This window comes from Myodes glareolus, chromosome 9, assembly GCF_982192425.1.
Source record: "Myodes glareolus chromosome 9, mMyoGla1.1, whole genome shotgun sequence".
In the NCBI taxonomy this organism is placed as follows: domain Eukaryota; kingdom Metazoa; phylum Chordata; class Mammalia; order Rodentia; family Cricetidae; genus Myodes; species Myodes glareolus.
The window spans coordinates 96,447,874-96,588,502 of NC_142034.1; the positions used below are offsets into that span (position 1 = coordinate 96,447,874).

A 140,629-nucleotide genomic window follows, 5' to 3' on the forward strand; every position below is an offset into this window, starting at 1 on the left:
GTGCACATACAAGTTTGCCTTCTACCTAAGGTAATAATTAATGAGAAAACTTTGGCAAGGTCACCTGCCTTTCGATGCTAGCCCCACATGCCTTGATTTGGCTTCACTTAAATCATTCCAGCTAACAGCCAGAGCCATCAAGTTTGCTACGCATCTGCTCAGTGGATTATGAAGATACTATGATTCCTCAAGCAAGTTTAGATCCCGAGGGTAATCCATCCAGAATTCATGTCCTCTGCTTTGAGATTTTTAGTCTTCTAGCACCACCGTTCCAGGACCCAGCAATTGGTTTAGGACAAAACTTATCTCAAGGAGCTCGGGTATTGGAATCATAACACCCATATGGCTCTTCCCATGATTAGAACGGCCAAAAGAATGCTCATCTGCCACCAGAGTTCACAAACCCTGTGCCCAGACTAAAACCAGGAAAATATCGAAGTACATTACCAGAAAAAGGAGATAAATAGGTTTCACAAGACATTTCAAAGCATCTTCAGCTTTGTTTCCATATCTGAAACACATACCTGTCACAAAGTATATGCTCAGTAAGTCCTTAGTGAAATTATATTAAGTGCTCTCAATCTCCTTTTTATGTTAAGAACTAAACTATCCGCGCAGATCATTTTCACACTTTCTGGTTTGTGTTATCTTGTCCTTCAGATGTACTGGAACAAACAGTGACACATTTCCCTTCCACATTTTACAGATTGCTCTGAAGTAACTAACAATATTATCCTGTCCTGAATTTGTTTATCTAGCTAAGATCAAACCCACAGCCTGATATTTCAGTCCTCTCCATAGCAACAGTCAGGATGTCTCCTGGATCAGCCATTTCATATTATTTTGGTAATTTTATCAAACCATATCATCTGGAAGGCACAAAATATTAATCAGCATACTCGGTCAGATTAAGGTCTCAGAGATGAGCTTATGGGTCCCTAGGAAGCAGAATGCAGCTGACCCATGGAAGTGGTAGCACTAAGAGGCGGGGAGTCATGTCCCCTGGTTAATTCATTTGAGTTTTGAAATAACCACAACAAATATAGGGAGAAAACAAAGTGTATTTGGGAAGAACTATTCTATCTTGTAGGAAATAATGATGTGGTGATTTGAAAGAAAATGGCTCCCAAAGGAAGAGGCCCTATTAGCAGATGTGGCCTTGGTGGAGCAAGAATGTAACTGTGGGGTGGGCTTTGAGGTCTCTTTTGCTCAAGCTTCCCTCAGTGTGACAGTCAGTCGACTTCCTGTTGACATCTGGTCAAGATGTGACACTTTCAATTCCAGCACATCTGTCTGCATGACACCATGCTCCCTGTCATGATGACAATGGACTCAACCTCTGAACTATAAGGGAGTCACCCCAACTAAATACTTTTTTTTATAGGAGTTGTCATGGTCATGGTGTCTCTTTACAGCAATCAAAACCCTAACTAAAAAAAAAAAAAGTAAAGAAATGCAGGAAGAAAATAGAGTCATTCTTTAAAATGTTCAGAGTTCTGCAAAACTTCCTTCTGAAAAGAATGGGGCCTTTTAATCTGACGTAGAGCTAGGAGAATAGAAAGGCACAGAACAGGGGAAGAAAATCTTAACTTGTTATAATTGGGAAGTAAGGGCATCACGGGTCTCTGTTGTAAAGAATCCCTAATGATTTTGTCCCTTTATGTTGTTTTTTTTAGATGGGGTCTCACACGGTAAGTCAGGCTGGCCTTAAGCTCACAGGAATCCTCCTGTTTCAGCCTTCAAAATGCATGGATCAGAGGTGCCCTCCATTATGACAAGTTGTTCTTCTCCTTTTAACAATGAGTAAGGACCAAATCTGATCGTGTTTCATTGTCCAATGTATGAAATTATTAACAGGGACTGGAGAGATGGCTCAGCAGCTAAGGAGCTGCTCTTCCAGAGTGTAGCACAATTAATAAAAACCCAGAGACAATAGGGGTTCAACCTGAAGGTCAGAAAAACAAAACAGCCAGCCCCTGATTCTTACCTCTACCTTAATCCAAAATGACAATTCTGCCTCCAGGAATCTCAGAGTGAGACTGTGTCTGAGAACTGTCTCCTCCTGTTTTATAATCCTCTCAAGGACTGGGATTAAAGGCATGCACTACTACCCCCGGTTTCTATGGCAAACTAATGTGGCTACTGGGATTAAAGGTGTGTGTCACCACTGCCTGGTCTGTAAGGCTGACTGGTGTGGCTGATTTGCTCTCTGAACTTCATTTATGAAAATGCAAATGAAATGCCACTACACCAGGGACCTGGTTTGAGTCCCAGCACTCACATGGTGGCTCACAACTGTCTTTAACCCCTGTTTCAGGAGATTCAGTGCCTTCTTCTGGCCTCCAAAGGCACTAGGCATAGATGTGGTGCAGAGACATAAGTGCAGACAAAACACCCGAATACATAAAACGTAATCAATTAAATAAAAAATAAATTCTCAGCTGAGTGGTGGTTAGGACACACTTTTAATCCTATCAGTGAGAGACAGAGGCAGGTGAATCTCTGGGGTCAAGGCCAGTCTGGGGTACAGAGCCAGTTCCAGGACAGCTATGGCTGCACAGAGAATCCCTGTCTTGAAAAATCAAAAGAAATCAATTGATCCATCCTAAAGAAAAACATTATTATAAGAAAATAAAATGATTGCATCTGCATATACAGTTCAGTGACATAATAGAACACTCACATGGAATACATGAGGTTTAGGGTCATGCAAATACAAACAACTCTGAGATACCATTTTATACCTTGATGAATGGCTAAGATCAAAAACACCAATGATGGCTTATGTTGGAGAGGATGTGAAGAAAGGGGAATACTCATCCATTGGTGGTGGGAATGCAAACTTCTACAACCACTTTGGAAATCAGTGCTGTGGTTTCTCAGAAAATTGGAAATAAACCTACCTCAGGATCCAGCAATACCACTCTTGGGCATATACCCAAAAAATGCTCAATCATACTACAAAGGCATTTGTTCAATTATGTTCATAGCAGCATTGTTTGTGGAAAAAACCTAAATGCCCCTCACTGAAGAATGGATAAAGAAAATGTTTCACATTTACACATTAGAGTACTACTCAGCAGTTAAAAACAATGACATCTTGCATTTTGCATGCAAATGAATAGGATTCGTAAATTCTATCCTGAGTGTGGTAAGTCAGACCCAAAAAGGTGTGGTATGTACACACTCATAAGTGGACACTAGCTATAAACAAAGGATATTGAGCCTATAGTTCATGATCCTAGAGAAGCTAAGTAATAAGGTGAACCCTAAAGATAGATAGATAGATAGATAGATAGATAGATAGATAGATAGATAGATAGATAGATAGATAGATAGATCCACCTGGAAAGTGGAAACAGACAAGATCGACTGAAAAAATTGGGAGTGGAGTATGGGGTTGGGGGGGAAAGGGGGTTTCAGGGGAAGAAGAGCAGAGAAGGGGAGGGGTGAGGAGAACTTGAGGGAAGGAGATAGTTGAGAAGGAGGATGGATAGAGATGAGAGCAAGGAAAAAGATATCTTGATTGAGGGAACCATTATAGGGTTAGCAAGAAACCTGGCTATAGAGAAATTCCCAGGAATCCACAAGGATGACCACACCTAAGACCCTAAGCTATAGAGGAGAGGGGGCCCAAACTGGCCTTGTCCTGTAGTCAGATTAATAAATATCTCAAATATCACCATAGAACCAGCAACTGGTGGAAACAGAGGCAGAGACCCACATTGAAGCACTGGACTGAGCTCCCAAGGTCCAGTAGAAGAGTAGAAGGAATGAGAATATGAGGAAAGAGGTCAAGACCATGATGGGTTCATCCACTGAAGCAGTTTGCCTGAGCTAATGGGAGCTCACCAACTCCAGTGAGACTTGGAAGGAACAAGCATAAGACCAAGCTAGTTCCTCTGAATGTGGATGACAGTTGTATGGCTTGAGCAGACTGAGGGGGCCACCGGTAGTGGCACCAGGATTTATTCCTACTGCATATACTGGCTTTTTGGGAACCTATTCTCTTTGGATGATACCTTGCTCAGCCTAAATATAGTAGGAAGGGCCTGGGACCTTCCCCAAAGCAATGAGCCTTACACTCTCTTAGGATTGGATGGGGATTGGGTGGAAGGATATGTGGAGAGAATGGGAGGAGGGAAGGGATGGGAACTTGGATTGGTATGTATAAGGAAAAAAGATAGCTTGTTTTCTTTTTTAAAAAATAAAAACCTAAACCTTTCGGGGGGAAAAAAAAAAACAAAAGAAAATGATTGCAGCTGCGTATGCAGCTCAGAGATATAATAGAACACTTGCCTGGAGTACATGAGGCTTTAGGTCCAATCCCTAGTTCTGCAATAAACAAATAAACAAACAAAAAACAAATATTGTGGCTGTCTTGATGGCAAGAGTGTTTGATCGGCAGATGTCAGACCCATCCAACACAGCCTCAGGCACTAGACAGGAACAGACCCCAACAACTGTCAGGTGAGGTGAGTTGGTGGAGAGTTGTAAACACTACTCCAGCAGCCCCTGAAGATCCTGCAGCAGCTCTGACTTCAGCACCACCATGTTGGGGACTATTAGTTTAAGGAGTGTTGCTTTTGTTTGTGAGCCATGTGTTTAACTCTGTGAAGCTGTGATTCTTTGCCTAAAACACCTGATGGTTTAATAAAGAGCTGAATGGCCGATGGCAAGGCAGGAGCAAGGATAGGCATGGCTGGCAGGCAGAGAGTATAAATAGAAGGGAAAAAAAGAGGACCAAGGAGAGAAAGACATGGGGAGCCAGCTACCCACCCAGCCAGCCACCCAGCCACCCAGCCACCCAGCCACCCAGCCACCCAGCCACCCGTCACAGAGTAAGAGTGAAAGTAAACAAAGGAAAAAGCCCAGAGGCAGCAGGTAGTCAGAATAATTTTTAAAAAATCTGACAAGGAAAAAGCCAAAGTAAAGCTTGGCATTCATAACAAAGAATAAGCCCCCTTGTGTGATTTATTTGGGAGGTGGATCATGGGCCCCCTAAAAAGCCAAAAGAGCAAAAACATTGCACTACATCACCATTTTCAGAGAGGGCAGCCTACTTAAGTCGACCTTTAGATGACCCCACCCAGGATCATCATATCCCTCCCTGCTTGGAAGGGGCACCTTTCCGAGCCACAGGGTCCCTGGATCAGCCCTGACTTAGCAGAGTCTCTCCCAGGATAGAGCTGCAGCTGTCTGTGGTGGTGAAGTCTTCTCTGGGCATCCGAACTCAGCAGAAGTTTCCACGGACTACCCAAGACCGGATTGGGGGTTTCTGAGCATCTGTGAGGTTTGTTGTCAGGACAGATGTGGCTGTCATGTTGACAACTGGACGTGATGGCTGTTTGAGTGGCAGCTGCCTTGCTTTTTCATTTCACGAGGTCCCATTTGTCGATCATGTATTTCCTGGGCAATTGGAGCGCTCAGAGCGCATCGCCCTGTGCCTCCATCACTGCACACGTTCCCTTTCCTCTAGTGTTTTCAGTTTCAGTTCTTCTGTTAAGGTCTTTGGTCCATTTGGAGTTGAATTTTCTGCAAGGTCAGGGTTTATTCTCATTCTTCAACATCTGAACTCAGGATTTACTTAGCAACCCACACAAGCCAGTACAATCAAGTAAATAAGTCTAAGGCTGTCTAGAAATATATCCAATCAAATTGCTTCCTGGAAAAAGATATAAAAGCATAGAAACTTGGAACTGTTGTCTCTCCATACAATGGAATATTATGTGAGGACAGTACATTCAGACAGAATAGGAGCCAGGTCCAGGTACAAGGTTTTGTTTAAGGGTGATGAGAATGTCTAATAACTAGGTAGAGTGGCTATACAGCATTGTAAATAGCAGTGTAATTGCTTACTCTATATCGGTTACTTTTATGTTTTTACTTAAAATTTTCTGTGTTCCTGTGCATTTGTGCACGCTTTTGTAGGCCAAAGGTCAGCTGTGGAGGGCATTTCTCAGGAGCTGCTCACCTTATGTCACCCTCATCCTTGTGACCCTGCTGTCCCCTCCTGCCACTCCTAGTGCCGGGGCAGAAAGTTAAGAATTATTTTTAAATAATTCAGTAGTGGACATCTTGATTAGGTTTTTTTTTTTGTTACTTGCTTTTTAAACATTTTTGGTTGTTTTTGTTATGTTTTTCCAAGACAGAGTCTCACTGTGTAGCTCTGGGTGTTCCAGAACTTACAGGGAGACCAGGCTGGCCTTGAACTCACAGAGATCAACCTGACTCTTCCTCCTGAGTGTTGAGATTAAAGGCGTGGACCACTATGCCTGTCTGCTTTTTAAACTTTTCAAAGATTTGTTAATTATTTTGAATTATTCGTGTGTGTGTGCTTGTATGAGGGTATGTACACGTGAGTGCGGGAGTGTAGGTTCAGCTGGAGGCTAGGGGTGTTGTTGCAGCTCCTGGACACAAATGGTTCTGAGCTGCGAATACAACTCAAATCCCCTAGAATAAAACAGTAAACGCTTAACCACTGAGATGCCTCTCCAGGCCTCTTGCATTTTTGCTTGGGCTTTTTTTTTTTAATTATTTCTTTTTGTTTTGTTTGTCCATCTTGTTATTTTGAGGCACGGTCTTTCATTGTTCTGGAAATTACCACCTAGACTAGGCTAAGTGGCCAGGGAGTTCCAGGGACCCTCCTGCCCTCCCTCTACCTCCCCAGCACAGGGATTGTAACAACTCACTATCACATCCGATTTTTTCACATGGCTGTGAAAAAATTTCTGTGGCAAGCACTATTCCCACTGAGCTAACTCCCATCCGCAAGAAAAAAAAAATATTGAAAAGTTTTCTAGTTCATGTTGACACATGCTGGCTGAGTCAATGTAAGAGTTAGACCAAGGAGAGTAGGAAAAATCCGAGAGGTGAGGTCAGAGAAAGCCAAGGTACGTCCTGCTCCGGATGAGGATTGCAAGGCGGGTCTACCGTCTAGGTCCAGCTTCCCAGCAACCCACGGACGGATCCGAAGAGGTAGAACTTTCCAGCCAATGTGAGGCCTGACCTGAAGCCCTCCACACCGCAACCGAGCGGGCGGAGGACTCACTGGAGCTCCGGACTTCCTGCTCCCCAATCTTTCCCCCAACCAACCGAGTGATGTGTCAACAGTCTGGGTACGAGTCAGGACATTGCGCATGCTCCAGGACTAGCCCCTGGACTACGACTCCCGGGAAGCACTGCGACTGGATAGATCACGTAGCCAATAAGCAATTGAAAATGTTCCAGGGACCAAATCATGTAGGGGAAAGGCGGACCTTCCCAAGGTTGCTCTCTCAGCCAGTGGGTGTCTCCGTGGCTCGGCTCCGGCCCCGCCCCCAGCCCGTGCTCTTGGGGTCCTGGTCTCTAGGCTCCGGAGGGGTGGGTCGCTCGTTGGCGGGTGCTGGGTTCTGAGCTGGCTCAGCTCGTCGCAGGTGACTACTGGAGCTGACACCCAGCACCGCGGTGGATCTGCGCGCCCCCTTGCTGCAGCATCGCCTGGCCGAGCTGCGGAGCTGCACTCGCTATCCCTGGCGTGCTGTGGCCTCGCCTAGCTCTGCGCTTTTGCTCTCAGAGGTACTGGAGGTCGGAGTCTGCAGGAGGCTGGAGAGTTGGTGCAAGCTACGCGCATGACAGCTTGAACTTTCTTGGGGATTCCTCTACCAGCCCGTTAGATCGTGCCTTGCATGTCACCAGATAACAAAATTAAATATTCCCTCCAGTGCCCTTTTGGATTATTTTGACTTCTCTCCTTAAAAACTGACGAAAAGACCAACTCCTCCCACTGTCAGGAACTATCTTGTCTTCAGAGTCTGGGATAAGGGCTTGCAAATGAGAAAGCTATCTATGTCTCTGCGGTCCTTCCACTTCTAACACTCCCAGAGAAGCTTCGTTTCTACCGTTTTTCTAGCCTTCAGAGAGATTTCTCCAGAGCAATGACCTAGAAGACTTGATCAGTTACGATTAGAGTGACGTTGTTTCCTGGGCCCCCAAAATGGCAGCTAAAATGGAGATAACTTTGAGTACCTACACTGAGGACACTGACAAGCAAGAGAGACACATCATAATGAAGCTGGAGGAGAAACGTGGGCCCCCTCAGCAAAAATTCGGCCCTGATCCTGAGCTTTCCCGCCAGAGCTTCAGACACTTTTCTTATCAGGAGGTGTCTGGACCCCAGGAAGCGCTCTCCCGCCTTCGACAGCTCTGCAGACAGTGGCTGCAGCCTGACCTACACACTAAGGAGCAGATTTTGGAGCTCCTAGTGATGGAGCAGTTTCTGGTCATCCTTCCTCCAGAGATCCAGGCGCAGGTCAGGCATCGATATCCAATGAGCGGCAAGGAGATTGTGACTCTGGTGGAAGATTTACACAGAGCATCCAAAAAACCAAAGCAATGGGTAAGGAGGGTCCTTTTTCTGGGTCCTTTTTCTGTGTGTCCCAGGATTTCTCTGTCTTTTGGGGTAGTGTTTTGTCTCATGATCCCAGCTAGTAGAGGTTCCAGACGAATGGATGGCTTCAAAAGTCGCATCCAGCCTCCAGGAACTCCTGCACCCCCTAAAAAACGTTGTGACAGGGTTTCAGTATACCCAGCCACTGGCACCCAGTGAGGAGGTAAGATATTCCTTCATAGGCTTCACGACCTTAGGAGTGGAGTTTCAAGGTTCTGAAATCTTTACTGTCAGATCTTTCCTGACCCAATTAGTCCTGAAGTTTTGCTACAATCAGAACTCTTAGCTGACAGGTCTAGTCTGTTCAATAGGGAACTAATTTGGGGTGAATTTCCGTGGACTTTGTTCCAGTGAAAGGTCTACTATATTGCCTATGAATGGGCAAGTCTCAGCTCAGTTCCCTGGTGTTGCTGCCCCACCCCATCCCCATCCCCAAAGCCAGCCCCCCAAAGCTGGAGCCTCTGAAGGAAGCAAGTCTGACATGCTTTGGAAAATAGCACTGTGAGGGAACAGGCGAGTTCGTCTTCTTAGATCCGAGTACCTTGGACCTCTTTAGCAGAAAAACCTACCAGATTGGAATGTTTTCCAGTGGCCCCTTATGGCATTGTTTTCTGTTCCCAGGGGTCTGTCTCTAGCAGAAGTCGAGAGGGTTGGGATATGGGGCAGGAACGGTGGTGGTGAGGGGCACTGGCATCACTAAGTCTGACATTTTCACCAACTCTCTTCTGAAGAGCTTGGCTCCGGGCTGTGTGAAGAAGCCCCTTTTCCTTTCATATATCTCCTTTGAAGGTCTTGGTGGTATCCGTAAAATTTGAACTCCAGGTTGTAAAGGGATCACGCTATAGCAGTGAGCGGCATGCTGCTCCCAGTCCATCAAGGAATGGAGAATTAATGGATAGCCCTTTTCTAGGTGGCTGTTTGTCTGCAAGGGCAGAAGGTGCTCCTGGAAAGAACAGCAGCTCAGCCTGGAGAACAAGAACTTCCAGACTTTCAGCTCCAAACTCATAGCAGAGATATTCAAGAGAACTCCCTGGAGGAGCCTTCCTGGGAAGGGTCTCATGCCCAGCTGAGTCCCCGTCATTGTGAGAAATATCCCTTCTACCAGGAACCAGTTCCCAAACTGACTGAGACAGGTAAACATGCTCATCAGCTCTGTTTCCATCATAGCATCTCATGTTTCTGCACGTGACCACCTTTTAAAAGTTTATTTATGTGTGTGTGTGTGTGTGTGTGTGTGTGTGTGTGTGTGTGTGTGTGTGAGAGAGAGAGAGAGAGAGAGAGAGAGAGAGAGATGTATGTCCACAGTGCACACGTGAAGGTCAAAGGACAACTCTGTGGAGTCATTTCTTACCTTCTACCTTATTTGGGTTGTGGAGATCAAACTCTGGTCTCTGGGCTTGAGAAACAAGTGCCTTTAGTTACCAAGTCATTTTCCTGGCCAGTGCACATCTTTTAAAATTTTAGAGACAGGATCTCACTATGCAGCCCAGCCTGGTCTGGGACTCAGTATGTAGACCAGGCTAGCCTTGAACTCACAAATATCCATCTGCCTCTGCTTCCCAAATGCTGGGATTAAAGGCCTGCATGGCCGTGCCCAGCCTGTTTGGTTTTTTGTGTTTTTTTTGGTTTTTTTCGGTGTTTTTTTTTTTTTTGCTTGTTTGTTTTTGGAGAACTACTGGATTAGTCTGCAAAGTGGCTGCACCATTAGAGGCTCCTATCAACAAAGTGTGAGGGTGCTTGTCCACATCCTGGCTAGCACTTATTCCCAGTTGCTTTTATTATGATGATGTAATATCCCCTGAGATTTCGATTGTCATTTCCTTAATGAGTTATGATGTTTAGCATTATTTCATATGTTTATTAAACTATATATCTTGGCCAACACATGGCTTGGTAGGTAAAGGCACTTGCTACCAGGCTTGACAACCTGAGTTCAATCCCTGGGGCTTACATGATAGAGGGAGAGATACTTCTGCAAGCTGTCCTCTGGCCACCACACATGCTTTGTCATATAAGCAGCCACCCCATAACACACACACACAATAAACATAATAAGACGTTTTTAAAAGGAAATTGCATATCTTGTCTTTTGTTGGTTATCAGGTATTGTGTAGCCTAGGCTGGCTTCAAAGCCACTACTTAACTGAAGCTGAACTGAACTCCTGATTCTGCAGTATCCACCTCCTGAATCCTGTGAAGACAGGCCTTTGTCCTCACTCCCACTTTATGGGAAAATTGTAGTCCTATGCTTGACCCATTTTTCATTTGGGCTACTTGTCTTTTTATTGTTGAGCTTTAAGTGTTAAAATAACTGTTCTGGATCCTAGACCTCGCAGATGATAATTCATGAATGTTTTCCTTCTCATTCCGTGAATTATCCAGAAGAAACTCTGGAGACTCACATCTCTCCTTCCACTGTATGGGTCCCAGGGGTCATGCTCGGGTCTTCAGGCTTGGCCCCAGCTGCCTTTACCACCGAGCCATCTCACCAGCCCAAATGTTCTTCATGTTGATAGTATCTAATCTTTTTCTTTGCTTGGGCTTTTGGTGTCATGGTAAAATACCATGATTAAGATTTGCAGGTATGTTCTCTTTAAAGAGTTAACTTTAGCTCTTATGTGTTTATATCTTTGGTTCATTTTGAGTTAGTTTTTTGTATGTGATGTTTTGTATGTGTTATTAAGGTTACTATAACAAAGTCCTTTAGGCTGGGCAATAAATAACAAATTTATTGCTAACACTTTTAAAAATTAAGTCCAAGGTCAGCTCGGGCGTTGACTTAGTGGATAAGAGTGTTTGCTGAGTTCCAATCCACAGAACCACCCCCCACAAAAAAAAAATCAGGCCTGGTTGTCTGCTCCTGTAATGCCAGTGCTTTGGGGGTGGGAGGAGACAGGAGAATTTAGCCCCAGAGTCTGTGAGAGACCCTGTCTCAAGAGAATAAGGCAGAGAGTGATAGAATAAGATGCTTGACATCTTCTGGTTTCTTTACTTATGCTTTACATACACACACCCTAACACACATGCACACACCTGCACCATACTCACACACCCTAACACACACGCACACACCTGCACCATACTCACACACACACAGGCACCTGCACCATACTCACACACCCTAACACACACACACACACACCTGCACCACACTCACACACTCTAACACACACACACAGGCACCTGCACCATACTCACACACCCTAACACACACGCACACACCTGCACCATACTCACACCCTAACACACACAGAGATACCTGCACCACACTCACACACCCTAACACACACTCACACACCTGCACCACACTCATACACCCTAACACACACGCACACACCTGCACCACACTCACACACCCTAACACACACGCACACACCTGCACCATACTCACACACCCTAACACACACGTACACATCTGCACCACACTCACACACCCTAACACACACGCACACACCTGCACCATACTCACACACCCTAACACACAGACACCTGCACCACACTCACACACCCTAACACAACCACACACACCTGCACCATACTCACACCCTAACACACACAGAGACACCTGCACCACACTCACACCCTAACACACACGTACACATCTGCACCACACTCACACACCCTAACACACACACACACACCTGCACCATACTCACACCCTAACACACACAGAGACACCTGCACCACACTCACACACCCTAACACACACGCACACACCTGCACCATACTCACTCTCTCTCACACACACAGACACCTGCACCATACTCACACCCTCACACACACAGACACCTGCACCATACTCACACACACTCGAACACACACACACACCTGTACCATATTCACACATGCTAACACCCTTGAATCACTGGATTACTGAAAAATGACTCTTTTCCTATTGAATTGTTTTTAAGAACCTTAATGAAGCCAGGCATGGTGATGCATGCCTGTAATCACAGCACTTGAGAGATAGAGGCAGAAGATCAGGAGCTTAATATCATCCACAGTTACATAATGAATTTGAGACCAGCCTGGACGATATGAGACCCTGCCTCAAAAAATGAGCAAAACAAAACCTTGATGAAAATCACTTGGCAATAACTATTTGAGCTCCTTATTAAATTTTAAATGAATTAAAATTCAAAATTCAGTTCAGCAGTGCAAGTTCTAATTGGTATTAATAATAAAAACCCGGAGTCAGATAGAAGGGTTAATGCTGAAAGACCAGAGACAAAGGAGCAAACCATAGCCATTTACCTCGCCAAATCCTTAGCCTGAAAGGGGGCGCGCGCTCCCATCTCTGCCTGCCTCACATTCCTCTCTCAGCCCAGCCACATCACTTCCTGTTTCCTCCTCCCAAATGCTGGGATTAAAGGCGTGCACCACCAGTTTTGCCTCCAGGTTAACTAGTGCCTGGCTCCACCCTCTGATCTCCAGGCAAGTTTTATTTGTGCGATCACCACACTACCTCAACCACCTTAGCTCTGTTTCAAACACTCAACAATCACATCTGCCTGGCAGTACCATGTTGAATCATCTATGTAGCATGAAAACACATTTTCCATTTCGAGGTCCTGCAGGAAAGTGCCGTTGCTGACTCTCCAGTTTCCCTGGTCCATTCTAATTCACATCCATCTTGATCCTCAGTTCCCCCAGAAGGTGGACAGCGTCTCTAATTAGGTTACATACCTACTATATAGTTCAGTCTCTGTACACCTAGGCTGTCAACATTGTAATGAGAAAAACAGTAGTCACTGGCTTTATTATTCTTTTGAAGTGAAGGAAGTTGTCAATCTTTGTCCCCGTAAGGGAGGGACATTTATTCAAGTAATTTTTAAGTACTGGAATTTTACCCTTTAACCGGGTACAGCAGTACATGTCTGTGGTCCCAGAAACTTGGAGGATCACTTAGGCCCTAAAGTTTGAAGCCAACCTAGACAATACAATAGACCCGGTCAATAAGTAAATGAACATGTCACTGTCTTCTTTGTTGTTGATATTTCATTCCAATGTCTTTTGGTTTTTGTTTGTATTTTTCCTTGCTATTTCTGTTTTCCTATACCTTTCCCCCAAAATAGGAAGGACAGAGGAGAATTTGGTTCCTAACTTTACTATAGATTAGGGGCACTCTCAGGAACTAGTTAACAGTGCAGATTTTCAGGCCTAACCTTCAGATTCTGACTCACCAATGTCAGGGGTGAGTAACCTTTTTATGGTTCAGAGGAGTCTGATGGCTTGTATAACCAGCAGAAGGCAGCCTACCCTGACAACCCTCCCAACAGACTTCATACTTCTTTTGCTGAAGCTCTTTCTTCTAAGCACAGAAAATGAAGCACATTATTTCTGATTGTAGAGGCCTCCAAGATGAGAAGAGACAAGGAAAACCCACAACAGGAAGGGGCAAAAGGAGCAGAGACACATGCAGTGTCACCCGCGAGATCCAAAGTGGGTAGTCTGCACGGCCCTGAGCCAAGACGGGTGAGCACGAGTGAGCCCCGGTTGTCACAGAGGCAGGCCAGAACCCCAAATGCTCAGAAGGCATGTGCTCACTACCAGAGGCATTGCAGAGAACTGGACTATATCAGCAGCCCTCTCAGAGGCTACCCACTGAGAGAGTTAAAGAAAAGCAAACGAGGCAGAAGAAGCCTGAACAGTCTTCTGCAGTGTCTTAGCCACCAGGCAGCCCGCGCAGCAAAGAAACCTTACAAATGCGATGACTGTGGGAAGAGCTTCACGTGGAATTCAGAGCTGAAGCGACACAAGAGAGTACACACAGGAGAGAGACCCTACGTCTGTGGGGAGTGTGGAAACCGCTTTGGGAGGCAGTCAACTCTGAAACTGCACCAGAGAATCCACACTGGGGAGAAACCATACCAGTGCAGCCAGTGTGGGAAAAGCTTTCGCCAAAGCTCAAATCTCCACCAGCACCACAGGCTTCACCATGGGGACTAGACAGGTGCTGGGTGCTTTAGAGGCCCAGGGAAGGGCGACCTATCTCTCCTTTCCCTTACTTGCAGGTAAATCACAGAACAAGTGGCCCTTGGGGAGTGATGGAGCCTGTCTGCAAAGCTGGATGATCTGGGTGTTGGGGAAGAACTGCATTCTTGGCAGAGTGGGGACTAGTTACTGAGAATAGTTAGGCTGAGCCACAAGTGATTTTAATTAATTTAATTGATCCTTAATTAACTTATTCTTGTTGCTTTGTCTTATATAGTTCTCATGTGCACTCTTGAGCTATTCACTAGAATTTCAAGAAAACGCTCACCGGGGAGACCTCTAATAGTCTTTCTGCAATTAACCTTTTTGTTGTTGGTGGTGGTTTTTCATTAATTTTTATTTATTTTTGAAGCAGGGTTTCTCTGCCCTGGCTGTCCTGAAACTTACTCTGTCGGCCAGGCTGACGTCAAACTCAGAGATCCGCCTGCCTCTGCTCCCAAGTGATGTGATTAAAGGCGTGCGCCACCAAGTGGTAGATAGCACTTTTATTAAAAAGTTGTATTTGAGGGATTTTTCTTATAGCAAACTTGATTTACTTCAGTCCAAGATACAAGGAAAAGCTCCAGGGAGAAGTAAATACTGTTCTGGTAGACAGGGGAATCCTGCCTGTTCTTTCTCAAGTAAGACATTAGCTTTAAGACTGTGACTGGCATTTTCGATGTTTACAATTGGATTATGGTGATGGCTACACAACTCAGTGACTCCAAGAAAATTACTGAAATGGGTTAATTTATGATAAGTACCTGCACAGCACTTTTTAAATGACAGAACACTATATTTATATAGTATTAGTGTTTCAAAACTGGGTTGGGGACACCATCCTGTGCCAAACTCTTGTTTCCTCAAAGTAGAAAGTAGAACCCAGTCAGTATCACCCTAGGCAAGGCATCCTCTTCCTCGGTCAGGCAGACAGGATGCATAATTTGTACAGACAGTAGGAGGTGACCGTTCTTCTGAAGGCATCAATACCAAGTCACTGCCTTTATCTTCAGTATTCAGCTTGTCCTTACTTCTTCCCCAGCCCGCATACAAGTACTGGCTGGAGCCTCTATAGTTCTCCCCACCAAGCACACATACCCTTCCCTCAAGGCCAGCTTCACTGTTGTCTCTGGGTAACTTCTGAGTCTCAGTCGTGTCTGTGTCTGTTCTATAGGTGCTGTAACAAATGACCGCGAACTTGGTGGCTTAACACTAAAATTTCTCTTGTACGACTGGAAGCTAAAGTCTGGAATCAGTTTCACTCGGCCAGAATCACCTTGGGCAGGGCTTTCTTTCCTTTGGAGAGGTGGATCAGTTTCCTTGACTTTTTCAGCTTCTAGCAGCCTCCGACATTCTTGGACTCATGGCTCCTTCATCCTTAAAGTACATTTTTTGACTCTCCATCTTGCCTAACCTTGTCTAACTCTGGCCCTCCTGGATCTCTCTTAGAAAGATGCTTATATTTGGCCTAGGAGGATTATCTCCCCATCTCAAGATCCTTAATAACATCCACCAAAAGTTCCTTTTGCCATTTAAGGTGACATTCGCTGGTTCAGGGATTAGGATATGAATGTATGTGGAGGACCATCATTTGGCCTACATACCATGTCTGTATATCTTGGGTCAACTTGGTCACCCAAAGTGGTGAGAAGGAACATAGAGTTATTTACAAGGGTTGGCATAGGGACACTTCCTAGAGTTTTGCGTCTTGGGATATTTTATAGCGCTGTATATTTCCTCTCTTCAGATTATACATCAGTCTTTGGGTACCTATTCGACTGTAGACCTTGAATTTGTATGACAAACTCACAGCCAACATCATTCTTTTCCATGACACCACCTTGCCTCCCTGCCTCTAGCCCAGTTTCCCTTTGCATAGGGCTCACTTCAGACAACTAATGGGAGTAAGTCTGTGCTCAGATGTGGCCCCCTCGTCTCCTTTGCCTGTGCATGCTTCACCAGAGCCTCAGCAACAAGTCTTGACCGACTTTCCTTGCAGCCAGCTTCCTTTTGCAGGACCCCAGAATAAGAAAACAGCATTTCTCCCCTCACATGCATCGCTTGCTCTAGGCATGCCGTTGGTCCTGCCTAACATATTGGTGTCAGGTTAGGCTTTCAGTGTTTGATCTCTGAGTTACCCCCAGGGAGACCCATGGAGAAAAGAAGCATTGGCAGACAGTGGAGGTCTGTACATCTAAAGAGCATTTTCCCATCCACAGCAGACAAGGTACAAACCAATCTCACAATACAACTGTCCCTCTCAATAACACTGGCAGTGACTCCTCACAGAATAGACTGTAAATATCTCCCTGACTCTTCCTGAAATCGAAATGCTTCCTTCTTATTGCGTCACTGAAGCATTGCACATACCAGAAAACTTGTGCGTTTATAGCACACAGTGCAGTGGCAACAGTAGTATTCAACGCTGTGCCAGTGTCATCGTGAGCTCATGATAGGGCACTGCCAGTATCACAAAGTACTCTTAAACGTTAGCAGTCACTCCCCGGTGCCCTCACACCTGCGCCTCTGGATCCTATCGTAGGGTCCACACACACTGTATCACATGCCAGCACTTTATTCCTTTTATTTCCTGGGAGCCTTGCATTACATGAAGGGGCATTGAGCTCAGCCACTGGCTGATGGACGTTGTAGAACTGCACTTTGGCTGATGTGAGCAGAGTAATGCTGCCATGAACATTGATATTTAAGTTTTTATGTTTCGTTCCTCTAGTGCACATGCCTAAAGATTGATTTGCTAGGTCATGTGGTAATTCTGTTTAACTTTTCTAGGAAACAATCAAATGGTTTACAATGCACATTTTACATTTCAACCAGCAGTGTATAAGGGTTCCAGTTTCTCCACTCTAACATAATTTATTACTGCCTTTTGTTAGTTTGTTTTGAGACAGGGTCTCATGGCTGGCATACAACTCACAATCCTAAGGATGATCTTGAACTCTTGATCCTTCTGTCTCCACCTCCCAAGTGTCAAGATTATAGGCATGTGTCACCATGTGCAGTGTTCCTGGAATGTGTCTTGATTGTTATCCTAGTCAGTGTGGAGTGTGTGTCATGATCTTGACTTTCCTTTTCCCTAATTATGTATTTGTTTATTATGTTTATTTGCTTTGAAGAAATGGCCATTCAAAACTCCCCTCCTCCCTGATGTTTTGAGACAGTGTCTTGCTGTATAGGCCTAGCTGGCCTAGAACTCAATATGTAGATCAGGTTGGCCATGAATTTGAGATAATGCTGCCTCTGTTTTCCAAACCTTTTGAGTTTTGTTGTTTCTGAAACAGAGTCTTGCTCTGCAGGATAAGCTAGCTAGACTTACCTTGAATTTGCAGCAATCCTCTTGCCTCAGTCTTGAGTCTTAGGATTACAGGTATGAGCCACCATAACTGTCTCTGTGGCCAGTTAAAATGGATTGTCATTTTTGTTGCTGAGTTGTAATAATTCTTTAAATATTCTGGAATGATGTCCTTATGAGATGTATGACTTGCCAACAGTTTCTCCCATTCTTTTGTAATACAGTCTGTTTGTTTGTTTTGGTTGAGACAGGGTTTCTCCATAGCCCTGACTGTTCTGGAACTCCGTAGACCAGGCTGGCCTTGAACTCAGTGACCCACCTACCTGTCTCCCTAGTACTGGGATCAGAGGCCTGCCCTCCCACTGCCCAGTCTGTAATACATTCTTGTACAATTGTTTTTCAGTGGGGGTTGATACAAACTCCTGTGTGGGAATTGCTGCCCCGAGTTACATTTCCCTGCCCACCCATTTGAGGTGCTTATCTGCAAAGAAAACATAATAACTTCCCTCTGCTCCTGGAGTTGGATAAGGAAGTTTGAGTGCAGGTGATGCATGTGATCATTCATTCCTTGATCCCTACTGGGGTCAGGTGAAGGTTGAGTGCACGTGATCAGTCCTTGACCCCCTACTGGGGTCAGGTGACAGTCCCTTCGCAGCCCACTCCTCTTTTGGTGCCGTGGTATAAAAGCTAGTCCCAGCAGAACAATAACGAGCTGAAGCTGTTCCACCTCAACCTCGTGCTCTGTGGATTCATTCAACCTGGACACCCTCCGCCGAGACTCGTGGTTCCAGACCATGCTGGCGCGGTAATCCTGTGTAACCAGGATAGCCTCAAACTTGCAATCCTCCTGTCTTAACCAGTGGGATGAAGGGATTATTGGTGAACACTCATGCCCAGCAGTACACATCTGTAATGAAAACAGCTGTCACTTGCCAAAATCCAAGGGACCAAATTTTCAGTTTCCTAATTTCTAGTAAAACAGCCTGACATTCCTATGAATTAAGAAGTTTAGGATCAGCCAGGCAGTGGTGGCACACTCAGGAGGCAAAGACAGGCAGATCTCTATGAGTTCAAGGCCAGCCTGGTCTACAGAGCGAGTTCCAGGACAGGCTCCAAAACTACAGAAAAATCCTGTCTCGAAAAACCAAAAAGTTGTTTAAGATCCTTGGAACACAGTTTATACCAGTTCCTCACAGTTCTCTGTGCCAACCATGCATGGCTTGCAGTTCCTAAGGGAAATTTAAATATCTGTTGAGATCGTTCTGCTGTTTAGGCTTTGGGATAAATACGTTCCCACTGAAATAAAGATGGTATTAGTTACTTCATAAGCAACAGATGTTGGTAAGTATCTGGCATACATTTTTTTTTTCCAGTCATAGGGACTGAACTCATTTACTCCAGCGAACTCAGAGGTTATTTTTCTATTGTTGTTGTGATTCTAGGGAGAAGAAAACCACGGTGTTCAAAATTCAGATACTCTAGACCACATCTCATAGCCAGCCAGACAATTAGGATTAGGTCTGAGTCATCGTTTATTGTTTCTTTAGTTTATTAGGTCTTTTGTTAGTATAGTTTGATGTTTTGAGATGGGGTCTCTCTGTGTTGACTAAGCTGACCCCAAACTCTTGGGCTCAAGCAATCCTCCTGCCTCTGCCTCTTGAGTATCTGGAGAAAAAAACGCTTGTTATTTTTTTTGGGGGGGGGTTCTGTCTTAGTCACTGTCATTTAGTTGCTGTGACGAGACACCGTGACCATGGCAACTTAGAAAGGAGATCATTTACCTGGGCAGTGGTGGCACATGCCTTTAATCCCAGCACTCGGAAGGCAGAGGTAGGTGGATCTCTGAGTTTGTGAGGCCAGTGTGGTCTACAGAGTGGATTCTAGGACAGGGTCCAAAGCTATACAGAGAAACCCTGTCTCGACAGATGATGCCTCATCAAACTCCACCGCTAGATAGCCAGCTCCAACAATCAGAGCAGTGAGCAAGCACTGATAGAAGCAGACACCAGAAGTGGCCTCAGGTGCCGGCTTCCTGCTCGCTGGCAAGGCCAATGGCACCTGGTAGACATTAGCTCCAACCTGTACCACTGGTAGCTGCTTGGTCAGCCTACAGTCACTCCAAGGCCTGGGAAACCAGAAGAGAGAATTTACCATATTAGTTCCCAGCTGGGCTGGTCTGTTAGAACCACTGCCTGGTGGAGCTAGAGGTACTTGGTTCTGTACTGTTGTGTACCTTGCAGCTAAGACTGGAGTGCTGTCTTGGAATAATGCTAGAACTTCATACTGAATTCCAGGGAATAAGATACATTACTTCCTTTATCAAGTGGGGTAAAGTAATCCATTCACATTTTCTAAACTATTATCCAATTAGCTTTTTTGAACATACCTTTACTACAACCTGAAGTCATTGACATATACATTTTAAGTTTACAACCTTGCCATCATCACAAAATAACATTTATTGGATGATAAATTGCACATCAAATGCACACAGTCACAGTTGAGAGACTCCAATCTAGAGCTAAGACCAATGGGAATGCATCAGAAACAGTAAAGCTGAAACAAACACAGAAAGTGCATACGGAAAGCATTAACTAGGCATCAAAATAAGTAGACATGGTAGAGTATTTTTAGGTTTCTATAATGAATTAGGTTGTATCCCCTTTCTCCGTAGTCTGTTCTTACAGACAAGAATCTCAATTCAAAGGGACAAACACCTGTAGTTAGCCTTAAAGAGATACATAAGTCATTTTTATATCACATAAATAGTTCTAATATATAAGACTAAAACAGTTAAATATACACTTAATAAACAAGTTCCCATTTTAACAAATAGTTAATGCAAAAGCAGTTTCCTACTGAAATCACTGCAACATTCAAAATAGGTTCTTTTTTTCATAAAAGCTATACCCTACATCTCCCTTTAAATACATATACAGTAAATCAGATTATTTAAAGCAAAGTCTGTCTTTTCAGATTGTTTGGCATCTTACATTACAGTCACCAGACACTACTATTTAATTTTTTTAAAAGAATTTTTTGATTGATTTAACTTTATGTGCAATGGTGTGAAGGTGTCAGATCACCCAGGAACTGTATTTACAATCACTTATGAGCTGCCATGTGGGTGTTGGGCATTGAATCTGGGTCCTCTGGAAGAGCAGTCGGTGCTCTTAACCTCCCAGCCATTTCTCCAGCTACTACTACTTAATTTTCTGGAACTTGAGGCATCAAAAACAAAAATGTCACTTGTTTTAACTGCCTGAGTTACTGAGCCTGCTGTCTTCAGGGTCGCAGGGCATGTGAACAGATTGTTATTTGTAGCAGCACAGTTCTCGACAAAATGATTCAACAACACAATCTGACATCACTTAAATATAAAGTGCAAACACTGGCATCTAACTTCCACTGGGAAATGCTGTTGTCATCAATGATGACAGTTTAACAGAACTTGGTATCCACAGAATCATATTAAAGAACTGTTTTAGTCACATTTACATCATGGCATCAGCAAAACCCATCAAGTTTGAGTTCATTTTTTCAGTACAAGTTTCCACACTTCATAGTGTCAGCACCCTCCTACAATATGTAGTTAGCCAACCGTTCGGAGGGTCAGCACCCCTCCTACAACATGTAGTTAGCCGATCATTCGGAGGGTCAGCACCCCTCCTACAACATGTAGTTAGCCGATCATTTGGAGGGTCAGTACCCCTCCTACAACATGTAGTTAGCCAACCGTTCGGAGGGTCAGTACCCCTCCTACAACATGTAGCTAGCCGACCATTCAGAGGGTCAGCACCCCTCCTACAACATGTAGCTAGCCGACCATTCAGAGGGTCAGCACCCCTCCTACATGTAGTTAGCCGACCATTCACAGCAATATACATACATTCCATTTTTATCTCTACATTGACTGTGTCCTATATGTTATTAGCACCTAACATGACTTGCTAATATCTTATGTGATCTATCCTAGTGGGCAAGACAGTTAGGAGGATGGAAAGGCCATTATCATGAAAGTAGCTGAAATACCATTTGCAGCTCTTCCTTCAATTCCTTGGGTGCGGAGCAGTTTGAGAATAACATACAACTAATGTTTGCAGAAACAAGTACAATAAGGAAACAACTAAATATGCCTAGTTTACAGTAACTGCTTTTTCCTTTTTTCTTTTTTTTGCATACCAGTCACCAACAATATACCACAAGTCATTTAATTACTCTCAAATATAGTAATGATTTTTATAAAAGTGCCTTTTTTTCCCTAATCTTCAAAGTCTGGAGAATGCAGAAAACTACAAACACTGAGAGGTAAATTGTGACTGAGCCCCAGCTAGAAATGTGAATTCCACGTAAAGATGCGCAGCAGTGCCTGCAGCACAGACTCACTTTCTTTTGTGCTTCCCTAGTGGCGACAACTTCCAGCTTTAGATCAGCCACATTTCTCTTTTGTTCTTTCTGTACCAGCCCTATTAGTAAGGGCCTCTTTGCCAGCTCCACTCCCCATCCTGTAGCTCAAGGGTCTGCACGGAAATGTTAGAGCCTATGGAGTAGCACACCACTTCCTGCTCTGAGAAAGACAGTGGGAAACGAACACTCTGGTGGCTGCTTCACAACAACCATATCCCAGAGTTAGCTAAGACTTCAGAGGACCTTCTTATACAATTCAAAGCATCTCCGACCAAGGGCTGAAGAGACCAGAAGGTATTTTAAATGTGAGACCCCAACTCCCTGACAGAATGATGGTTTATATCCTAAATGTGCAGAAACAGGCAGGTCTGACCTTGACATACAGATCAAACAGTCTCAACTGTAAATAAGTTGAAATAGTGATCTCCAGGAGAGGGCCGACAGGTGAGGCAAGGCTGTTGACTTCAGTTTTCCTCATTCAGCAACAGTGATCTTTCCTGTCTCTAGTAAATAGTAAGCGCTTAGTTGCGCAGCTGGCATCTTTTTGTACATAAAATCCTCAACCTGCTCTTCTGTAGAAGAGACGATCCCAGGTACTACATTTTAGCCACTGGCCCTCAAGAGGGCTTTATTTTTGTGCATGAAATTTCCTAGCAGTAATTCCATTTTAGTAAATACTACATTTTACAGTCTATTTAGACAGAATGAAATCAATCATAAATGCATATTAGCCAAAAGACCATATAGTTTTAATGATAGGTATATAATCAATTTTGTTGTAAAGTGTAGTTCTGTAAGAATGTATACTTACAACATTCTTTGGTTCTTTTAATAACCACACTATATGACAATATTTTGTTCTAATATTTATCTGTGATACCAGTACCTAAAGGTATATTTGTTATCAGTTATTTTGGTTAAAAACTCAATAATCCTATTGTATTTTTCTTTGGAAATGGACAGGAAATGTTACAATTTAATAGTCTCTAGCCATTTCGTGGTGGCATACACCTTCTAGCACTCAGGAGTCAGAGGCAGGCAGATCTCTTGAGTTCGAGGCCAGTCTGGTGGACAGAGGGAGTTCCGGGACAACCAGGGTTATACAGAGAAACCCTGTCTCAAAATGGAAAAAAAAACAAAAACAAAACAATAACAACAAAAATCTCTGGTTTGATACAGTGACAAGAATTTCAAGTATGAAGCTGTAAAGAGTCTTCTGTTGCTTTTTAAGAGCAATGAAATCCAGTTTTGGGTAAGAATACGGTAGTAAGTCCCAGGGCAGCCTCCAGGCCTGCGGTTCCCCTCCTTCCCCAGCATCCTTGTCTCCTAGTGTTAACCTGTGGCACAAATACCAACAGACAGTGCAGGGTCACAAAATGTGTGGCCTTAGGAATTAGAAAGCACCTGAATTTAGATGTCAACCTCACCAGTGTGACGTTTTGTGTGCTTAGCAAAGCATTGACTTTACCTTCTGAAAGCTTCCATCTATTTGTAAAACGTGGACAGACCTTTTCTCTTGGATTCTGTTGAAGATTAAACGAAATAATATATCCACACTATTTAGCATGCTCTCTTAAAAAAGTAGTTCTAATTACTCATAACCAGCCAGGGTGTGATTCAGTGGAGATCTAGAGGCAGATCCCTTCAGAGAGGAGCAAATACTCCCACGATGTTTAACTGCTAGAGAATTCAGGGCTTGCCCCTGCCATCAGGTCTGAAAATGGGAAATCCACAAATAATGTTATCCAGCTGTTAACTAGCTGCATATGATGGTACATACCAGTAATCCTAGCACTTGGGAGATAGAAACAGGAAAATGATGATCTTTGAGGCCAGCCTGGGCTACACAGCAAGAACCCACACACACACTTAAAAAAAACAAAAGTGGCCCATTTGGTAACTTTATATGGAGTCCTTAACTAGAAATTCACAGTTCAAACAAAATAGTCCATACAAACATTTCACTGAAATAGTTTTAACAAGAAAAGTACAAAAACAAATATAAATACATTCATTTTCCTAGATACTACATGTATAGAACTGGCAAAAAAATAAATAAATTTCCCCTTCCTAAAATTCTTAGAAACCAACTTTTTTTTAAAAAAAATGTAGAAATAACCTTCATTTTAACAAAAACTGAATTATTCTGGTTTTTGAGGCAGGGTCCCACATTTAGCTCTGCCTGTCCTGGAACTATGCAGACCAGACTGGTCTCAGACTCTCAGAGATCCACACCTGCCTCTACCTCCCAAGTGCTGGGATTAAAGGTGTGCGCCACCACACCCAGCAGTCAAAAGCCAAATTTTAAAGTTTTCTGTTTCTCTGGCTCATATAAATGAAATCTGATCAGGAACTGAGTTCAAATCCTCGCTTTATATGCTATGTATGTAACATGTCGCCTCAGTTCTAAATCAGAGGTAATAAATAATACTGCCTACATTACCTGGAATGTGTGTAAAGTGCTTGCTTAGCGTAATGCTGCACATAAGCGGTTTCCCATCATAAAGACACTGAGAAGCTCACACAGTGGCAAAGCTTGTATTTACTTGGTGTTTCTCCTGTGGGTTCGTTTGTGAGTGATGAGATGCAGATTCACTCGGAAGCTCTTCCCACACACCGTGCATTTGAAGGGTTCTTCTTTGATGTGCTGCTTCTCATGGGATGCAAGTTCTGAATCTAAAGCAAAGGTTTTTCCACATGTCTTACACTTATGAGGTTTTTCCATGTCATGAATGGTTTGATGAGAAACAAGCTCCGAGAAACAAGGAAAGGTCATGTCACAATCAAGACACTGTAAGGGTTTGAATCTGGAGAATGAAAAAAAGTCTTCATCATCAATACTGTAGTTCTTAGAGTCCTCCTTATGATCCTTCTCAGGGAGAGCAGGGTACGAGGGGTGCTCCAAGCTCTTCTCACACTGGGTATGCTGGTATGGGGTGTCTGATGAGCCTGTGTTTTCAGGCAAAGCCAGATTTGTTTCCTGACAATATGGTTGATCACGGTCAGCACATTCATAAGATTTTTTATCAGTATGACTCTTCTGATGTTCCGCTAATCCTGGGAGCCACATAAAACCTCTCCCACATACATTACATGTATACGGGTTCTCCTTTATATGGCTGTTCATGTGCCGGGACAGGTGTGACTGCTGCCGGAAGCTGGCACCACACTTGGTACACTTGTAAGGCTTCTCACCAGTGTGGATTCTCTTATGTGTCCTCAGGTTGGCTCTGTGACTGAAGGTCTTCTCACAGGTACTACATTTATACTTTTTCTCTCCTGAATGGATTTTCTGATGCAAAACAAGGTATGTGTTATCACTGAAGCTTTGGTCACAGTCAGGACACTTGTACACATTTGTGGCTTCTTCCCAGGGAACTTCAATAATATCAGAAAGTGTTTTGACTCCTAAACACTGAGATAATTCTACTAATGGGGTTTGGTTTTCAATGGTAACTAAGAGGCTTATAACCTTGGTCTTACAAGTCAAAGTTCCACCTGACATCTTCTTTTCATGCATTCCAACGTCATGCTCAGGTTTTTCAGAGTAGTGGACAAGGGGTGCAGCAATGGAGTATGTTTCTAGAGACAACTCTTCAAGTTCCATAGACTCTAGGCTTAACTGCTGATTGGTCTCAATCTTGTCTTCCCCTCCTGCTGATTAAAAGCAAAACAAAGGAAAACATAGACACCACCTTTACGTGACACTAGAGAAAGAACAAGTTAAAGTAGTTACTCTGAAGACCAGAAACTGAACACGGATTGGCTAATTACCCAGACACTAATAATACAAAAAATCAGGAGCCAACAGGCTCTCTTGACTTCCAAAAATCAAAAGTCTGTCCATGTGGGTGGACTGCAAGGTTCCAGGTCAATCTGCAAAGAGAAGGAGCAGAGAATGACTCTAAGGATCTGATGAGATGGGTACTGAGGACAGTCTTCGTAGGCGGTGCCTAGAAATGGAGTTTTTCTGTTTATTTAGGTTTTAGGAATTTTTCTTCATCTCAAATGAGAGTTGAGTAGTCAAAACTACTAGAGATTGGACATATTTATCAGAAAAAAGAAGACAACTATTTTTCTACCTTAATAAACATCCAAATTATTAAAAATAGTTTTATATCCTAAAGGGTCTCTAAAATTTCATCCTTCATGGAAGAATGATAATAAAGGTGCTGTGTAGACTTCAGGCAAATATTGTCTTATCTCAGGGAGGGCTAACAAAACCTAGACCTAGCATGAAGAATTCTTTTTAAATATTTTTCCCAACATAGCCATCACTAAATATCCATAGATGTGTAGCTGCAGATTCAACTAATTGCAAACTGAAGATTTTCTTTCTTTATTTCTTTTTAAAATCACATCTGTAGGGGCTGGAGAGATGATTTAGTTGTTAAGAGCACTGGCTGCTCTTCCAGAGGCTCTGGGTTCAACTCCCAGCACCCATATGACAGCTCTCAACTGTCTGTAACTTCAGTTCCATGGGATCCAACACCCTCTTCTGATGTCCTCAGGCAACAGGCATGCACACGGTAGGTACACAGACATACATGGAAGCAAAATATTCACATACATAAAAATTAAATAAATCTTTAAAAAATACAAATCAAAACAAAAAATAATCAACATCTAAAACTCCAGTCAAACTTTGCTAGGCATGCAAGGAATAGGAATCCACAACTCATGACAAGGAGAAAAACCAGTCAATAAAAATAGATCCAGAAATGGCATATTATTATAATTAGTGTGTCCATATGCCTTTAATTCTAGCACTTGGAGGCAGAGATGGTGGATCTCTGTGCACTCAAGGCCAGCTTGGACTACATAGGGAATCCAGGACAGTCAGGGCTACAGAGGGGCCCTGTCTCAAAAAATCAAATAAAATCAGCAAAGAAAGTAGCTATTACAAATAACTACATATTTATAAATATATTTATTTATATTATAATACATTTATAACTATAAACATAAATGTATAAAACAAACATTTAAGAGAAGGTGGAGAAGAACATGATCATGACAAAAGTGGAAAATTTGAGTCATGAATTATGAAAAATAGTTTAGGTACTCAACCCTCCACAAGACATATTGTCTATTCAGGCATAAGGATGCTGCATATGGTTACCCTTCAGTGAGAAAAGTCAAAACACCCCCTTAAAAGAAAATTTGTTCCCAATTTTTAGCAAATGACAGTAATCTATACCTAATGAAGTTTTTCAAGTAAAACTGACTTTAACAATTACTTCAGGAAATTACAAGGTATTACATAGTATATGAAACCATGGTCACCGCTGTAGACTGGGTTTCTTTCAAGAAATCATTTAAAGGCTCAGGAGATGGCTCAGCGGATAAAATGTTTGCTGTGTAAACTAAGGAGTTTGAACCCCCGCACCAATAAAAGACAGGTAGATGTGGTCCACCTGTTACCGCAGCATTCAGGATGTGGAGATAGGGGATCCCAAGGCAAACTGGCTAGCCAGACTCAGAAAATAGAGTACTGAGTGACTGAGAAAGAACACTTGACATCCTCTGGCCTACACACACACACACACACACACACACACACACACACACGTCCCACTTCATCACCAATGTGGAAAAGTCATAAAATTCTCATCCTAGAACTGATGAAAGTTCCATAATACAGGAAAATTGTTTTACCTGTCGAGTCCAAATCCTCAAAACGCTCCAACGAGGCTTCTCCGCTGTTGGTCTTCTGGGCAGGCTGCAGACTCACACATTCCTCTTGTGAGAAATACACATCCAGATCTTCAAACAGCAACAGTCCCTAAAACAGAAGAACCCTGTTAGTACAAGAAGCTAGCAGTCAGTTCAAGTGTTAATCTAGGAATGTTGAAAAGAGCAAAACCTTTCACATATCAAAAAGAAAGGGCTTGGTGTAAAATATTCCTCGACGAGGGATTCTAGGAGTAGGGTTAGGAGGGAAATCATAAACGTAAATTTCCAGACAGCGGTGTGAGGACCAAGACAGTACACCGTGAGAATGTAGCCTTTCCCGAAAAAAACGAGCGAACAATTCTTGGGGAGAGAAAGTTAGGTTACGGTGCGCTGAGAAGAGGGGAAAGAGAGGAAAAAAAAATCAGCCCAGTAAATCCTGAGATGGTTTTCAGGAATTTCCTCCATCCTTTGCAGTCTTGTCGGTCTTCCTCCTCACCGTGATTGCTCAGCCCCTCCCACCACATCAAGATCTAGTTCGCCCCTCATTTGTAATCAGCGCGTTGTGGTGATTAAAAAAATCACCTGGACGTTATCATCATTATTCAACAGGTGTGGAGCCTAGAAATCTGTCACCCGAAGAAGCATTCCCGCAAGACACTCTGAGAACTGTTACAGACCCCTTGCCAAGAGCTCTGCTCCCCATCTGGCGATTCTGAAGAGGAAGTTGGTAAGCCTAGGCACGAAGACAGCTTGGTTTGAAAGGGCTATATGAGGAGGTACCCACGAGTCAGGACCTGTGTGTCTAACCCAGCTACGAGGCCAGGCACCTGTAGGAAAATAACGACAGATTCACCTGGTCATCTGACGTGGGGCGCGCGGACGCCATCTGGGGAAGCTAAGGGGTCCTTCTTCAAGTCCCCACGATGGGACAACACATCAAGCGGAGAGAACAGTCCCTGGAATCTACGACTCGCCTACCAGGCCTTTCCACTCTCCCCTCAGGTTCCTCGAAACCCTCAAGCTCCTTTGAGAATCAGAGGTGACGGCTTCTCTGATGAAGAAGGTGAGCCTTGAACCGGACCCGCTCAGCAGCTCTGGGGCACTGACAGTCTCACCCTACCCGGCAGAAGCGGCCCGAAGCCACGCCCAGCCGAGACGCGACAAAGGAGGAGGTGGCCACCACAAAACTCCCACGCTGCCATGCTCCCCACGCAGAAGCTGTGGGGAAACCGCCGGAAGCGACGCGCCCCCGGCTCACCATCCTGCATCCTGATTGGTCAGCGTGCTCCCAAGGCGGCGGTCCCTCTTCAATGGACCAATTGAGCAGCTTCCTGAGGACCAGCCTCGCACCTGGCAACTGAGACGTTACTTATTCCTGAGCGTCTACAAGCAGCTATTTCCGGTTCCGTCGGCAGGGTCTCCGTGGTGAGTGCCCGGCCTTTTGACGGATTCAATTGGAGCTGTAGGATGGCGTCCGAGGTACCTGATGATGCCAGAACAGAGGCGGGAACACCCTGGAGTCGGTCACGGAATGTAGGAGCACACAGACGCTGTGGGCCTGAGGTTTTTATCGGAGTGGTTGAGGTGAATGAGAGGCCTTCAGGCCTAGCTTGGGCCCGAGCCCCGTGTCTCAGATGGGTTATGGGGTCACGGTTATTAAGAAGTTGCCTTGTGCAATCCTAAGTTCAGGCCAGGTTACCCCGGTTGCTAGTGTCCGACCCAAAGTATTTTAGGGGCACCAGGCATTGTACCCCACAGGTGTATTCAATAGAATGACTGGGACCCATAGCTGATATCGAGCTGATTTCCTTCGTTCCTCACACTGGACCTGCTTCAAGCAAATGTCTTGTAACCGACATTGAGTAGTGAATTATAGATTCAAAATAAGAAAGTCGCTCTTTCCAGAACTGCCGCTAATTGGATAACTGTGCCCAAATGTTTTCTTTAAGGTATTGAGGGTGAACCTATGGCTTCACACGTCGTAGACACACTCCGCAGCAGCTGTCTCCAGGCCCCACCCTTTCTTTTTAAACTTTAGAGGTTGATTCAGGCTCACCTTGAACTCATCGTGTGGCCCCAGCAGGCCCTGAATTGAGGATCATCTTGCCTCAGTAACCCTTGTAGTGGTCACCCACCCCTTTGCTCTCCTCAACTGCAGAGTCCATGGTGCTTCTCATTGGTAATTTAAAGGCTAATTTAAAATGTAAAAATTTTTTTTAAAATGCCAGTTTATGAAGGTGTTTTGGGGAGGAGAGCAACCACAGGATTAGTACCTTGAAAATACTGAATAAATCCTAATTCTCTCTCACTTTATCTCTTTAGAGATAGGGTCTTACTCAATGACCTTGTCTGCTCTAAAACTTCTGAAACTTGTTAACCAGGCTGGCCTCCAACATAGAGAGAGAGAGACCTGCCTCTGCTTCCCAAACTTCTGGGAGTAAAGGAGAGCACCACCATTCCCACCACCAACATAATGGTTTTTTTTCTGTTGTTTTGTTTTGTTTTTGAGACAGGGTTTCTCTGTGTAACAGCTCAGGCTGGCCTCAAAAATCACAGACCTCTGCCTCCTAATTGCTGGGATTAAAGGTGTGCGCCACCACTGCCCAGCAGCCAACATAATTTCATTTAGCATACTGGTAACGGCAGTGGAATACAGATGATACATGCTAAGTTTTATTGTCTCGTGTCCATCCCAAGTTTATCAAGAATGAAGACGCACTGCTTCAGTGCAGTGCTCTGGGAGGAGAAAAAAATGGAAGTAGAAAACCGTACACATCACTAATATTTATTAAAGGGTCATCTACTGTTAACTAAGTTGTCTGGAAATGGATCACTAGAGAGGCTACATAAAGGGCCCCAGGATAAAAGAGAAAAATGCTTCAATGATAGGCAAAGGAATAAGAACAAACTTCCCTACAGACCATTTCAAAACACAAAAGTACGTTGAGGAAGTATGTAGAGTCCTAAAGCAAAGAGCTTTCTTGATGCAACTCATGACCATCTTTCTCCTATTGTTTTGTGCTTGCCATTTTTATTTTAATGAATATCTCACTTGGGCTAAGCATCTCTTGATACAGAGCTGTGGTCCTTTATTGAATCCTGTGTCGATTATTACAAAGATATAAGCAAATTCTAATGACCAGAAAGTAATAACTTAGTCTCCAACCAGAGAAAAGGTCAGTCCTGAAATGGGTGAGTCAAAATTGTCCTCAGCCCATCTGGGCACTGGTGGTGCACACCTTTAATCCCAGCACTCCAGAGGCAGAGGCAAGTGGATCTCTGTGAGTTCAAGGCCAGCCTGGTCTACAGAGCAAGTTCCAAGACAGCCAAAGCTACACAGAGAAACCCTGCCTTGAAGAGCCAAAAAAATTTTTCCTCAGCCCTTGTAGGTGTTAAGTGCCAGGCCAAAACAAGTGAAGCAAGAGGCATGAAACATGCAAACTTGGAACTTGCTTAATGAGACAGAAAGTCTGTGGTGAGCAGAGATGGGAACCAAAGGAGTACTTGCCTACCGTTGTGTGGTCCCCAGCTCCACACCTCAGGTGTGCCCTCTACTAACTGATGCCTTACAAACTAAGTGTGGCAGAAAACCAGGAGTTCAAGGTCATCCTCAGTACCATGAGATCTGTCTCAAACAAATAAACATGTCTTCTTGATACTTTTGACCATTACCTGACATCTGTTGTATTATTTACTATTTATTGCTTGTCTTGCTATTTTTCTACCACCATTTTTTGCCTCATTGGTATTAAATGAATATATGAATAATTTTCTCCTTTCCATATTATGAAGTATGTTTCTTTCATAAACTTTTCCTGGCTACGTAATATATGAAGTTAAAAATGAATCCAAATCCACTTCCCCTAACAGTGTATTTCTCTGGAGATGCCCAATACATTGTAATAGCAAAACACTCCCATTCTGCTGAGTTTTTTTTATTATAAATGGATGTTGAATTTTTGTCTAATAATATATGATTGTATTGTTTATTAATGTATTAACTGTGTCATAGAATGTTAACCCAAGCTTATAATTCCTGAAACAAATTTTAAAAACTTAAACATCATTCCATGTAAATATATGTGCATATACACTCACACAGAAAATCTAAAAAAGTCCATCATTTGCAAGATTTTCCATTTTGACCTGTAATGGTAATATCAATGGCAATAGTAAAATCTATATGAATGGAAGTTTTCTCTCTAGCCAAGTGTCTTCTTTCTGAAGATCTGAATATGTAAAGATCACATCTTATTTAATTAAAAATAACTTAAGACTGGTATGGTCTGGCATGGTGTCACAGGCCTTTAATCCCAGCAGTCAGGAGGCAGGGACAGGCAGATCTCTGTGAGTTCAAGGCCAACCCACTTTTTCATATTGAGTTTCAGGCCAGCCAGGGCTGCATACTGAAGCCCATCAAAAAAGAAAGACTGGTATGGTGCTATATGTCCTAAACCCCTGCACTCAGAAGTTTGAGGCAGCAGGAAGAGCTTGAGGCAAACTGAAGATAAAGCAAGAGCCAATCTCTCTTTTTCTCTCTCACACATAGAAATACAAACATTTTTTTTCAATTATAAAAGTAGACCATGTTACTTTTTAAATTGTTATCACTGAAAGATAGATGGGATTTTTAAAGATTTGGTTGGAGGTTAATGAGTATATCTTTCATTAAATAAAACAGTTATTTGAATATTCCAGTTACTCTGACTAAAAGGAAATAAAAAAGTATTTAGTATTTCATCATCTCTTGTCCAGTTGTCAGGCCTAGTCTCAATGTTAGTGGAGGACCAGAGCCTCCAAGGTACTGCCATAACTTTCTTACACCAGACACTGCAGTCACCTGGTCAACTTCTCCCACCTTTGGTCCTGACTATAAGTGGTATTATTCATGATGATCCATCTTATATGTATGAATATTTTGTCTGCTTGTATGTCTGTATACCACATGCGTGCCTGGTGCCTGCAGCGGTCAGAAGAGAGTGTCAGATCCCTTGGAACTGGAGTTCCAGGCAGTTGCTAACTCCTGGGAGGGTGCTGGAAGCTGAGCCTGGGTCCTCTAGAAGAACAGCAAGTTTTCTAAACTGCTGAGCCACCTCTCTAGTCCTATTTGTGTTATTTCATAATAGAAAACTTTCTTTGGATTTTGGAAGTAAAATATATGACTCCTGTTTTTCCAGGATTAAATATATTTTTCTTTTAATGAATGCATAGTGTATGTGTGTGTGTGTGCACGCGCGCGTGTGCGCATGTGCATGAATGCATACCCATGGAAACCAGAGAATAATTTTCAAGTGTCAGCCAGGCAGTGGTGGTGCATGTCTCTATTCCCAGCACTCGGGAGGCAGGCAGGGGGATCTCTGTGAGTTTGAGGTTAGCCTGGTCTACAGAGCGAGTTCCAGGACAGCCAAGGCTACACAGAGAAACCCTGTCTCAAAAACCAAAACAAACAAATATTTTGAGTGTCACCTTTTAAGACCACTGTCTACCTCTTTTGAGATGGTCTTTTTTGGCTGGAGCTCATCATTTAGGCTAGACTGACTGGTCAGGAGTGCCCAAGAATTCTGCTGTCTTTAGCTCCCTAGTGCTGGAATTACAAGCACCTAGCGTTTCCATGTAGATTCAAGGACTTAACTTAGGCTGTCATGCTTACAAATGCTTTACTGCTTGAGCTGTTTTCCCAGCCCTCTCCTGGTTTTGATCCATGTGGATAATAATAAACCTTTTAGAAATACAAGTCTGGATAATCTGCTCTATCTCACGATAGTCTTGTGGACTATTCTCTCCTGAGTACTTCCAAGGCATGTAGTGGTATTTCAATTGTATTTTAATAAATAAAGACTTCCTGAAGATCTGAGAGTAAAACAGTCCCACTGCTTAGCCTTACAAACCAGATGATGGTAACACATACCTTTTATCTCAGTAGCCATAATGACACGCACCTTGAATCCCAGTAGCCACACTAGTTGCCACAGAAACTGGGCAGTGCATGCCTTTAATGACAGTGGTGCATGCCTTTAATCCCAGCTCTAGAGAGGATTATAAAGTGGGAGAAAACAGCTCTCAGATACAGTCTCCTGAGATTTCAGGAGGCAGGATCGCCATTTCAGATTGAAGTCAAGGCAAGAGCCAGTAGCCTGTTTTGCTTTTCAGATCTTCAGGTTGAACCCCAGTTTCTGACCCTGAGCTTTTATTAATAGTGCTTCATTTGGTGCCCACCGTGGGGCTCAGATCAGATGTGGCTACCCACTGAATTTAAACATTAGTCAGCGGAGAAAAGAAACTAACCAGGATTCCTTCTGTAACAGTGAGTGAACAGGAAAGAGCCCAGACGTGGCCACCCGCTGAATTCAAACATTATTAGTCAGGGGAGAAAAGAAACTAACCAGGATTCCTTCTGTAACAGTGAATGAACAGGAAAGAGCCCAGGGCCAAATCCCTGCCACACAGCACGGGAAATATGGTGTATCATTCTTGGTTAAGAAAAATAAGGCTTGGGCTGGAGAGATGGCTCAGAGGTTAAGAGCATTGCCTGCTCTTCCAAAGGTCCTGAGTTCAATTCCCAGCAACCACATGGTGGCTCACAACCATCAGTAATGGGGTCTGGTGCCCTCTTCTGGCATGCAGGCATACACATAGACAGAATATTGTATACATAATAAATAAATATTTAAAAAAAAAGAAAAAGAAAAATAAGTCTTGATCAAGGAAGATCCCCTGAAAAAAATCCTCCAATGGGAACAGATGGCCCAGATGATCCAACGTTTCAGAGTACATTTGTTGCCTTTTCCTCTGAGTTTTACATCCAGAACAGTTTCAAGACTGCTGGCTGAAATGGCCCAGACTCGCAGAGTGCTCGAATAAGGAATGGAACCATAATCTTAAATTTTCTTTGGGTCCCCATAAGCTTATCAGCACCCCCAATCAGCCTAGAAAACTATGCCCATATTCCCAAAAATGGATTATGGATGTTTGTTTTTGTTTAATGTGTTGGCTACAAGTTGTTATGGATAATGGTCAAGAAAAAAGCTAAACAAAGGAAATTAGATTCAAGGTTCTTGTTTTGAAGAGGGGAAAAAAAGACCAGGCGGTAGTGGTACACACTTTTAATCCCAGCACTTAGGAGGCAGAAGGCAAATCTCTATGAGTTCAAGGTCATCCTGGTCTACACAGAGAGTTCCAGAACTGATTCCATAGCTACTAAGAAACCGTCTTGAAACAAAAAAAAAAAGGAAGGAAAAGAAAAAAGGGAATATAAATATAAATATGTTAAGATAGAAAGGTAGAAAGGTTGAATCTACTTTTTAAAAGCAACTATTAGTTTGACTGTTTTACATTGGCTTTGCTTTTATATATTGTATGCAACTTTTGTATATTGATATAAATTTGAGATTAATTTTGGGAAAATGTATTGTACACACATTTCTAATTTTGTTCACGGTATTGCACCGATACAACTCATTTAACAATGTAATGCAAATTTCTAGTCCTTGAGAGTTATTATTAACTGTTTAGGATAATAAAGAAATACTGGTTAGTATATTTCTTTCTTTATAGTTAATTACCTAGTATAATCAAACTTGTAGTCACATTATGTTTTCAAGGCAAACAAAGATATAATTTAGATAGGTCATCTTCAAACACTTTAGAGAAATGCAGAATATGGCATTTAAGATGTTTTAATAACCTAGATTCTTTTTTATGACAATGAGACATATCTGTTCCTGGCATCACCAATCTACTTCAGAGAAGATAATGGGAATTGAAGAAACTCCACATGGAGTTTACTTTCTTTGTGGCAAAATTAAGTCACTGGGCAAAAAAATGCCCCTGCCTCAATTGCTGACATTATGCTGTCCTAATTAGACAAGAAGGACACAAAATATCATGCTTCACAGAAAACTGTCGAATATGCTAGGCCTGTAGGCCGAAGATGGATGCCCCAACATTGCAGAGGAACTTTGTGTGACTGTCCAGGCAGCCAGCTTTTTCTGTCATTACTCACATGTTTTGAGTAATGCTTGCTTGCACTTCCTGCTTACTCAGTTAATATTATTTCCTTCTTGGGTCTCTAAGGGAGTTGAAGATTAGATAGCTATAGTTAATTTACCAAACACAGAAAGAAAGTTATGATCGAAAGTAAATTAGGTACAAGACTTTGGACTCACTAAGATATAGATATAAAATATTTTCTCTGAATTTGTCAAATAAAAAATGGTCTAGACATTGTTGATCTATTTATTCCCTGTATTTATTGTATACAGTCATTGTACTTACTGTATATAGGTTTCTTATATTAGTTATAGCCTTTTTTATTGTAGACAAAAAGGGAAAATGTAGTGGCATTTCAGTTTTTAATAAATAAAGACTTCCTGAAGATCTGAGAGTAAAACAGCCCCACTGCTTACAGACCAGATTATGGTAACACACACTTTGAACCTCAGTAGCCATAATGACACACACCTTGAATCCCAGTAGCCACACTAGTTGCCACAGAAACTGGGCGGTGCATGCCTTTAATGACAGTGGTGCATGCCTTTAATCCCAGACCTAGAGAGGATTATAAAATGGGAGGAAACAGCTCTCAGACATGCAGTTTCCTTCTGAGATTCCAGGAGGCAGGATCGCCATTTCAGATTGAAGTCAAGGCAAGAGCCAGTAGCCTGTTTTGCTTTTCAGATCTTCAGGTTGAACCCCAGTTTCTGACCCTGAGCTTTTATTAATAGTGCTTCAAAGGCAGAAGTAGATGTTGGTCAATAAACTGTCTGTCTGCTGAGCTTACCATGAAGAGGCTTATTTTTAAAGTTTATTTGCTAGGTCCTGGAAAAGATGTGTTCAGATGTTTTCCTGGAAAGGCTGCTTTTGAAAAGTATTGCCAAGAAAATTGTGATCCAAATGAAGGACTTGTGGATTTTAATGATGAACCACTTGGTGTCATTGAAACCAATTTATTCCTTGGCTTTTGTCCTCAACGGTTGGCATACTATAAAGGCCCTGAGTATTTCATTGCAAAGTGAGGACAGCACCTTTCAGTGTTGTTGAAAAAATAAAAATATATTTGAAGGACTAGCAGACTATTTAACATGGCAACTATATATTCACCCACTCAATGCTAAACACCTACTGTTTCCACAATAAACACTTGTTAAAATCCCTCCCTTCTTTTCTCCCTCTCTCCCTCTCTCAGTCATGCGTGAGTAATATCAAATCTTCTTTAAAACAGAGTGTGTTATGAATCCACAGTACCTGGTTCCTCTGTAAGTGAGGAAAAGAATTGAACTTCAAAGCTTGGCCCATGTTCTTTGTTTTTGTTTTAGTATGTGTGTGTCTACACTTGTGTGTGCAGTAAGAATGCATGTTAGGGCACAGGACAACCTTGAATGTCATTCCTCAACTGCTCTTCACCTTTTTGTTTTGGGTTTTGGATCCTTTACTGGCCTGGCACTGGTGAAGTTACCTAGGCTGGCTGGCCGTCAAGACCCAGAAATCTACCTTCCTCTGCTTCCCCAGTGCTGGTATTATATAGGCATACCACACCTGTTATTTTTGTTGTTTTTATGTGGGTTCTAAGAATCAAATTCAGGGTTCTTGTGCTTTAACAGCAAGTTTATTCTGCCCCACTTTGTTTTTGAAACATGGTCTCATGGTCCTCCAGGCTAGTCTAGAACTTGTTATTAAGCCAAGGCTGGTCTCAAATTCCTGGTTTCCCTGCCTTGGAAAGTCCTGATTACAGGTGTGTGTCATCCCAGTCCAGAACACACTGGGATTTTATTTCTGAAGAGGTAGTATTTTAGCATGAGAATAAGATCCATGAAACAAATACCTGAAAACTGGTGAACATGATTACCAGAGATTTCTAGTAGTAGAATCAGAGGAAAAATTTCACCAAACATTCTTTAATTCTATCTAAAATGTTTGCCACACGCATGCACTGCTTCTTTTTAAAAACTGGCTTAATGTAAGAAAATTACTTTGTGTGAAGTCAGACTTAAAACATCTTGGACACACTTTATAAAAATCATGTGAAGTTTAAATATGATTTTAAATTGAAAAAAGATGGAGCTGGACATGTTGGCAACTATCTGTATAATACCAGTACTCGGTAGAGGCAGAAGAATCAGGAATTCAAAGTCAGCCTTGGCTAGATGACAAGTTTAAGGCCAGCCTGTGTTGCATGAGAACATGTCTGAAGAAGAAATTGAGAAAAATAATCAAACATACTAAAGCTGTACACAAACGTAAATGGTCCTTTTCCACCTCTGTTGTCTAGGCAAGAGCACTCACTGGCCATGTGTCCTGCTGTGGCAGGTGGAATCATCTCATTCTAAAGAATGAGAAGACATTGGTAAAAAACCTACCTAGCAGACAATTAGGTTTGTTCCCAAAATGAAAATGTGGCCAATTAAAAGCGATTTTAACTAATACTCTAGGAATTTTTCCTAAAGAAATGCACATGGTCCCCAATTTAGCATGCCTCCACACAACAGTTTTTCAGCTTTTCACTAACAGATCATTACACATTTAGTGGAAATCGTACTTCATCTTTTGGTCATTTAAGCTATGTGGTACAATACTTTGCTGAGGTGTTGAGTAGTGGGTGCTACAGCATCCAGTCCACCCTATGAGCAGAGCGATCATCCAGCACACTACAGTGTACTTACTATGTTGCCAAGATTGTTTGGATATAGACCGTCAACAAATGACACGAGATGTCAATATTCTATTATAACACAGGCTTTGTGTTAGATGATTTTTGCCAAAACTAGGGGCTTATGTAAATGTTCTAAGCATATTTAAAGTAGCCAAAGCAATGATGTTTGGTAGGTTAGATATAAATTCATTTTTCATTATTTCGGTTTTTTGAGAGAGGGTCTCGTGTAACCCAAGCTGCCCTCAAATTCACTATGTAGCTAAGGATCACCTTAAATTACTGATTATCTTGCTTCCAATTCCCAAAGTTATGGAATTATAGATATGCACCATCACGTCCAGCTTTTAATGTATCGTGTGTTTGTGTATGAACACAAGAGTGCACTCCCAAGTATATACATGCATATATATATACATATATATATATATTTATATATCCTAGAGATAGATGTCAGTGACTTGCTCTATGGCTCTCTACCCTTTTTGTTTTGGGTTTTTTTTGTGTGTGTGAGACAGGGTCTTTCACTGAACCTAGAGTTGTCATTTTGGCTAGACTGGCTAGCCAACAAGACCCTGGGACCTGTCTCAGAGCCCCTGATGCTACAGCTCTAGGGTTGACACTGCACCAGTTTATGTGGGTACCAGGAATCTGAAAGGGCCTCATCCTTGCACAGCAAACATCTCACTGACTGAGCCTTCTCCCCAGCCCTAATTCATTTTTAATTCATGATATTTTTATCTTATAGTGGGTTATCAGTGTATCCTTTTGTGTATCGAGCAGCCTCAGTAATCAAAGTATGTAGCTGTGTCTTCTGACTTTCAATAGTCCTCATCATTGCCTAACCAGTGTTAGGATAACATAATCAACAGTCTCTCCCCATTCCATCCACTGACTCCCTTCCTCAGACAGAGCAGAGGTAAGGCTGTGGGCTGGTGCCTTTCAGAGAAGGTTAAGTATCTCTCAGGGATGGAGTAAGAGAGCAGTACTGGATCCTTCTGCAAGGGGCTGGATAGAGCACGAGGACCATGAAGACAACTCGGCTGACTATTAAAATGCCTACTGATTCTGACTTTGGACATTCTTGGGACTTCAGAGAAGAAGGAAAGAGCCAAGCATGGAGTTGAAAGCTTGCTGCTGATCCGGGGCCAGAGAAGCCTGATTCCATCCCTGTCTCCAAGGCTAGGAGAGCTGGGGAGCTAAGGCAGAATTGAGGATTTCTCTTTGAGGGCCCATGTCTGGTAGCTTGCCAGCTTGCTCCTACTGCAGTACGTTTAGCAGTCTGTCTGACTAGGAGCTGGAAGTGAAAGGGGCTGTGAGTAGTCCAGATAAAGTCCTTAAGAGCCGAAGGGGTAAGAAACAGAACTCAGCGTAGGGGTTCCTGATGGGACAAAGTGAAGGAAGGAAATGGCAGGTTTGTTCAAACTTTAGCAGACTTAATTCCATAGACTGAGGGAGGGGGTATTCATTACAAAGCTAGTAAGCTGTTGAGTTGAGTGGAGGAGATATGTTAAAACACATCAGAAGATAATGAACTAGAAGGCAGTCTTGGCTGCTTAGTACTGCACTGTGCTGATTCAAATTAATCCCAATGACCAGAGATGCCCCCCTCCCCTTCTCCCGCTTAGGGTTAGCTGAACTAATCACTGGGTCAGGGGAGAGTAGAATGTCATTAATTGATTAAACCTTCAAGATGACTTTAGAACCGAGGCTCAGGGTAAAAAGCCCACATGGGAGAGCGCAGCATCTATTTATTTATTTATTTTAGGAGTTAGCTGCCTTTCCTGTCACTGTAATATCACAGTGTTGACCTTGTCCTGAGGATAAATGAGACTTGCTTAACACAACATCTAGTAATAGGAAGCTCCAGGAAAATAGTAATCATTTCCTTGTTTTTGTTTAAAAATAGTGATTTTAGGGCTGGGAGATGGTCTAGTGAATAAAACACTTGCTGCACAAGCCTGAGAAGGAAATTTAGGTCCCTGGAGCTCATATAAAAGCTGGACAAGTACTATAGTCTCCTATAATCCCAGCACAGCGGAAGGAGAGACAGGGAATCCCTGTGGCCACCGGGGTTAGCTGGGATCAGTGAACTCCGGTTTCATAGAAGAACCCTGCTTCAGTAAGAAAATGGAGAGCCATCAAGGAAGATATCTGACATCAACCCTGGGCACACGCACCTGCACACACGTGTGCCCATACAAATTCAGACATGCATGTGCATGAGACAGGATCTCATCAGACACCATGAATTTTTTGAATTTGTGCAGCCAAGGCTTTGTCAGATTATTTTATAATCCTGGAAGCCAAAGAATGTCTTTACTCTGTCATCACCTAGGATGTGCTTCTCAGTCTTTAATGACCTTTCCATCCACCTGTGAATGCTGTGGGACGCCACTTCTGAGTTAAATACAAATTCAGACAGCATGAGAGGCTCTTCATTTTTAACAATCGCCAAGGTGACGCTGATGCTGAACCCCAGCCCAGATAATGTGATGAGGATGCAGGCAGGATTTTGCCTCTTCTCTGTCACTGAAGAATGGGTTTTCCATTATATCCTACTGTAGTGAGGAGTTGTGGGCAGGCCTGCTTTTCGTCCCGCCTGGCTCCCGCACGGCTAGCTTAGCCCCAGAAATAACAACACACAAATTGTATTTATTTAAACATTGTCTGGCCCATTATCTCTAGAGAGTTAGTTACTGGCTAACTCTCACATCTTGATTAACCCATTTTTAATCATCTGTGTAACATTACAAGGTCGTGGCTTATTGGGAGAGATTCAGCATGTCTGACCTGGCGGCTGGTTTTATGGCGTCTGCCTCATGGCCCTCTTCCCAGCATTTTGTTCTGTTTACTCTGCCTACCCAATTTTTTGTCCTATCAGAGGGCCAAGGCAGTCTCTTTATTAACCAATGAAAATAACACATAACAGAAGGCCCACCTACATCATCCTACCAAGTGGGAAGGCGGGGAGAGGGGTGGGGGGATGGAGAGAAGGCAATTTCCTTTTCATAGCCTCACCTTTTTACTTTGAAATTTTCAATCTGAATATTGAGTAATGGAGTGTGCATTTAGCATAGTTTAAACACTGATATTTTGGCAGTGTTATTTCAAGGATGCGACACAAGTTGCATAGATCACATTTCTCTTGCCTCGGCCTTTCCTGTGCTGGGGTTACAGGTGTGTGCCAAGATCACACCAAGATCAATCTTAGATATTTTTCTGCAGCAAGATTAATTAGAAATAATTTCAGTAATGACACACAAAGTGTAATTGTCTTGAAGACTCAAAATGACCTGAATGGATCTAAACATGCTTTTCCAAGCTACCTAGATACAGCGACATGTTTGTAATACTTCGTTCCACAAAATTGGAAGTTTAACAATCTCCATTTTGTCCGAGGGATTTTCCAGTCCTCCTTGAAAATGAACAACTCACACTGTCACAAAAAGAAACTAGAAATACAGGCTGCTTTACATAAACTCTGTTGTCCACACACATCATGCTACACAGGCAAGAGAGTTAACTATTTGTGGCTGATTTATATCATCTTGTTTCACTACTCTTGGCTGTGTGTGTGTGTGTGTGTGTGTGTGTGTTACAGAGGATGGAACCCAGCCCCATGCATAAAGTAGGTAGCTTTCTACCATTTAGCTACAAATGCGATCCCAAAATTCTAAAATCTCGAGGAACACCTTACTTTTTAAAATGTTTAAAAAAAATTACTTTGATGCTTCAAAGATATCGCTGATTTACAGTTTGAGACACGAAATTTGACGTGTTACCTTAGATGTTAATTACATCTTTTCAGGGTTATTTTAGCCCTCAACTGTATAGATTCTGTTCTTTTTGGGGTTTTTTTTATTTGTTTTTGTTATATGGATTATCGTAGTTATCTGAAAGCAAAGGATAAACTGTCAACAGGGGTTCCCTAGTAACAGAAACTGAATTATCTTTGGATTATACTGGATATCGAACCCCCACCCCCGTCCTGAAGGCCACTGTCACCTGCCCAATTGCGGTGTCAGACCAAAACCGCCCTTTCGAAGCTATCAGCGCGAGCGCGGGGCGGTGCCATTGAGTAAAGGCTTCCAACGATTGCAGGCGCCGGCGTCTACTAACCTCCAGGGAGAGAAGAACAGGCCAGCGGCGGGGCCGTGTGGTTCAGCGTCTGGGAGGTCTCCTGTCTCTTCTGACCTGCTTCACCGCAGAAGGGCACAGAAACCGCGGCCCGTGGCCCCGCACGCACGCAAGGGCGGTTCAGCACCTAGCAGTTGTCTTGTGCTTCCGCAGCCGGCGCGGGCAGCTTTAGGAACCGACGAGCCTGGGAGCCCGTTCCCAAGATGGTGGCGTCGGCGTCAGGGAGGACGGCGCCACGTGGTGCAGCGACCAATGATCTTCCGGGCTGCGCCGCCGGCGGCGCACGAGAGGCGGAAGTGCCGCGGGGCCGCCTTCTCCGTCCCGGCTGCGGCCCCTGCCGGTTACATAACCCGTCGCGCGGGGGTGGGGGGGCCCGCAGTTCCACGTCCGGCTTCCCGTCTCCCCCAGGATGCGCTGAGCCCCGCGACGCCGTCCGCTGCCGCCGGCTCCCGTCCGAGGTGAGGCAGCCGGGGCCTCGGCGGGTGCAAGTCGGGGCGGTGGGGAGGTCGCAGGCGCGACCCCGAGGGCACTGGCCAGCCGTGGGAGGCCGGGTTTTCCGAAGAGCGCGTCCTTCTACAGACCCCTGCGCGGCCGCGCTTCTTAGCGCCCAGTTTGTTTCCGTGGCGGCGGCGGCGGCGAGGGGTGCGGAGGGGCGTCGGGAGTTGATCTTTTCGGGGTCCCTTAGTCAGTGATCTCAGGAATTGGAAGTGGAAAGGCGGCATTTTCTGGGTTTGCTGGAGGTGAGGGGGTCTGGTCGCCTCGCTTCTCCGTGGGAACTTGTTGCACCGGTGGTAATTGCCGGCTTGCTTACACTCGCGAAAGCCAAGGACCCTGCTTGGGGTCCCTCTGCGTCTTTTCATTCCAGCAGTGCTTTTGGTATTCCGGCAAACAGAAGCCTTCCACTTCTGTTTACTAGCCAAACTGACCCTCCATAATCGACTCTGACTTGTCTCCGCTGAATTGGAAAATTCACTTTCCAAGTAGAAGAGATCTATGGCCGGTGCTGTTTGTCTTCTGGGGAAATTGGGGCGGGGTTGTGGAGGGGGTACTTCAGGCCTTTCCTGAATCCCCAGCAAATGCCTTCGTGCCCCACTGCTGTCAAAACCAAAGCTTGGGGATTGCAGGCTGCAGTAAACACAAACTTTGACTGCTATATTGATCTGCTAACTCTGCCAAGTCCTTGAGCCATGTGATTTTGGGTCGTTCTTGTCACCGTTGGGCTTAGAAGAAAAGAATAACAGCCTACTACCGAGGTGACTGACTCTCTGTGGTGTCTAGAGTGCTAGTCAAGGGAGAAAGTTGCCAGTTAGAGAGGTTTTCTTTTGTCAAAGTACTGAAAACACAAAACCCCTGAATTAGTGCTTGTCTGACCCAGCAGGCAAAGTCACATTGCACCAGAGATCATTTATGCAAATACTTGAGTCCACATAGCCATGTGACGTGGAGGAAAGTTTTATAAGTCCTGTGACTGCGTTACCAGGTGAAACGTCAGGAGGAGGGGGTCGGGAACCAAACAAGCAAACAAGTACACACAGAGGGGAACCCGCCCAGCAGCTAGTATGGATAGGATTAAACACTAGAGGAGTCTGAAGGGCCATCATTCCAAAGTGGTAGCATAAGTCTTCCCACCTCCTCCTTTTAGAATAGTTTGACTAGAACAGCAACAAGAATAATGTGCAGGACGTAAACCCCTTGAGAGTGGGGGCTGCACTGGCTCTGCCAACAGCTGTGGTTTGCTAGAATTCCAACTCACAGACCTAGACAGCTCCATGTCAGACTTCCCTGGCTGAGTTTCGATGAAAATTGTTTCAAATTTGTCACGAAATCCAGCCTGGTCTGGTGTCAGCACACCAGCACCAGCATAAAATAGACAACTTTGTTTGTTTTTTATGACTGTGTTTCCTATCTTTAACCTCTTTTAGTTGTACCTTGAAGAGACTTGATCACTGTGTGTGGAGAGTGTCTTTGGATTTGGCCTAAGTTGCTTCTGACAGGAATGGAAGACGCTTTCTGGATGTCAGATCTGAGGGATTAAAGATTGACCTGAGCCAAGAGCAGGAAACAGAGGTTATAGATGCCCAGGGAGATGCTGGTGATTAAAGACTATGGGGCCCTCAGTGTACAGCTTAGTGCGGCACAGTGTGGCAGCCTAAGAACTAGCCCAGGTGGATAGAGAGTTGACAGATGGAGACAGGATTCTTGAGAACTTGAGTTCAGGCCCAGTTCAAACACAGACTTTGATTCAGCAAATTATTTTAAATGATTTTAAGCAAATGATTTTCCTTAAATCTGCTTTTAAGGGCAGATTTCCTTGCCTGCGCATCATTCTTAGCCTGGCCTCTGGTGGAGGCTGGCTGGCAGGACAGTCAAGGATCTGTCTGAAGCCCAGATACTCACACTGTTTACTGGCCCATGTGTTTAAATAGCAAACACAAATACACCAAGTTTATTCTCTTCTCTGAGCACAAAGCGGGTTGCTCAGTATTTATGGGAAGGAGGAATTCCTGTAGAAGGTGGTTTGGGATCTCGATTAATGCAGATAGTGCTTTAAGTAGCTAGAGGACCTCAACCTCAGTTCAGAGGTTGGAGGAGCACAACAGTAACCCTGAGGTGGGGTCCAAGTTAAGACTGTGAAGAAGGTGACAGCAAATGAAGGTTAACTTTGTCCATGTTTTGGCTCAGTCAGAGTCCACCTGGCCAGCAGAGAAAGCACCCTCAGAATGACAGTGAGATTCAGCCAGATGTGGTAATGCATGCCTGGATCCCAGTATTTGAGGGGCAGAAGCTGGTGGATCTCTGAGTTCAAGGCCAGCCTGGTCTACATAGTGAGTTCCAGGGCAGTGAAGGCTACATAAAGAGTCCTTGTCTAGGGGATTGGAGAGTTGGGGGGTGATGAGACTCAATTTAAGTGTTACAACAGAGATTTTCAAATTCTTTTCAAAACTACCTGTTTTGTCCAAAAATAAACTCTTAATACTGCCCTTTATTATTTATTTATTTAGGTTTTTCAAGACAGAGTTTCTCTGTGTAACAGCTCTGGCTGTCCTGGAACTTGCTCTGCAGACCAGGCTGGCCTCAGATTCATAGAGTTCTGCCTGCCTCTGCCCCCAGAGTGCTGGAATTAAAGGCGTGCACCACCACTGCTCGGCCTTGATACTGCCTTTTAAAGCCAGCAGCCTAGGAATAGCATGGTATTTTGGGCATTGATGTTAGAAATAAATGTCAGAACACAGATTCAAAGTTCCAAGAAAGAGGAGGTGGTTATGAGTAGAGACTAAGAACAGATCTTGGGAAAGTGCTTGTTGCCTTTGTTTCCATAGGAGATGAAGATATTTTGCTGCTTTAAAAGACTTTTTAGGACATAAGCACAGATTTCTAATCCCAGCATTCAGGAGGTGGAGGCAGGAGGATTGTCACAAGTTTGAAGCCAGTCTGAGATATGTAATGAGTTTTCAAGTAAGCATGGGCGCCATAGCAAGACCCTGACACAGGCAAATAGACTGGTTTGGACTGGTTTGGAAAGCTCCCAGTTTGCTTTGTTTGTTTCTGTGGCGTGGTTTTCTTTTGTTAACAAAGGAAAGAAAAGAAGAAAGGATCGGAGCAATGGCTCACAGTTAAGAATGCTTTTCTTTCAGAGATCTTGAGTTTGATCCTTGACCTACGTGGGCAGCTCACCACCACCTAAAACTCCAGCTCCAGGAGATTTGCTGCCCTCTTCTGGCCTCCATGGGCCCTGAGCACCCATATGGTGGTATATACACAATAATAAATAAATCTTTTTAAATAAATAAAATGAAATTGGTGTGATGACTCATACCTGTAGTCCCAGCTCTGATGGATTAAGAGTTTGATACTGGAGGCTAGGGGTTGGAGATATGGCTCAGTAGTTACTAGTGCTTGCTATTCTTGCAGAGGACCCTTTAGATTCCGATTTCAGGCACTCACATGGCAACTCACGCAATGTTCTGTAACTCCAGTTCCAGGGGAGGCACCCTCAGAGTTCACAAACATACATGCCGGCAAAACATCCACATACATAAAATAAAGATGAATCCTTTTCCCCCTTCTTTTCAAGAGTGTGACGCCAACCTGTGCTAACTAACACAGACTGCTAGCAATGCTGTGACTCAAACAGACACTTTTTCTTATTGTTCCTGACATGGGGTTGATTTGGGCACAAAGGCCTGGAAATAGGTGGTGTCTTTTTTTTTTTTTTCCCTTCAGTACTGACAGGTATTCTTTTCTGGAAAGGGTTAATACCATAGGGTTCCTGTCATGCCTGTGGCATTCAAAAGTGCCGTGGAGAGCTGCTCACATATCTGTCTCTGAAAGACCCTGCTGGAACTACAGTTGTAACCTGTTGATAAGTGCTTCACCTGTGCGCTCTGACATCGGCACATCTCCAGGTCAGACATTGGCTGCTGCTTTACTGCCCTGAGTTTCAGGTTACTTGGCTTATCCTCTGGCCTCTAATAAGCTTTTGCTGAAATGTGTAAAAATGCACTGCCTAGCAAATGAACAGAGTCTGGGCACACGTTCATGCCACCAGCTGCTCACAGGCAAGCCCTTTCCTTATGGAAAACTGCTCCACAGGACCTGCAGAAAGCTAGTCACAGTTGTGTGGGGGTGAGGTGAGCACAGGGTTTTTAATTTCTGCCTTCTGTTGTACTATTTTTTTTGTCTTAAAAAATATTTTATGTGTGTGTGGGGTGGGGGGGTTATGTGCAGTGCCAACAGAGGTAAAAAGAGGACATCAGATTCCCTGAAATGGACTTAGGTAAGGGTGGTTGTAAGTCAACGTGAGGATACTGGGAACTGAACCTGGGTCCTCTGGAAGACCAGTCAGTGCTCCTGACCCTGAGCCAACATTCCAGAGCCCCTGTACTTGCTTTCTTTTCTTTTCTTTTTTTTTTTTTTTTTTGCAGTAGTAAGGATTGAACCCAGGGCCTTGTAGACACTAGACAAATTTTTCACCAGTGAGCTGCAACCCACACATTTTCATGTCCCTCTCCTTCTAAAAATAGGAGAGTTTTTAAAAGCCTTTTATGAATATTGTTCCTTAAAACTTGTAAAAGCTTTTAATTTTGGATTTTGTATAACCCTCTGATTGCTGTTTACACAGGAGCCCTTTAAGATGTTCTTGCAAGACTGCTCGGCAGTCCACCTCCATTGCCTCCTTGTGGAATTAATCTCCAGCATCAGTGCACGGGTGCCTTGCAGACATTCACGGCTTTAGAAGGCCGCGCTTTGGAGGTCTTAGTTCCGCTCATAATTTGAAGACGCTGGAAAGTTTCCTTGTCATTAAACAACCCATGAGATTTTCGTTGGTTTAGCTGGTTTTTTATTTGTTTTTTGAGACAAGGTTTCTCAGTAGCTGTGGAGCCTGTCCTGGAACTCACTCAGTAGGCACCTGCGTGTACACCACCAGCGTGGTCTGCAGAGATTATTTTAATATAAAACGTGTTCAGAATTTTCACTGTATCCAAAAGTCTTTATTTTTGTTAACAAAATAACCCAAGCTCACTGCAGAAGGCTCAGGTACTATGAAAGTGAGTAGCGGAGAACATAAGCATCTGCTGTAATTGTTGAGGAAAATTCAGACAGGCACATGGTGATCTTTTAGTCGTCCTTTGTGATCTGCTGCTGCTTCTGCTTAGTGGTAGAATGGGTACCCAAGGTACCTCAGGCCTGGGTTTGATTCTGAGTTCCAAAATAACGACGAGTTGATTTCATGATCAGAAGGTAATTTATACAGAATTTAGCACTGTCATCTGTTTGTTTATTCTGGAGGAACGTGAATGGAAACAGGAGAGAGAAAGCATTTTGAAAACAATTCCCGGGGCTGGAGAGATAGCTCAGAGGTTAAAAGCATTGCCTGCTCTTCCAAAGGTCCTGAGTTCAATTCCCAGCAACCACATGGTGGCTCACAACCACCTGTAATGGGGTCTGGTGCCCTCTTCTGGCCTGCAGACATACACACAGACAGAATATTGTATACATAATAAATAAATAAATAAATAAATAAATAAATAAATATTTTTAAACGACCAATTCCCATTAAAGTACAAAAGGACAAGATCTGAGTAAAGTGGGAGCATGGGGACCTTAGGAGAGGGTTGAAAGGGAGGGGAGAGGCAGGAGGAGAGGCAGGGAAGGGAGCAAAGAAAAATGTATAGCTCAATAAAATCAATTTTAAAAAGAAATAATTAATAAGAAGCCTGAGCGAATAGGCCCATCAGTTTAATGTAATAGACCTCTGTGTATTTCTTTGGGACTGAACGGTTGCGGGACCAGGCGGGACAGAAACCTTCAGTCAACAGCTAACTAACAAAGGAAGTTTGAAAATAACATATGCAAATTGTAACCCATGTGATTTGATGGTAAGACCAATAGCAGAAGGTATCACACCCATTAATCACAGAACATTAAGAAATAAAGGGAGCTTCCTGCTGCTAGTTCTCATAGAAAAAAAAAACAACCCTTAGAGATGTAAAGATTGATAAAGCAGGGGGCTGGCTTGCTGCAGTGGAGAGGTGCTGAAACCAAATTCTCCTGTCCCCTTGCTTTCTCCCTTAAACGGAGCAGCCAGCTTTCCATTCCCCTGCCCCCCACTGCTGTCCCCTACCAGCAGGAGGGGTTCTTGTAGCTGCTCTCTCTACAGCAGCAGAAGAGTTCTTGGGTGGGATGAACCCTACAGAAGTCCAGCCTCGAAGTTAGTCAAGTATACCAAACAACTATTTTCCTGTCTGTCTGTCAGACAGGGTCTTGTGCCGCCCAGGCTGATCTCAAACTTTCTCTGCAGCTGAGGATGATCTTAAACTTCTGAGTCTCTAGCCCAAGCACTGGGTTCTTTCATTTGTTTGTTTTTGAAACAGAGTGTTGAAAGGTAGCCCAGGCTGGCCTAGAACCCTTATAGAGCCCTGGTTGGTCTTGAACCTATCGTCCTTCTACCTCGGCCCCTGAACACTGGCGACTGTAGGTGTGTGCCACCGCTCTCAGCAATACTTTATTAGCTTTTTATTCCCACATTCTGAAATCTAGTATTGTCTCTAGGTAGATGTTTTCAAAACCCTTTCTCTGAATTGGGTTAGGAGTTTCATTCTGAGAGCACCATGCTGGCAGTTCCCAGCAGTGTTCTTTTTCTGTGGGCTCCATCCAAACAAGCCTCATCCTGTGCGTGCTGTACAGTAACAAACACCTGACAGCACAGAACACAACCATCCAGCGCTTATTTCTCAGTACCAACAATAGGAGATGCCCTTTTAGAGTTTTTGACAGTTTGACACAGGCAAGGGTCATCTAGGAAGAACCTTAGTTGAGAAACTGCCTCCATCAGATTGTCTGTAGGCAAGTCTGCAGGACCTTTGTTGAGTAATGATTGGTGTTGGAGGACCCAGCTCACTGGGGGTGGTGCCACACATGGATAGGTGGTCTTTGTTGTACATGGAAACAGTCTGAGCATGCTGTGAAAGGCTAGCCAATAAGCAGCATCTGTCCACAGTCTCTGTTTCAGTTCCCACTTCCAGGTTCCTGGCTTGTGTTCCTGCCTTGACCTACCTCAGTCAGAGGGCCTGTCTTCAGAACATGTCAACCAAATAAGCCTTTTCCTTTCCAGATTGCTTTTGGTCAGAATGGTTGATCATAGCAATAGAAAGCAGACTGAGATAGACTTGCCCAAAGCTTTTGAGTGATACGGCCGTAGGGTTTGTTCTCTATGCCGTATCTTCTGGCCTCAGTCTTGTGTGCTCTTTTCTACCTGGGGCCCTGTTTTTTTCTGCTCATCCAGCCTGATGTCATTGAACATGAAAGAGCTGCCAACTAGCCAAACAGACACTACTTAGACCTCTTCTCCTGGAGCCCAGTGTGTACTCTTTGTATACTCCTGGGGAGGATGCTGGAGAAAGTGGAGAAGGGCTTCTGCTGCTTTTCCTTGTGGTCTCTGTGGTGGGAGAAGGAAGTGGTACCCTTCCCAGATCAGTTGGGAGCACTGCTCACATTGACTAATGCACTTTTGTCATGGGATTCCTCTAGCAAGTTGTAGTTTAGTGTATAGTAAATGGGACGCCAGTGTGCCACCCTCCTCTGTGTGGACAACAGTTTCTGAACTCTGCTTATCACTGTGACTATAGTCTCCTGAGCAAAGCCTGATTTTGTCATACAAATCTAGTAAATTAATGATTAGGGATATGTTTAGTTTGAAATGCAGAGACTTTTTGACGCAAAGGTTAAATAAAGATTGGGTCTGGACTCTGGGCCTCACCATCTCATGCTATCTTTACATGAGATATAATCAACATGTGGCCAAATATGCAGCTTAATAAACTAAATCTAGGTGGATTGGAAGTCAGAGACTGGTTGGTACTGTTTGATGTTTTAAGCTAGGGTCTGGCTTTGTATTATATACTGGTCTCAAACTTTCTATTATCCTGCCTGGACCTCCTGAGTCCTGGGGCTACAAGTGTGCACAATCCTATCTGGCTTCCATGTGTGTATGGTGGTGCTTTTGAAACGGTCTCATGTATTCCACACTGATCTCAAACTTACCCTATAGCCAAGAATGATGTTGAGCACCCGAATCTCCTGTCTTCCCCTTGGAAGTGCAATGACTAGCGTTAGTGTGCATTACCAGGCCTTGTTCATGGGATGCTGAAGACTGAGCCCAAGGCCTTGTACTTGATAGGCAAGCACTCTCCTGAGCCAGACTCTCAGCCTCATTCTGTCTGGTTTTGGTAACCTTTAAGCACCTCTTCAGTCCCTCCTCCATGGCCATTGTTTGATTGCTAGTACTGTTAATTTTTTTAGCCAGTTCGAGAATCTCCAGGTGAAATCCTGTATCATTTTGTATTTGAAGTGATGTGTCTCAAATCATATGTGCTGCTCAATATATATGATATGGACTTCCTTCGGAGCATGAAGACTTGGGTCTTAAGAGGGATGTTGTTTGGAAATAGAGAGGTGGGTGTTTGTTTCTTGTCACTCTGAAAATTATTCAGTTTCCTACTCTGCGGTTTGGAAGCCGCACAGGCAGCTATGGAGATGGCTCCTCACCCACAGGCAGCTGCTCATTTGAACAGGCGAGCTGTGAACAGTGTTTGCTTCTTCCCCCCTTTTAGGCGCTGAGCCCATATTACTGATGTACTAGACAGTGTCCTGTATCTATCACTAGTGTGTGTTTCCTTTTTTTCTCCTTTCCTAAAAGTGGGAGCTTAAATTTCATTTTTGTTGGCTTTTCAACTCAGTAAGCCTTCTGTCTGGGGATTCTCACAGGGCCCTTTGGGCCTGTGGTTCCTGCCTTGCACGTGAGGAGCTTTTAGTAACCTTGTCTCATGCTTTGCTTGAAGAAAGGCTGTGACAGTGGCTGCCTCTGAACGAAGAGATGAGAGTCTGAGAAGCGCTGGACCGAGCAGGGAACAGCACAGATAATGAGAGGGGTCCTGAGGAAAGGAGGCCAGACAGCACTCTTATGAGCAAGGGAGAAATGGGGCGTGGTGAGCAGGAAGGGGTGTCGGAGGAAAGCAGGAGACAGCATGTGTGTGGAGGAAGCAGGAGACAGCAGGTGTGTGGAGGAAGCAGGGGGCAGCAGGTGTGTGGAGGAAGCAGGGGGAAGCAGGTGTGTGGAGGAAAGTGGAGGCAGCAGGTGTGTGGGGGAAGCGGAGGCAGCAGGTGTGTGGAGGAGGCCTTGCAGCAGATGTTCATAAATTGATGGTAATGTTGAAGGCACACATTGTGTTTTTAGCCTGTCAGAGAGGAGTCTCTGTGAAAGCTACTGTTGACAAATGTCAGAGGAGTCATGCCTGGGCTGGAGAGAAAGGTGTGCGGCTCATCTTGTAGAAGTTCCCAGCTTGTACCATAGTTGCCACAACTCTGAGAAGATTTTAGAATCTTCCTGAAGGCATGGCTGAGAAGTTGAAGCATACAGCTGCCCTGGGGCCCAGAGTTGACTCAGGACTATTGTGATTCCACCACACTTCAAAACAAACACCCCCCCCCCCAAAATAAATCATTTGAAGTAGAAATCAGGATGCTTGCTCCAGAATATCTTAGCCTATGTCTCCAGGAGACACCTTGTCCTGTGAGACCTCCACCTCATCAGAAAACTGAGAGCTGTTTCATAATACTTTCCTTCTACCAGCCAGCCTGTGTTTAAGGTTCACTAAAATGTTTTGATTTTCTTTTTCATGGTACAGGTTTAGGTATTACATTTGATTCTCCATCTTCTTTTCTCTTTTCGTTTATTTTTTTTTCATTTTTCTTTTATTTACTTTTGTATCTTTGATATGATTGACCTTTTGAAGAGACCAGATGTGAAAGGTAACACATCTGTCAGTTGAATGTCTCTTCCCTTATTGCTGTATGTTGGGTCTGAAGGTTGTAGTTAGGTCTAGACCCAGTGACTTCCCAAACCCACAAAGGCTTGGCTGGAATCCTACTGGTCATAGCTGCAGGCACAGGGCTCTGGAGAGATTGGCTGTAGGGAGCCGCCAGGATGTCGCCTTGGCGAGATAGTCCTACAGCCTGGAGGTATACAAATCCTTTGTTGCTGCCGTCCAGGCCAGTTTGCTTGGAGCCTAGTTTTGCATTTCAGAGACTCGGTTTCCTGACCCGTCCTGTGGCCTCGGGCCCTAGCAGAATGGCATCAACCAATCAGCATTCGAGCCTCTCACCCTAGAAAAGCGGCTGTCTTTGGGTTTTTCGCTCTCTCTCTCTCTCATCCCTGTTTCCCATTCCCCCTTTCAATCAAGGAGCTCTAATAAATTGTGATTGAGAAGGATTCTTGATTTTGTGATCGTCCATTCCTACTGGTCAGGAAGCGCGTCACAATTGGCCTATAGGCTTAGGGTCTCTCCTTGTTTGCTCACACTGAGTCCTAGGTGCTGAGTTCTTTGCCTCTGTGCCTTGCACCTGCCCCTCGGCAGCCCTCACCTGTTGACCTCACTTTTTGAGGAGTTTTTGCTGGACTTGGAGCTTTCCTCTTGAGGTTCCACATGGTGATCCTGATCTGTTAGCGTTTCTACTTTCACCTGGCTGTTCTGGAAAGTCCTCCTCAGCCATGGAAGATTAATGACAGTTCCTCCCAAAAAGATAGGATAATTCCTGTGAAATACTTGTTTCCAACTTAAAGAAACAGGCTATTTTCCCTTTTGGTAGAGTTCAGTACTTGACTTCCTCGTCCCAGGATACAGAGTAAGTTCCAGACCTGCATGAACAACCTAACCTAGGGAGACCTTGCCTCAGACAAAGACAGGGCTGGCAGCATAGCCGTGGGTGTGAGCCTCCAAGTGAAGGGGCAGCAGTTAAGAGATAAAAGACCAGCCACGCAGGCGCTGTGGTCGCTCTGGGGGGAAGCTGAAGGGTGGAGTGCAGCTCAAGCAGAGAAGGGAGAGGCTTCGACGAGAGGCACTAGAACCTTCTTTCCATCACGGGAAGCTCTTAGCAGTTCCCCACCTCACCCACCTTCTGGGTTAGTTTAGAGAAAAAACAGGTAAGCAAGCCTTCAGGTGATGCTGTCTCCTCTTCCCACAGGTGTGAATGACAGAGGTGGTGCCTTCCAGTGCCCTCAGCGAGGTCAGCCTGCGTCTCCTCTGCCACGATGACATAGACACTGTGAAGCACCTGTGTGGCGACTGGTTCCCCATTGAGTGAGTGTTGGACACTGAACCCCAGTGACTGGGACGCCTCTGAGACTGGAAGAGGCAACAACGGGTCTGGTGGGACCATAGTGGTCCATAGTTGCTGTTTAAAGTTGGCAAACTAGGCAGTGAACCTCAGGCCTCCATATTAGTCCACTGCTCACCTTCCTTAAAAGGCCCTGCTTTTTTTTTTTGTAATGCTTTTTTTTTTGTAATGTTACTTACAAAGATTCCCAGTGCTGCATGCAATCAGGAAATTTAGGACCAACCTCATTATAAAAAACTGATTAGATCCATCAGGACATGTATATCTAAAATGCAATGTTGATGGTGTTGTGGCATATGCCTGGAGTACCAGAACTCAGGAAATGAAAGCAGAAAAAGATCAAATTCAAGGCCAGCCTGAGCTATAGAGTAGGTTTTAAGCCAGTGTGGGCTATATGGGAAAGATCCTGTCTTTAAAAAGGGTCATTAGTCATCCAGGAACAAAATCTGTTAAAGTACTGTATTTACTGACACAGTTCCTTCCCTTCCTTCCTCTTTGTTTTACCAAATATTAAGTGAAGGCAGACTCGAGAACAGGTGCATATCATATTCCACTCTCACTTAGAAGTATGCCTAGATATACCTCAGTGTACTGTAGAGGGAGGCAGAGGATCCTGCCCTTCGTGAGAATCATGGCCAGCACTTTAGAGAGACGTGTTAGCAGGAGATGATAATAACACATTTGTTTGACCTGAGTCTTCTGACATGGAAGCCTTCATATTAAGAATCCAAAGACCAGTGGTGTGTAGGTTCAATAAAGCATGGACTGTCATATATAGATTATTGAACAGAGAGTATTATCTACTAATGGATTGAAGGTGGAGAACACAGTGAGGCCCATTTGCTTAGATCCCGCTTGGACTCTCTGTGGCATAGGGAGGACCCTGCTGGAATGAGGATGTCTTAGTTTTATCATTGTTGTCACCAAAATCTCTGACTTAAGGATGACAAAGATTTATTTTCTACACCGTTTTAGAGGTTTCAGGCCATTGTGACAGGTGGGGGGGGCAGCTCACATTACTGTGGACAGGAAGTAAAGGAGAGTAGTGGCAGAGAAAGCTACAAGCAAGCTATTGCCCTAAGGGCATGCCCTCAGTGACCTGCTTCCCCCAAGCCGCTCCACCTACCACGGTTCTGCAGTTGTTCCCAGTGCAGACTTGAAGTCTGTCAGTGCCTTCACAGACAAGCTCAGAAATGTGCTGTCCGGATTTCATGGGCACTCTGTCTAATCAAGATTAATAGTGCTATTAGATCTACTATCAGACAAAATAGGACAAAAAATTTTTCATGGCCACCTCCTACACAGAAAATCAGATTGGCTTTGTAGGAAAGGGGCTCTTCTGGTTTCTGTGATTCATACTGGAGTCGAAGAATTCTAGGTGCATGGCTGACCTTAGGGGAGAGAATGAGAAGGAAGAGGCAGGAGGCCTGAGAGGTTCGCTTCTGGACTTTTGCTGTGGGGATCATTTACCGAGACCCCAGAGTCTACTGAATTAAATACTTCCAGCATTTTGAGGTGGATTATTAGTACCTTGGGTTCCTGTGTTTTTACTTGCCTTGTTTCTACATTATTGTATGATACGAAAAAACAGGGTTTTTAGTGAGAAAAACAGACACAGACCTTGAAACCTGAAAGCTAAGCAGGGTCCTTTAAGTTGTTGGTATTTCATGACTCCTCGACTCACTCACACTTGTTACTCCATCCTAGCAGGAAAGAGGGGAACCCCCCCCCCATGCATCTCTATTGAAATATAAATTGCCAGCTTCTTAGGAATGTGGGCTAACAGTGCTTTGTGAGATAAAACAAACTATCCTTCCAGTTAGTAATCCCACTACTGAAAGAATACAAGGAAATAAGAGTGCCAGTTAAGTGTAGCAATGAATGAGGCCCTACTGAGGACTGTCTGGGGTTAGATAAATGATAGGTGAGTTGTAACCTATACACCCCTTAAGGGCCTTACTGTCAGCCTCTCCTGTCCCTTAGCCATGTGTCATGACCACGCCCATGTTAGAAAGGTATTGTAAACTATTGTACATACCTATGAACTTTGGCTCTTCCTTCAGTCACCTTTCCTGATCTTCAGTGCAGAAGTCTCACAGAGGACTGTTTGCATGGTCAGTTCTCTCCCTCCACCGTGTGGGTCCTGGGTATTAAACTAAGTCTCACAGAGGAGCGTTTGCATGGCCAGTTCTCTCCTTCCACCATGTGGGTCCTGGGTATTGAACTCAAGTTTCGAGGCTTGACTGCAAGCACCCACACCTGCTGAGCCATCTCACCAGCCCTCACGGAATTCTTTTTTAAAATTATTTATTTATTTATTTAATTTATTTGGTATACAGTGTTCTGCATGCTTGTATGCCAGAAGAGGGCACCAGATCTCATTGTAGGTACCTGGGAGGCACCCTGTGGTTGCTGGGAATTGAACTCATGACCTCTGGAAAAATAGCTAGTGCTCTTAACCCCTGAGCCATCTCTCCAGCCCCACAGAATTCTTCATAGACCACTCAGGTCACTGAGGGCCCTAAGGTCTCAGCTCACAGTGAGGCTACCCCTCAGGAACTGTCTGTGGAGACAGTTTGATTGGAGGGTTCCTCTCTTTTACATTAAATATAATTTTTTACATCAAAAATTCCCATGTGGACAGGCGGTTACTTTGAGAAGGCAGCTGTGAGGCTCCTAGAGACTGTAAGTGATAGGCAGGGCAGCATAGGGTCTGGTGACTCACTGGAGTGTGCTCTCTCCTCAGGTACCCAGACTCATGGTATCGTGATATCACATCCAACAAGAAGTTCTTCTCTCTTGCTGCAACCTACAGAGGTGCCATCGTGGGAATGATAGTAGCTGAAATAAAGAATAGGACCAAAATACATAAAGAGGTATGTCTGCCGCAGTGACTTGGCCTGTGTGGCAGCTGAAAAGGGATGCTGCAGTGGAGTCACATTGCCAACTCTGGCCTGTGTCTCAGCAGCTTGTAACCTGAGGAGTCAGAGCAGCAAACGACACCCACCCAGTGGTTTATTTATATGGAGGTGTGAATACATGGACTTTTTTCCTAAAGATTTATTTATTATTTAGTTATGTGTATGCATGTGTGACTATATGGGAGTATTTACTCGTAAAGAACAAAGAAGATCTCCCTGGGGTTAGAATCATAGGTGGTTCTAACTCAGGTCCTCTGCAAGGGCAGTACATGTTCTTAACTGCTGAACTCCTTCTCCAGCCCTAGTAGCATATATTTTTGTTCATGAAATAATATGAATAATGAATAGAACCTACTAGTGGGTTTAATAAAGATGGCTATTTTGAAACAGGAACAAACAGAAATGCTGTGTTGGGAATCTGCCCCGTTGCTGTGTGACATGAAAATGCCTGTGATTTGTGCTGTTGGAATTGTCACGGAAGTTACCGTAATTTGTGGAGGGAAACATTAGGTTTCACCTAGGGATTAGCAAAAATGTATTTCTTTTTATCCAATTTCATAGACCATTCACAAACTTACCTCCCTCAGAACCCTCAAGGATTTGGATGACTGCTTTCAGTGCAGAATGTAAGACCACAGCTGTGAACCATGTTCTTTGTGGTTGAATTCTGTTAGGAGTCTCCTGGTAATTCTGGTCATGGCAATGGAGCAGTATTATTTACTTAAGGAAAGGGAATCCCATCAACCAGCAAATGATTATATTTGGCTTGAGGTTATTCCTTCTTGTTTCCTTTTCTCCTTCCTGCCTGTCTCCCATTTGTTGGTTTGTTCATTCGCTATTTGTTTGTTAATTTAGGGACAGGATTTCATTGTGTACTAGCTGCCCTGAAACTCAGACCTACCTGCCTCTGCCACTCAAGTGCTGGAGTCCAAGGTGTGTACCCCACAGCCAGCTTCCTTGAGATTATTCCTTTAAAAATTCAGGAAATGAGATTGGAGCTGCAGCTCAGTGGCAGAGTGCTGGCCTTGTGCACGGTAGGCCCAAGTCCCAGTCCTAGTGGAAGAGGAGGAAACACTTCTTCTAAGAACCCGACCACTAAGGGTTACCCCATTTTATATGTAATTCTATCTTGGTACATTGTTTTGTCTAACCCAACTTCCTCCTGAGCCACTGGCTCACATAGCTCACTGCTAAGATAGGGAGAAAGCAAGGGCCAGTCCCCCTTGGATCTGCTATCTTGTCTTGGTACCATTTCACTTGCCCACACCTTATTTTCTCGTGATTCCTCCTTAGGGCTTTTTCTTAGTGACTGTCCACTTTCACCATGCACACTGCCCGAGGCTCTCTTGACTATGCACGCTTACCCTGTCCACACATATTTGGGGGCCCTTCTTTTGGCTAGCTTTTTAGCTAGCATCATCAGCCTAGGGCTCGTGTTAACTAGAGCAATGAGTTTATCCCCTCCCCCAGTTTGCTGTGTCCAGGTTCACTGTAGTATGGAGTGCTGAGCAGGGTCAGGGAGCAGGGCCTGGCCCAGCACATGCATAACACATGGAGCTACTTGGTGAATGAGAAGCAGAAAAGCCAAGTTGCCTGGTGTCCTTTCTGGGAAGAGAAGACCATACAAATGGCAGGTATTTCTTTTTAGTAAGTGCTTGGAATAACTTGAGAATCTATCTCATGGTCAGAGTCATGACTCATGAGGCATTTGTGTCCTTAGCATGCTATATTACATCACAGTGTGCCACTCGCCCGGCATGGGCAGCAGAGCGGGGTGAGTAGCTGTCTTAACCTACATTTCATGGTCACCGGGGATAGCATGTTTCTCTTTATAAACCTTTAAAACTTAGCACTTGGACCTTGGACTGGCGATATGGTTGAGCAATAAAAACCTGACAGGCTGAGTCCCCAGCACCTACATGGAGGGAGAGAAGTCAAGTTGTCCTCTGACCTCCACACAGCAATACTGCACATGTGTGCTCACCCGACACAACTTTTCACTTGCCCACTGCTGCACATCATGGCGACTGTGTCACTACTTGTTGACAACCTGTATGTGACCACTCTGGACAATCATACTCTTGTGTTGTTCTTTTGTGGTGGGATCAGACATATGACCTTGTTATGCCAGACACACACTCTACTGTTTAGCTCCATCCCCATCCCCAGGCTGTCTGTTAACCTACTGTAATGCTGCTGGTTCTGACGAAAAGTCCCAACCTAGTCCGCCATCCCAAACAAAGCTCCTGGGGGTGCCTTCTCACTGTGGCAGCATCCGCCAACAGGGCCTACACCCTCTTGTTTCTCTGGGTCAGTGGGGTGTACTTTGTCCTTTGTGTTCTACCCCTTCCCACCTTGTGACTACACATGCCAGGATATGAAGAGTAGACACAGAACCACATAGGTTCTGTTTTGAGCTTGTATATGCCGTCATGTTGCCCTGACTTTATCTCTGACTTCCCCTTTAGGATGGAGATATTCTAGCCTCCAGCTTCTCTGTGGATACACAAGTTGCATACATTCTAAGTCTGGGAGTGGTGAAAGAATTCAGAAAGCACGGCATAGGTAAGAGGCCTATGGTTCATGGTCTGAAGTTCATGGTCTGAACCACTGCTGCCCCCTAAGCAGTTACTTCTTCTGAGATCTTCAGCTCACAGAGTCTCTTCCTTGTCCAAATTTGGGGACAGATAATGTCCTCCCAGTGTGTCTCCCCACCCCACTGGCCTTCATCGTTTTCCATCCCTCCCAGATCTGTCATGAACAGATCAGCAACAACTCCTAGGACAGCCTCAGGAGGGAACAGACCTCCCTTCCCTCGCCTGTGTTGCCAGACATAGTCATGTGTACTGGCGAGATGTTCTGTTCTTAGTAAGAACCATAAGCAAACAGAGAAAGCGCACTTTCCAGATGCTGTGTTACAAGACTCTCGCCCTACTCACCGCAGCAGGGAGTCGAAGTCCTTTGTTCCACCCTCTGGGTTCTGGTTTATACTTTTTGTTCTCTGTGGACCCAGAGCTCCTCCAGGATACATCTGTGCTCCACAGTGGTCGGCAGCTCATGGGAGGGGCTCGGCAGTGGGAAGTGACCAGAGGCTGGTTTCAGATCTGGCAGCGTAACCCTCTAGACTCCTGCAGATGCCATGGCTTCATCTATGTCCTCTTAACTGCCCTGCTGTGGGAAACCTTCCTCTCCTTTCCCCAGGTTCCCTTTTACTAGAAAGTTTAAAGGATCATATTTCAACCACTGCCCAGGACCACTGCAAAGCCATCTACCTACATGTCCTCACCACCAACAATACAGCAATAAACTTCTATGAAAACAGAGACTTTAAGCAGCACCACTATCTGCCCTACTACTACTCCATTCGAGGGGTCCTCAAAGATGGCTTCACCTATGTCCTCTACATCAATGGCGGCCACCCTCCCTGGACCATCTTATATCCTTTACTGCTGGAAGGGAACAGGAGAAGGCTTTGTTGTGGTTTCCTGGCTAGAGGGCTGGAAGAACCAGAGAGTCACTGGAACTGTGGCCACCTTTGGATGACAGTCACTGGCTTAGCACACAGCCTTGTTCCTTGAGTAGCTCAGGGTATGCCCAGGTCTAATGCACCCGATTGGCTGCATACATTAGGAAAACTGGCACTCCCTGGTAGCTTCAGCCCAGCAGGAAGATTGGGTTTTAACTCTACTCCACTCAAGAAATATAGAAAGTGTCCTGTTGTGGGGGTCATCAGTAAATGTAGCAGATACAGGCCCCACCCTGTGCAGCCTGTGATGGTGAGAAGAAAGTAAACAATGGCAGAACACATGGGTTCAGACCTTCCTCGTGGAGCTGCACGACCCAAGGTGCATTCACCCACCACCAGTTCTCTCCTTATTAGGTGGAAAGGAAACGAAATGTCCCAGCAGCCTTAGAGTATTAATAACCCACAATATACTACTGTACCTGTGAGTGTTTTGAAGAAGTGATTCGTTTTAGAGGGAAGTAAAACAGGAAAGAAGTGACCCTAAGCTCCATAGAGCCTAGCTCACGTGAAGTCGGGCATGTATGGGCATGCAGGGGTTAGCACTGCTGAAGCATCTCCTTGTTGGGGTGGGCTCTGTTCCTCTGGAGAACTGGGAACACTTGTCTTGTAGATCCTGCCCTGGTCTTTGTTAATTATCTTATGGAGATTGTCCTATATGGCTCTACTGTACATTATTTCCCAACCAAATTGATGGTCCACTTAATGAGCCTTCTGGTATTTTTGAACAATGCTGTCATTGATCCAACTCCAAGGAGACTGCATGTGGACAGATAAGGCAGATGATGGGGCATATCGGTATCTTCCTTGACAGAACCCACGGACTACATCCAGCACCTGGGCTCAGCACTAGCCAACCTGAGTCCCTGCTCCATCCCACACAGGATCTACCGCCAGGCCCACAGCCTGCTCTGCAGCTTTCTGCCATGGTCCAGCATCTCCACCAAAGGTGGCATCGAATACAGTCGTACGATGTGATGCCATTGGGACAGCCTCCTCCAGGCCTCTGTCCTCAGCACTTTGTGGAGCCTATTTTCCTGTCTGTCTGACTTCTGCTGTCTTTTGCAAGGAGCTGGTAGCCACCTGCCGCCCCATCAGCCTGCCCCAGGTGCAGGCCCGGTGCTATGCTGGCTCAGGAGCAGAGTGGATGCCTGGTCTTCAGCAGGTAGGAACAGATGGCAGGACCTGGGGAGTCTGGTGCTTGCAGAGACAAGAAGTCTCTAGGCAGATACTGTAAGCAGTTCGCAGAGGGTCCAGAAGTGGTTTGAAGAGCAAGGGGCCAAAGACCTCAAACCACTCATCAAATTTCTTTCTGCTCCCTGGCCTTTGGACATTTGCATGCACATGTGCGCATCTGTGGAGCATAGAGCTCAGCATGGGTTATCTTCCTCAGTTAGTCTCCACCTTACTTTTGAGATGGGGTTTCTCATGGAACTTGTAGCTCTGCACTGGCTAGCTAGTGAGCCTCAGAGATCTTCTTGTCTCTCTCAGCTGCCTACCCAGATTTTTTGTGTGGGGCTAGAGCTCAAACTCAGGTCCTTAACGTTTTATACAGCTCTTGCTTGTTTTTGTTTTTATTTCTCTCTTAAGAATTTAAGGGCATTGGATTCTCTGGAACTGGGGTTAGAGGCAGTTGTGCCATGCAGCTCCTGGTGCTTGTACCCTGGTCCTTGGAAAGAACAATAAATGCTCCTAATCACTGAGCCATCTCCCCAGGACCTGAACAGATTTTTCTTTCCTTTTTTGTTAAAATGGATTCATGTGATTCAAACATTGGGAAGGTGCAGAAAGACCAAGCAGCTCCTACTGGAAGCCCACAGTTACTTCGCTTTACCTTACGAGATGCACCCAATGATCGCAATCCATGTCTACACCTCAGAATTTTACCCATACTTCCACTTTTACCACCAGGACTGTCACCAGTGTATCTCTGTGTGTCATTATCAAACAACCTACATGAGTTTCCTATGCTGACAAATTGTAAATGATAATATTCAGCCTGGATGCAACAATTTTGGTTTCTGAGAGTTGGTCTCCCAAGCCAACAGAACAGAGAATTGCAGAACTGGGAGAGGTTTGAGTACTGCAGAGCCCACTCCATTGACCATCCACACTGAGGCTCGATACACACCCAAGTGTGAGTCTGGCAGCGCTTGTATTTGTGTAGAGTTCCAGGGAGCCTGCTGGCCACTGGTAGACTGTGGGCTGGAGAAAGGCTCATGCTTTGGTATACATGACTCATCTAAAGCCCATAGGCCAGGTGACATAGGTGAGCATCCTGCAGTGTCTTCATGTGCCCTGCTCTCTTCCCTGCAGGCTCTGCTTCCTGCTTCTGGAAACTTCCTTCCACCTGGAGCCCGTGTCCTGCCTCCATGCACTGGCACCATCCCAATGGCCTGGCAGGTGTTGGCAACACTCACTGGAAAAGGGCTCACCAGGCCTCTGCCTCCTCCATCTTTCCTACAAAATGGACTGAACTTCACTGTGAAGAAAATGTGGACACTTTTGACCCTGAAGACACAGGAAGCTTAGAATAAAGAGGCACAGGAAAGAGAGTACCAGTCTTTGTATAGGAATCCCTAAAGAAGCTTAAACAGTGGAAGCAGTTCTCCATGAAAGGCTGGAGGCTGGGGAGGAGGAGTAGGCCTAGCCCTTCAAGAGAACTTAAAGCTTCAAGACTCAGCCCTCGCCATAGACAGTTAGATGGACAGTTCCCTGTTCCTCAAGCCTCCCCCACTACCCACTTCCTGTTGTCCAGAAGGATCATCCTGCCTGGTGAATCCTGGCTTGCTGTCCATATAGCTGACCTACACTGGGAGCTTACAAGGACAGGTAGTTAGCTGTTGGCTTCTGGGTTCCTTCCTTGCTCATCCTTCTAGAAGCTGAAGCTTCAAGGAGAAAAAAGGAGGCTGAGCTCTGCATTGGGCATCTCTGCTACTGTGAACCATGGGACTTGGCCTTGGGTGCAGAGGGCAGTCGGTGCCTGTGGATCTTCAGCCTCTGAGGCAGAGGCTCTCATCAGTACCATGGATTGTACTTGCAACATCCCTTCCTTTGCGCCCCCAAATGTTTGTTGCCAGAGACCTGCCCAGTATTGCTGCAGTGTCACTGCGGCCCTTGTAGGGCGTCCTCACAGCCCCTCACTGTGCCAGACTGATTAGGAACAACTTTATTGACAGGCCTCATTACTGAGTGCTTTCCTCTCTCAGCATCTCCTGGCTCAGTGCTCTGGGGCCCTACAACCAACCCGAGGCTGCTTGGCCTCAGAGAGGAAGGATCTTCACAAACTGGCCAGCAGGTGGCTGGTGTCCTGATTGGTTTTGGTTGTGTGCTGAGGCTGAACCCCGTGTCTCTTCCCTTTTCAGTCGGTGGCGATCATGTGATTTTCATTTCTGCCCTGTGTGGTCAAGGAAGAACCTTCCAGAAGGTTCTGATTTGGACATTCTTAAATCCAATTCAAAGGCCTCAACCTGTCTTTTCCTCCCTTCTGTTTCCTAATTACTGCAGTGTCCAGCCCAGTGTTGTACAAATTGTAGTATGTAGTAGTCTCATTACAAACAAATAAATCATTTCACTAGTCTCATCCTGTCTCTAATAGCTGGCTTTCCACATTTTGTGCTCTGCCCGTTGAGGGCTGAGGAGCTTGCTTGCCACGGTCTTCCTGGTGGCTCAGTCTTGCAGGCAACTATCCTGCAGAGGAGTGTAAACCTGATGAAGGCGTCCATGCTGAAAGCAACGACTGGGCTGTTTCTTAAAGATCTTTAGCAGCTGCCTGTCAGTTCACACCAGCAGTGTGCCTCTTAGCTTTGAGCTAGGACCTGGTTCAAGTAGGAAACTATAATTAATTCCCTTCTCTAACCTGTCTGTCTCCCATCTCCATCATAGCTTAGAGAAGGCTCCAAAGATAATGCAGGTCAGTGGAGGCCTTGGCTCTGCTCCCAACCAGAGTGAGTATGTCTCTGGTGGATGTTGAATGCTGTCTGGAAACAATTTATGTGGAGGATAGTGCTGGCATTATTGGGAGGCTACAAAACATCCTCCAGGGCACGGAATGGGCGTGCAACAAAAACTTGATCCAGTCCCAAATGTCAATACCCAAGGCCATCAACACCCATGTATTTGAAGTCTAGTCCAGCCAGAAGAACGCCTGTGGCCATCTTGATAGTTTTCTATGGGGCCATAAATTCACCTAAACCCCCGGTGGGAGCAGTGTGGGGTCCAGGCCAACTTGCCTGCCTTGGTTGGTCCCCTCCTGGTTCCCTCTTTAAACCAAACCCACATTTTGTCCCTTTGTCCCTGGAATGCCATGCCATGCCCTGTGTTCAGGCCCAATGAGACTTTGCCTCCTTTCTAGAGCATCTCCTGGCCCAGTGCTCTGGGACCCACAGAGCCTCCCCCAGACAGGCTCATGGCTCCATTACCCCCAGGAAAGCTCCCTTGAGTGGATGCAGGGTGGGTTTGACTGGATTGACTGGATGACAGACAGACAAGAAGATGCAGGCCTTGGCTTTTTACTGAGGTAAGACCTGAGGACTCCCTGGCTCTCAGGAACCAGATTTTCTGCTCAGCCTGGCCTCCCAGCTACACGTGGCTGACTGGAGTTTGGGCAGGCTGCAAGGGCATGGGCATGCTTCCATTTCTTCTGTCCCTCTCAAGGGACTTCCTCCTCCCTCCCTCATACTTTCCCCAGACTAGCCCAGGTCTGAAGCTGGGCAGCTCTGGGGGCCATCTCAGTGGGAGGACAGCTGCTGGAACTGAACCCTTCCTCAGTAAACCTGGCCTCCGCCTCTTCCTTGGTCATCCTTCCCTTAATGTCCCCAGCCCTGGCACTTTGGATCCTTATGTCCTCTCCAAGGCCCCAGAGCGGGTTCTCTTGCACAAGGGACACATGGTCTCCTCCAAGGCTCTCCAGGACCTCTTGGGCCTGAGTCCCAAGCAGCCCTCAGGGGGACCAGACTGGGAGGGGACACCCTTGACTGGGTCCATGCTGGAACTGGAAGCTGAGGAAAAAGGAAAGAGAAGTCACTCAGAGGGACCCAATCTTAAACCCTACCTCGGTGTCCCTGGACCTTATAACCTTCAAGACAATTGAAGAGCTTGGTGCTACGTCCTTGAAAGAACTAGTGGGGGGGGGGGGAATGTCATGAACTCTTGTAAAATGAACTGAGGGAGAGTTGCCCAAGGCCCATCAAAATACAGAACAAGGATTAGATCTTAGTCCCAGATCTTCTCTGCCTTACACCCCCATCCCAACGGGTTCCAGCTGTGGTCCAGTTGCCTTCTACCACCCTGAGATTTCATAAGACTTAAGAGCCATCCCGGTGCAGAGTCAGTCAGTAGTGGGGCATACGGATAGAAAAATTCAACAAGATTTTGGCCCCCGGAGCAAGACATTCTTTAGTGTGTCCTGGCCACGGTGTCATTTCCTAATTTTTGGCAAGAAGGCCGGGGAATGGAAGAGGCCCATCTGAGTTCCCTTGTGTCTTTCCCTTGTGTCTCCAGTCCTTCCTTAACAGAGCTCACCTGTATTTCCCAGGCTGTCCCTGGGCAGTTGGGCTTCCAGAAGGGTTGAGCAATGGCTGTTACCTGGACCCAGAGTCCCCTGTGGCAGAGAGAGGGGCCAGGCCGAGCCTTCAGGCCTTGGCGGGCTGCCCCCAGCCATGAGCCGGCCTAGCCAGTGGCTTCCACATTGACCAGCAGGCTGCATGTGGCCTGGCAGGTAGAGAGCCAAGCTCCGGAGGTGACGTAATCGGAAGTTCTTGGGCTTGCTTGCCTGGGCACCAGGACCCTGCTGCTGCTGGGCCCCCAGCCCTCCCTCATAGATGTTGGGTGGTGTATCAGGGTGGTTGGGGCGTCCTGGGGTCCAACTCACTGCATCTGCAGGAGAGAGAGCAGGAGGATGGTGGCCAGTGGAGCCAACATCTGGGTAAAAAGATGTAAGTACCAGCTTCTATGATAGACCCCACCCCCAGGCTATCCTGCCTCAGATCCTGTCTATCCCCATTTTTCCTGTTTGCTCCCCTAGGGGCCTAAGAAACCCAGGACTTTGGCACTGAGATCTCTTTCAGCACTTCAAGCCCCTTTTTTGTGCCCTCTACCCTAGAAAGAATATGCTGGTGCCAATATAGGCAAAGTGGGTAAAAGAGGGCATGAGTGGCCCAGTCATACAGCCTAGATTGGGAGTTACTCCCCTCCCAAGCATGCATGTCCCTGGGATCTCCCCAGTAGCTTTGGGCCCAGGTTAGGACAGAATGGCATCTCTGCTATTGCTTCTCCCTGCAGCCAGGCACCTTCTCTTATTCGAAGCTCAGAGAATGCACAGACCAAGGCTTCCATGGAGGGCCAGTATGGTGGGGGAGGAGTGGCCAGGCCTTGTGTGCAGCAGGGCCTGCTCTCCCCTGCCTAGGGGCTGGATCTGTAGGTCTCCCATGGCAACTGGCTCTTATGATGTAACAGTAAAGACTAGTCTTCTTGGCCTCCTTAGTTTGGGAGAGAATGGTATCAGGGCAGGGGCAGGGGCAGGGACAGGGTGGGAGGAGGGCGGGGGGTAGATTAAACTTAGGGTAAATCCACTGCTCCTCAATTTCAGAGGAAGACACATAAAAAATTAACTTTGACATGCTTAAAATCATTCTGTGGGGTGACCTTTGGGGAGCTTCAGCTTCTTCATCTGTCATTCAGAGAAAGAGAATTTAGGATACAAACCTGAAGAGATCTGAATCGTGCTGAAAAGGTGGTTCTGGATGACCTTGTCCAGTTGTCCATTTTCTCACAAGTTGTTAGTGTATAGATAACACCATTTCCCCCCTAAGCATGTGGACAAACTGGAACTCTTGCCTTGGTGGTGGAAATATAAAACTACAACTAAATTTGGAATCAACTCAGACACAAAACCGTAACGTTTCGCTATAGAAAATTTAGTTCTCTGTTTTACATTTTGGTTTATGAACCATTGTTTTTGTATATAGATAATAGTGGAGTTTCATTTATTTGCTGTGGATTTCTTATTGTTCCAAAACCATTTGTCACAGACTATTCTCTTTGTCCAAATGCATTGTCACCTATGTTGGCCCTATTCCACATATTAAGTCCTCAGGCATCTTACCAGGAGGTCTACACCACAATGTCCCAGTCAAGGGCACCTTTACATTCTCTGCCTCCCCACCTCGGGGCTTTGCCTTCCTCTTCTCCCACCCTTTTTGGCCCAGCTCATCTCTTTCCCCTGTCCTTCTTTATCGCGGTTGTCCCCAACTTGTAGCAGCCACCAGGGAGGATTCCCTGCAGAGCTCCGCATTGGGGCGTGATACATCATCACTACTACTCCGATCTCAGAATTAACCAGTTTCCAGGACAACCTCTGGCTCATGGGTCTGGAAATTGGTTTTCGGCCTGTAGTGAAAACTGACAAGCTGTACGCACACGAAATCCCTCCGGGTGCAGTTCTCGAATTCTGCCGAGGGTAGCGTACCTTCGTTCCTGTCATTCTGTGGCTACTTTATGCGTCTTTAGCTGTTTTTAACAAATACGAAGGAGACTCGGTCAAATAAAGTGATAGTGCTCTCTATAGAATTGAGGCAATGAGAGCCACAACGGGATCGAAGCCAAAACTGCTTGATGAACGGTGAGAAGCGCCGCCTGCGTGTATGTATCGTGCGCGTGCGCGTGCGCGTGCGCGCGCGCGCATTGTACCGCTTCGCTTCCTGTCTTGTTTGGCCCTGACTGCACGCTGTCCAAGGGCTCTGCAGGTTGCTATAGAGACCGGCGAGCGCTGGGCCTGCAAACTCCAAAGAGGCGAGCAGCCGCGCCCCAGTGGGCTTTTACGGACCAAACCGCCATGTCTTTCCGCGACCTCCGCAGTAAGGCTGCACCCGGCTTGCCCATGGGTTTCCCAGAAACTCTGAGCTCCCCTGCTAGACCCCTATCTGAGCCGTAGACCCCAGACTAGCCAGGGACTGACGGAACTTTGCAGCACCTTTGCAAAGTTCTGCCCGTCACTGGCCGCGAGTGGCTAGAACACTTGGAATGTGTTTCGAGCGGCTGAAGAACTGAATGTGCCTAATTTTTACCTCATTTTATCTCAGTTTGTCACAGCCACATTTGCAGCCGCATTAGAAAGGTCATAGGAAATGGAGACTTTTTTCTGTGTCAGAGTTTGTAGAAAGAAACAAGCCAAGGAGATGACTGGATGGATGGCTATTGCTGCTAGTTTTTTGTTTTGTTTTGTTTTGTCGTCATTAATTGTTGGTAATTTTTGAGAATTTTTTTAAAACAATCTGTCACATACTGTTCTCTTTGTGGGCATTGTGTTGTGTACTCCTAGTCAGTTCCTGTGCCCTGAGTCCAGAGATGAGGAAACAGGCAGCAACAGGTCAAAGTAATTTGGGCAAGAAAAGGCTAGAACGAGTGGCTTTGGCGTTTTGCATCCAGATTGTCTGATCGCCAAATACTGAGAAGAGAACTTTGCCCGAGAGTGGGAAGTGGGATGTCGATATTAGTTCCTACTCTTCGGAGACCGTTTGTTATGGGTCGCTCCTTTTGTTTCTGTATCTAACTGCAAGTAGTATAACTTCTCATGGTTCGCACTGGAGAGAGTGGCAGGACTGTGTGACCCAAAAGCTTGCCTCCCTCACGGTGGAGCCGCAGCTATTAGGATCAACCTCGAGGGTCATGTCTTCTGGGGTCTGACGGTGTTCGAGACAGTGCCATGAGGTTTTTCGAGACAGTTCCATGTAGTTTTTGATGAGGCCAGCACTTTGCTGGGGTCGTTGAAAAGAGATGTGCTGAAAAGAGTTCTCAAGAAGAGTGTTTCAGAATGTTTATCTTAAATAAATACTGGATAGCTGTGTAATGGAGACTCTGTCCCCATCTAACTGTGGAGAATTGCTAGCGTTCCCTTAGCAGGAGGAAGTGTTTGGATGAAGCCTGACTGGAGGGGAGACTGCTACTTGTTCACCGCCGTCTTTCTCTTCCACAGTCTGGTGCGGTCCGCCCTGCTTTATCCTACAGGTAGCTTATTTGGAACTGTCAACAGAACGTTTTGAATAGCTGTCTTCAGGAAACATGCGTAGACATTGCACCGCCAGGAAACCGTTCACCAGCTCAGCATATTGTGGGAACTCGGAGATGTTGTTGTGTTCCTTTTGATTTGCCCAGTCAGGGTTCTCTGTGTAACAAAAACTCTCACTGACTAGAACTTACTTTGTAAACCAGGTTAGCCTCGGACCCTCAAAGATCCACCTGCCTCTGGTTGTGTTCTTTTCTTTTCAAGACGGTTTCTGTGTGCAGCCATGGCTGTCCTGGAGCTCACTCTGTAGACCAGGCTGGCTTTGAATTCAGAGATCGGCCTTGCCTCCTGAGAGCTGGGCTTAAAGGTGTGGGCCACCACCCGGCAGTTGTGTTCATTTATAAGTCCCACTTTCTTTTTCATTTGTTTTCTTTCTTTCTTTTTTCTTTTTTTCCTTTTTTTGGTTTTTCGAGACAGGGTTTCTCTGTGGCTTTGGAGCCTGTCCTGGAACTCCCTCTTATAGCTCAGGCTGACCTCTAACTCACAAAGATCCGCCTGCCTCTGCTTCCCGAATGCTGGGATTAAAGGCCTGTGCTACCACCGCCGGCTTTTGTTTGTTTTCTTCTGCTTTCTTTCAAACAGTGTAGCTTTTTTTTTAGGTGCTCCCAACTTAACTATTACTGTTTACTAATATGTTTTTACAGTAAATATAAATACTGAAGATAGTTCAACCATTTTCTTAAAATTTCTCTGAATTGAGGTAACTGAGTTTTGAAATTTATGTCATGAAAATACTATATGATCATTGAAAAGAATGCATGATCTTGAACATTTTTTTCTCGTGTTTTATGAAGCTAGGTATTTTGTTTTTTGTTTGTTTTTAATTAATTAATTAATTTTATTTCTTTTTACATACCAATCCCAGTTCCCCCTCCCTCCTCTTCTCCCGCTTCCCCCCACCGCACCCCTCATCTGCTCCTCAAGAGGGTAAGTCCTTCCCTGAGAAGTCAACTAAGTCTGTCCATCAACTCCTTGAGGCAGGACCAAGGTCCTCCTCTTCCCCCTCCCCAGAGCCTAGGCTGAACAAGGTTTCTTTCTATAAAGAATGGGCTCCACAAAGTCAGTTTATACATAGAGTTAGCTCCTGGTCCCTCTAGCCTGTGGCCCCATATACTGCCCAAGCCATATCATTGTCACATGCATTCAGGGGACCTAGTTTGATCCTATACAGGTTCCCCAGCTGTCAGCCCAGAGTCATTGATCTCGCACTAGCTCAGGCCAACTCATTTTTTGGGTTTCCCCAACATGGTCTTGACCCCTATGTTCATATTATCATTCCTCCCTCACTTCGTTTGTACTGTGGAGGCTCAGCCCAGTGGTTAGTTGTGGATCTCTGCATCTGCTTCCATCTGTTTCTTGAAGAGAGTTCTAGCTTCTCTTATGGACTATATAGGCTGGTTATCCTTTGCTTTATGTCTGGTATCCACTTATGAGTGAGTACATATTATATTTGTCTTTCTGGGTCTGGTTTACCTCACTCAGGATGGTTTTTTCTAATTCCGTCCATTTGCCTGCAAATTTAAAGATGTCATTGTTTTTTACTGCTGAGCAGTACTCCATTGTGTAAATATACCACACTTTCTTCATCCATCCTTTGGTTGAGGGGCATCTAGGTTGTTTCCAGGTTTTGGCTGTTATGAATAATGCTGCTATGGGCATAGTTGAGCAAATGCCCTTGTGGTGTGATTGTGCCTCCTTTGGGTACATGCCCAAAAGTAGTATTGCTGGATCATGAGGTAGATTGATTCCTAATTTTCTGAGAATTCGCCATACTGATTTCCACAGTGTCTGTACAAGTTTGCAGTCCCACCAGCAATGGATGGGACTTACTCCACATCCTCTCCAGCATGAGCTGTCAATAGTGTTTTTTATCTTAGCTTTTCTGATCAGTGTAAGATGGTATCTCTAAGTTGTTTTGATTTGCATTTTCCTGATGGCTGAGGATGTTGAGCATTTCCTTAAGTGTCTTTCAGCCATTTAAGATTCTTCTGTTAAGAATCCTCTGTTTAGATCTGTACTCCATTTTTAAATTGAATTCTTGAGTTTTTTGTATATTTTGGAGATCAGTCCTCTGTCAGATGGGGTTAGTGAAGATCTTTTCCCATTCTGTAGGCTGCCATTTTGTCTTGTTGACTGTATCCTTTGCTTTACAGAAGCTTCTAATTTTCAGGAGGTCCCATTTATTAATTGTTGCTCTCAGTGTCTGTGCTACTGGAGTTATATTCAAGAAGTGGTCTCCTGTGCCCCATGCATTCAAGGTTACTTCCCACTTTCTCTTTAGTGAGGTTCAGTGTGGATGGATTTATGTTGAGGTGTTTGATCCATTTGGATAGTTTTTATTTGGGGCAGTAAAGAGGCAGATAACAGAAAGAAATGAAAGCCTCAACTAATCCCGAGACCCCCGTTTCCCTTAAGTCTACCCACTGAACTTAGGTGTTTTCCAGGTGATGGCTTAGGTACTGTCAGTTCGTGTCTCCCTGCCTGTCTTCTCACAGAGTTGATGAATTGGGCCCCTCAGGCTGCCACTAAGGTGGGAAGAACCAGTAAGAAGGGAAAGCAGAGACTATGAGACTAACTGCTTTCCAAAGAGCTGCCATCTGACAAGGACTGATGGAATTGTGTTTTATATTGGACAGATTTCACAGAGATGATGAGAGCCTTGGGATACCCACGACATATCTCTATGGAGAATTTCCGCTCACCCAACTTTGGGCTTGTCTCTGAAGTCCTCCTGTGGCTTGTGAAAAGGTGAGGGTGCACTTTATTCATGTCTCAGCACGAATAGTGGTTTGTTTGTTGGCTAACTGGGAACTGGGAACTGTCATGATGCAAAAGGAAGAGATTAGTGAAATCCACGCAGGAGGGACTGAGTTGTAATTTGTGAAAAGTCATCAGAGCTGCCAGGCATGGTACTGCAAGTATATATCTGTGAGTTCAGGGTCAGCCTGGGCTACATATCAAGTTCCGGGCCAACCAGGGCTACATAGTGAGAAACCCTCTCTCAAATTTTAAAAACTGAAAGAAAGAAATCACCAGAGTTTAAAGAACATGGAGGGTGGTGATTATCCTTATTGGAGTGCTGGCATGGGCTCCTCTTTAGCCCTCACCACAATGGCAGGGACTTTATACACTCCGAATATACTGCATTAAAAATACTGCAGGTGTGGCTGGAGAACTGGCTCAGAGGTTAAGAGCTTGTACTGGTCTTGCAGAGGACTTGAGTTTGACTTTCAGCATGTACATTGTTTTTGGGTTTTTGGTTTTTTGCTTTTCAAGACAGGGTTTTGCTGTAGCTTTGGAGCCAGTCCTGGTACTAGCTCTTGTAGACCAGCTGGCCTCAGACTCACAGAGATCTGCCTCTGGCTCCCGAGTGCTGGGATTAAAGGTGTCAGCCACCACTGCCCAGCTTCTTAGCACTCACGTTGGATGGCTCACACTGTGTATAACTCCAGCTCTAGGAGGACCTCACACCTCTGACGTCAGTGAGCACTGGTACTAATGTGCACATGTTTACACACAGACACACACACACATAATTACAAATACAATACTAAAAATCTAAAGCAATAAATAATATAGACTTTTCATTGTATTAAAAGTCTTATGTGATAAGGATTGGCAACATTTTGTGTTAAGAACCAGAGGGTAAATATTGTATATGTTGTTACACATAAAATTTAGTCTACATGAGATGCTTGTTGAATATTTTGGAGTTACAGGCAGTTGTACGCCGCCTGACATTGGTGCTAGGAATTAAAGGCAGGTCCTCTGGAAGAACAGTATATGCTCTTTTTGTTGCTGTTGTTGTTGTTTGTTTGTTTGTTTGTTTTTTCAAGACAGGGTTTCTCAGTGTAACAGTCCTAGTTTCTAGACCACAAGGCCACCTCACCACCCCCTCTTCTTTGCTTTTAAAATGTAAAAGCTATTCTTATCTCTTAGACTATACAACTACAGCTGAGAGTCACAAATCTTCTGAGCCTTGGTGAATTATCAGTAAATAAGTAATTCCAACAACCCTGCCACTTTTAGAGTGAACTGTTTAGCCCTCGTGTCTGTCTTGGGCAAAGGGCTATTAGCCCGAGTCAAAATCTTGGTTATTTCATAAAAGTTGGAAGTTTGAGATAGACTTAGTTTGTAATCTGAGTCCCATATTTGTTTGTTTACTTAGTCATTATTACTTTATTATTGTATCTGTATTACTTTATTTATCTTTACTGCTTTATGTCTTACTTGTCTCCACACTCGTATCATGGCATACATGTACAGGTGTGAGATCAGAGGACAAGGCTGTTGGGTTGATTCTCTCCTTCCATCTTTATACAGGTTCTGGGGTTTGAACTCAGGTTTCTAGGCTTACACAGCAAACTCCTTTACCTGCTAAGCATGTGTGAATACACGTATGTATATGGGTTTATGCTAGCCACCACATGCATGTGGAGGTTAGAGAACTAGTTGGTTCTCCTCTTACACTATGTAAGTCCTGGAGATTGAATTCTGATTGCTAGGCTTGGTAGTAACCCTGTTTACCCGCTGAGCCATCTTGTGGTCTGTCTCATTCTTGAGTTGGAATTTGCTCCCTGAGTATTTTGTTTGCTCTTGAAGTTTTTGCTTAATCACATTGCCTTGGATGAGGCTTTGGTTGGGGCCTGGAAAACCTCATGTTAGCAATAATCATCTACCCTCTCTTTAATGGGCCTTTTTTGCTTTGTTTGTTTAATGGCTTTGTTTTGGTTTGTTATATTTTAATTAGGGTTTCACTATATAGGCCTGGCTGACCTGGAACTCACTGAGATCTACCTGCCTCTGCCTCTTGAGTGCTAAGATTGTAAGTGTGCACCACCACACCTGACTTTAAGGACTTTATATTGGATTGGCTCTTGATGTTCTTTCTGACAGATATGAGCCACAGACCGACATCCCTTCTGACATTGAGACCGAACAAGACCGAGTTTTCTTCATCAAGGCAATTGCCCAATTCATGGTTAGTTCACAGTTATTTTATAGAATTATAAATAACTTCAAATAAGTTAGAAGAAGATGAATCTTGTTTGGTACTGTTTTTTGAGTTGAGTATTGTGTTTACTTTCTAAAACCATCCCACTGCCAGGTTTCTGTGGAACCATTTCGCCAAAGTGTGTGTGTGTGTGTGTGTGTGTGTGTGTGTGTGCGCGCGCGTGTGTGTTTCTGTGTTTCTTTGTTTTTTGACTCATTGTTTATATGGCTTTATTTGTTTATTTTGAGTTTTTGTTTTGTTGTTTGGTGTGTGTGTGTGTGTGTGTGTGTGTGTGTGTGTGTGTTTTGAGACAGGGTTTCTCTGTAAATTGGGAGCCTGTCCTGGAACTCACTCTGTAGACCAGGCTGGCCTCAAACTCACAGAGATCCGCCTGCCTCTGCCCCCCAAGTGCTGGGATTAAAGGCATGCACCACCCCCGACTTGTTTATTTTGGGATAAGTAATATGTTTTATGATTCATAAGTTTTTAGATCACAAACTTATACAGAGTAAAATGACATTTTGCCATGTCTGCCCTAGGCTGAGTTCCAGTCATAATAAGCACTGTTTAAAACTGTTTGCTTATGCATATTTAAACAAATTATAATATGTACATATATTAATATTTATATTTTAACTGCATATAGAAGTAATAACAATATACATATACATTCCCATTAACTCATGCTGTGTAGCATCTTGCCTTCTTTATTTAGTAGTGTATTTTGGAGAACTTTCCAATGCATATAGAATTTCCTCTTTCACTTGAGTTATTATTGCTTACATGAGTATCTCACAATTATGTTATTTGTATGGGTATTTACATAGTTTATAACCTTTGCTGTTCGAAAGAATTCTGTAATAAATAGCCCATGTGTTTAATTTTAGCTGTGAGTTTATGCTTAGAGTTAGTTCTTAAAATTGAAATTACTGGGTCTAAGATACGTGTGTTTGTAGTTTGGATGTCTTTATCACAATATGAGATATTTGCAGTGTGTTTTATACTTAATCACTGAATTATTTCAGTTGGTGGCTGAGATATTTTCAAATTACCTACATGGGATTTGGACAGGGCCCTAACCTTTAAGTGGATATAGTAGAGCACATTCTAATCTCATTGCTTAGATAAGACAGGAAGAAGTGAGAGCTCAAATCTAGGCTGAACATCTGTATAGTGAGTTTCAGGCCTGCCTGGGTTACATAGTAAGACCCTGTCTGAAAAAAAAAAAAAAAACCAAACGGAACTTTGTCTCAAAACAGGCCACAAAGGCACATATAAAACTCAATACTAAGAAGCTTTATCAAGCAGATGGGTATGCTGTGAAAGAACTGTTGAAGATCACATCCGTTCTTTATAATGCAATGAAGACCAAGGGGATGGAGGGCTCTAAAATGGGAGAGGAAGATATCAGCAAGTTCAAGTTTGACCTTGGCTCTAAGGTAAGAACGGGGAAGTCTGTGCCTAGAGAAAGTTTCTTCTTGGAGTTGGAGGTAGAATGTGCCTGACTCACAGCACTCTTTTCCTTATTGGGGACTCGGGGCGTTTCCTTCTGTGGTAACAGTTTATTCTCATTTAGTGTGGGGATGAAAGCAAAATCACAATAAATCTAGTTGTTTGGAAGCCTGATTTTATCAGAATATAGATAATATATTACACCTATATAAGATAATATATAAGATAATAATAGATAATATATACACCTATATAAGAATATAGGTGTAAACAAAGAGCGAGTCCTTGGAGGAGTCATGTGAGCAACCATGATAAGAGGTGGAAGATCTGAGGCAGTCAGCAGTGGAGAACAGCAGACTGGAGTTGTGTGACAGGCAGGGCTGTCATAAACAGGGCCAGCCTTGGGGCCTCCCGGGCTGGATGTATCACAACCCAGAATGAAAGAACCAGGCCGCAGACAGGGCTCAAAGGGAAGGTCCACAGCGTAGCAAAAACTGAGACTTTATCCAAGAAGGTTAGGAAAAAAGATCCACCTCTTCTGAAGGTTTTCTTTACTCTCTCATGATGTTCCTGTCATGACATTCCGTCTTCCTTTGTTCTCCACAGTTAAATACCCAACACAACCTTTCAGGCCACACAGGAGCCACGCAAAAAGACACGCTCCATTTCTTAAGTAAATGATTAAAAACAGACACCCAACAACTCACTGCAGTAAATCTAAACATCTTGTCATGGAGCAAGGAAGTAGCATTTTTTGTTAATCAACTCTTTCATTGACAGGATTCTAATTGCAGTGGTAAAGAAAGAATCAATCATTTTGTTACCTGCCAGAGAGGTCATCTTATAACGAATTTTAAAGGCATTATAAGCCCAACTACTGAGGAGTCTAAGAAAAATAAGGAAATTGTATACTGTATCCTATACTTCTGAGTGCATCAACATTTTGAACTAACGTTCTGTGATCAAGGATCATAAAATGCAGGGCTTTCTTGGACTCAGAAAGCGCTGTTTAGATAGGGAGAGGTGTGTTGTAAATTCTTTAGTTTGGGCTCAGAATTACCAGATCTTCAGTATCAGCTCAAACGTCACTCCCAAGACACGGCCCTTTAAATCTCAAATGTGCTTTCTGCCCTATGTGCAGCCCTTGACCATAAAAAAGAAACTTGTAGATTTTACTTGGGATTATGAAGTCAAATTATTTTCTGTAGTCCTGTTCAGTTAGAAAATCTTTTCCCAAGATGTATCTGCATAAAAGCTGTTTCTGCTTCTAGACCTTGGTAATTACTCACTGTCACCTGTGTGATCTCAGGACCCAACATTTTTATATATAAAAAGCTAGTTGGCTGAACTTTGCGTCTTCAGGTTACATACTCGTATCATAAAACTGAGGTTAGGAATTTTTGCAGAGAGTTAATCGTTGTCCTAGGTTATCGGACAGACCTAGCAAGGAAACCGCATGCAGCAATGAGGTTGCTTTGCACTTTTAACCCTGGCTCAACAAATCACACAGCTTATCTATGTGTTTTTGTGAACTAGGTTGCTTTTTTGGGAATAGTTTATCTTAGAAACCATTAGCAAGGCATCTGGTCTAATCTAAAGTTATCTTGAAGCTTTATATCAGGCAATAGAGCACAGCTATCTTGGCAGCTGGGGAAATACAATTGTTTTCCTAATATCATCCTGAACTGTGATTTAAACCAGCTCCTAAGGGAACTTATAAACCCTAACTGTATAGCATTTCTTTGTATTCATTTCTATTCATCAGAACTATATATAAACTACCATTATTAATATCAGTTAGACAATACAACTTAAAGAATCACCTTGACAACGCACAGATAAAAGAGCCCAGTAGATCAGGAAGTATTCCCGAGATGAACACGCTATGATACAGGGACATTTACAGTAGTGCATGCCCATGTGAGGTGACAGACAGAAGCAAGAGATATTCCTGAGTCTGTAGCCTCGTGGCCTTGCCTAACAAAGTTTTCCCATCAGAGAGTTTTCCTCCTGGTGAGCTGACACCTTGACTATTAATTACCATCTGATGTTTTTCTGTCATGGCACAGGGCATGGATGATTTCTCAGCAGAAGTGAGAGGGAAGGGAAAGGCCATGAAATTAGGAATGGGGACTAGTGTCCCAAGATGAGAATATGTTTTGAATATTTGAGAAAAAGAGCAGAAGCCCTCTAGTAGAAGCAAACTCTCTGACCTGGGAAAAGCTTTTGGCTTTACTCTGAGGTGGAAAATGGGGTTTGCAGCAGAGATGTATAGGCCTTGGATTTCTTCTCAGCCAAACATGGTAGCGTGCACTTGTATTCACAGTTGATTAGGAGGCTGAAACCGAAGGCCCTTTGAGCCCAAGAGTTTTAGGCCGTCTTGGGATTAGAAAGTCCCCATCTCAGAGAAGGTAAGGGCTGGGGATGTTGGTGGTAGAACTCACTCTCAGGGCTGAGCTGCCAGGTCTCTGGACGGCGTATGGAAGCAACAAACCAAAGAAAGCTAAGCTGTTATTCACGTCCCACGGTGGTAATAGATTAGAGGAAATAGCAGCTATCATTTCCTCTCTTCCCATGGAGTGGGTGCCCATCCATCTAGGACCAGACGCCCCATCAGAAGACTCTGGAAATTCCACAAACCTGAGATGAGAAGGGTCAAGAATAGAAAACTAAGCCAGGTAGTGGTGGTGCACACCTTCAATCCCAGCACTCAGAAGGCAGAGGCAGGTGGATCTCTGAGCTCAAGGCCAACCTGGTCTACAGAGTGAGTTTGAGGACAGCTACACAGAGAAACCCTGTCTCGAAATAAAGAAAAGTGGAGAACTACGAGGCCACATGTAAGGGTGGGAAAAGTATCTTCAGACTTTCTGCTGCCGTCTCCACAGAAGCAACCAAAGAGGTTCCCAGCACAAGGCTCAACTGGGAAACTGAGGAATGGAAAAGGCCCAGTTAAGAACACACATTAATCTGGTGCCGGGACAGCTCTCTAAGGCCTGCCAGAGGAAACACTGTGGTTGCCACGCCTGCACCTGACAGACACATGCTAGGAGCCAGCGCTCACAGTCAAGGTTCAGATATTGTAAAAGTTAATTTATGTGTGTAGGCACACAGCATCACAGTGGGCAGGAAGGTTAGTGGTTAACCTAACCTTGGTTCTCTCCTTCCGCCATGTAGGTCTTTGTCATCAGGCTTGGTGGCAAGTACCTTTTACCAGCTGAGCCATCTCAACAGCCCAGATTCAGATATATTTTAATGATAGATTATTACAGGTTTGGGTATGAATCGAAATAGATGAGACAACATGAAGAAGATCCTCAAACCGTGTTTCCAGACATGATGTGCTGATGTGCCAAGGGCTGCACCTGGACTGTATTTCTCAGAAGTCACTGGCCAAAGTAGCTAATAATCAAGGAAATGGGCTCTAGTGTTACGTAACTTTTAAGTAATTTAAAGATGAAAATAGCCAGTGTGGCTAGTAAAATTTTTGTTCTGGGTTTGGCTGTGGACATGTTAAGCTTTCAGTCCCTTTGGATGTTCCAGTGAAGATGCCTCACTAGAGTACAATTGTGTGTGATGCTGGAGCTGGGAGTTAGAAGGCACCAACATGCAGGGGATTAGAACTGCAGGGTTAGAAGTGTCTGTCAGAACAGAGATTCCAGAGACTGGACTGTTGTCGAGAAGTGGAAACAGTCAGGAAAATCTTAGAGGAAAATGTGGGTACTTGCTGCCAGGCAGGCAGGAAAAGCAGGCAAAGCTGGAGGGTGGTGGTGCAGAATGGGACCAGAGGAGAGGAAGAAAGTAGTCTGCTGAGAGTTACAAAGGCGAGCAAACTGTTGCTGGCAGGTTAAAGGTCAAGAGAGATAGTAAGGGTTACTTGTTCATGGAAAGGAGAGAGAGCAAGGATTCCTGTTGGTGTCTCGGCTCCTTGGGAATCTAACATACTGAAGGAAGAAGGGCAGGAAGGTAATCATCAGAGTCGTTGGTGATCACCTTCCTGCCAACAGTCCCCCGGGGCAGCCCAGGAGACTCTAAGTACTTAGCAGAGTTGGTCTCCCCCAGCATCATTGCAGCTCTTTGGAGGAAAGGTGAAGGCCTTGGCCCTGGGTACTGCAGGGGAAGGAATGTCTCTCAAAGTAGTTGAATCCGAACAGCTTCCTTTTGGGATGGGTTGAGAAGATGTGGAGTCAACGGCATAGGCTCTGGGAGTCAGGCAAGATGCCAAGCAGACTGGTTTATTCAGCAATGGGAAGAGCCTTCTACAGCCTCCTCCCAGCACCCATGCTGCCCTAGTTGACAGCGTGTGGTCATCCCTCATTGGCTAGGCACCATCAGGACCTCTGTCAGCGACTGTTGCTAGGCCCTTGGGCAGACTCCCTGTTGGCTCTTCTCTTGGTCCTGTAGGCCTTATCTTCCTACATCTCAGGTTGCCCCTTTGGTCATCCTATTAGGGACCCAATACAAATAGGGGAAGCTTGTCTGCTTTCTATTGCTTGGACCTCCTACTTGTGAATTCAGTTTGACTTCACATTTGGCTTTCTGAGAGACCAGATGTCCTGAAATCGGTCCCATCTGAACTTAGTGTTTCCTGAGTTGGTGTCCTAGGAGCCGTGTTCTACAGCAGTAAGTAAGGCTGCGGAAACACGTGCTCTGTGGTTATATACCTGTCCGAAGGGAGTGATGGGGTTCACAGAGTGGCAGCTGAATGCTTATTGAAAAATGCGGGTTCTGTATTTGCAATTTTCCTTCCAGATTGCAGATCTGAAGGCAGCCAGGCAGCTTGCTTCTGAAATCACTGCCAAAGGAGCGTCTCTATATGACTTGCTGGGCAAAGAGGTTGAGCTAAGGGTGAGTAGTGTTCAGTTAAGGAATAAAGGTTTTCTCTTGCTTCCTGCCCTACAGTTCTTCCAGTTTTTACTCAACAGTATCTGATTGACTGGGTTAATGTATGGGAAGTTAGTGTAGGATATGAACACTTTCCTGATTATAATGGAATTGCCAACTGGTTTTAATCTTTTTTTAATTAATAATATTTCATACCATATGTTTTAATCGTGTTCTTCCCCTCCTCCAACTTCTCCCAGATCTCCCCTCCCTTATATACCCAAAGCAAAAAACCAAACAAAACAAAAAGCATGGAGTCCATTTTGTGTTGGCCGACTGCTCATGAGCATGAGGTCTGCCCTGGAGAGCGGCTGATACACAGTGTCGCTCCGCCTAGGAGATATTGATTGCAAAGAACTCCTTGGTTAGGAGTGGGATGTTGTGCCCGCTTCCCTTCTCTGTACTGTGATTGATAATATCTTTAGCTCCTAGTTCAGGATTAGCGAATATATGGCGCGAGACTGTGACTCTCTCCCTTGTGCCTCTTCTCTGCATTGTTCTCAGTGGTGTAGCTGTCACTCCCTGACTCCCAGAACTCACTGTCCCCAGCCTTACCCAGTGATCTTTATAAAACTGACTTTTCTGCTGGTGTCACTATTGTGAAATATGACCCGGGCATTAGGAGTTTCAAATGTTTCCCAGATGGTTATAACCAAGTTTGTGGTCACTGATGGGAGTAGCACTTCCGGGTAGTTGGAAGAAGATGTTGCTGTCAACTTAACGTGCTGTCCAGTTCAGTCTTATAATGCGCACCATCTGCTCCACTGAAGGCAGCTGGTAAGCACGGTTCCCAAACCTGGGTGGGCATTGGGCACAACCCCCACGTCCAGGCTGTTTACTATCACAAGGCAGCATCAGCTTTTGACAGACAGTAGTTTGGGAACTGCTGGGTTAAGAAGGAAAGCACTCGTGTGTACTTAACAGTGAGTCCTTGTGTGTACACACTGAAGGTGTTGAAGGCATGCATTCTCAATCTAACTTTGTTTTTACTTAAAACAGACTTCATTTCCTTACTCTTTCAAGTACGTCAGCCTCCATTGCTCTCTCGCTGTTTCCACTCTAGGGACCAGCAGAAGTGGGAGCTTAGTTATATGGGCTGGTGGGTACACAGGCAGCAGCTATCGTATGGTTGGTTTTCACAGGGTGGGTTGTCTGAACAGGAACAAATTCAGGAATGAAGGTAATGGATAGTAATTTCATGTTTGCCATTGGCATTAGGGGCACACAGAATCTTGAGCTGAAAATGAAGACTTTGAGTCTGGAGAATCGAGGTCGGCCTCGAGGACATTTATAGGAAGTGATGGCAAGAGATGTTTTATAGAGAGATGTGCACTAGTGTAAAATTCTGCTTTTCATTTTCTTGGGATATCAGAGATTGGATTCTAAGCCTTGTACATGGTGAGCCATAGTCTCCACCACTATGTCAAATGTTAGAGAATTAGTGTGGTATGTGTATCCCATAGTTTTGGGGGGCATCAATGGGCATGAAGGTGAACATCTGTATCCTAGCAGTTTGGGAGTCTGAGGATGGGGAAATCCATGTTCAAGCACATCTTAGGAAACAGCTCTCAAGAAAAAAAAAATTGGCAGCTAATAGAAACTAAAAACTGAACTCCTTGTTACAAAATATGTAAGTTATTTTATCTCTCCTAGGAACTGAGAACAGAAGCCATTGCTAGACCTCTCGAGATAAATGAGACTGAGAAAGTGATGAGAATCGCAATAAAGGACATTTTGGTAAGACTGCGCTGCTAGTACTTGTTTTTACACGTGGGGCCCGGCAGAGTCAGGGCCTAGAAACGAGGGTTTCACGGGAACGTTAGAGGGCAGCTAGCAGTGAACAGTTCACCAGTTTTTTGTTTTTTTTTAAAATTTATTTATTTATTTAATTATTTATTTATTTGTTATGTATACAATATTCTTTCTGTGTGTATGCCTGCAGGCCAGAAGAGGGCACCAGATCTCCTTACAGATGGTTGTGAACCACCATGTGGTTGCTGGGAATTGAACTCAGGACCTTTGGAAGAGCAGGCAATGCTCTTAACCTCTGAGCCATCTCTCCAGCCCCCCAGTTCACCAGTTTTAAAGCAATTAAACGGTTCAATATTTGGTGGATATTATCCGATTTTATTTATTCCGTTCCTTTCTGCTGGGCATTTAAACAAGTTCCAGGCTTTCTCTTTGTCTCTGTGCAGAGGAGGGTTTAGAACTCAGGGTCTTGTGCATGCTAGGTAAGTATGTTACGACTGAGCTACATTGCAGCCCTCATTTTAAGCTGCCGAGTAACAGGCAGACGATCCACCATCTTCTCCTACTTGCCCACTGTCAGTTTTGTTAGAGATGCATATGCCTGTAGTGCATCCTTTACCCGCGTATGTACATCTCTGCCATCACACTTTTCTAAGTTCTGAGTATACCTAGCCCCTGGATCTTGACTTTAAAATGCTGTTCTCCACTAACGAGAGCCGGGAACACAGGAAAAATGACTCATTTCAGAGCCGATTAGGAGAAATACAAACTCTTATTGTGCCAGGAGGAACAGGGCGTTCAAAGGTTACCAGGAGTCTGTAGGAGAGACATGATGCCAACTCGATAAGCTTCTTCTGACCAAACCAGGGACTGTTTACACATCAACATAAATGAATTACAGTAGTGTATTATGTAGTACAGATCAGTGAAATAGAAAACAATCAATTCTCAAATTAAAAAGTGCTTCAAGACAGTTTCTCTGTGTAGCCCTGGCTGTTCTGGAACCTGCTCTGTAGACCAGGCTGACGTCAAACTCAGAGATTCACCTGCCTCTGCCTCCTGAGTGCTCGAATTAAAGGCATGTGCTACCATGCCTGACTTTACAATACTTATTATTACAAAAAGAGCCATTTCTTATGTAGAATCCTAGCATCGCTCCTCAGTCAAGCGAGGAAGTGAAGCGTTCATAGTAAATCATTTGTAATTATGACATCTCATTGGATGAAGTCTCTTCTGCGGTGTGGTATTCCTGCCAAAGATGCATAATCTGAACCGGTCAGACAAAGCCAGACTGGGAAGCATTCTATCAATTAGTTGGCTGGTGCTTCCCAAAAAAGAACATTGTGAAATCCAGGGAAAGCTGAAGAACATTCAAGACTAGAACACCGCAGAGATGTGGCAGCTGATTGCCGTAGTGGTTCCTCTCTGCTGTGGATGACTCCCTAGTGCAAGCAGCGAGACAGGAATGAGCCTGAGATGAGACAGTGGCCGTGTGCTGTGTTCATGTCTGGTTTCCATGTACTTAATAGGAATTACAAAGGGATTGGAGGTGATTGGGCATCAGTGACTGGCAGTTTCCTCACCTAGATCAGAGGAAAATGCTTTGTATTATATTATAGTCCATCTTTTCTTGAAATGTATGATTATTTCTAAATTTAAAAACCTGTAAATAGCCATATTTTAAGCATGCCAATATTCTAACTGAATCACGTGAACATGGCCAGACATGCTATCAGCACTGAATGGTAAAAGCTGGTTCTCTAAAGCCAGGCGGTGATGGCACACGCCTTTAATCCCAGCACTGGGGGGCAGAGTCAGGCAGATCTCTGTGAGTTCAAATCCAGCCTGGTCTACAAGAGCTAGTTCCACGACAGGCTCCAAAGCTACAGAGAAACCCTGTCTTGAAAAAAAGAAAAGAAAACTGTCCTCTAGAAGGGGCATTGTCTGCTCTTCAGTGGACCTTGATTGTCAGAAGGTATTTGCCTCTGACGCTTGGTAATTCTAAAAGCCAAAGTACTTAGGATTGTGGCGCATAGGCCAGTAATCTCAGAAAACTGGAAATGTTTGTACATTGGTCTTTCTCACCTGAGGACTAGATTAAAGACTTTAAGGTCAGATAATCCCTAAGCTATAATGTGACTTTGAATCAGAGAGTTGTCATTATCAGCAAGGTTGTTGATTAAGGGTACCGGAAAGATGACTCAGCAGTTAAGAGCACATACTGCGCTTCCAGAGACCCAAGTTCAGTTCCCAGCACCCACAAGGCAGCTCACAGCTCCAGGAAAGCAATGCTCTCTGTTCTAACGTCTGCAGGCTGCACTCACATGTTCATAAACATGTACATATACAATGTTCATAAACATGTACATATACAATGTGCACATTTTTCCTTTAATCTTCTAAAGAGTTGTTGATGAAGGACTCACCTTCCTGTTGGAATTAATTCACATTTGTATTCGAATTTTTAAGGCATTTGTAATAAATGGGGATTTTTTTGCTTTTTAAAGATTTTTTGCGTATTTTATGTATTTTATGTGCCACTTGGTTGCTTGTTTGTTTTGTTTCTTTTAAGATTTCACTATGTAGCTCTGGATGGCCTGGAACTTACTATATAGAGCAATCTAGTCTCAGACTCAGAGATCTGCCGGCCCTTGCCTTCTGAGGGTTAAGATTAAATGCAGGGACCATTGTACCTGGCTCTTTAGTGATTGTTAGGGGAAGAATCTGAGAAATAGAGGCCTAAGTTGGGCGTGCAGCTCAGTGATAGCATGCTTGTCTCGTGTGTTGTCAGCGTTTTGAGACTGATCCCTAGGCACACAAAAAATTTCCACAGAAATGATAAGTTTACTTCCACCAAACAATGAAGGCATAAATTCGCTGGCAATAATTGAAGTTCCAAAAGATTCCCTGTCTCTGAGAATCTTGGAGAGTGTCTATTCTTCTAGTTTCTTTGTGAATCCCATGGTTTGCAGAGACCTGCAGGCAAGCAGCCAGGAAATCTTTACGGCATATTAACACACATGCAGAGTACCAGAGTGGAACCGACCTCGCCATCAAGAACTTCATGCAGGGTTGGACAGCCAGAACATGGGGGAGAGGTTCGTGTACACCAGGTTGTGCCCCTGCTTCCTGTGGACTCAGTGCTCTAAACCATGAGGCTCCCACCAGCCAGCTTCTCACAGCGTAAATAAGAGGCCAGCACCTTTGTTCTCACCATGTCCTCCACTTCAGTTGAGCTTGCTCTTGGAAAGACAGAAATGTCTGTGGATGTAGCCAGGGTCTTTGACCCCTGTGGTGCCAGCAGCCCAGAGCTTCTGTCCCATTGTGCCTGGACCTTCTCTCGGAGCTCCGCCTCACCAGAATGTCTGATTGCTGCTGTGTGAGCCACGTTTGTACTGACTTCACCAGTAAAGCAGTTTCTCCATTTAGTTTTAGTTTTTAGTGAAGCTGCTTTGCCGTAGAGAGAAAAGGAATCGTCTTTGTCCATCAAAGCAGACAGTGGGTCAGAGCTGATACTGGTTCATGAGGGTTTTGTTTTTGGTCCCCTCCTGAACCAACCCTCTGTGTATGTGTCTCTGTGTGTCTGTGTCTGTCTGTCTGTGTGTCTGTCTCTGTCTGTATATCTGTGTGTCTTGATGTGTGTGGCTGTGTCTGTCTGTCTGTATCTGTGAGCCTCTATGTGTGTGTCTATGTCTGTCTGTATCTGTGTGTCTGTGTGTGTTTCTGTCTGTCTGTATATCTGTGTGTCTGTATGTCTGTCTGTGTGTGTATGTGTCTGTGTGTGTCTATATCTGTCTGTATCTGTGTGTCTGTGTGTGTTTCTGTCTGTCTGTATATCTGTGTGTCTATGTGTCTGTGTGTGTGTCTGTATGTCTGTCTGTGTGTGTATGTGTCTGTGTGTGTGTGTGTTTATGTCTGTGTCTGGGTGTGTGTTTGTGTCTGTCTGGATGTGTGTGTGTGTGTCAGTATGTGTGTCTTTGTGTGTGTGTGTGTGTGTGTGTGTGTGTCTGTTCCCTAGGTTGGTAGTTTGTAACCAGGGAGCTGCCCAGGTGAAGGCAGGCTGGTAGTACAAATTGGTCAATGCCCAGTCCTAACCAAGCAGGCTGGACACAGGTCCTAGGCCTCTCATCTTTATTAGGACATTCTTTTTGTCCACTTTTGTTTGCTTCCATGGGCAGAAACACCCACTTTTTATGAAAAGAATTGTAATTTTTTCCTCTGTGTCATCCTCCTTTCACTCCTGACTCTGGAAATTGTTAGATAAGTTGCAGTCAGGAAGGGGAAGTGTTTTGTTGGTTTGCTTTTGTGTGTGATTTGTGTAATGTTGTTTTGCCCAACATATTAAGGAGTCCTGTGCCCAGAGTCAGGTGACAGTCCTCCCTGGCATTTTATTTCACTAAATTTCCTATTCAATGTAGGCACAGGTTCAGAAGACTAAAGACCTGCTCAATAACGTGGCCTCTGATGAAGCTAACTTAGAAGCCAAAATTGAGAAGAGAAAATTAGAACTGGAAAGAAATCGGAAGCGACTCCAGACCCTGCAGAGCGTCAGGTAGAGTGTGTGAGCAACGGGTGTCTGCGGGAGTGGGAATTAGCTGTCAAGCACCAGAAGGCAGCCTCATGCCCAGAGTCACAATTTCTTCGCTGCCTGTGCTACACTCGCTCACTTGCTGTGCTGCCTCCAGTATGTCTGCGGCGCGGCTGAACCCTGGAGCCCTCTTTAAAGTTTTTGTGCTGTCTTGGAACATAAGACAAAGTAAACCCAGATGGTGGGAGTTGTACCAGGCTTGACCTTCTAAAATCTCATCATAAATTACATTGAAACAGAGCATACGCCCATCTTTTGGTTTGAATAGATTTTAGACATTTCACTTTGATAATCCCTCACCTGTCAACAGTTTATCTTTCTTATGACCAACTCAGAGGAAGATCAGGTTCAGGGACTAGAGGAGTGTAGCAGTGGCCCAGAGCATAGCCTATGGCAATGGAACCTTCGTGTATTCCCCATCTTTTCTTTGTGCTCTTCCCTTTACTTGGTTTGTATCTTCCATCCTTGGCCTCAGTATTTTCTGCTTTTCTTTTCACAGTCTTGGGAGTAAGCATTGGCAAACAGTAGGCACCAAGAGCCTCCCATTCATGCCAGGGACTTGCTCTTTCTGCTGCTGAAGTCACTGCCACGAGAGTCCTTGGACTCGCTAACAGAGTCATCTTGAAAGCATAATTCATTCTAGTTCAACCCTAAATCATGTTTGTTTGCTTGTATTTTCAAAACAGGGTCTCACTATGTATCTCTGGCTGTCTTGGAACTCATTCTGTAGACCAGACTGGCCTCTTGATCACAGAGGTTTGCCTGCCTCTGCTTCCCAAGTGCTGGGACTAAAGGCATGTACCACCACACCCTGAAAGTCCTTTTTAATAGATAAGTTGCTTTGTTCTAATTTAAAAGATTAATGTTCTCTTTCCCTCTCTATTTCATCCTCTGTCTTACACACACACACACACACACACACACACACACACACACACATTTCTATCTTTATATTTGGGGAAGTCTGGAAGGGGTTTAACATGTTAACTCATGTGAAATCCCAGGACTCAGGAAACTGATCAGGAATTCATGAGTTCAAGAATAGCCTAGGCTACGCGAGACCCTTAAAAAATGGGGGGGGGGCGGATGTATGTTGCATCCAATGCATGTAGTTGATGGTTTATAAGTAATTTTTTACTTAATTCTCATACTTTCAGTTTTTTGGGGGTGAGGGTGATGAAGAACACGTGGTTAAAAACAAAGCTTCATTTGGTGGGTAGAGAGGAAGGTGGATTATTTCCCAGCCATGGCCAGAGTGGAGGACCGTCTGCTGCAGCTGGAGGAACGGCAGACGACAGAGGACAGTAGATATTAGCTCTCTTTCATTCCGCTGCTCCTTCTAGGCCGGCCTTTATGGACGAGTATGAGAAAACTGAGGAGGAGCTGCAAAAGCAGTATGACATTTATCTAGAGAAATTCCGGAACTTGGCTTATCTGGAGCAGCAACTTGAGGATCATCACCGGATGGAGCAGGAGAGGTTTGAAGTGAGTCCTTCTAGAATTAGTTTGTGCTCTGAGCCATGTCAGTTTGTACATATGGTATGAGCCTACAGGTCTGCAGACTCCCCCAGTAGTTCTTCTGTTTAGCTGGCTGCACGGCATGCATTCCTGGTTGTCAAATACTTGATGTGTTATCAGGGTTTGGGCAGTGAGAAGTGGAAATGGGTCAACTGTGACTTGTGTGGTGATCTGGAAGGGCCCATGTTTGCTTTGATCTTTCCCATGCCTAATCCAAGGGTGTTTTTTTAATGCTTAGAATACCAAACAAAATCTAAAAGCCAGTTGTTTAGCTTCATTGTTGTTTTGCTTGTGTACATGTTTATGTGTTTTGTTTATACGTGTATGTGTGTTTGCACATGTTTATGGGTGCGTGTGCATCTGGAGGCCAGAAATTTACATCTGGTGTCTTCCCTTCTCTGCCTTACATATTGAGGCAGAGTCCGTATTTGAATCCAAAACTTGCCTATTTGGGGGCTGGGGAGGCCAGTATCTTGCTATGTTGCCCAGACCAGCCTCTTGCTCCAGGCTCCTAAGTGCAGGGACTATAACATACATGTCACCATGCCCAGCTTAATCAAGGCTCTGTTTGACAGCATACCTGACATTCTGCCTGCTTCTAGCTGTTCTCCAGCAACTAAGGCCAGTGTTTCCCTGTTGTCTTCCTTCCTGACCTGCCCATTAGCATCTTTAGATTGGAGTGGTGGTACAGCACAAGCAGAAACATGGAGACAGTTCTGCTTTCTTTTGTTCTGAGCAGAGAGCTTGCTTATCCGTGTTAGATGTATTTCCTGTGCCCACTGCCCTTGCAGGCACACGTGGTATTTTCTGCTGTGCCACTCGTTTCTTTCAGAGTTAAGTGGTAGTGAGAGGAGGGATGGGGCCAGAGCATCAGATGCCTGGGCCGCTCCCACAGACTGCGAGGTCGGTGGCGGAGGACGAGCACAGCTTCAAGGACCTCACAGGTTGCCTAGGCAAGCTTCTTAAAACTTTTTTAAAGATCTCTGAATGTCTATTTTGTGTATTGGTATTTTGCCTGCATATATGTCTGTGCACCATATGCAGTGCCCCAGAGGCCAAAAGAAGACATCAGATTCCCTGCATTGGTGTTACAGATGGTTGTGAGCCACTGTATGAGTGCAGGGAATTGATCCAGGGTCTTCTGGAAGAGCACCCAGCGCACTAAACCACAGATCCAGCTCTGCAGTCTGCTTAAGCAACCTCCTGAGGTCTTATTTGTTTGATTTGTATGACAAACACTACAGTATTCACACAGTGGTGGTCACCATTCTGAATCTGGGTGTTCTCCTCCACAGGAAGCTGAAAATACTCTCCGTCTCATGCAGAATAAGCTGAAGGAGGAGGAGAAGCGGCTGCTCAAGAGTGGAAGTAAGGCTGCTTGTTCTGACTAGTGTTTTCAGCTCTGAGAAAGTTACTGTGTGTTTAAGGTTTTTATCCAGTGGGGGGGGGGTGTGCATGCGCAGTCATATACCAAGTGTGCAGTTGCGGCTGTTGGAATGCCCTGGAGCACACATTAAAGTCGAGAACAGCCTTGTGATTGGTTCTTTCTCCTTCCTGAGAATTAAACTCAGGCCAGCAGGTTGTGTGGGAGGTATGCAGTAAGTTGTATTTCTCTGGCAGAGTTACATTTAAAAATATATTTTCTTTAAATTTTTTCTCTCAAATTTTTTATTGTGATAAGAACAATAGATGTAATTGACCCTCTTAAATACTAGCAAATCTGTCATTGTTGACTAGAAATGCATTAAAATTCTGAAAGCAATTTTCTCATAGCTTTTATATTAGGTGCCATTTGAGTTTGCTCAAAAAGCTTGCTTCTCACAAAGACTGAAATGGCAGACACGGAGCTTGCATGAGTCTGAACCAGGTCCTGTATATATGTCATATGTATGACTATAGTTTGGTGTTTTGTGAGACTCCTAACAGTGGGAGTTGGGTGTGTCTCTTACTCTTTTGCCTGCTCTTGAGTCGCTCTCTCCTCCTGGGTTGTCTTGTCCAGCCTTGATATGAGGGCTTTCCCCTTGTCTTGTGTCTGTCTTGTTGTGTCCTGTTTGGCTCTTGGAGACCTGCTCTTTTCTGAAGAGGAAATGAAGGTGGGATGGATGGGGTTCGGGAGGTGGAGGGAGCTAGGGGAATGGAGAGAGGGGAAGCTGTGCTTGGGATGTACTGTATGAGAGAAGAATCTATTTTCTTCTTTTTTGAGGGGGGTTGTTTGTCTGTTTGTTTGCTTTTGGTTTTGGTTTTTTGTCTTTCAAGACAGAGTTTCTCCATATAGCTCTGGATGTCCTGGAACTCACTCTGTAGACCAGGCTGGCTTCAAACTCAGAGGTCCACCTGCCTCTGCCTCCTGAGTGCTGGGATTAAAGGCGTGTGCCACTACTGCCAGACTAGAGTCTATTTTTCAATAATAATAACAAAGCTTGCTTCAATATACTAATATTTATTTAACATTTTTTCCTGCTTAAATGCTTCAGTTAGCTTGAATTCTATGTAAACAATAATTATGAAAGACAAATTGTTCCTGTAGTCTGAATGGTCCTGTTTTAGGGCAGGCTGAGAACCAGCTGTTGCATACAGTATCAATAAAGGGGCCACTTGCTTGTTGGCAAACCCTATACACAGTCATCCGAGAGTGCTCAGCAAGCCTCTCACCTATAGAAAAATATACTAAACATGAGGCCTAGATTCTGGGAAAAGTACTCTTCATGATGAGCTCACATTGCTTACCAGGGTGATGCCAGGGCATCAGTTCAACATTGGGAGCCATAGCAGTGTATGGTCTTCCCACTACACCACAGTCATGTTGTGTGTTCCTGCTACACCACAGTTGTCTTGTGTGGTGTGGTCTTCCTGCTACATCACAGATGTTTGTGTTGTGTTATATGTCTTCCTGCTATACCACAGTTGTGTTGTGTGGTGTGGTGTTTCTGCTACACCATAGCTGTGTTGTGTTGTGTGGTCTTCATACCACAACACAGTTGTGTTGTGTTGTGCTGTGTTGTCTTCCTGCTACACCACAGTTATGTTGTGTTATGTTGTGTTGTGTGGTCTTCCTGCTATACCACAGTTGTGTTGTGTTGTGTTGTCTTCCTACCACAACACAGTTGCGCTGTTCTGACTCACTTCTCTTGCTCTTTCTCTGTTTTCTTTATGAGATGTTTTCATTCCTGTGGTCAAGACAATACACCTGGTCTTCTAGCTCTTCCCTCTTTGTGTTTGTCTCCCTTTGTACCTGCTCTCAGAGAGCCCTAGACAGCGAGCAGGCACTTCTGGGAATCCTCTAAGAGCAGGTTTAGAAAACCTAAAAAGTGTCGTGTCTCCAGCCAAGAAACTCCTAGTGCTTTAGTTCTAAGCCAGTCAAGGCAGAAGTCAAGTGGGATAGTGAACTGATCTGTACTCCCTGGAGGAAGCATTTAGTATCCTAACTTTCATGGATGAAGTAAGAGGGAAACTGAACTGAGTGGTGATTTTGTGTTACAGTTTCTAAATTATATTAATATGGGTTAATTTTCTGTATAAAGACTTTTAGATGGTGTAGTCTTCAAACTGTGTTGGTGATGTTGAAGGATGTTCTTTGTGACACTGCTACCAGCTCCCAAGCTCTCCCTCCTGAGCTGAAGAACACAGCTCTTCTTTCTTTAACTAAAGAAAACAAGTTACCTTCCCATCACTGTGTCCCTTAGCAGGTGAATACAGTTATTTGATACAGACCCAAAGCAAAGCCTTTTGGAAGAGGAACAACTGCTGGATTTCCAAGCTGACTTCTAAGTCAGTGTCAGACCAGCCACTGCAGGTCCCTCCTTCCCAAACCCCCATCACTCCCTGGGTTTAGCAAGGCACTGTGGCAATGAGAGCTTTTTCTTCCCATTCTAGTCTCCCTCTGTTGGTTCTTTCTAGAAAATGTTCGGCTTACAGGCACAAAGACTAAACAAGTGTTTTTATCATGTATATAGAGTAATTTCAGGACTGGAGAGGCTAACTCAGTGATTAAGGACACTTGCTGCTCTCCCAGAGGACACTAGTTCACTTTCCAGAGTCCACACCAGGTAGCCCACAACTGCCTTTAACTCCAACTACAGGGGATCCCAACATCCTCTTCTGGTCTCTGCAGGCCTACCCCCTACACACACATACACAGAAAGAGGAGAGAGAGAGAGAGAGAGAGAGAGAGAGAGAGAGAGAGAGAGAGAGAGAGAGAATTTTTTTAAATTAAAAAAAGTGGCCAGGTAGTGGTGGAGCATGCCTTTAATCCCAGCACTAGGAGGCAGAGGCAGGTGGATCTCTGTGAGTTCGAGGCCAGCCTGGTCTACAGAGCAAGTTCCAGGACAGGCTCCGAAGCTACAGGGAAACAAACAGAAAACAAAAAGTGACCGCACTGAAATAGCCTTTTATAGAATACATGCGTGAGCATCCCTCCCAACAGTTAAAATTTCTTTAGAACAGTTTTTCTGATTCATTCTCAGTGTGTGGTGTTAGGGATTGGCTGCAGAGCTTTGCAGAAGGTAAGCGCATGCTCAGCCACTGAGCCGTAACCCCACCCAGTGTATGCCTTTGTGCTAGAACTTTCCCAGTGAAGAATGTCAGGGAGCTAGTCCCGTCAGCACTGCTGTCTCAGGACAGTCCACTCTGCTGCCCAAGTCTGGGTTCCCTTCTTACCTCTCCGACCTGCTTTGTTCGTTTTCGTCCAGCTCCACTTGTTTACCTTTGTTAAGGCCAAGGCTCTTGAGTTAGTAGTAGCCGGGCACAGGACAGAGTGGCTTTACCCCCAGCTAACCAATGGCTTCCAGCTACCTTGACAGCCAGCTGCTCAATTTGTGAAAAATTCAGCCTGCCAATGCTTTTAAGGCATCTGGTCCACATTGTTTTTGCTTTGAAAAATTACTCTAAGTGAATACAGCATATTATGATCTGTGCTAACACTTCACTGAGTACCTGAGGAAATCCAGGGGTCTCATAAGATCTAATAGCTGAAAGGGGGCAAGAAAGGCAGCTGCTTTTGCACTGAAACCTTAGTGGACAGGAGATCTCTGACTGCAGTGAAAGAGCTGTGCCTTCATTCCGCCTTGTGTTCCTGCCAGGTAACGACGACTCAGACATAGACATCCAAGAGGACGATGAATCCGACAGTGAGCTGGAGGAGAGACGGCTCTCTAAACCTCGAACGGCCATGGAAGTGCTCATGCAAGGTACTGTAACTCCTGTTTCCCGGCTCCGTTGCTTGTTCCTCAGAGCACCAAGGGTGAAGTCGGTGAGTGCTGCTTAGCCTTGAGATCCGCAGGGTACTGTGCAGGTCCCTTAAGTCATTTCTGCCTGCCCCAGTTTATTTTGTTTTTCTGGATCTTCTCTCAAACTGCTTATTGGTAGTCATTGCCTCTAACAGTTCTTTTGCTCGATTTCATGAAGCTAAACTGGCCTAGAATTCATGTACCTCAAGATGACCTTGAACCCGATCCTCCTACTCTACCTGCTAGGTGTTGGGATTCCAGCTTACACCACCATGCCCAGCACTGGAATATTCTTCTCTGTGGCCCTGGGAATAGCTGATCACATTCGTGGCCTGGAATTTCCCACAGTACCTCAGACACGGCTGTGGGGCTGAGCTCTGTGTTGTGCGCATTGGGGTCAGCGCAGCGACATCTCCTGTGGCCAGGGATTAGCACAGTAAAGGAATCACAGGAGTGCCTCTCAAAGAACATTTTAAAATGGGTCTTCATCATGTTCCAGTTCAACCTAGAGGCTCCTTTGTCCTTACACATTGACTTCCCATGCACATGTAAGATACACTTACATACAAATATACTGCCAAACCAAACATAGGTAAAAAGATTATCTGGAAATTCTTTAACCTGAATAAGACCAGTTTGCATGATTCTGTAACTTACTTTTATTTTGAAAATTAAATACATTAACGCTGGCTCGGTCAGTAAAATGCTTGCTGTGCAAGCATGAAAAAAATGGGTTCAGATTCCCAGCACCCGTGTGAAAAGCCATATGTCGCAGGGCCTAGCTGAAATCCTAGTTCTGGGAGGTGGAGGCAGGAAGATCACTGAGGCTTGCTGACTAGCCAGTCTTACTGAATCGCGTCTCAAAAAAATAATATGAAGCCGGGTGGTGGTGGCACACAACTTTAATTCCAGTACTTGGGAGGCAGAGGCAGGTGGATCTCTAAATTTGAGGCCATCTAGGTTTATATAGTGAGTTCCAGGTCAGCCAGGGCCACATGATGACACCCTTTCTCAAAAAACAAACAAAACAAAAACCATATTCTTACATAAAGGCACAAATATTTTTTTCTCTTTAAAACTGTTGACTCGTTGGGTGGTGGTGGCCCACACCTTAGATCCCAGCACCCGGAAGGCAGAGGCAGGTAGATCTTTTGAGTTCAAGGCCAGCCTGGTCTACAGAGTGAGTTCCAGGACAGCCAGAGCTACACAGAGAAATAGGAAGACACTGATATCAACCTCTGGCCTGCACATGTGCACATACAGACATTCATGCACTCACACACATGAATATGTAGCACACATACACTAGACTCACACCCAAATTAAATGTCTTGTAACTGTTGTGGAATATTACCCAGAGGAGATTGCTTGGACATGTGTTTAAACCAATAGAAAGTCTTTACTAAGTGACCGGCAACTACACTGGGTGTTCGGGATCCCAGTGTAGCACTGAGCCTTCCTCAGGGTGAGCTTAGAAGCAGAACTACAGAAGCCAGAAAGCAAGGTTAGTACATTTAGAGACTTTCACATAACTATGGACTTTGCTGAATTAGGTTTTGTTTTGTTTTAGTTTTGGCAGGTGTTTCTGTCTGTGTGCTGAGTTTTACAGCCTAAATGGCACTTCCATCATGGAGTCAATTGTGCTAAGGTCTGGGGCCCTGTTACAGTAACTGTAAATAGAGATGTGCATATTCCTTTTGATGGCTATATCATATTCCATTGCATAACTGTAACCTTAATTTTGGGGGGTTTAGATATTTAATTTCACTCATTTTCTTGTATATACTTCTTTCTGTATATATGTGAATATTTCTTTAGTGCACATCTTTCAAATGGGATTCTTGTGTCAAATATTCTATTTTTTTAAATAGACTTTAATTTTTGTTTTTGCTACAAGGTCATGCACAGGATGGCCTCAAATTAAGAGTCCTTATACCATAAGACTCCTGAGTGCTTGGATTGCAGGTGCCACCGTGCCCAGCTGTAAACTCTAATTTCGATTGCTACTCAATTGCCCTATATTGGCCTTTAAATACATTTCTTACCCACCACCCAACTACTGTTGGTACTTTTTTGGTCTTTTGAGGCAGGATCTCATTATGTAACTCAGACTGGAGTCCCACTCACAATCCTCCTGCCTCAGCCTCTGAAGTATTGAGACTGTAGAGAGTAGTTTATACCTAATAAATTTTATCATTTTGTGTTATCTTTTGTTGCTAGCTGTTCTTTGTATGCTGGGCCCAGTGGTCATCATTGTTGTGTGTGATTCCGTTGGGTGATTAGTTGCTGTGGGTTCTTTTGTGACCTTACACCTTTTTCACAGCCACATGACACAAGCAGAGGCTTATGGTGTGTCTCCCACTTGATGGAGGGGAGCCACACTAGAAAAAGGTGTATGGCCGACTCAGTGTTAATCTGAGGAAGGCAATGATTCTTCCAAACCCTGCTAAAGTTCTGAACTTGCAGAGCAGAATCATATAGTCCAATTCCAAAAACTATGGCAAGGGCCCTCAGATGCCATAAGGCTTTGCGCCTTGTTTGGCCAGGGAAAGGCTCTGGACACAATACTCAGGTGTCTCTCTGGGCCTGCCATGAGCAACCACCCCTGCACTGCCTGGACCTAGCCAGCAGTGACCCTGCTAACGTTCTCACTTGGAAACTTAGACCTAGATTCAAGCACAGGAGGCACTGCTTCATAAAATAAGAATATTTTTTTTTTCAATTGATACCATGGAAGTTCTGCTGCATGTAAACTAATAATGGAGCTCTCCGAACCCTCAGATACTCAGAGGATGTGTTTTAAAAATACTCTTGATTGGTGGGAAGTGGTGGTGCATGCCTTTGATCTCAGCACTCAGGAGATGGAGATAGATGGACCTCTGTGAGTTTGAGACCAGGCTGGTTTGCAGAGTGAGTTCCAGGACAGGCTCCAAAGCTACACAGAGAAACCCTGTCTCAAACAAACAAACATTCTTGGTTCATGGTTGTTTTGTGGTGCTGGAGATTAAATTCATGGCCTTAAGTATATGGACAAATGTTCTACCACTTATTTATACCCCAGCCTTTACGTAGTATAATTTTTGTATGTAAATTTTTATTAATTCATTTGTGTATGTGCACAGACATGTGCACACATGGGTACATATCCAAAGAAAACTTTTGGGACTCAGTTTTTTTCCTTCTGCCATGTACATTCTGCAAACTGCACTCAGGTCATTATGCTTGCTGGCAAGTACCTTTACCTACTGAACCATCTGGCCAGCCTGTGAGAATCTTTCTGTTGTTGTTGAGACATAGCACGGCTCACTATGTACCTCAAGCTAGCTTTGAATTCCTAGTAATGCTCCTGCCTCGGTCTCCTGAGTGCTGAGATTACAGATGTACACTGTCACACTCTGAATTCTATTGTCCTTTTTTATCTGTCAAAGTAGACTTGCCGAGCTGCTCGGCGGCACAGCCTGTCAGGCTGCCCTCTGGAGGCTGCAGCAGGACCAAGAGTTCAAGGCTAGCCTCATCTCTATAGTGAGCTTCTTTCTCAAAATAGAGGGGTAGGAGTTACAGGAAATTATTATTTGTTGGTAATTCTAATTAGCTGGAGCTTACTTAAGTACATTTTTAGTATGTACTTTAGTATTTCCCCAGTTTTCCAAGGGAAAGCAAGTCTTAAATGTCATTGCCTGCCTTATTTTCCAAGAATCTCATAATTTCATGTTTTTGTTTTCTCAGGAAGGCCCAGCAAACGCATCGTGGGCACAATGCAAGGTGGAGACTCTGATGAAGATGTGAGTCCCAACACCTTCTTGCCACTCCTGTGCCTCTTGGTCTTGGGCTGTCCTGATAGATCGTCTCAGGTCTGCCAGCAGTCAGAGACGACCTTTCCCACGCATCCCACAATGTGACAGTGTTGATTGCTTGTTGCTCGCTGCACACAAATGCTCGCCCTTTTCCACCTTCTCACTCTTCTTTCCATTCTTGCTTTCCAAAGACGGAAGCAGCACCAGCCCTCTTAGGTAAATGCAAGAACCCCAGCTCCAGGAAGCAGGTTGGTTTTCATTTCTTGCCTCATCTGTTGTTGGTGTGTGTTGGCCTGTTCAGGGTCAGCAGAGCCCCTCCTGCAAGGTGATGCTTCCTCTCTTGGTCAAGAAGCCCTCTGAATAGATGCCATGGTGAGAGAGACAGAGTGACCTCTTCTGTTACCACACTAAGGAGGATCAAACACCAAGACCAAAGATGAGAAAGACGGGGCAATCGTTGCCCTGAACCATAGCCTAGAAATGAAGTCTGGTGCCAGGGCCGTGGCCCAGCATCGGCCTTTCTTCAGCACCATCCCACGACTCTGGAGCAGGAACAGGGAAAAGGTGTTCTCCTAGAACCAGGGCCCCAGAGAGGCCTGGCTGCTGGCGCCTTGAGCTCCACCAAGCAGCTAACTGAGTAGAGAATTTAACTGAAAAGCGATGTCAGGGTTCTCAGGATGGCAGGCTGAACATGCCCTGCCGGCTCCTGACCCTTTTGTTCTGCTGCAGTCCCTGGCAGTGTTATTTGGCCCATGTAGCACAGGGTACTGGAGAGACACCAATCCCAGGCCAGTTTGTAAGGTACAGACCTACGTCTGGGGCACGACACTGGTGCCTGCACAGGGACAAAACAGGAACAATGCTCTCGTATGAGGCTTGGCTAATAAGTACCACAGCACAGTGCTGCTTAGATCCACAGGAACAAGCTGGCTCCCATCTTGCTGGGCAGGGTACAGAAAAGCTTGTACCTGGAATTCCCAGGGCAGTCGATAGAGAGGCAGGGAAATCACTCAACAATAACTTCCTTTATAACAGAGGAGGCTCATGATAAGGTCCTGTCCACCTGGGTCTGAAACAGAGAGGGTCTGGCCTAAAGGAACCAGTGCTTTGTGGAAAGTGGTGTCTGCTCTGTTTTATTTGCTTGCATGTTCTTCAGAACGAATGCGTCTGCAGTGGCTTAGGTCTTCCTGCTAATTTCGTGGAGACTGTTTTTCACACAGTTCCTCTGTCATGGGCTTGACTTCATGTGTCTGTTCAACATGAATCTGCTGGATTCTGTCAGTGTCAGATCCTGAATGCAGCAGGGAGAACACCAGTCCTTGCCTTTGGGATCACGTGCTCTAGTAGCGGTCCAGCAGACATTTCCACAGTCGTGGGTATTAGGGAGTAGATAAAGTAGTCTCTGGAGGCAAATGACAGAGAGAAGGGATCTTTTCACACATCCAGGCAAGGCCTCTCTATTGAGAAATTGAAGCAGAGACCTGTATGAGTGAAAGGGTGAGCCACGTTGAGGTGGGCAGAGCCCCTGGGCCTGGGGGTGGACACCTAGAGTGTGGTGGTGGTAGGATGGAGGGCACTGGACGAGAGCGGTGAGAGACAGCGGGAGCGATGCACAGCCATGCAGGATGCCATGAGGACCTGGGAGATAGGCCTTGTTGGGGAGTTGTCAGCCCAGGGAGGGAGAAAATGAGGTGCCAAGTGTAACTGCCTACGTTGGAGGGGAGGGTGTTTTAGCCAAGGCCACAATGGCGTTAGTACTGAGAAGCAGTCAGAGTCTGGGTGTTTTTGAGACTGGACCCATCTTATTTTGTTAGTTGATTGCACCAGGGTAATGAAGAGAAATGCAGAATGCTTCAGTGGTGGAAGTGGTTTTAACTTTCTGAGACAGAGGTGACTTGAAGTGGCTTAGAGGGCAGATTAGGAAAGTTTGGAATTTAAGAAACAGGGCTGGGCCAGAAGTGGAACTTGGAAGCCAACCATATTTAGATGGAAGTTGTGATAAAGATGTGATTGCACTGTTTGGGGAGCAGGAAGAGAGAAGAGGAGGCCTGCAGTCCTGAGCTACCTCTGTCTTGCAGAGGCCAGAGAATCAAAGAGGACCGGGCAGAGGAGTTGGAATGCGCCGTGCAGAGAGCTAAGGATGGAGGGCAGAGCGGGACGTTTGGCATAGACGATGGGGGGTGAACTTCAGGAAAGAAGGGGTGGGTTGGTGATAGAAGTGGGAAGGACTGTGGATCCCACCGGATTGGCATCCTTTCCATCTTGATAAGGTTTGGGCCTATGGGATAGAGCCTGTTGTGCTTATGTAACAGGAGGGATACACTTGGGGACACTTGAGTACAGCAATTTGTTCAAGGAGTTCATTATTTTTTTCATGTGAAACAAGGTCTTTCTATGTAGCTTAGACTGGCCTCAAATTCATAGTCATCCTCCTGCCTTTGCCTCTGGAGTGCTGGCATTGTAGGCTTGTACCACCATAGGCCTGGCTTTCCCAGAGGTTTCTTCTGGAAGAGAACAAACAGTGCAGAGGAGCTGGAGAAGGCGGTAGCTCTTCAAAGAAGATAATTCTAATGTGTATGTACTACTTGGAATAGGCTAGACTGGGTGGCCAGCCATCTTGGTATACATGGAACAGAGGAGTTGGTGCTCCCTGGATCCAGAGCATGAAGGAGCTAGGGCACCCTCACCTTGCCTCCTTACCCACATGTGAGCTGCTCTCCATGCTCTCCTGGAGTCGGCCTCGCTTCCCTGCCCCTCTTGCTGTCTACCTGTCTGCTGGGTCTCTGCACTGCAGCAGCCTGTGCTAAGAGTATTCCCAAGACGTCCATGGAAAGCCACCTCATGCTTGACAACCCTGGTAAAGGCTGGTCTTTGAGTTACTGGTTCTATCCCCAGTCTAGTGGAGCTGTCCAGCTGGCAGCGTGCTGTGTTCCCACAACCTTCCCCTGTTACTGCACTGTCCCTGAGAGAGCAAAGTGGGGTCTCTAAGGACCAGGTACAGTGGGGAGCCAGCACCACAGCTGCATTTGCGCTCTTTCTGCTTCAGGAGGACTCGGAGGACAGTGAGATTGACATGGAAGATGACGAAGAGGATGACGACGATTTGGAAGATGAAAGCATTGCTCTCTCGCCAGCCAAGCCCAGTCGACGGGTCCGCAAGCCTGAGCCCCTGGACGAGAGTGACAATGACTTCTGACCTTCTTGCCAGGGGCCCAGGCAGACTCAGAGCCTCAGAGCTCTAGGTAAACAGAGAATCAGCAGACTGGGAAGGTAACATGTATCTGGTTCACTACACCATCTGGGCTTAACCATTATCGAAACAAAGCCCAACAAAGATACTCTTTTGTCTTATTTCCTAACACTTGGGAAATGCATGTGTTATAAGTAATTCAAATCCACAAGAAAAGCTTTGAGGAGAAATATAAATTGACACCATGTAAGTCTTGGCTGCTGCTATTATTAAATTAATTTTTCTTGACGTTCAAGCCATAGAAAGACTCTAGATTATGAATGCTTTGTTTTCTCTCAGAGGGCTGATATTCTTCTGGGAGGCAGATTCACTTCAAATGACGTGCCACCTTTACAGTCCCCAGCCTGGGCTGCATGGGAACTACTAGCTGGGCGGCTCAGCAAATGCAGCTCCAACTCCTACTGCTGCCAACTCCTACTAGCAGGCACCCACCACGTGAATGTGTGTGTGTGTGTGTGTGTGTGAGTGAGCACGCGTGTACATGAGTGTTACGTGTGCACATGTTCATGCTGATATGCATGCATGTATGTGTGAAGGCCAGAAGACAACCTCTGTGGTTGTTCCTCAGGAACCGTCCACCCTTTTGGGGAGTAGGGATGGGTCTGTTTGGGACCTGGGAGGTGACCGGTTAGCCTAGACTGGCTAGACAGTCTGCTCTATGTATCCGTCTTGTCTCCACCTTCCCAGAGCCAGGATTTTGAGGATGCATCCATAGTGCCTGGAATTTTTGTGAGGGTTTTGGAGACTGTACTCAGACCCTCATGCTTGCATGGCAAGCATTATATAAACTGAACTCTATCCTCAGCCCAATTGGCGTTTCTTATTTTGTTTCATTTGTTTCATAGGGACTTACTATGAAGCCCTGGCTGGCCTAGAACTCCCATGTAGACCAGTCTGGCCTCTGCTTTAGAGTTCTGGGATTAAAGGTGTGCGCCACTCCTAGTGTGCAATGCTATGTGCATGTGTGGAAGGTGAAGGATAACTTCTCGTCAGTTCCTATTCTTTATCTTTTCTGAGGTAGAATCACTTGTTCGCTGTTGCAGAGTGCAGGCCAGCTGGCCCACAAACATTTAGGGGCCAGTCCCCACCTCTCATTACAGACACACTTTACTATATTCAGTTTCATGTAGGATTTGTAGTTTTATGAGATTCAGATTATGTAGTTTTGTGAGGATTCAGACTCAGGTCCTTGTACTTGGACAGCAAATGCCTTCCAAGCTAGTGCCTCATCCACTAGTTCGTTCTTTCTTTCTTTCTTTCTTTCTTTCTTTCTTTCTTTCTTTCTTTCTTTCTTTCTTGTTTTTTTGTTTTGTTTTGTTTTGTTTTGTTTTGTTTTTTTGAGACAGGGTTATTGTGTGTAACAGCCCTAGCTGTCCTGAAACTAGCTGTTGTAGAACAGGCTGACCTTGAACTCACAGAGATCTGCCTGCCTCTACCTCCCAAGTGCTGGAATTAAAGGCATGCGCCACCACAGCCTGACTAGCTGCTATTTCTTAAAGGAGCTTTGTCTAAAGCCTAACAAGATGCTAGTCTATGGCATAGAGATGCAAGTAGTTGTCCTGGACCTGAATATCTTCCTGAAGGAGCCATCAGAAAGGAAAGCACCAGTACTGTTTCATGTTTCTTATTTGAAAAATAAACCTGAACTAATTTTGTAAAGTGGTACTCAAAATATTTCCATATGAAAGAAAGCAAAAGACAAGTAAAATTAACTTTACTCTTCAAACACTGGCTGGGGAGATGGCTCAGTGTGTGTGGTCACTTTCTATGCCAGCATGAGGACCTAAGTTTGGGTCTGAAGAATCTCCGTAAAAAAGCTGGGTGTGGCAAGGCCCACTACTGCCCACCTTTAATCCCAGCACCCAGGAGGCAGAGGCAGGCTGATCTCTGGGAGTTCAAGGCCAGCCTGGTCTACACAGGAAGTTCCAGGTCAGCCAAGGCTACTCAGTGAGACCCTGACTCAAAAACAAAACAATAACAGTAAAAATCTGAATGTGACTACACATACCTGTAACCCCAGCATGGTGTGGTGTGACTGGAGCTTGTTGGCTGGCCAGCTCCAGTCTGAAGAGACGCTGGGAGGATGAAGAGGCTTTGGGGACAATTGTATTGAAAAGTTCCTTGAGGTGAGGCATCCCAGTTGGGCATTTGTTTAAGAAGATACAGCAAATCAGGAGGTGAGAGTAGCAAGTGGTGGAGGCTCTTTGGAAATCTATGATACCCAACATCGGCATAGTGATACCTAGTAATGGCTGTAAATACACTTTCTTTCCAGAGAAACGTTTGGGCAGAATGTATTCATTTCTCTCTACATTCTTCTCAAATTCTAGTAAAACAAGAGAGGAAAGAATGAAGAAAAGGGGACAGGAGACGTGAGGAGGAAGAGGAAATTTCCTTGGGGGGTAAATCCACAGACTACCCAGAACCAGAGCAGAGAGCTGTCAGGGTGGATGGCAACTTCAGTGCTGTGGAAAACAGGTGGGAGCAGTAAAGCTGGAGGAGCCACCCAAGCGTCTTCCCCAACAGACAGAAAAGTCTGAGATAAGAGTAGCACGGTGCGGCCTATTTGCCCGTGAGCTCCATGGAACCCTAAAACACAGCCTGCTCCAATACTGAGGGGACCTAAGAGGTGAGTCAGCAGCCAGAGGGCCGGACAGCCAGACACCCCACTCTCTGGGATCTCCCCAGTTGGACAAAACTCAGGGGCCCCTCCCCAACTCCCTCAGCCTTTTTAGCCAACCAGCGAGTTTTCCTGTGGCTAGGCTAGCCCCCAACCCACCCCACCCCCAAACCCGCCTGTTTGCCTGTGAGCTCCGTGAAACCCTGAAACACAACCTGCTCCAATACTGAGGGGACCTAAGAGACAGCCACAGCAAGGATTGGACCAAGATGCCAAGACACTGCAGGCCTCATTTGAAGAAAGAGATGGGTAGGCGCCAATGCAAGAATTCTTCCAACATCCTAAAAAGCAACATGGTAACACCAGAATTCAGCGGACACACAACAGGAAGACTTGATCATTCTAACTCAGAAGAAGTAGTAGAAAATGACTTTAAATGTAACTTTATGAAAATGATGGAGACCTTTAAAGAGTAAGTGAAAAACTCCCTTAAAGAAATGGAAGAGAAGACAAACAAAAAATTGGAAGAAATTAATAAATCCATCAAAGAAAACCAAGAAAAAACAATCAAACAGGTGAAGGAAATAGTTCAAGACTTGAAGACTGAAATAGAGATAATAAAGAAAACACAACCCGAGGGAATTCTGGATATGGAAAATCTGGGTAAACCAACAGGAATTACAGAGACAAGTATAACCAACAGAATACAAGAGATAGAAGAAAAAAATCTCAGGTGCTGAAGATACTATAGAGGAAATAGACTCATTGGTCAAAGAAAACATTAAATCCAACTAATTCTTAACACAAAACATTCAGGAAATCTGGGACACTATGAAAAGACCATACTTAAGGCTGGAGAGATGGCTCAGAGGTTAAGAGCATTGCCTGCTCTTCCAAAGGTCCTGAGTTCAATTCCCAGCAACCATATGGTGGCTCACAACCATCTGTAATGAGGTCTGGTACCCTCTTCTGGCCTGAAGGCATACACACAGACAGAGTATTGTATATATAATAAATAAAAATTTTTAAAAGGCCAAACCTAAGAATAATAGGGGCAGAAGAAAAAGAAGAGGGGCTGGAGAGATGGCTCAGAGGTTAAGAGCCCTGACTGCTCTTCCAGAGGTCCTGACTTCAAATCCCAGCACCCACATGGTGGCTCACAACCATCTGTAATGAGTTCTGGTGCCCTCTTCTGGCCTGTAGGCATACATGGAGGCTGAACACTGTGTACAAAATAAATAAATAAATAAATCTTTAAAAAAACAAACGGAGGAGGAAAAGAACTCCAGCTCAAAGGCACAGAAAATATATTCAACAAAATTATAGAAGAAAACTTTCCCAACCTAAAGAAGGATATCCCTATGAAGGTGCAAGAAGCTTACAGAACACCAAATAGACTGAATCAAAAAAAAAAACCCCTTGCCATATAATAATCAAAACACAAAACATACAGAACAAAGAAAGACTATTAAGAGCTGCAAAGGAAAAAGGTCAAGTAACATATAAAGATAAACCTATCATAATTACTCCTGACTTCTCAATGGAAATCATGAAAGCCAGAAGGTCCCGGGCAGATGTGCTGCAGACACTAAGAGACCATGGATGCAAGCCAAGATTACTATACCCAGCAAAGCTTTCATTCACCATCGATGAAGAAAACAAGATATTCCATGACAAAAACAGATTTAAACAATATGTATCCACAAACTCAGCCTTACAGAAAGTACTAAAAGAAAAACCTCAACCCAAGGACACTAACTACATCCACAATAACACAGACATCTGATAACCCCCCACCAGCATAACCCAAAGAAAGGAAACACACAAACACTACTACTGAAAAATAACCGGAGTTAACAACCACTGGTCATTAATATCTCTTAATATCAATGGACTCAATTCACTTATAAAAAGACACAGGCTAAGAGAATGTATACAAAAACAGGATCCAGCCTTCTGCTGTTTACAAGAAACACACCTCAACCTCAAAGACAGGCACTACCTCAGAGTAAAGGGTTGGGAAAAGGTTTTCCAATCAAATGGACCTAAGAAACAAGTGGGTATGGCTATCCTAATATCTAATAAAATTGATTTCAAACTAAAATCAATCAGAAGAGATGGAGAAGGACACTTTATTCTCATAACAGGAACAATTCATCAAGATGAAGTCTCAATCCTGAATATCTGTGCCCCAAATACAAGAGCACCCACATATGTAAAAAAAAAATTACTAAAACTTAAATCGCACATCAAACCCCACATTCTAATAGTAGGAGATTTCAACACTCCTCTCTTGCCAATGGACAGGCCAACCAGACAGAAACTTAACAGAGAAATAAGAGAACTAACAGATATAATGAATCAAATGGACTTAACAGACATCTGTATAACATTCCACCCAAACACAAAAGAATATACCTTCTCAGCACCTCATGGAACCTTCTCTAAAATTGATCACAGAAAACAATACAAAGAATCAATGAAACACAGAGCTGGTTCTTTGAGAAAAATCAACAAGATTGACAAACCCTTATCCAAACTAATCAAAAGTCAGAGAGAGAACATCCAAATTAACAAACTCAGAAATGAAAAGGGGGACATAACAACAGACACTGAGGAAATTCAGAGAATCATTAGGTCTTACTACACCCACCTATGAACATCTAATTTTTGACAAAGAAGCTAAAATTATACAATGGAAAAAGGAAAGCATCTTCAACAAACGGTGCTGGCATAACTGGATGTCAACATAAAAAGAATGAAAATAGATCCATGTCTGTCACCATGCATGAAACTTAAGTCCAAATGGATTAAAAACCTCAATATAAGTCTGACCATACTGAACCTGATAGAAGAGAAAGTGGGAAGTAGTCTACAACACATGGGCACAGGAGACCACTTCCTAAGTATAACCCCAGTAACACAAACACTAAGAGCAACGATAAATAAATGGGACCTCCTGAAACTGAGAAGTTTCTGTAAAGCAAAGGACACGGTCAATAAGACAAAAAGGCAGCCTACTGAATGGGAAAAGATCTTCACCAACCCCACATCAGACAAAGGACTGATCTCCAAAATATATAAAGAACTCAAGAAATTACACTGTAAAATTCTAAATAACTCAATTAAAAAATGGGGTTCTGAACTAAACAGAGAATTCTCAACAGAAGAATTTCAAACGGCCAAAAGATACTTAAGGAAATGTTCAACTTCCTTAGCTATCAGGGAATGCAAATCAAAACAACTCTGAGATACCATCTTACACCTGTCAGAATGGCTAAGATCAAAAACACTAATGATAGATTATGCTGGAGAGGATGTGAAGTAAGTAAGGAGAACACTTATCCATTGCTGGTGGGATTGCAAACTTGTACAACCACTTTGAAAATCAGTATGGCGGTTTTCCAGAAAATTTGGAATCAACCTACCTCAGGATCCAGCAATACCACTCTTGGGAATATACCCAAAAGATGCTCAATCATACTACAAAAGCATTCGTTCAACTATGTTTATAGCAGCATTATTTGTAATAGCCAGAACCTGGAAACAACCTAGATGTCCCTTAACTGAAGAATGGGTAAAGAAAGTGTGGCACATTTACACAGAGTACTACTCAGCGGTATTTAAAAAAAAAAAAAAAGACATCTTGAATTTTGCATGCAAATGGATGGAATTAGAAAACACTATTCTGAGTGAGGTAGCCCAGACACAAAAAGATGAATATGGTATGTACTCACTCATAAGTGGATACTAGCTATAAACAAAGAACATTGAGCCTATAGTTCATGATTCTAGAGAAACTAAGTAATAAGATGAACCTAAAGAAAAACATATATGGACCCACCTGGGGGTTGGAGACATACAGGGTTGCCTTACAGGATTTTAAGCATGGGAGCAGGGAAGAGATAGAAGGGGGAGGAGAGGGGGAAGAGGTGGGAAGAAGGGGAGGGTTAAAGAGAACTTGAGGGAATGGGACGGTTGAGATGGAGGTGGGACAGATATGAGAGCAACGAGAGAGATACCTTGATTGGGGGAGCCATTGTGGGGTTGGCAAGAAGCCTGGCTGTAGAGAAATTCTCAGGAATCCACAAGGATGGCAATAAGACCCTAGGCAATAGTGGAGAGGGGGTCCGAACTGACATTGTCCTGTATTCAGATTAATGATTATCTTAAATATCACCATAGAACCTTCATTCAACAACAGATGGAAACAGATGGAAACCTACTGCCTGAGAGTCTGAGCTCCCAAGATCCAGCTGAAGAGTAGAAGGAATGAGAATATGAGCAAAGAGGTCAAGATCATGAGGGGTTTATCCACTGAAACAGTTTACCTGAGCTAACCAACTCCAGCGGGACTGGGAAGGAACAAACATAGGACCAAACTAATCCCTCTGAATGTGGTTGACAATTGGGGCAGACTGAGGGGCCACTGGCAGTGGCACTGGGAATTGTCTCTGCTGCATGTACTAGCTTTTGGGATCCTATTCTCTTTGGATGTATATCTTGCTCAGCCTAGATATAGTGGGGAGGGCCTTGGACCTTCCACAGGGCTTTGCCCTCTCAGAATTGGAGGAGGGTGAGGTATGGGGGTGTGTGGAGGGAAAAGGAGGAGGGGAGGGAGTAGGAACTTGGATTGATATTTTTTAAATAAAAAAAAAGCTAATAAAATCGATTTTAAAAAAAGAATAAAAGTAAAAAAAAGAAAAAGAATAGCAAGGTGCGCTCAACAGCAGAGGGCGTGCCTCAGCAGCAGAGGGCGTGTCTCAGCAGCAGAGGGCGTTTTGCAGAAGCTGCAGAAGACAGCACCAGAAATTGTCCAGTTAAACAATAGGAGGAAAATCAAACTACTGTTCTGCTTAGTGCTCTGTCTTGGTTCCGGACTCACATTTTGGCTTGCTTTGTGGTAATGCAGCTAGACCTTGTGAACCCTTCTCTTCACTGGCCAGAGAGCTGTGAAGTCTCGATAGTGGGGTCTGGACAGAACTTTTGGAAGGGGACCTTCTAGTTCTAGTGAGTCTGGCTCTATTATCATTGGAAAGCACCCTCTGCCCTCACAGCCTTCAGACTTCCATACTAGGCTTTGACAGGTTACCCCTTTCCCAGCATTTGTCTACTGACGGACTGAAATCTTCCTGGCTGCAGAGCTCCAACATAAGCCACAGGCCTAAAGCAACGTTGTTGTTGGCAGTGTGGGGGATGGGACTCAGGACCTACTCCACTGAGGGGGGGATATAGCCCCAGTCTGAGAGCTGGGACAGCCTCTCACATCGTAAAAGTGACAAAAGAAAGAAAATAGCATTCTATACCCAGAAACAATACTCTGCAAAACCAAAATGAATGCAGCTTCAGTTTCCAAGTATTCTTTAAGATTATGTGTTTGCTCCAACCTCGAGCCAATCCAGGACCTTGTACTTCACTGCTAAACCCCTTTCATTTGTTTAATTTAGAACCATCTCCAGACCATTGTAACATCTTTTGGAAGTCAGACCAGCTTGGTAGAAAGTCCTTCCATTTGGAGTTTGTGTGGTTATACCTCCTCAGTTTTGGCAGAAATGTTCTGTTGGTGCTGCATCTTGAGCCAGGCATGATGTTCATTTGTCCCATGACTGTGAGGTTATAGTGAGTCACTTTATTTTCTTTTGTTTTTCTTGAGACAGGATCTCATGCAGCAGAAACTGGTCCTGAACTCCAGTACCAAAGACAGCCTTGAGCTCCTGATCCTCCTGCCTCCACCAGGTGCGGGGATCACAGGAGCGTGCGCGCCATGCTGGCTTGAGTTTCGTCATCCTTGTCACAGTGGTGTTTGCCGTGCCACTTGCTCAGGTCCCTCTGTTCTTGTAAAACCAGGGAACCCCTCTCCTGTCAGCCTCCATGATAACTCTCCCGAATACTAATTTTTAAATGTTTGGTTTTGTTTTGAGAATCTCACTATGTAATTTAAGGTATCCTCAAATTCATGATCCTTTCTCGGCCTCTCAAGTACTAGAATTACACGTGTGTGCTTCCATGTCTGTCTTTTGGATACTTGTGTTTGGATTTTGTCTTTTTTTTTTAAATATTTATTTATTTATTTTGTATACAATATTCTGTCTGTGTGTATGCCTGCAGACCAGAAGAGGGCACCAGACCCCATTATAGATGGTCGTGAGCCACCATGTGGTTGCTGGGAATTGAACTCAGGACCTTTGGAAGAGCAGGCAATGCTCTTAACCTCTGAGCCATCTCTCCAGCCCTGGATTTTGTCTTTTTCCAAGACAGGGTCTTGTTATGTAGCTCTGGGTGTCCTGGACCCTGCTCTATAAACTGGTCTTGAACTCACAGAGTTCCACCTGCCTCTGCCTCCCAAGTGCTGGGATTCTAGGTGGGCGCCACCACTGCCTGGACTCACTTTATGGTCTTTATAAGCATTTACCTTAGTGGCTTGGTTGAGAGCTGTGGGTTCATTTAGGTTTTCCTGTTTCACTCAGACAATGGAGGAAATTTGCCACATGGAAACACAGCTTATTTGTCTCCAAGGGGAAGCGATAGCCACTGTAGAGGTTTTGGATGCCTAAATACAGGATAATGACATCAAGATATCAACACTTAATTTGCAATGGAATACCAGTATGCTGGACTACAAATATGGCAGACCATTCTAGATGTCTGAGAGATCTTACAGGAGAATGCAGAACCTTTGGAGACTTCTCTCTGACTTCAGAACCTTAGAATTAACCTTTGGTAGATCTTCACAAATTTCTCATATTTTCTCCGTATGTATATAAGGGTCACACCCCAAAACTTTTTTCTTTTCTTAAGAAAAGAAAAATAATGGACATATTCTCACCTTCGCCAAGCTAATGTGCTTAATGGGCTTGAAGGCTGCAACCTTCAAGATGGTGATGTTAGCCACGGGAGCACACGAGGGCAGAAACACATTTGGTTTTGTTGTTGTTGTTGTTGTTTAAGTTGGGACTCTGAAGACCCAGGATATGAATAAGTCTGCACCAGCTTCCTGCTTTGTGGAGCTTTGAGATTTTATCCCTGGGTGCCCCTTAGCAGCAGCTCCTTCCCTTCCCTATGCTGTCACAGAGTGTCCATCTTCCCTTTGCCTGACCCTGGGAAGGAAAGATGCCTGTGGCCTCTGCCGAAGTGCCCTTCCTTCCCCTGTCCAGGAAACCAGCTTTAGAACTGGCTCAGCGGCATTCAGATTCCAGGAAACCGTGCAGAAATCGAGGTCACTCTGATCTGAAGCTTCCAGCTGAATCTCTGTGTGGTTCCCTAGGAACCTGATTTCCTTACATTTCCACCACACATGTCTTGGTAGCCTCTGAGATCATCCTGGCACCAGATTCCCCAATGGGATTTCCCTGGAGACTAGAGCAGAAGAGTTAGGGCAGAATTGAGCACCTGCAAGTTGTCTTTACTACAGCGATCATTGCTCTAATAAATTCAGCCCTTGCCCTTCTAGTGTGTGTAGGGTCCCTCTTACACACACCACTCTGGCATGTTCCCTAGTACACCTAGTTTCCCTGTGGAGTTGCTAGAGTGTCTTCGTATCATCTAGCTTCCAGAAGTGGGCAAAAGGCAGAACCTGCTCTGGGAGCAGTTCCGAGGCTCATCAGAAGTAGCTGGGAAGGTGGATGTCACTGTGTGTACTCACTTAATATGACGCAGACCACGGTTCTCAGACAACGCAGCAGCAATGTATATGGCCCCATCCATCCCCAGTGAGTTCTCCTGGAGACTAGGCAGAGAGGAAATGGAGACACCGTAGTGAGTCATCAGGACAGAAGACACGTAAGGAGGCAACACTGCCTTGTTGAGATGTGGATGAAATAAGTAATTCTGGGCTGATTGTCCACAGGCACCATAGCAGCTGTAGCCAGGTATTCTGCCCAAGGCCATGAATGCGGATTTTCAGTAAAGGAGAATGCACAAAGCTAACTTCAGTGGACGTGGACAGCAATGGTCAGGACAGTATGATCGTTTAACATCCAGAAGGAAGCAACCAAAGGAAATTGTGCTTCCTCCCAGAAGTGCTGGCAGAAGTTGGCTACTCTGGGTTGCGCGAGGGCCACACGATCACTTACTTGAGTCTCCGGAGACTGGAGTTTAACTTCAAAGCATTTGCCAAAGCCTTGGCACCAGCTACCCCGATGTCATTTCCTCGTAAGCTGTCAGGGCAAGCAAGAAGCCTAAGGTGCAGGGACAGGCTGGGTGGTGACACTGCCGTCCCTCCAGACGGGTGTGGGCTTGTCTGGACAGTCCAGTCACAGGAGTTGGGAGCGGCTTCTTCCTAAGCACTTACGGAAGGAAGCCTGTTCTTTTTTTCTACCCCAGAGAAGGAAAACCTGGACTGAGATGGGAGAGGTAACTCTCCATCCAGAGGTCTACAGTATACCGTGGTTACAGGGATCCTGGGGAGTAGGGAAGACATGGGTATGCTGAGAGCCTCATAGAGCTTGAGCCCCAGCCCCACCCCAGGAGGTGGCTACTGGTTTCTATGATGTGTGGGGGGATCCTATTAAATACAGCCTTTGGTTGTGTTTATCTGGGGCAGGCCCAACCCAGAGCATAGTGCCATAGTGACTTCAGGGAAAGACGAAGTGGGAACGGGGAAGATGGAGCATATGACCGGAAACAGTCATGACAATCATGTGCATAGATGTTTGTCTTCATGCTTTTGAATCTGTAGTTTGATTTCTTTCAGCAAAAGTCTGTCAACAGAAACCAGAATACTCACTCGAGAATCTCCAAGGTTCTGTTCACAGCCAGGGCCTCCCCAAGTGCCTGGGCCCCTTGGGTGCCAATGGAGGCCACCTGCAGGCTATAAGAGGGAGTGCGGTCAGTGTGGGTAATCAGCCCCTGTGCTCCTGCCCTCTGCCGTGGGCCAGGCTTCCCTCCACACTCCATACCCCTTAGCTACGGCTAAACGTTGAGAAATAGCACTAAGGATTGTTTTCCTATGATTCTTCCAAGTGCACTGCGTCTCCCACCTATAGTCCAACACCTAGGAACAAGAGCTAGACACAGGATGGGGGTAGAGGTGGCCTTCCAGGAGGCCTGGGGAGAATGCTGTCTGTGCCTTTGGTCCTTCCTGGATGCTTGTGCCCAGTCACTTTCTAATATGAAAAGTTTCCCAGATGGATAAACCGAGGTGGCTGTGTGACATGGGGTGCTGGGGGGGGGGGGGGTTGATCTGCTGGGCTCCCACACCCAGGGGACTTACTAGAGAGCAGTGAGGGTCGCGTTCACCTTCAGGGCCCCGGCCACTGCAGAAGCTCCGTCATCCCCTATGGCATTCTCCTGTAAGCTGAACACAATGTAACCTATTGGTACACAAGGGGCTCAGGCCAACACTCTGACCAAGGCCTGTGGGGTTTAGGCCCTTTACACTCAACACACCCAGTCTCAGTCACCTTCTGGGAAACCATGGTGCCCTTGGCCTCGTATTAATGCACAGAGAAATCTGGGAGTCTGTGTGAATCCAAACAAAGTGTCAAAGGCAAACAAGAAAGGGCACATGGGAATTACTGTCAACATGGCTTGAGACCAAAAGGTATGCTTTTGAAAACCAGTGGGAGATTAGCCTGAAGTCCTAATCTCTGCACCATTTGTGCTGGCTAGGATTTCTGGATGTTTTCTCCTACAAAACATCCAGAGAGCAAGTTCCAGGACAGTAAATGAGTTTAGGATAAATGGACATCGCCATGTGTAAGGAAGCATTTGCGTTCGTTACTCCAGTGAAGATCTGTGACCCATGCGTTAAGGACGCCAAGCAGCAGACACAGTTCTGCCTTGTGGGCTAGCTTTTTGTCAAGATGATTGAGAAAATGCCTCCATAAGAATAGCCTGTAAGCATCTCTGTAAGGTTGAGGCTAGCCTGGTTTACAAAGCAAGTTCCAGGATAGCTAGGGCTGTTACACAGAGAAACCCTGTCTCAAAAACCAAACTATAAGTAAATAAGAATAGGTCATAGGCAAGCCATTTTATGTTTTGATGATTGAATGACTGAAGTAGGAGGTGGTGCTAAGCCTGGATAGGTAGTCCTGAGGTGTGTAAAAAAAGAAGCTAAGTAAGCCAGGAAGAGCAAGCCAGTAACCAACACTCCTCAGTGGTCCCTGCCCCAGTTCCTGCCCTGGCTTCCTCAGTGATGGGCTTATAAGCTGCAAGGTGAAATAAACCCTTCCTCCTCAAGTCTGCTTTTGGACATAGTGTTTTATCATGACAATAGATGTGTAACTTATTAATGCCCTCTCAGACTCAGCTAGGACCAGGTCTAAGGTGCAGGGAAGACCAACAAAGCCTCCACTCCAGTGTGGTACCCAGAAGAAATAAACGAGGCCAGGATCAGGGAATGGGAGACAAAGAAGGCGGGTACATCCAGAGACCTGGGCAACTGCTGAGGTCATGGAGAGAGAGTGCTGGGGCTTGGAAGTGTGAGGGAGCAGACCCATGGGACCTCGGAGTTCAGGCTTTGGGGTTACACTTGCAGGCACAGTCGTCTAAGGAGCTCACCCATAATGAAGACTGGCGGATGTTGTGGAATGGCCTCTAGCCCGCAGTTTGGGGACATGGTCTCGATGTGGATGGAGGTGAGTGGAGCTGTGGCCTGGATAGTGGCACTCACAGAAACAGTGTGGGATGGACAGTGGAGAGGAGGGTCACCAGGCCATGGTGCCTCCAGCCTGCACAACTGCTTGGTTCAAGGCTCAGATGGGAGAACTAAGAAGCAGTCTTGTGGGCAAGAAAATGCAGCAACTTGTAATTCCTGTGAGGCACCGAGGGTGCAAGGTAACCGGTGTGGATTCACAGACTGGAGTTCAAGAGACACCTGGGTTAGCATCTGTTGCTGTCATAAGACGCCTTGACCAAGGCAACTTAGAGAAGAGTTTATTTGGGGCTTACAGTTTCAGAGGGTTAGAGTCCATGACCATCACAGGGGGGAGCACAGCAGCAGGCAGACGTGGTACCGGTACAGTAGCTGAGAGCTTACATCTGGATCCACAGGCATAAGGAGGGGAGAACACACTGGAAACCTCAAAGCTCACCCCCAGTGACAACCTCCAACAAAGCCGCACCTCCTAATCCTTCACGTGGAATTCACCAACTGGCCACCAAATATTCAAATTTATGAGCCTACAGGGGCTGTTCTCATTCAAACCACGCTAGGTAGTGATGCAAGAGTTATCAGGAGTTATTAGAGTCCTGGGAAAGGAAGAGAGCTCCGAGAAAAAGTTTATTCAGGGGAAGAGGCCCAAGGGTAGAGCCCTGAGGAGCAGCAGTGTCTAGGAGTAGAACAGGAAAGAGGAGAAGTGCAGCTAGTGAGGTGATGAACTGACGGACTGATGGACAGAGTGACAGATGGACAGACAGAGAGGAAACCAGAGTGTGTTGCAAAGCGGGCTCAGAAGTCTGAGCTCCAAGCTGGGGAGCCGGCTCCGTGGCCTAAGTGCTTCTCTCATAAGCAGAAGGAGCTGAGTCAGTGCCCCCTAATGTTGGCTGCAATAACACATCTGCAACCACAGCTCTGCTACAGGGAGACTGGATGTAAACATGAGAAACCCTGAAAGTTTACAGCCCATTGCCTGGCAGACGCAGCAAGATAAGGGAAGAGCGCAAGGACCAGCAGCTGGGGCTGTCCACTTCCTCCATGTGTACGCCCTGGTACGTGTGCACCCACACACACTAGTCCATGCACTACATATGTGCACACATACAAAAATTTAAAAAAGGGTGGGGGCTAGTTAAGAGCTCAGTGGGTTAAAGTGCTTGTTATTAACCCCAGTGACCTGAGTCTGCCCCTTGGAACTCAGAGTGGAAGGAGAGAACCAGCTTTTGAAAGTTTTCCTCTGACCTCCACACATATGCCATGACAAGTTCATACACACACACACACACACACACACACACACACACGCATGCACACACTTCTCAAAAAACAAAACAAAACAAAAGTACCAACATGCTACAAAATAGATCAGCCTGAAAAATATTGTTCTGCTGAGAGTGTAGCTCTGTGGTAGAGCATGTGCTGAAGATTTTTGAGGCCTGCCCAGCAAAATTCTTCAAAGACCTTGAAAGAATGGTACTCAGTTTCATATGGAAAAGCAAAAAACCCAGGATAGCCAAAATAATCCTGTATAATAAAAGAACTTTTGGAGGCATCACAATCCCTGACTTCAAACTCTATTTCAGAGCTACAGTACTGAAAACAGCCTGGTGTTGGCATAAAATCAGACAAGAGAATCAATGGAAGTGAATAGAACACCCGAATATCAATCCACACATCTTCGAACACCTGATTTTTAACAAAGAAGCAAAAAATATCAAATGGAAAAAAGAAAGCATATTTAACAACTGGTGCTGGCATAACTGGATATCAACATGTAGAAAAATGAAAATAGACCCATATCTATCACCATACACAAAATTCAAGTCCAAATGGATCAAAGACCTCAACATAAAGCCAGCCACACTGAACCTTATAGAAGAGAAAGTGGGAAGTACACTTGAACGCATTGGCACAGGGAACCACTTCCTATATATAACCCCAGCAGCACAGATACTGAGAGAAACAATAAATGGGACCTCCTGAAACCGAAAAGCTTCTGTAAAGCAAAGGACACGGTCAACAAGACAAAACAACAGCCTACAGAATGGGAAAAGATCTTCACTAACCCCACATCAGACAGAGGTCTGATCTTCAAAATAGACAAAGAACTCAAGAAATTGGACACCAAAAGATCACATAATCCAATAAAAAAAAATGGAGTACAGACCTAAACAGAGAACTCTCAACAGAAGAATCTAAAATGGCTGAAAGACTCTTAAGGAAATGTTCAACATCCTTAGTCATCAGAGAAATGCAAATCAAACCAACTCTGAGATTCCATCTTACACCTATATGAATGGCCAAGATCAAAAACACTGATGACAACTTATGCTGGAGAGGTTGTGGAGAAAAGGCAACACTTTTGCATTGCTGGTGGGAATGCAAGCTGGTACAACCCCTTTGGATGTCAGTGTGGTGATTTCTCAGAAAATTAGAAAGCAACCTTCCTCAAGACCCAGTAATAACACTTTTGGGTATATATCCAAAGGATGCTCAATTGTGCCACAAGGACACGTGTTCAACTATGTTCATAGCAGCTTTGTTTGTCATAGCCAGAACCTGGAAACAACTTAAATGCCCCTTGACTGAAGAATGAATAAAGAAAATGTGGTACACTTACACAATGGAGTACTACACAGCAAAATAAATAAATAAATAACAACATTTTGAATTTTGCAGGAAAATGGATGGAGCTAGAAAACATTATTTTGAGTGAGGTAACCCAGACATAGAAAGACAATTATCACATGTACTCACTCATAGGTGGTTTTTAAACATAAAGCAAAGAAAGCCAGCCTACAAACACAATCCCAGAGAACTTAGTCAACAATGAGGACACTAAGAGACTTACATAGATCTAATCTACATGGGAAGTAGAAAGTAGAAAAAGACAAGATCTCCTGAGTAAATTGGGAGCATGGGAACCCTAGGGGAGGATTGAAGGGGGGAGGGGAGAGGCAGGGAGGGGAGCAGAGAAAAATGTAGAGCTTAATAAAAATCAATAAAAAAAGAAAGATTTTCGGAGCCCTTGTTTCAACCCTTGGCATGTATGTACACATACAAGATATAGATCATGAAAGACCACATGAGTTTACTTATGTCAAACGTCCAGAGTGGTTGGTGCTTTTCAAGGATGGAAGTGAGGCTGGAAAGCAGCTACAGCACACAGCATCTCAGGGGTGGGGGATGGTCTAAAACTGGTGGTTGTGATGGTTGACAACTGGTTTTCATGGTGCGTGGATTATATTAGTAAAGCTATTACATACACACACACTGCGGGTGAGTGAAGGTTGAAATAAGTCTGTGGTCTCATGGCAGAGAAGACTTGTTGAGGGTCCTCAGACCAGCCCTGTGCCTGGAGACTACCCCTCATCCCCATAGGCCACACTTACTCTAAGGTTGTCAGAGTCCTGTTCAGCTGAAGTGCTTGTCCCAGGGCCCTGGCTGCACCAGCCTGGATGAAGTTCCACTGCAGGCTGGAAAATACACAGACATGTGACCATATGGTCCAAGAATGGAGGAGGAGGCCTTAAGGCATCCAGGAAGGGCTGGTGACTGGGTGAGTCTATGCGGGATAGGGCATGGGGATTCCTAAAGTCCCCAGAGGGCCGGTGTTTTACCAGTGGTAGCCATGGGAACAAGCTCAAATATTCTCCATAAAGCATAGGTCACCCCAAGTCACAGTCTTGACGCTTGCCTCATAATCTAGTTCTATCTGAGGATAACCTCAGGAATCCAAACTGAGGATGGGGCATGCCTGTTGGAGGCAGGTAGCCTAGGAAGGCCTTGGGTATGGCCCAAAGCCGGGTTCCATCTGCCACAGTGGGTTTGTGGGTAGCCCTGCAGCTGGGGGAATGGGGATTGCGGAAGGGTGGGGACAGTAGACTTACTGAAGGTGAGTGAGGGAGCGGTTTTCTCCTACTGCTACTGCAATGGCCTGGGCACCTTGGTCATGGAGCAGGTTGGCTGTCAGACTGGGAAAAAGGGAACAGAAGCAAGTAGAAGCCACTGTAAACCGCCCCACCATCCTGGTCACGAGGGGATCCCAATCATTCCCCACACTCCCAATGGGGCACACTGTCAGCACTGGTGTTAGGCTTGTGTGGCTCGTGCTTATGGAGAACTCTGGTGTGCCAGGCATACTAGAGCACATCCCATGTTAAACTCAGTGAGCGGCTACAGGTCATGCAACCAGGACACACAGCACTATGAACAGGATTTACTACCTATTGGCATGGCCCCGTGCCAACTCTTTCAGGTCCTCTGCCATGTGCTTATCCATCTCTAGGTGTAAGGCTACAGAGTTCATGTGTCAGGGTTACCAGTGATACCAGGTCTCCAGGCTGCCCCTTCCCAAATGGAGTTCTAGTCCAGCCTTGTGAACTGTGAGGATGTCCAGGGTCTAACCCATTACAGTGGTGCCACCAACCCTGGTGTCTGAGTAGGTAAGGAAGCACAGCCTCCCTTTGACCTCCACGCCCCCCGCCCCGACCCAATCATTACGTACTCCAAGTGCTTCAGAGTGTTGTTCATACAGAGGGCTTGAGCAAGGGCCCTGGCTCCCTCTGGACTGATGGAGTTTTCTCGTAGGCTGAGGAGAGATGAGACTCTGAACATCCAGTCAGGCAAGCAAGGCTTCTGACCAAGTAAGCCCAGGTGTCTAGGCTTTCCAAACCCCAAGAAACCACAGGCAGGCGCTGGGCCTCCTGGGCTGAAATGTGGAGGAACCTGTTGCTGCCAGCTAGGGCTCTAATCCGTGCCCCGCTCGGGACCACAGCAGTGCAGGAATGCATAAGAAGAAGGGGACAAGATCTGGGTTATGATGGGCAAGTGGCACCTGAAGGGCTGTACATAGAGGGGCTTATCCACTGGGGGCCACACTCACAAAGTAGGTGAAGGGGCGGGGTGCTACGTTCTAGAACCAAGTCCATACCAACTACAATGTTTTCTACAGCAGTTTTTTCTGTCCCAGCCTTTCTTTCCAAGTCCCAGAGGCCCTGCATCCTCACTGGTCAAAGGGGCAACATCCCGGTTGGGGGGTTTGGGGCAGGACTTACTTGAGACTAGAGAGTGTCTGGTTAACACGGAGGGCTCGCATCAGCACTGCCACTCCGGTGTTACTGATGGCATTGCTCTGAAGACTGCAATAAAAGACAAGACAGTGTTGATGTGGCTGTCCCAGGACCTGGAGCCATACCCAATGGGTTCAACAAGGAGTTGGGGACCTGGGAATTGCTCTTCTCATCCCTCTTCCCTCGCCAGTCACTCCACTATCTAGCTCCTGCTGGGTAAAGCCAGTGTGGTTTAGCATAAGCCCTGAAGCTTAAGCTGACATGGGGACTACATATGTCCTCAAGGCAGTGACTGTTACCCTGCTCCAGAGAAAGCGATGCAGCAAAACCATCCTAATGTGGCAGCAGCATCCAGCCCGCCCCTGCCCAACCTACCAAGCCTTTCCTGCAGCCCCGGGGGCTTGCTTATGACAAGTCACGTAGACCTTGTCATTCTGAAAAGCACTGAGAAGTGGAGCTGGTAGATGGAAGAGGGCAAAAGGTGGGTGGAGGGGCAGGGGTTGCTGGAGTGGGTTGGCTCTCATGGAAATGGGTTCTGGCAAGAGTATCATCCATGGAGGATTCTCAGGCAGACTCACTCCAGGTTCTCCAGGCTCTGGTTCACCTTCAGGGCCTCAGCCAGGGCCATGGCACCTCCATCTCCAATGGTATTGCTGGAAAACCTGCAAGAGACAATGGTGATGGGCTGGGTCTGGGGTCAGAGCTCGGAGACTCCCTCTGTCTCAGGAGTGTCCAGTGCAGTCCGTTCGGTCGCAGCTGTGCTTATCCTAGTCTCCGAAGGTGACCCTCATCTTCCTTAGCTCTTCGGAAAGAAGTAAGGGTCAAACCCTCGAGGTGTTTGTGGGACTTTATATGAAGATGGCCAAGAAATGATGTTTCCTCCTGAGAGCAGGGAGACAGTAATGTAAGCAAGCCCATGCTGCTTAGGGCTCATCCAGTTCTGGGAGTCTGGGTTTCGATTCTCCTTGTCCAGTGTTTTGTGCTTCCAAACAAGCTAACCTGCATTGGCCCACACATCAGTTTATCTAAATCTCCTCTATATCCCTCTCTCCAACCATTTCATCATCAATCCATCCACTCATCCTCCTGTTCATCCAACGACCATCCACACATACATCGCCTCCTCCCTCCATCCATCCATCTATCCTGTCATCCATTCCCCTGTTCACAATATGCAGTGTGCGCTGGCCTTCTGCTTGGCACAGAGAACACCAGTTTGGCCCTTCGGCCTTTCTCACATGAGTTCCTTTAGACTCTTGTTCTGCTTCAGGGCATCTGCCATCTGCTGGGCTCCTTTGGGCCCAATTAGGTTCTTCTGTAGCCTGTGGGAGACAAGAGGGGACCCATCAGCAAAGCCAGCCACAATCACTCCCAGGTCAACGCCAGTCTGAGTTTTGGGTGAGAGGTCAGGGACAGATAGGGTGCCATCTCCGTTCACAGGGCAGTGGAAAGGGGTCTCACAAAGGATCTAGCTGGGAGAATTAAGGGGAAAGGGCAGCCAGGAATGGAGGCTGATGGGCTTAACAGCCTCCTGTCCCCGAGACTTCCGCACTCAAGTCTGCTGCTAGCAAAGTATACATCTGGACCAGCACGCCGCCTCCCACCTGCAGAAACCTGGGAAGAGGTATAGGAGGACAGATGGGGAAGGACCTCACCCGTGTAAAACACCCTCCATATAAAGGAAAGACACGGGGGCTACGGATGGCTCAGCAGGTAAAGGTGCTTGCCACCAAACCTAGACCAGAATTCAGTCCCTAGGACCCACATGATGGGAAGAGGAAAATGACTCCTGCAGGCTGTCTTCTACCTCCATACTTGTGCCATAGAATGTATGTGTGTATGTGTGTGTGCGCGCACACACACACAGAAAGAAATAAAACATAAAAAATGTACCTATACTGTACATGTCCAGACACCGTTTTTGTTTTTTTTTGTTTTTTTTTTTTTTAAAGGAGAAAGTCATCTCCCTCTTTGTAGACTGTTTTCTTGGGAAACTATAGGTTGCAAATCCATACTCTATCGGCTTGCATGCTCAGTCAGCTGTCTCTAGCTTCACAGCCCAGGAGTGTGTTTGGTTTGATTTTTGAGACAGGATCTCTTTATGTAGCTCAGGCTGGCCCCAAACTCCCAGAGATCTGCCTGCCTCTGCCTCCTAAGTGCTGGGATTAAAGACATTTGCCACCACACCAGGCCTCCTGGGGTCTTTCTAAGGGTCTTGGGGCCTTCTTTTCCAAGACAAACATCAAACAAGGAAGTGCTCCTGTCCCCCTGACACTGTGGGAATTAGCCTGGGTGCACAGCTCCAAGTGTGCCACATCAGAGCATCATAAAGGTAGGAGCGGTTTCCTCCGGGCAGAGCAGCTCAGGAGCACAGTGGCCTCTCTCCCTGTCTGGCACGCTCAGGATCCGCTGCTGGAAAACGGTGCTGCCAGCTCCTCACGCTTGACAACAAATAGTCATTGACCTTGGGGACATGCATGGACTGGTTGCCTCTGCTGGGCTGCAGGGAAGGGCAGGACCTCTGTCTTTGCAGCCTCGCTGACCGATTACAGGCAGTGCTTATTAAGAGAGGAGTGAAGTGTCCTTTTCCCGTGGCTGTGGACATGATTTCCTGGGCTGGCAAGAGTTTTTATTTTCAGTAATTCTGTGAAGAAGAATTTTCTCTGAAGAAACAGGTGGAGCAGACAGCCTTAGGACCTCCTCCTTTCTCTCTGTCAGGGGCAGGGCAGAGGCTCAGGAGGAGAGAGGAGAAGCAAGACTTTGTCACTCACTGTAGTATGGAGAGGGTCTGGTTGGAGAGCAGGGCCTCCGCCATGCACATGACACCATCATCCCTGATCACGTTGCTTTGGAGGCTACAGAGGTAAGAAGAGGTGTGTCACCAGTGGCCTGGACTCTCTCTGCAGTGGGGACGCCTGCCTCAGAGGCCCAAGACAGGAATCAACTGACGTCCATGAGATGATTTGCAAACGATTATGTGCCCTCCTCATGGTTCATCACCCAGGAAAGACTTAGCCCTCCTGTATTGAGTTTCTAAGTAGCCGCCCACCAACTAGGAACAAGGTGTCTACATCAATTAAAATGAGGTTATCATTAGTCCCCGTCACAATCAAGAGCCACAGTGCCCAAATAATGATGAAAATGTGGAGAACCTGGAAGCCTGACATTGCTGATGACAATGTAAATAGCCCAGTCTCCGTGGAAGACAGTCTGGCAGTTCTCAGTGTAGACTTGGCATTTCTAAGTATTTTCCCCAAGTAATTAAAGACAGGTACTTGAATACTTTTACACAAATGTTGCTAGCAGCATTAAGCTAAAAGACAGCATAATAGCTAAAAGATAAAAGCACACGGAATGCACGAATGCATGGACAGTCTGTGCATGGATGTATAAGCAGACTTCTCCACCCATACAGTGGAATACTATTCAGCTACTAAATGCAAGAAAACAATATGCTGTAGTATGGATGAACCTTGAAAACATGCTGGTAGAGAAAGTTCATTTGTGTGTGTGTGTGTGTGTGTGTGTGTGTGTGTGGTTTTTCGAGACAGGGTTTCTCTGTAGCTTTGTATCCTGTCCTGGAACTCGCTCTTGAAGACCAGGCTGGCCTCAAACTCACAGAGATCCACCTGCCTCTGCCTCCTGAGTGCTGGGATTAAAGGTGTGCACCACTGCTACAGGGCCCAAAGTTCTTATTGTATAGTTACATTTATATGAAATGTTCAGAGAAAAGGAATAAGCAAATGCTAATGGTCAAGAGTATTTTGAAAACATTTTGACAGAGGTGGGGGCTGCACAACATTGTGAGTGTACAAAATGCCAATGACGCTAGGCTGCGGTGGCGCTTGCCTTTCATTCGCTGGATTCAGAAGGCAGAGGCAGATGGATCTCTGAGTTCAAGGCCAGCCTGGTCTACAGAGCGAGTTTCAGGACAGCCAGGGATACACAGAGAAACCCTATCTCAAAAAGAAAATAAAATAAATGCCAAAGAACTATATGCTTCAAAATGATAAATTTTATATCATTAAATTTCACCTGGTGCCAGGCAATAGTGGTGCATATCTTTAATCCCAACACTTAAGAGGTAGAGACAGGTGGATCTTTGTGAGTTCAAGGCCAGTCTGGTCTACAAAGTCCTTGTAGACCACAGGCCTTGGACTCACAGAGACCTACATAGCCAGACCCTGTTTCAAAACAATAACAACAAAAATTTCATTTGAATAATAAAAGTAAAAAACCAGAACAGAACAAGAGTACACCCTCAACTACATGGACACAACCACAGGCTCCTAAAAGGAACACAGCAAGCCGTACCCAAGCGTTGTCATCTTCTGGAAGGCAGGCTGTTTATTGTCCTGAGAAACCTTGGGGCTTACAGAAGCACACAGAGTTAGGGCCATCTGGAACTTGAAGTTTGCTGGCATCCCAAAGTCTCCATTTTAAATCCTCTCCCACTCCACAGTCTCTCCTGTAGCCAAGGTTTAGTTTTCTGGGCCCTCTCGTGAGGTCAGGAGTGGAGCCACATACCTTAGAGAGGTTAGAGTTCGGTTTATCTTCAGAGCATCTGCCAGGGCCTTAGCTCCCTGGGGTCCAATGGTGTTGCTCCGGAGGCTGGTAGAAGCAAGAGGAAAAAAAGATGACCGGGGTGGGAAGAAGAATCAAAATAGAACTGACATTTTAAGTCTACAATTCTTAAAGGGAAGGAACTGGGGTTAGGGATTTCATGTTTGATATATGGCAGAAATTATGTGTGTATGTATGTATGTGTGTATGTATGTGTTATTTATGTGTGTGCATGTGTGTATGAATGTATGTGTATGTACATATGTGTGTATGTATGCGTATGTATGTGTGTATTATGTGTGTGTGTGTGTGTGTGTATGAATGTACGTATGTATGAATAAACGAGTTCCCCAAAGCAGCCCGCCATGGTGAGGGCAAGGGAACAGGATGTGGTCTAGTGAGCTAACTGTGGAAATGACAACAATAAATCTAGGTCGGGGTCAAAAATCAAGTGTTTTCTGAAATGAAGTTCAAGAGACAAAAGTCAAAGTAACATTGCTTGCTCAGCTGTCCTTCCCGCCAGTCAGAAGGACATGTAGTCGGCAGGAACTCAGAGCTCAACACTGCCCTAGATGGGGCTCTGGGAGCTGGAGAAAGGATGGGGAATGCTCAAGACATTTCACAGACAGGGAGATAGATAAAATTCTCTTCATCCAGGGGCCCGTGGTGTCCAGCTTACTCTAGTGTGGTGAGACTTCTGTTGACCAGGAGGGATCTGGCCAGAGCTTTGGCCCCTTTGTTACCAATCTGGTTCTCAGTCAGGCTGCCAAGAAAAGGAAAAGGGTTATCGCAAGTCTGTGCCTCTCACTGCCTCTTCTGTGAGATTAGGCTCATGATTAGCCCTTGTTTTCCCAACATCGCCCATGAGACTCTAAAGTGACCAGGGAGCAGAAGCCAGGAATAGGAAGACCCCTGAACCTGGAACGTGGAATCAGAGTGGGCCTGATGATCTTCGTCCTGAAGGGTAAAAGTACTTGACACCAAGCCTGACAACCCCAACTTGATCCCCAGAACCCAAATGTTAGAACGAGAGAACTGACTCATACAAGTGGTCCTCTGACCTCCACATACGTGCTGTGGTGTGTGCATTTACACACATGCACACACACATACACACTAGCACAAATACAATAAACGCAGTAATTTCTATACTGGATTCTTTCATATAGACCCCGTCTATAATGTTCATGTGACTCTCAAGGGGAAGCAAAACATTGCTGCTGGTTTCTTGGTGCAAATGCCCCAAACCACAGCGAGTTTCAAGCACTCTCTACTTGTGAAATTCCTGAAAACCCACAGCGCTCCTAAACTAGCCCAAACTAGTTTGAGCATGCCAGTTAGGGCCTTCTGGAACCTGAAGCCTTTCTCTAGTACAGAACAGCACATGGTAGGTAGAATTACCACAAAATTAACTGTTTACAAAAGGCTCATCTTTATGTGCCTGGAAAGGTGGTTCCCGCAGCTGGCGGATCCACTCAGTGTTGCTGCCTGTGTCGCTGTCAGAAGTGGGGTACTTGGGACTTCTTTAGTTTTGCAAGCATCGCCCCCTAGGGTAGAGCTGTGTATTAGAATCCCTGTGATGTCAGGATCAAGTGTATTCCAAGAGCACTTTGGGATTCTGGTACCTGGGGCCAACAGGAAGAGGAAGGGAGCCAAGGGGAGCAGGCTCTTCTAATACTAATGGTTCCCCTTTGTCCATTTTATTCGCTGGGGTTCTGATTGACACACCAGACTCAGATGAGTTCTGTTGCTTAAAAATAAACTTGAACCGGGTATAGTGGTGCACGCCTTTAATCCCAAAACTTGGGAAACAGAGGCAGGCGGATCTCTGAGGGTCAGAGGCTAGCCTGGCTTACACATTAGTTCTAGGCCAACCGGGACTGCATAGTGATACTCTGCCCATAAACAAACAAACAAACACACACACACACAAATAAATAAATTTGAATACTAGCCAGGTTCAGTGGTGAAAGCCTGTTATTATAAAACTCGGAAGGTTGGCAAGTTTAAGGGTAGTCTGAACTATGGAAAACCTTGTTTTCCACCTCAAAATGTTTGAAGACCAGCCCACTTTTGTCACCACAGAATTTATACAATGTCATATAAATAATCTCTCATAGCAACCTTATATGTTTTTCAGCAGAATGACTTGGACACTGTAAACAAGTGTCTCCGGGGACCAGAGAGGAAAAGCTCGTAGAAGAGATGTCTGGCTTTCTTCAGAATCATTTTTGAGCCCTATTTTCAGCAAAACTAAATTGATTATTTTGCCATGTGCTAGAAAGGCTAGAGCTGCCTGTGAACGACAAAGAACTGGCAATGAGAAGCTGCAAGATCATTTTCTTTCAAAGTGGTCCATCCTTCCCTAGCCAGGCAGAGCCCTCCCTACACCTCATTCCTACTCCTATTCAGAATGACTCCATCGCTCTGCCGACCTTCCTGGTGTCAGCACACTACAAACCCAAGGGCTGCCTCCCTCAAGTGTAGAACTTTCAGAAGCTGTGACGTCAGCACGCAGGCTCTTCTCTAATCACAGCAGACTCGGTGCGACTGGGTTTTATCTGAGCTGGGGTCTCACCGTGTGTAGGCCAGGCTCTCCTCCTGTATCTGCCTCTAGAGTGCTGGGACTGTAGGCATGGACATTACACCCAGCCACAGACAAACTTGAAAACTTAAACTTCTGAGACTGGAGCTGAGGATGCGGCTCAAGTAGGTAAAGGGTTTGCCTAGCATGCATGGTGCCCTGGGCGCCATCTTAGGCATGGTGTAAACTGGGGATAGGGGCACACTGCTGTAATCCCAGCTCTCGGGAGGCTCAATGCTCAGGATCGCCTTACCTATGTAACGAGTCTGAGCAAATGCGGACTACACAAGACCCCGTATCCAAAACACAAAAGCAAAAATTGAGGCTGGAGAGAAGGCTCAGCTGTCAGGAGCACTTGTCTGGCAAAGGACCTGGGTTCATTCCCAGCACCCACATAGTGGCTCACAACTGTCCATAACTCCCATCCCAGGGGATCTGACGCTGCCTTCTGACATCTGCGGACACAAAAAGCAAGCCATGACAGATATGTACATGCAGGCAAAGCATCCATACACATCAACCTAAAACATTTTTAAATTTTCACCTTAAATTATATTTAAATTGAAAGTTAAATTTTAAAATAAACTTTTAAATATCTTAGTTTAAAATGCAGTCCTGTGCTCAGAATATTACTCGAGTGAGAAGGTGATGCCTGAGCCAGGTCAGCAGGTGAGCGATCACTGGGACACCCCCAATTCCAGGACAGAGTGTGCGCCTTGGCCATTGTTTGTTTCCCTTGCCTTACAGACCAGGTACCTGCACCGTCGACACCTTCTGAAAGGGGGAGAAAAGAGCAGACAGCAACCTGAGCACTGAAAAGATGCGTGTTCTTGGGGTGCTCTGGTTAGCTGAGTAGAGAGGGAAGAGACCCACATCCCATGCAACAGGTGGGTACATGATAGGGGAGTTCAGCCAATCACATTCTGTCCATGGGACGTGTTGCCCTATGGCAAAAATTTACCTATAAACCTGGTGGGTGCACTTCCCCGCCCTCTCTTGCCTGGCTCCAGCTTTCCTGACGGTTGGGATTCTGGTGTAAGTTTTCTTTCTGTTTTATTAAAGCTGTATCTTTTGTAAGCTAGTCTGGTGGACTATTAATTACCGATCACACCGTGCCCCTTCATCTGGCGCCCAATGTGGGGCTCAAACCCACGACCCTGAGATTAAGAGTCTCATGCTCTACCAAAGCAATTTTAGAGAATGACGTCCCCTCTCCCAGTAGAATTTGCCCTCAGGTTTAGGGACATCATTTAGGGGTTGGTTATAATTGATATAGGGATGAGGGGATGGGGGAGGTATTTTATATGCTCAGGGGTATTTATCATAAAAAAGGGGGGATTGATTGGTGATGGGATAATAATATATTAGTATTTGCAAGTTATTGTTTTTAGAAAATTGTATTGGCATTGATCCTTGTACATTGATATATTGAATATTGTATGTGAGTATGCTTCTACCTCTATTTATTGTATGTGAGTATGCTTCTACCTCTATTTGTATTGATATATATATATACATATATTTACATTTCTACCTCTAATTAAGATATTTATGTAATGATATACATTGTTTACATTTGGAGGTCATTGTCCTCACTCATTGCACAGTTGTTTATTCTCTTAGTCTTCAAGTTAGATAGATATAAATCAATAGTCATATATGTTTGTTATACTTATATTTAAGCTAATCAGGTTATTTAGGTGCATAGAGATCATATTTAGTATAGATAGTATGATCTTCAACCTCTTCAAAGAGCTGTAGAAAATGGCCTTTAATCTAATCTAGAGTTTTGTACTAACGAGACACAATTACTCCTGACATCACTGCTCTACTCCCGAGAGCGTTGAACACCAAAGGCACTCCACTTGGAGCGTGTCTTCTTCCTGACAGAACTGGCCTTTGGGCAAAGAAAATGCCCATACCTCGACCACTGACAGAATTACAGAATATCTGTAAATGGATAAAAGCAGGATTGTCTTATCTTGCCAAGATAGGGTGAGAGAGTCCTAAAAGGTTTTTTGCCTTTGAAAAATGACATGTCAGTTACATCAGGCCTTAGCCAAAGTTGGTTGACTCAACATTGCAAATGAGACTTTGGGTGATTGCCCAGGTAATCAGTTGTCTCTTCCATTCGTTGCACATTTCGGAAGTTTCCCGCTTGTACTTCCGGGCTGCTTGAGTAAAATTATTTCCCTTCTCAGATCTTTGATGGAGTTGAAGATTAGATAGTTGTAGTTACCATCTACATTATTTAGACTCCTTGAAATAGAATGTTTTGTAAAACTTTTGTTATGTTTCCTGCTTAATATTGTTTGTTGTTTGTAATTTTATATTTATTATTTGTTTCTATTGTATATAGTTGTATTTGGTTTCATTCTGTCTTATTTTAGAAAAAAGGGGGAGATGATAGGGGAGTTCAGCCAATCACATTCTGTCCGTGGGGCGTGTTGCCCTAAGGCAAAAATTTACCTATAAACCTGGCTGGTGCACTTCCCTGCCCTCTCTCGCCTGGCTCCAGCGTTCCTGACGGTTGGGATTCTAGTGTAAATTTTCCTTCTGTTTTATTAAAGCTGTATCTTTTGTAAGCTAGTCTAGTGGACCATTAATTACCGATCACACTGCGCCCCTTCATGTACACTGGGGTCTGTGTTACCTGATGTTTTGAATGCGACAGTCCTTCCCACTCAGCACACTGCCCAGCAGCTCCATCACAGGGTCCTGGAACTGGTTGTTGTCCAGCCTGGCCGGGAGAAATCATGACAATTAGCAGGGCAGGGCTCCACCCCTCCCATCCCCACTGTGGTCCACTGTTTCAGCTCGGAACTCCAGACTTCCCTGTGGGGGCAGCTGAGGCATTCCTGTGAGCTACGCTGTCCCTCCCCCGTGGCACCTTACAGAGTGTTGTCACAACAGCTCTGACACCAGGTGCCTGTGTGGAACACTGTGGCTAGTTTTCCTTCTGATGCCCAAACCACTCTCAGGTCCTGATTGACCTATGTCCGACATCTTTTCCTCTTTGATTGTTAAGTTCAGAGTATGGTTGAGGATGTAGCTTCTGTCAACACTGACTGGCTTTGTGTGTGTGTGTGTGTGTGTGTGTGTGTATACAGCCCCTTGCATCACACTGCTCTGGCCTACCTCCTGCAGCAAGATTTTATTATATATAAAATCTTGCTATGGGCTGGGGCAGACTGAGGGGCCACTGGCAGTAGCACCAAGATTTATTCCTACTGCTTGTACTGGCTTTTTGGAAACCTATTCTCTTTGGATGGATACCTTGCTCAGCCTAGATATAGTAGGGAGGGCCTTGGATAATGTGCCTTACCCTCTCTGAGGAGTGGATGTGGGGGTGGAGTGGGGGGTAAGTGGAGGGAATGGGAGGAGAGAAGGGAGTGGGAATTTGGATTGATATGTATGATGAAAAAGATAATATGTTTTCTTTTAGAAAAATAGAAAATCATTCTTTAAAAAAAAACAACCTTGCTATATAGCCCATATTGTCCTGGAACTCAGCAATCTTCCTTCTTCAGCCTCCTGATTGCTGGGATTACAGGTATGAGTTGGGATGCCTGGATCTCATAGGGCCTCGTGAGTTGTATTGTGTTTCTGTGTTGAAATTCTAATCTTGCTGTCTCGAGAACGTAGCCTTATATGGATGTGAGCTTATTGCAGATAGGAGGATGTCACACTGACATAGGTGAGCCTATAACCCAATGTGATGATGTCCTTGTAGGAAAAGAGAGTGTCACATGAAGACAGACTTAGGGGCAGGTGGTCATATGACAAGGGAGACCAGGGAGCATCAAAGACTGCTGGCCCTCGGGAGCTCCAGAGGCAGGATCGGCCCTGCTACCAAGGTTTCAGAGAGAGTACTGCCCACGCCCTGACCTCGGACTTCTGACCTCCAGAATTAAATCAGCCGCCATGATGGCTCCACACCCAGCTAGGCGATGTGATGAAACAAGGAACCATTTTGAGTCTTTCTCCTTTGCCCTTACTCCCAACATGGACCCCACACTCGCCTGAGGCTCTGGCAATAGAGCAGCTGGGGCAGCAGGCTCTGAAGGACGCTCTGGCTGAGGCACAGGGATAAGTTGGCTTCCCGGGAACAGATATCAGACAGCTGCAGGAGGTAGGCCAGAGCGGTGCGATGCGAGGGGCTGGTCAGTCCAGCCAAGGTCCCCCTCTGCATGGCCTCCTCCACACTGCGGGCCAGCTCTGTGTGCTGCAGCTCATGCAGGCAGTACAAGACATTGATGGCCCGTGCGCACACCGCGGTGTCAGGGCGTAGCAAGCCTTGCAGGACCTCAGCTGCCTGAGCCCGGTAGTTCTGGTGTTCCCCTTGGGCCAGCAGGGAGCCAGCCAGCAGCGTATTAACCCTTGGAGACAGGAGGCCAGAGAGGAAGCGCAGAAACACATCCAGCCTCCCATCCTGAGCTTGTGTGGCCCTCTGGGCCGCACACCTGAAATGCGTGAGGAAACCCAGCCTGGGCCAAGACATGCCACTCTCGGTGAAGAGGTCAAAGATGGCTCTCTTGGATGCGCTGTAGTAATACATGGCCGCCACAAATTCTTGCAGAGACAGGTGGGTAAAGCGATAGACTGCCGAGGAGGCCAGAGTCTCTTCCCGTTGCAGGAGACAGCTGCACAGAGCGCTCTGCAGCAAAGCGAGGTCCACGCCGAATGCCTTCATGTCTTGCTCATAAAACACGTATTTCTTCTTGACCAGCCCATGAAAGGCCAGGCGGCCCAGTGTCCCCACCATTTTGCGGGCTCCCTGGGCCATCTGCTCAATCCTAGGACTTACCTTTCCCTTGTCCTGCCCCTCCCCACCAAGGGCCATCCTAAAGTACCAAGAGTAGAGCTCACACAGGGTCTGGGGCAGCGGCAACTCTGTGTCTTGGACAGCTAGCTTGCTGTGGTACAGGTGACCCAGTGCCAGCCCCACGAGCCTACAAAAGGCTGGCACGGTGCACATCAGATACAGAGCCTTGTTGGCCTTCATCTGAGTCAGCACCTGGCCTAAGAGGGTCTGGTCCTCAGGAAATATCTGCTCCAGACACGCTTTGATCTCTTCCTCAGTAAGGCCCCGGATCTCAGTCATCCGGTCCACTAGGCCTCCGGGGACCTGACCAGCAGCACTGGGACGGGAGGTGATCCAGACAGAAATTTCTGGAAAGAGGTTGCCTCGGATGATGTTAGTGATCAGGTGGTCTACCTGAATCTCCTTCTTTGGGTCTGTGCAGGCCATGGTGTTGGAGAATTCCAGCGGTGTCTTGCACTCATCCAAGCCATCCAGGACCAGGAGGACTCTGTCTGGGGTCGTTACCTCCAGGTTACCTTCTCCAGCGTTTGGGAAGACGGAGTGGATGAGTTTGTCAGCAGACAGCTTCTCATAGGTGTTCAGGTCCCGAAAGGTCAAGGGTAGAACCAGTGAGAAGTTCTTGCCCACCTGTCCCCTAGCCCAGCAACGAACAAAATGCCTCACTAGCGTAGTCTTGCCGATGCCAGCCACGCCAATGGTGACAGAGACGCGAGGTGGGATGGACACCCGGGACAGAGGCAGGAAGAGCCTATCCAGGGGGATGGCCCTGGCAGAGTGCCACACTCCCCGCGTGGCCTCCACCTGTGTGAAGTCATGCTCCCTCAGCTGCAGGTCTGTCAGGCCCTCAACCAGCAGGAGGCTGGCCAGACGGTGTGAGAGGCTGCCCAGTTCTGGGTCATTTCCCACCCTGCTCAGCAGGGCCTCACAGTGCCTCCGTATCCTTGAGTCTGCAGGGCGCAGGAAAAAGCAGGTAAGATCGCAGGGCAAGGCGAGGGGGTTCAGGTACCCCCTCTCCCCCACCCCTAAAAGGGACTTACCATTGCTTTGGGATCCTAGTGGGGAGTCTGGCATTTTGCTAGGGGCCTGTAGTAGCCGACCACCATTCCTAGCCAGCAGATCCACAAGGGCCTTCACCTGCTCAGCTGGGGAGTCGGCATTATAGGCCCTGCATGCCTCTCTATCTGTCCTCACCTCTTGCTTCCTCATGGAGTCTGTGACTGCAGCCAGGAGCTGTGAAGAGTCCAGACTGCTGCCTGGTGGACCTCTGTTGTTTCCTGGCCAGTGAAAATAATCATGGAGATGCAGGGGCCCAAGTGAACAAGACTTGGAGTGCTGGACTTGGTCTCTGCTCTGGCACTTACTGAGTGACCCTGGGCAGGCTGTGTCGTCTCTCCACACCTAGGTTTCCTCATCTGTGACCTGGCAATGGTGATGCTATTAAGAGCAAGGAAACCAGAAGGAGGTGGGGGAGGGAGGTAGCCAACCTGGGAAGGAAACAGTCCATGAGCCCCTCTAGTTAGCACCCTGGGAAAGCAAAGACAGTGGTGAGGATGGGGGTGCCAGGGTTGAGGATACGGAGGCGGCCACCCTGCCCCGTATGATGCTGTAATGGTGGTGGGTGTCGCTGTATGTATGCAAGGGTAAACTGGACTTCTGGTGATCATGTGTCAGCTAAGAACCGAAGTCCCTCGCTGTCGCCAACGCAGCAGGGCTAGGGGACGTGGGTGGCAGAGTCTGCGGGGCAGGCACTGCTGTGAGGGAACTCTATTCTCCCCTGAGCCTAAACTGCTCTAAAACGTGGCATTTTAATTTTTCAAAAAGGAAAGGGAAGAAAGAGAAGGGAAGGAAGGCAGGTGGCTCTCAGCGCAGAAGCACAGTGGCTTCTCTTAGCTTTCCTGGCCTTCCTGGAAGCGCCGGGGCTCTGGGCTGCAGGAAGCACCCTTGGCTGCTGAGGATAGAGACTTGGAGACAGCAAGAGGCGAAGTCGCTGCACATCCCACCTGCTCACACCTTTCGGCAACCTCTCCTTTGAAGCTCTCCTACGGCCCGTCCCATCTGTGTTCCTCTTCACCAGGCACAGGGGCCACCACAGTCCCTATGCCCCTGTCACCCGTTGTTGACAGTTCTAGAAGAGAAAAAATAATGGGGGAGGGGTCAGCAGAGGTCATGGTCCACCACTGCTGGCACCAGCCCTGTTTAAGGTTGATCAGTAGTCATCGCTGCCAAGAATCTGGCAAGTCCTCGATGCCCTGGGCTTGGCCAGTTCAGTGACTGGTTAACTCAAGAGAAGGTTGCTGTCAACAGACTCCTGGCTTAAAAATGCACTGGGGATTGGTGTCAGTTTAACTTGGCATGAACATTTTCACACAGAAAAGCAGGTAGCAGTAAGAAAAACAAGTATTCTGCTCGTAGCCATGGTGAACAGTCAATAAAAGCAGCAAGGTTAAGTCCAGTGAGCTGGGCTAACCTGGGAATGCTGAGGTTAGCGTAGGACGGGGCCACTCCGGACTAACCTGGGATTGCTGAGGCTAGCGTAGGACGGGGCCTCTCTGGGCTAACCTGGGAATGCTGAGGCTAGCGTAGGACAGGGCCACTCCGGACTAACCTGGGATTGCTGAGGCTAGCGTAGGATGGGGCCTCTCTCCACTCCTGTGCAATCCTGCTGGGTTTTATTTTTGAAATGTTCAAACCAAGGGGAAGAGCAAGTAGGATCACAGTCGGTGCTGCGATATGCTCGGACCTGTGCTCCTGGTTAGAAGTCTTTATAGATTATCTAGTAAACTGTATTTTCTCTCATCTACAGTTTGGAAAATAACAGTTTCCTACTTGTATCTCAGCATTTGTAAAATAGTGATTTGTTGTTGTTGTTGTTGTTGGCCTGGAGAGAAGTCTCAGTGGCTAAGAGCACTGAATGCTCTTCCAGAAGAACAGGGTTCAATTCCCAGCACCCACATAGTGGCTCACAGCCATCTGTAACTCCAGTTCCTAGGGGGATACCCTCTTCTGACCTCTGGAAGCATCAGGCATGAAAGTGTTACCCGGGTGTACATTCAGGCAAAGTATATAAAGTAAAATATTAATTATAAAAAAGTTTTTGTTGTCATTCTGAATATTATTGGTGTAAAAGATGATTGATTTTTGTATTTTATCATATTTCAGGGAATTAGGCATTTTTGTTGACTCATCACTTTTCTGTTCATTTCCTTCACGCTTTCACATTTTCAGTGGATCCTCTATAGATGTCACGGCTGTGTCGCTTGGCATCCTTGTAGGAGCCGAACAGTGGAAGCAGGGGCTGTCTCTGACCCCTTTGCCTACTGGTGCAACCCTTCTCCTCCTGGTTGCCTCAGCTGCCCTGGATGTGACGGTATGTGCCTGTCTTGTTGTAGCTTGCTATCTGTGTTTGGCAGATGTGCGTGTCCTGGGAGGCCTGCTCTCTTCTGAGGGAAGAGGAGAGGATCTGGGGGAGAAGAGAGGTGTAGGGGAGAAACTGAGGAGAGGGGAGGGAGGGGGAGCTGCAGATGGGATGTAATATATGAGAGAAGAAATTTTTAAAATTTTTTAAAAGCAGATTTTCAGTGGGAATAATTTCACCGTTTAAAATAAGATTTATATTTTGTTTACCTCTGTGGTTTTGTGCGCATGCATGTGTGTGCCCACAGAGGCCAGAGAGGATGTTAGGTCTGCTGGTGTTGCCAGAGGTGGCTCTGGTGAGTATTTGGGACCAGACTTTGCTCCTCTGCAGGAATAGTATGTGCTCTTATTTTAAGACTTGTTCATTTTATGTGTATGAGTGCTGTTCTGCAGGCCAGAAGAGGGCATCAGATCCCAGATGGCTGTGAGCCACCATGTGGTTGCTGGGAATTGAACTTGTCCTCTGGAAGAGCAGCCAGTGCCCTTAACTCCTGTGTCATCTCTCCAGCCTCATAATTCATGTTCTTTCTGAACTAACTGTCACTCATTTTCAACATTTTGGCAACCAGTCACCTTTCCCTGGGGCAGTGCTGACTGGCAGTCCTGCTGTGCTGTGTGCACCAGGAGCAGCTCTGGGCAGAGATTTCAAGTTCCTATCGCCATTCAGCTAATGCTGCAAGATGTTTCCCGAACTCACACTGCCTCCCACTCCTCCTGTGTGCTCCTCCCAACGTGCACCGCTGTTGTGCTCCATGTTTGCATCATTTAATTATAAGGATGAGTCTCTACCATTGCCTCGTTTATTTCACAGACCAGAACACAGAGGTCAGGTGACTTTCCGAAGGACGTGTGACTGGGAAGCGTGGAAGCTGAGCTGGGATGGAATCCCAGGCCTCACTGATCCCAGCACCTGTGATGTGTTACTGCCTCTGTAACAGGTATACACATGGTTCAAAACCTTGATCACTGGGCGTGGTGGTGGATGACTTTAGTCCTGGCACTTTGGAGGCAGGGGCACGAGGAATGCAATCATAAGGAGTCCTGAACTACATACCTTGCCTTAAAAAAATAGAGGAATGTCTGTTAACTAAAAAATGTTTTTTATTCATCCATTCATTCAACCAGTGAATTTTTTTTTTTTTTTGAGACAGGGTTTCTCTGTGTAGCCCTGACTGTCCTGGAACTCACTCTGTACACCAGGCTGGCCTTGAACTCACAGAGATCCATCTGCCTCTGCCTTCCAACTGCTGGGATTAAAGGTGTGCACCACCACCGCCTAGCTCAATCCATGAAATTTTAAAGCATGTATGTGAGTATGTGTGATTGTGTGTGTGTGGTATATGCTCTCAGGTGTGTGTGATATTACACACACACACACACACACACACACACAGAGGCCAAGTGAGGATGTCGGTTGTCCTGCTGTGTCATATTCTACATCACTCCAGCGACGTGACCTGGACCTCTGCTGGCAGACAGAAAGCCCCAGAGAGCCTCCTGTCTCTACCCACCACAGTGCTGGGGTTATAGACACACACACGACCATGCCCAGCTGTTAACGTGTCTTCTAAGGATCTGAACTCAGGTCCTTGTACTTGTTCAGCAAGTGTTCTTGCCCACTGAGCCATCTCCCCAGCCTTCAATCTGAAAGTTTGTGTGCACATTTGTTTGTTTATGAGATGTCTTAGAGAGAGGTCTTGGCTGGCCTGGTGCCTGCTTCGTAGCTCAGACTGGCCTGGAACTCATGTAGTCCTCCTGCCTCATCCTTCCAAGTATTGAAATTACAAGCAGGTGTTACCAGGAAATATTTATAGAGGGTGTGTTGTGTGTTGGAGATATGGGGAATATGAAAGTGAACAAACTGGGTGAAATTCTCATCTTGTGAGAAGGAGGAGTGGGGGATAGCGATAGTAAAGGAGACAGAAGAAAGGATTCGAAGGTGACTCGTGACGCCCATGTAGCCGTCAGCAAGGGTGACAGGAGCCGGCAGTCTGTGTGGTGGGCCGGAGGGAAGCTTTAGCCACGGAGGCATCTCTGAGCTCTGTGAGAAGGCTACATAAAAACAGGAGGGTAACGGGGCTGGGAAGATGGCTCAGTGGGTAACGTGCTTGCTGCCCGAGTATGGCAACCTGAGTTCAGATTTCCAGCAGTCGTGTAAAAGCCGATATAGAGGTGTGTGCCCCGGCCCAGTGCTCGAGCAGAGACAAGCAGATCCCTGAACTCAGTGGCCAGCCATTGCAGCCAAGCAGGCTCAGGGTCTCAAAAGGAAAATGATCAGGAGAACACATGATGTCCACTTCTGTTCTCCACAATACATATATAGGCATGTGCACACACGCATCACACAAACACACACAGAGGCACAAATTAAGATTAGACAGTGTTGAGAAGAACATTATAGACAGAAGAAATAATTAGATAGAATTAGAAGAACGGGGCTGAGGGTAGGCTCAGTGCCTAAGAATGCTTGCTGCCCTTCCAGAGGAGTAGAGTTTCCAGTATCCGCATCAGACAGCTTACAGATGTCTCTAACTTCAGTTGGCCTCTGAAGGCGTCTGCTCACACCCGTCTCTAACTCCAGCTGGCCTCTGAGGGCACCTGCTCACACCTGTCTGTAACTCCAGCTGGCCTCTGTGGGCGCCAGTTCACACCTGTCTGTAACTCCAGCTGGCCTCTGAATGTGTCTGCTCACAATGGTCTGTAACTCCAAATGGCCTCTGAAGGCGTCTGCTCACACCTTCTCTAACTCCAGCTGGTCTCTGAGGGCACCTGCTCACAACTGTCTGTAACCCCAGCTGGCCTCTGAGGGCACCTGCACATACTTGCATACAAGATGCCTGCACTCACAAAGACATATACCCATGAATACAAAGAAAATAAATATTTTCAACTTTTATTTATTTTATATGTTTTGTCTACATATATGTCTGTGCACCACATATGTGTCTGCTATGCATGGAGACCAGATGAGGGTTTCAGATCCCCTGGAACTAGAGTTACAGGTGGATTTGAGCTGTTATATAGGTGCTATGATCCTCTGGAAAAGCAGTCAGCCCTTTTAACCACTCAGTCAAATCTCCAGCCTCAAAATAAATATTTTAAAAAAATATATGGGAGATGGTGACACACGCCTTTAATACCAGCACTCAGGAGGCAGAGGCAGGCAGGTCTCTGAGTTCAAGGCCAGACTTGTCTACAGAGTGAGTTCCAGGGCAGCCAGGACTACACAGAGAAACCCTGTCTCAAAAAAACCAAAATAAATAAATAAAATTAAATAGAGAAAAGATGGATATAATTCATAGAAATATGTGACTAAGAAACAGTCTGTCAATCAAGAAAGGAAAACACTGAGCTATTCATTCATCCAGTTGGCATATATGAAACCTAGTGTGCTCCTGACTAGAATATGGCAGCAATAGGAATCTTTCTCCTAAAAAAAAAAAAAAGATTTTTTTATTTTATGAGTTATGAGTATTTTTCTTGCATGTATATTCACCATGTGTGTGCAGTACCTGAGGAGGCCAGAAGAGGGTGTCAAGTGTCCTGTAACTGCAGTTATAAATGGATGGGAGCTGTACCCATGGGGGTGCTGGGAACAAACCTGAGTCCTCAGCAAGAGCAGCAAGTATTCTTAGCTGCTGAGCCATCTCTCCAGCCCAAGAAATATCCACACATTGGTGATGAAAATACATATTAGTATAGAAATGATGGAATATTTTTTGTAATGATGGGGTTGCATTCCCTCGTGCATAACAGGGAAGCTCTGCCACAGTGACCACATTCCCAGCCCAAATTACAGATTTTAATTTGCCAGTAGAAATTCTACTTATGGGAATTAATTTTTTTGTGTATATGTGTATGCAAGTGTCCATGTGTCCATGTGTGTGATGTATGCACAAGCATGTATGAGTACAAATGCCTGTGCATGTGTGGAGGCCAAAGCAGGATGTCGGATGTCCTGGTCTACCTCTCTCTGCCTTACTCATCTGAGACAGGGTTTCTCACTGAACCGGGAACAGGGCTGGTGACATACATGTGACATGCATCACACACATAATATGCTGGCCACCTTTCTCCACCCACCACAGCGCTAGGGCTATGTATGCAAGCCACACCCACCTTTTTACCTGGGTGTTGAGAATGTGAACTCATGTCTCATCAAGTGCTCTTACTCTCACGTCTCCCTAGCCCCCACTGAGGGAGTTTATCTTAAACAAAGCAGATACTCAGAGATACAACTATGAGAATGTTCATAAAACATTCGCAACAGGAAGAAATTGAAGGGGCACAACACTAAATTTCTGTCCAACAAGAGATTAATAAAAATAAATTTGGTTTGGTTCTACACTGAAAAGGGTAAAGTAAGGCCAACAATGTGTCAAACTAGGATAATGCACACACTGTACTCTATTTTGAGAAGGGTCTCACTGACTAGCCCTAGAATTGTAGACCAGGCTGGCCTTGAACTCACAGAGATCCGCCTGACTCTGCCTTCTGGGTGCTGGGATTAAAGGTCTGCGCCACCATGCTAAGCTTCACAGTATACTTTTCATCTTTTAATGTCATAAAGGTTTTAAACACCTTATTTTAATGTATAATTCATAAAAATGGATAATTTTGAGTGCCATTAAATGTCGATCCTTTTTGTGTGTGGCTGGGAGTTAAGTTGGAGTCTTGATCATGGTAGGTAAGGATTCTACCAATGAGCTATAGCCCAGATCTACAATACATTTATCATGGTAGGCAAGGGTTCTACTAATGAGCTATAGCCCCGGATCTACAATACATTTATCATGGTAGGCAAGGGTTCTACCAATGAGCTATAGCCCCGGATCTACAATACATTTATCATGGTAGGCAAGGGTTCTACCAATGAGCTATAGCCCCGGATCTACAATACATTTATCATGGTAGGCAAGGGTTCTATCAGTGAGATATAGCCCCGGATCTACAATACATTTTTATACTGGAAAAGTTAAGGCACAGAATACAGAGGCTGGAGAGATGGCTCAGTGGTTAAGAGTGGTTGCTGCTCTTACAGAAGAGTCAAGTCTAGTTCCCTTAAAAGCCGAATGCACCATATTCAGCTCTCTCTCCTCTCCTCTCCTCTCCTCTCCTCTCCTCTCCTCTCCTCTCCTCTCCTCTCCTCTCCTCTCCTCTCCTCTCCTCTCCTCTCCTCTCTCTCTTTTCCTTCCCCCCCCCCCTCTGCACATCAACCTCAGGTTTGTAGCGTGTTCCGTGTTTCCTTCTCACTTATGCCAGGTAATTTCAAATACTGCAGCCCAGAGTTGATACAAAAGTTACATTCAAGACAATGCTGACACTCACACAGCATAGGCAGATGCTATTTTAAGACCACAGCCCTGCTGTGGTGGTGCACACTTTTAATTCCAGCACTCGGGAGGCAGAGACAAGTGGATCGTTGTGAGTTTGAGGCCAGACTGATCTATAGAGTGAGTTCCAGGACAGATTCTAAAGCTACAGAGAAACCCTATCTCGAAAAACCAAAAACCAAACAAAAGAAACAAAAACATGACAACCAGAGCTCTATCCCCAGATCAAAGGAGAGAACCAATTCCTGAAAATCGTTCTGACCTTCACATGCATGCAACGATATACACATATGTGCATACACATACACATAATAATATATAATATTGAGTAATATTATATAATAATTATATTATTATTAAATTAAAATTTGAGATGGCAGATTGTACACGAACATGCAGAAGAAAGTA

At 45.3% G+C, this 140,629-nt stretch overlaps 6 protein-coding genes across 19 annotated transcripts in view; 3 read left to right on the top strand and 3 right to left on the bottom strand.

The window, feature by feature from the left end:
* Positions 1-7,320: 7,320 nt before the first annotated feature.
* Positions 7,321-14,891, top strand: Znf174 (zinc finger protein 174). Its single transcript, XM_048433028.3, has 3 exons — positions 7,321-8,377; positions 9,339-9,561; positions 13,779-14,891. Exons 1-3 carry the CDS (start codon positions 7,976-7,978, stop codon positions 14,375-14,377), a joined length of 1,224 nt encoding a protein of 407 aa, XP_048288985.2. The 5' UTR covers positions 7,321-7,975; the 3' UTR covers positions 14,378-14,891.
* Positions 14,892-24,640: 9,749 nt separating this feature from the next.
* Positions 24,641-42,807, bottom strand: Znf597 (zinc finger protein 597). Of its 3 annotated transcripts, none has more exons than XM_048433023.3 (3): positions 28,648-29,001; positions 27,777-27,903; positions 24,641-25,775 (listed from the first exon to the last, which is right to left on the bottom strand). In XM_048433023.3, exons 1-3 carry the CDS (start codon positions 28,678-28,680, stop codon positions 24,661-24,663), a joined length of 1,275 nt encoding a protein of 424 aa, XP_048288980.1. In that variant the 5' UTR covers positions 28,681-29,001; the 3' UTR covers positions 24,641-24,660. The 3 variants fall into 3 exon arrangements, 2 of the variants coding, with proteins under 2 accessions (XP_048288980.1, XP_048288981.1); XM_048433024.3 differs by having other exon boundaries at positions 24,641-25,772; positions 28,648-28,999; XR_015003495.2 differs by lacking the exons at positions 24,641-25,775; positions 28,648-29,001 and adding exons at positions 25,984-25,994; positions 42,562-42,807.
* A 60-nt stretch (positions 42,808-42,867) lies between these two features.
* On the top strand, positions 42,868-61,822 carry Naa60 (N-alpha-acetyltransferase 60, NatF catalytic subunit). 3 transcript variants are annotated; one of them, XM_085694676.2, is made up of 7 exons: positions 42,876-43,037; positions 46,831-46,985; positions 54,103-54,218; positions 57,002-57,131; positions 59,645-59,741; positions 60,378-60,612; positions 61,521-61,822. In XM_085694676.2, exons 3-7 carry the CDS (start codon positions 54,109-54,111, stop codon positions 61,675-61,677), a joined length of 729 nt encoding a protein of 242 aa, XP_085550802.1. In that variant the 5' UTR covers positions 42,876-43,037; positions 46,831-46,985; positions 54,103-54,108; the 3' UTR covers positions 61,678-61,822. The 3 variants fall into 3 exon arrangements, with proteins under 3 accessions (XP_085550803.1, XP_085550802.1, XP_085550801.1); XM_085694675.2 differs by lacking the exon at positions 46,831-46,985; XM_085694677.2 differs by lacking the exons at positions 46,831-46,985; positions 60,378-60,612 and having other exon boundaries at positions 42,868-43,037; positions 61,514-61,822.
* Positions 61,823-65,194: 3,372 nt separating this feature from the next.
* On the bottom strand, positions 65,195-68,307 carry C9H16orf90 (chromosome 9 C16orf90 homolog). 2 transcript variants are annotated; one of them, XM_087910797.1, is made up of 4 exons: positions 68,168-68,307; positions 67,405-67,536; positions 66,223-66,576; positions 65,195-65,699 (listed from the first exon to the last, which is right to left on the bottom strand). In XM_087910797.1, the coding sequence occupies exons 3-4, from the start codon at positions 66,404-66,406 to the stop codon at positions 65,539-65,541; spliced, it is 345 nt and encodes a 114-aa protein (XP_087766923.1). In that variant the 5' UTR covers positions 66,407-66,576; positions 67,405-67,536; positions 68,168-68,307; the 3' UTR covers positions 65,195-65,538. The 2 variants fall into 2 exon arrangements, with proteins under 2 accessions (XP_087766923.1, XP_087766922.1); XM_087910796.1 differs by lacking the exons at positions 67,405-67,536; positions 68,168-68,307 and adding an exon at positions 66,990-67,126.
* On the top strand, positions 68,199-101,458 carry Ift38 (intraflagellar transport 38). Of its 3 annotated transcripts, none has more exons than XM_048433034.3 (13): positions 68,199-68,340; positions 72,400-72,511; positions 74,660-74,744; positions 76,016-76,195; positions 80,958-81,053; positions 82,743-82,826; positions 87,257-87,390; positions 88,770-88,911; positions 90,240-90,312; positions 94,023-94,130; positions 97,896-97,951; positions 98,155-98,211; positions 101,010-101,458. In XM_048433034.3, exons 2-13 carry the CDS (start codon positions 72,411-72,413, stop codon positions 101,157-101,159), a joined length of 1,266 nt encoding a protein of 421 aa, XP_048288991.2. In that variant the 5' UTR covers positions 68,199-68,340; positions 72,400-72,410; the 3' UTR covers positions 101,160-101,458. The 3 variants fall into 3 exon arrangements, with proteins under 3 accessions (XP_048288991.2, XP_048288989.2, XP_048288992.2); XM_048433032.3 differs by lacking the exon at positions 68,199-68,340 and adding an exon at positions 68,408-68,555; XM_048433035.3 differs by lacking the exons at positions 68,199-68,340; positions 98,155-98,211 and adding an exon at positions 68,408-68,555.
* Positions 101,459-109,177: 7,719 nt separating this feature from the next.
* Nlrc3 (NLR family CARD domain containing 3) overlaps positions 109,178-140,629 on the bottom strand; it is a 34,276-nt gene continuing 2,824 nt past the window's right edge. The window contains exons 2-20 of one of the 7 annotated variants that reach the window (XM_085694659.2): positions 133,485-133,599; positions 132,836-132,893; positions 132,512-132,748; positions 130,672-132,421; positions 129,303-129,389; positions 124,745-124,828; positions 124,030-124,113; positions 122,274-122,357; positions 120,741-120,824; positions 120,081-120,164; positions 119,488-119,571; positions 118,938-119,021; positions 118,321-118,404; positions 117,823-117,906; positions 113,045-113,128; positions 112,559-112,642; positions 111,906-111,989; positions 111,476-111,559; positions 109,178-111,189 (exon numbers count right to left, since the gene is read on the bottom strand). In XM_085694659.2, coding sequence (XP_085550785.1) covers positions 111,111-111,189; positions 111,476-111,559; positions 111,906-111,989; positions 112,559-112,642; positions 113,045-113,128; positions 117,823-117,906; positions 118,321-118,404; positions 118,938-119,021; positions 119,488-119,571; positions 120,081-120,164; positions 120,741-120,824; positions 122,274-122,357; positions 124,030-124,113; positions 124,745-124,828; positions 129,303-129,389; positions 130,672-132,421; positions 132,512-132,680 — 3,177 coding nt within the window. In that variant the 5' untranslated portion in view covers positions 132,681-132,748; positions 132,836-132,893; positions 133,485-133,599 and the 3' untranslated portion in view covers positions 109,178-111,110. Of the gene's footprint in view, positions 111,190-111,475; positions 111,560-111,905; positions 111,990-112,558; positions 112,643-113,044; positions 113,129-117,822; positions 117,907-118,320; positions 118,405-118,937; positions 119,022-119,487; positions 119,572-120,080; positions 120,165-120,740; positions 120,825-122,273; positions 122,358-124,029; positions 124,114-124,744; positions 124,829-129,302; positions 129,390-130,671; positions 132,422-132,511; positions 132,959-133,474; positions 133,600-140,629 lie in introns of all 7 variants that reach the window. The other 6 variants (XM_085694656.2, XM_085694657.2, XM_085694655.2 and 3 more) reach the window with 6 other exon arrangements.

Excerpts from the sequence above, each read along its gene's own strand:
- Znf174 (XM_048433028.3), top strand. The coding sequence starts at position 7,976 with ATGGCAGCTAAAATGGAGATAACTTTGAGTACCTACACTGAGGACACT. Across the intron at positions 8,378-9,338 it reads CCAAAAAACCAAAGCAATGG|GTGGCTGTTTGTCTGCAAGG; the intron begins GTAAGGAGGGTC and ends GCCCTTTTCTAG. Across the intron at positions 9,562-13,778 it reads TCCCAAACTGACTGAGACAG|AGGCCTCCAAGATGAGAAGA; the intron begins GTAAACATGCTC and ends TTCTGATTGTAG.
- Znf597 (XM_048433023.3), bottom strand. The coding sequence starts at position 28,680 with ATGGCGTCCGCGCGCCCCACGTCAGATGACCAG. Across the intron at positions 27,904-28,647 it reads GCCCCACGTCAGATGACCAG|GGACTGTTGCTGTTTGAAGA; the intron begins GTGAATCTGTCG and ends CTTCTGTTTTAG. Across the intron at positions 25,776-27,776 it reads TGAGGATTTGGACTCGACAG|CAGGAGGGGAAGACAAGATT; the intron begins GTAAAACAATTT and ends GCTTTTAATCAG.
- Naa60 (XM_085694676.2), top strand. The coding sequence starts at position 54,109 with ATGACAGAGGTGGTGCCTTCCAGTGCCCTCAGCGAGGTCAGCCTGCGT. Across the intron at positions 57,132-59,644 it reads GGACCAAAATACATAAAGAG|GATGGAGATATTCTAGCCTC; the intron begins GTATGTCTGCCG and ends CTTCCCCTTTAG. Across the intron at positions 60,613-61,520 it reads CACCCTCCCTGGACCATCTT|GGACTACATCCAGCACCTGG; the intron begins ATATCCTTTACT and ends GACAGAACCCAC.
- C9H16orf90 (XM_087910796.1), bottom strand. The coding sequence starts at position 67,035 with ATGGAAGCCTTGGTCTGTGCATTCTCTGAGCTTCGAATAAGAGAAG. Across the intron at positions 66,577-66,989 it reads TGAGCTTCGAATAAGAGAAG|ATGCAGTGAGTTGGACCCCA; the intron begins GTGCCTGGCTGC and ends TCTCTCCTGCAG. Across the intron at positions 65,700-66,222 it reads GGACAGCCTGGGAAATACAG|CTTCCAGTTCCAGCATGGAC; the intron begins GTGAGCTCTGTT and ends CTTTTTCCTCAG.
- Ift38 (XM_048433032.3), top strand. The coding sequence starts at position 68,534 with ATGTCTTTCCGCGACCTCCGCA. Across the intron at positions 74,745-76,015 it reads AGGCAATTGCCCAATTCATG|GCCACAAAGGCACATATAAA; the intron begins GTTAGTTCACAG and ends GTCTCAAAACAG. Across the intron at positions 90,313-94,022 it reads GCGGCTGCTCAAGAGTGGAA|GTAACGACGACTCAGACATA; the intron begins GTAAGGCTGCTT and ends TGTTCCTGCCAG.